Source organism: Oryctolagus cuniculus, chromosome 8 (assembly GCF_051225735.1).
Source record: "Oryctolagus cuniculus isolate XC-2025 breed Fujian yellow rabbit chromosome 8, ASM5122573v1, whole genome shotgun sequence".
Lineage (NCBI taxonomy): Eukaryota > Metazoa > Chordata > Mammalia > Lagomorpha > Leporidae > Oryctolagus > Oryctolagus cuniculus.
This window is the reverse complement of record NC_142874.1, coordinates 50,371,558-50,502,120: the sequence shown is the minus strand read 5'-3', so window position 1 is coordinate 50,502,120 and position 130,563 is coordinate 50,371,558. Positions and strand designations below refer to the sequence as shown.

Here is a 130,563-nt window from a genome sequence, read left to right as displayed (position 1 = left end):
AAACTTAGCATTATGATTTAGCCAATGCTAAATTGTGTTTGAGGCATTATAATTGCTTGTTTGTCTTGAAGTGTTCATGTTTCCTTTTAAAGGAAGAAGCAACAGTGAGCTCAAAATTACTTACCTGTTTTACAAGAGAAATTGATCGATAGACTCAAATTGAAAACTTAGGGAAGAGGAAGCCCTAAACTGGTAGGATGGTGCCTGAACCCAGCCTAGGAAAGGTTTGTGTCTATAGGGGTGGCCAAGGTCACAACAATTCATTAAGCAGAATATTTTATTTACTGGTTGAATAAGTCCTTATATGTGATGAGTCTTCAGAAAAGTTCGTGGGAATTAAAAGATACTATTCAATTTTCCTTTTATTCTATTTGAAAGCTGAAGAGACAAATCTCCAATTTGTTGGTTCACTCTATGGATGCCTACATTAGCTGGAGCTGGGCCAGGCTGAAGCCAGGTTCCAGGAACAATCTGTCTCCGAGGTGGGTATTAGGGACTCAACCAATTTTTTTTTTTTTTTTTTTTTTTTTGACAGGCAGAGTGGACAGTGAGAGAGAGAGACAGAGAGAAAGGTCTTCCTTTGCCGTTGGTTCACCCTCCAATGGCCACCGCGGCCGGCGCGCCGCGCTGATCAAAAGGCAGAAACCAGGTGCTTCTCCTGGTCTCCCATGGGGTGCAGGGCCCAAGCACTTGGGCCATCCTCCACTGCACTCCCTGGCCACAGCAGAGAGCTGGCCTGGAAGAGGGGCAACCGGGACAGAATCCAGCACCCCGACCGGACTAGAACCTGGTGTGCTGGCGCCGCTAGGCGGAGGATTAGCCTAGTGAGCCGCGGCGCCGGCCCTCCTTAACCAATTTTGTGCAACCTCTCAGAGTGTGCATCATCAGGGAGCTAGAATCCGGAGCAGAGCTGGCACTTGAACACAGGTGCTTTGCCGCATCCTAAGTGCTACACTACATGCCTACGTCTGATAATGTGAATTTTCTATTAACTTGAAGCTCCCTCATATCTTTTGGGATGGTTATATGATACTCTGGTAAATGAAATGCAATATTTACTATCACCTTCAGTAGTATTTTAAAAGTTACTGTTAAAACGTGGGATAAAAAAGATAGTTTTCTAAGCAAATTTCTTTTTTTGTTTTTTTAAAAGATTTATTTATTTGAAAGAGGTACAGAGAGAGGTAGAGACAAAGAGAGAAGTCTTCCATCCGCTGGTTCACCCCAAAGATGGTCACAACGGCCAGAGCTGTGCCGATCCAAAACCAGGAGCTAGAGCTCCTTCCAGGTCTCCTACGTGGGCGCAGGGGCCCAAGGACTTGAGCCATCTTCTACTGCTTTCCCAGGCCACAGCAGAGAGCTGGGTTGGAAGTAGAGCAGCTAGGTCGCAAACTGGTGCCTATGTGGAATGCAGGCTGAGGCTTTACCTGCTACACCACAGTGGCAGCCCCAAAAGGTGATTTCATATGCATAGTGAAGTTTGACAAGCAGTACCATGACCCGCACTGTGGCATGGTAGGTTAAGCATCTGCCTGCAGAGCTGGCATCCCGTATGGTTTGAGTCCTGCTGTTCCACTTCCCGATCCAGCTCCCTGCTGATGGCCTGGGAAAGCAGTAGAAAATGGCCCAAGAGCTTGGGCCCCTGTGCCTGCTTGTGGGACCTGGAAGAAGCTCCTGGCTTTGGATCGGCCCAGCTCCGGCTGTTGAGAGATGATTTAGGGAGTGAACCAGCAGAGGGGAAGACCTCTCTGTCTCTGCCTCTCTATCTGTAACTGTGCTTCTCAAGTAAATAAGTCTTAAAAAAAAAGAAAGCACTGTAGACTATTTTGTCAAAGTAAAATAAAGTGAAGCCTTAACAGCTTTTTGAATTTTTTGAAAAATTTTTATTTAAAAATCAGACAGGCATAGGGATGTTCCCTCTGATAGTTGATTCTCCAAATGCATGTAATAGCTGTGCTGGGCCAGGCCCAAGCCAGGAGTCTAGAACGTGTTCTGGTCTTGCACATGTCCTGTAGGAACCCAAATACTTGGGGCCATCGCTACTGCCTACCAGAATGTGTATTAGCAGGAACTAGAATTTGGGAACAGAGCTGGGACTCTAATAGACCTCTGTTATGGGATGGCGGTGTCCCAACAGGTGGCTCAACTGTTGTTACCAATGCCCCCTTAATAGCTGTTTAACAGATACTGTCAGGTAACATGACATCATTAAGGTAATATGGATTTTTTTCCCCCTTTTTTACTCTAAGCAAAGAAAACCATTGAATTGTATTTCAGAAGTTGAATTTTGATTTTGGATATGAACAGTTTTGTCAGGGATTTCTCAGTTGAGTTTTTATATACTAGCATTTAAGTCACATTATCCCAATTATGGGACTAGAGTTATGGTGCATTGGGTTAAGCATTTAACCACTTGCCACTGCTAATGTAGGCATCCCATATTGTAGTGCCAGTTGGAGTCCTGGCTGCTCCACTTTTAATCCAGGTCTCTGCTAATGTGCCTGCGAAGTAGTGGATAATGGCCCAAGTGCTTGGGCCCCTGCCACCCATGTGGGAGGAGACTTGGATGGAGTTTCAGGCTCCTGGTCATTTGGGGGGTTAACCAGTGGATGGAAGATCTTTTTTCTCTAGCTCTCCCATCTGTCATGCTGCTTTCACATAAATGAGTAAGTCTTAAAAATCCCAGTTAACTGGGGCCGGTGCCGTGGCTCACTTGGTTAATCCTCCGCCTGTGGCACCAGATCCCATATGGGTGCCGGGTTCTAGTCCTGGTTGCTCCTCTTCCAGTCCAGCTCTCTGCTGTGGCGCTGGAGGGCAGTGGAGGATGGCCCAAGTGTTTGGACCCCTGTACCCACTTGGGAGACCAGGAAGAAGCACCTGGCTCCTGGCTTCAGATCGGCACAGCGCTGGCCATAGCGGCTATTTGGGGAGTGAACCAACGTAAGGAAGACCTTTCTGTCTCTCTTTCTCACTGTCTGTAACTCTACCTGTCAAATAAATAAATAAAAATCTAAAAAAAAAAAAATCCCAGTTATTAGAGGGCTAATGTGTGTGATTCTAGAAGCAGTCATGGTGGCATTACTTGGGAGCCTGTTAAAAGTACGAATTCTCAGATCACATTCCAATTTACATTGGGGATCTTTGTGGGTGGAACCAATAATTCTTGTCCTAAGCTTTCCAAGCTGGCATATTGAAGTTTGTGATGCTCTGAATTAGAATATTTAAGTATACCTGTTACTGTTTTCCTTTCCTTTAAATGGAATGTTACAGAGCTCTTGAACATGAATTGTTTGTCGTGCTGAAATTTATAGAAGGAAGCATGCTAAGCTCATGGGCAATTAAATGAGTAATGACTACAACATTAGTCAGTAAGGCACTGATAGAGCTTAAGCCATTTTCTCCCCTTTATAAATGTTGCATGCAAATGGAAGTTAAGGAACTAGACTTGCTGACAATGATTTTGGATGATTATCTTGTGATTTTTTTTACAAAGCATTATTTACTTGAAAGGCAGAATGACAGAGGGAATGTCACAAAATCGTCCATCTGCTGGTTCACCCTGTAAATGGCCACAACAGCCGGGGCTGGGCCAGGAAGAAGCAAGGAGTCTGGAACTCCATCTGGGTCTCCCACCTGGTTGGCAGAGACCCAAGTACTTGAGCTATCATCTTCTTTCCAAAAGCGCATTAGCTGGGAACTGTATCCAAAGTGGAGCAGCCAGGACTTTTGAACTGGTGGTCTGTTGTGTGCTGGTGTTGTAGGCAGCAGCTTAGTCTGCTGTGCCACAGCATCCACTCCAACACCTGTATTTTGAGAGAAAACTTGGGATGGATTCTTCTGCTTTTTAAGATCTGTTCCCCAACAAAGAAATTGTGGACTGGACCAATGATATTCCAGATTCCTTTTCCCAAACCCTCTCTTTGCATTCTCTGTCTCTGTCGGTATAAATTGTGTGGGTATACTAGGCTCTTCCACTTGCCAACTCTGAAGGGGAAAAACATCTGCTTTGAGGAAGAGCACAAAATACAGTATGTGGTTTGTGATGGAAATGTTGGAGCTATTGTTAGAATGTGTTGCAGGACAGAGGGCAGCAGGGGACAGTCTGAAACTGTCCGATCCTGGGTATTAAGCTAGAGGAAGTCCTGCTTTTTGGTCTGTGGCTAACCAAGTATCAAAATCCACATGGTAAAAGTTTTTAATTTGAGTCTTAGCTTTGTACTAGAGATGACATGAAGTATTTGGTGTTAGCTTTAAACTGTAGTATGAAAAAGGGGAATGGTCCACCAGTTTCTTTCCTAATAAAGCATTCACTTTTGATTTCAAGAATTAGCACTCTGGGGCCGGCGCTGTGGCGCAGTGGGTTAATGCCCTGGCCTGAAGTGCTGGCATCTCATATGGGCGCCAGTTCTAGTCCCGGCTGCTCCTCTTCTGATCCATCTCTCTGCTATGGCCTGGGAAAACAGTAGAAGATGGCCCAAGTTCTTGGGCCCCTGCACCCGCGTGGGAGACCCGGAAGAAGCTCCTGGCTCTTGGCTTCAGATCGGCGCAGCTCCAGCCGTTGCAGCCAACTGGGGAGTGAACCATCTGATGGAAGACCTCTCTCTCTCCCTCTCTCTCCCTCTCTCTCTCTGCCTCTTTGTGTAACTCTGACTTTCAAGTAAATAAATAAATCTTAAAAAAAAAAAAAAATTAGCACTCTGGCCAGTTTCATGAAACTGGGCTCAACATATCATTGATTAGACTTGTCTTCTGGTTACAGTAACATTCCTTGGTTACCATTCTCCTTTTTCTAAGGCAGTATACTGTTGACCCTAGAATAGATAACACATGAACAAGAATTGCATTATAGGGACTGGTGCTGTGGCGTAGCAGGTAAAGCTGCCGCCTGCAGTGCCGGGATCCCATATGAGCACTGATTTGAGACCAGGCTGCACCACTTCTGATCCAGCTCTCTGCTAATGTGCCTGGGAAAGCAATAGAAGATGGCCCAAGTCCTTAGGCCCCTGCACCCTTGTGGGAGACCTGGAAGAAGCTCCTGGCTAAAGATCAGCCCAGCTCTGGCAGTTGTTGCCATTTGGGGAGTGAACCAGCTGATGGAAGACCTCTCTCTCTCTTTGCTTTTGCCTCTCTGTAATTCTTTCAAATAAAAATAAATTTTAAAAAATTACATTATAGGATTTGTACCTATATATTAGTAAGGGTAAATTGACCAAAAAGCCATATTCCTAATTTTGTGGACTGTATTTCCCATCTGTTCCTATATATAGGAATACCTTTTCAACATTGTAAATGAGGACTCTCGAGTTTTGAACTGGGTCTATTATGTGACCATAGATCATTGAAACTGATAAAATAATGTGTGTGTCATATTCATCCTAGGAGGTACACTGGATCAGATAATTCACTGTGGGGGCCTGTCCTGTGCACTGTTTGATGTTTAACAGTATTCTTGGCTTTTACTGTTCATGTCAGCAACATACTCTGCGTGTTGACAACCAAAGCTATTTCCAGACGTTACTAGGTATTCCCCGGAGGGAAAATCAGCCATAGTGAGAAACATTGACATACATAATTTCATGAAACAGTAATTGTAACGAAGAAAAATAAAGCAGGATTTAAAGGACTGCAGAATAATCAGGGATAGCAAGAACTATTTTTTAAAAAGATTTATTTGGCCGGCACCCCGGGTTCTAGTCCCAGTTGGGGCGCCGGTTCTGTCCCTGTTGCTCCTTTTCCAGTCTAGCTCTCTGCTGTGGCCCGGGAAGGCAGTGGAGGATGGCCCAAGTGCTTGGGCCCCTGCAAACACTCTCCACATGGGAGACTAGGAGGAAGCACCTGGCTCCTGGCTTCAGATTGGCGCAGCGCTGGCCGTTGTGGCCATTTGGGGGGTGAACCAACGGAAGGAAGACCTTTCTCTGTCTCGTTCTCATTAACTCTGCTTGTCGAAAAAAAATATTTATTTGAAGGGCAGTCATAGAAAGGGAGACAGAGATCTTTCTGTCTGCTAGTTCATTCCCCAGATGGCTGCAATGGACAGCATTGGACCAGGCTGAAGGTGGGAGCTCAGCTGGGTCTCCCACAGAGGTGGCAAGGGCCCAAACACTTGGGCCATCTTTTGCTTTTCCCAACCACCAGCAGGGAGCTGGATCAGAAGTGGAGCAGTTGGGACATGAACCAGTGCCCATGTAGGATGTCAGCATTGCAGGCAGTGGCCCCAAGAACTGTTTGGTTTTTTAAAAATATGTATTTAATTGTCTATTTGAAAGGCAGAGGCAGAGGGAAAGATCTTCCGTCTGCTGGTTCACTTCCCAAATGGCCATAACGACTGGAGCTGGCCTGATCAGGAGCCAGGAACTTCCTCCGGGTCTCCCATGTGGGTGCAGGCCCAAGCACTTGGGCCATCTTCCACTGCTTTCCCAAGCTATAGCAGAGAGCTGGATCAGAAGAAGTGGAGCAGCCAGGACTCAAACTGGTGCCCATATGGAATGCCAGCACTGCAGGCAGCAGCTTTACGCATTACGCCACAATACTGACCGTGCAAGAACTATTTTTGACAGTACATTCTCTTAGGAGATTGCATCCAGGCAGAGACCTGAATTGAAGTCAGGGAGTGAGCTTACATTAAATAATCAGGTAAAGGTTCCAGTCAACAAATGCAAAAACAGAGGCTGGAGTTAGAAACAGCAGGACAGACTTTTGTGCATGAAAAGGGATGGACTAAGGGACGAGTGCCTTGAGCCTGCAGAAGTGCAGGAGCCACATATTGTAGACTCTTGCATGCCATGATTTTATTCTGAGTGACACAAAAAAATTTTAATGTTTAGTTATTAATTTGTTTGAAAGAGCAACAGAGGGAGGAGTAGGGATCTTCTATCCACCAGTTCACTCAAATGCCAAAACTGCTATGGTTGGGCCAGGTTGAAGTTAGGAGCTGGGTACTCCATCCATATCCCATGTGGGTGGCAGGAACCTTGGTACTTGAGCTATCACCTGCTGTCTCCAATCCAGTGCAGGCAGCACTTAATCCTGAGGTCTCTGGTGCAGGATGTGGTAACTTAACCTGCTGTACCACTACACCTGCCCTAAAAACCCAAAGAATTTTGAGTAAAAGAGTAACACGAATTGTCTGTGATTGCTCAAATCAAATATTTTTATAAAGCTTCCAAATTATTCTGAAGTAGAAAAAACTAGCTATAAATTATTCCTATGATTCTCAAAAACAGAACTGATTTTTTTAAAGATTTATTTGAAAGTTAGAGTTGCAAAGATTGAGGGGGAGAGGGAGAGACAGAGATCTTCATCCTGCTGGTTCACTCCCCAGATAGCCACACAATGGCCAAGGCTGGGCCAGGCTAAAGCTAAGAGCTTCTTCCAGATCTCCCACATGGGTAGCAGGGGCCCAAGCACTTGAGTCATCTTTCGCTGCTTTTCGCAGGCCATCAACAGGGAGCTGGATCAGAAGTAGAGCAGCTGGAACTTGAACTCGTGCCCATCTGGAATACCATTGTTGCAGGCAGTGGCTTACCCACTGCACCACAATGCCAGCCCCTTACAACTATAATTTGTACTTGTTTTCTTTTTCTTTTTTAAAGATTTTATTTATTTATTTGAGAGGTAGAGTTACAGACAGAGAGAGGTCTTCCATCCACTGGTTCACTTCCCAAATGGCCACAATGGCTAGAGCTGGGTTGACCCAAAGCCAGGACCCAGGAGCTTCTTCCAAGTCTCCCAACTGCAGGGGCCCAAGCAGTTGGGCCATCTTCTAATGCTTTCCCAGGCCATAGCAGAGAGCTGGATCAGAAGAGGGGCAGCTGAGATACAAACTGGCGTCCCTATGGAATACTGGCACAGCAGGCGGAAAGTCAGTCTACTCGGCCACAGTGCTGGCCTCTGTACATGTTTTCAAATCACTAAGATTACTTCAAAGGCTGAAATATTAAAATGTTGATTAAGCATGCTTTTGTGTTGGTAATTGTATATCTGACAAAATGCTGGCAACTATTAAAAATATAAAACAGTTTGCAACCCATTTGGTATATTCAGACTGAATTTGTCCCTTTTTATATACTTTGAAAGTAAGCAGGGGCCAGTGCTGTGGCACAGTGAGTTAACTCCCTGGCCTGAAGCGCCGACATCCCATATGGGTGCCAGTTCGAGATCCGGCTGCTCCACCTCCTGTCCAGCTCTCTGCTATGGCCCTGGAAAGCAGTAGAATGGCCCAAGTCCTTGGGCCCCTGCACCCATGTGGGAGACCTGGAAGACGCTCCTGGCTTCGGATAGGCACGGCTCCAGCTGTTGCGGCCATCTAGGGAGTGAACCAGCAGAAGGAAGACCTCTCTCTCTCTCTCTCTCTCTCTCTCTCTCTGCCTCTCCTCTCTCTGTGTAACTCTGACTTTCAAATAAATAAATAAATCTTAAAAAAAAAAAAAAAAAGTAAACAAACCCTACAAGAAGCAACACTGTATTTAAAGTCTTTCATGAAGTTGATAGAAGCAACTGCTAGGCATAGAGTACTTTGAATATTAATATATACTGACATTTGAATTTATATTTCTTTTATGACTTTTTGACTTAGGTCTATTTCTTTTCTTTTTAAGGTTTATTTATGTGTGGCCGGCGCTGTGGCTCACTTGGTTAATCCTCCACCTGTGGCGCTGGCATCCCATATGGGCACCAGGTTCTAGTCCCGGTTGCTCCTCTTCCAGGCCAGCTCTCTGCTGTGGCCTGGGAGGGCAGTGGAGGATGGTCCAAGTGCTTGGGCCCCTGCACCCGCATGGGAGACCAGGAAGAAGCAGCTGGCTCCTGGCTTTGGATCGGTGCAGCGCTGGCCATAGCGGCCATTTAGGGGGTGAACCAATGGAAGGAAGACCTTTCTCTCTGTCTCTCTCACTGTCTGTTTCTATCTATTAAAAAAAAAAAAAAAAGAAAAAGATTTACTTATGTGTTTGAAAGGCAGGAAGAGAGGCAGAGATCTTCCATCTACTGGTTCACTCCCCAAATGGCTACAACAGTGGGGCTGAGCCAGGCTGAAGCCCGGAACCAGGAACTCCACCCAGGTTTCCCATGTGTGTGGCAGGAACCAACACCTGCTGCTTCCCAGGTACATTAGAAGGGGCTGGATTGGAAGCAGATGAGCTGGGATAGAACCAGCATTCTGATATGGGAGATGTGTGTCCCAAGTGGCTGCTGTGCTGCAATACCTGCTTCTGGCTTAGTAGGTACTTTTTTTTTTTTTTTTTTTTTGCAGGTAGACTGGACAGTAAGAGAGAGAGAGAGAGAGACAGAGAGAAAGGTCTTCCTTTTGCCGTTGGTCACCCTCCAATGGCCACCGTGGCTGGCGCACCGCGCTGATCTGAAGCCAGGAGCCAGGTGCTTCTCCTGGTCTCCCATTCGGGTGCAGGGCCCAAGTACTTGGGCCATCCCTCCACTGCACTCCCGGGCCACAGCAGAGAGCTGGCCTGGAAGAGGGGCAACCGGGACAGAATCCGGCGCCCCGACCGGGACTAGAACCCTGTGTGCCGGCGCCGCAGGCAGAGGATTAGTCTATTGAGCCATGGTGCCGGCCTTAGGTACGTTTCTAAGTCCCAACTTTAAAAAAGCAAAATATAACTGTGGTTTCCTAGAAAAAATTTTGAGTTAAAAAAGAAACATATCTTGTTCTACCCCTTTTTAGCCTAAATAACACTGAGGTACTAAATTCAAAACCAATTGTTTTTGGGTAGTACATGTGTGGGACTAAACAGTGCCAGAAAACACAGGAATTAAAGAGGATTATTTAAACAAGTAAAGTGATTGATGACTCAGTATATGAACTGATAAGTACAAACTAATGGAGTGTAGGAAGACATGAAGAGTAGAAATGAGATAAATAGCTGTTACCAGAATATGTTCATCTTTGTTGGAACCTAATGTTAAGGTCAAATGGGGGGCCCGTGCAATGGCATGGTGGGTAAAACCGCTGTTTGCAGCACCAGCATCCCATGTGAGCACTGGCAGCTTGTCTTTGCCTTATTGTTATTACTGGGGATCCTTTGAATCCTAAGGGGTTCCCCAGCCCTGATGACAGATTTTATTTTAGAGTAGTGAGGCTAGGAGAAATCTGAGGATGGAGGTGGTTGTCTAAAATTCGACAGCGTTCAAAGTGTGTGAGCATTATCTCTAGGATACATTTAATATCACAAATCCTGTATTTCTAGTATAATAAAGTCTATCAGAATTTAGAACAGACTAGGGGCTTTGTGGTTTAGGTAAGGTAAACAGTACAGTGACAAAAAGATGTTGCAAATCATGCATATATATATCTTATTACAGCATATTTGCTTTTCTGACGGTGAAGGTATTTGTATGGTCTGAATGTGGTCTCCCAAGGTTCACATGCTGGAAGCTTAGTCCCAGTGTGGCCGCGTGAGGTGGTGAAACATCTGAGATGCAGGCCCCGTGGGGAGTGATTAGGTCATGGGGGCACCGCCCTTGGAGGGGAGTCCTCTTCTGACTGGGTTGTTATAAAATGAGGCCACCCATGCACTTGGCCCCTTCCATGTGTGGCCATTTCTCTTCTCCACCTTGTTGTGATGGAACCTGGAAGGTGGGTGTACCTCAGGGTGCCAGCACCACACTCTTAGTTCTCCACTTTGGTCTCCACAATAAACCACTTTTATGATGTGCTCAGCCTCGGACAGTCTGTTAGTGCCACACAAAATGAACTAAGACTACAACCCGAGGGGAGTTTTTATATATATGAATAGGTTACAGGTGAGTTGGGAACAGAAATGTTGATTAAGTAGAAATTATTTCTTGTGTTCACCTTTAATTATTGTGAACTCCTAATGTGTCTAACCTCTGTGACTGTTCTGTAAACTTTTCTTTGCTAGTCTTCCTCATACACTGAAGAACTAGGATTTAAATATTATACTTGATAATGATAGAAATTTCTTTGTTATCCCAGACCAAATCGTGTCCTGTGTGCTGAACTTACTGCAGAACTTGGTTGAAACTCCAGAGCTGTGCTGACAGTTGGGAGCCTGGTTTGCTTCTCAGGAGGCTCAGGGTGAAGGGACATCAGCAGGATCTCCCACATATCTGTTTTCATATACTTGAAAGGCAAAGTGACAGAAAGAGAGATCCACTGGTGTAGTCCTCAGTTGTGTGCAACAGCCAGGCCAGGCCAATGCCAGGTCCTAGAACTCCATCTCAATCTCCTATGTGACACCAGCCTCTTTCTAAAAACACAAAAGAGGGCCAGCATTGTGGTGTGGTTGATTAAGCCACCACCTGCAATGCCAGCATTCCATATTAACAAAAGTTCAAGTCCTGATGGCTCCATTTCCAATCAAATTCCCTGCTGATGTGTCTGGTAAAGCAGTGGGAGAAGACCCAAGTTCTTGGGCTCCTGCACCCACATGGCAGACCCAGATGGAGTTTCAGTCTCCTGGCTTCAGTCTGGCGAAGCCCCAGCCATCACAGCCCTTTGGGAAGTAGACCAACAGATGGAAGATCTATCTCTCTCTCTCTCTCTCTCTCCCTCCCTCCCTCCCCCCCTCTCTCTCCCCCTCTGCCTCACCCTCTATCACTCTGCTTTTCAAATAAATAATTAACATACACACACACACACACACACACACACACATTACTCATTAGACATGTTAGAAGTTCTATCCCTTCCTTTGTGTAAAAAAAATCCCAGAGAGTTCTAGCAAAGAATACGCATTGCTTTTTAGATCCTTGACTTGAGTTCTTTTTTTTTTTTTTAATTTACTTGACAGATAGAGTTAGAAAGTGAGAGAGAGAGAGAGAGATAGAAATGTCTTCCTTCCGTTGGTTCACCCCCTAAATGGCCACTATGGCCGGAGCTACACCGATCCGAAGCCAGGAGCCAGGTGCTTCTTCCTGGTCTCCCCTGCGGGTGCAGGGGCCCAAGCACTTGGGCCATCCTCCACTGCCCTCCCAGGCCACAGCAGAGAGCTGGCCTGGAAGAGGAGCAACCGGGACTAGAACCTGGCACCCATATGGGATGCTGGCGCTGCAGGCGGAGGATTAACCAAGTGAGCCACGGCACCGGCCCCTTGACTTGAGTTCTTATGTGAGCTTCTGTGTCTCACGTAGGCTGGTGCTGTTGCTCAGCAGCAAGGCTTACCTGGATCAGACATTACTAACTGCCCTCAGAAGTGAATACTTTTCCTGAAGTTTGCTTTCATTTCTCATTGATATGTATGCTGGTGCTGTGGTTGGGTTATTTGAGAGTGCCCTCCAAAAGTTCACATACAAGAAGAGTGGTCCCCAAGGTAATAGCATGGAAAGTTAATAGTCCTTTGAGAAGCAGGGCCAATGGAAGGAGATTGGGTCCTGACAGCCCTCATGAAAGGATTCATGCTGTTCTCCAGGAGAGGATTAGTTTTCACATAGATGAATTAATTCTTGAGTATGAATTGTCGTAAAAAGTACGAGTCTGGCCCCTCTTGTCTCTTGCTTCCCCTCTCATCATGTGACCTCTTTCACATACAGTACTCACTACTTTTGCACCTGCTCCCACTATATGATGCCAGCGGCTACTTTGTGTTGCATCATGTAACCCACATAGGAATTGGTCACCCCGTCTCGTCTCCAGAACCGTGAGCTATTAACCTCTTTTCTTTATAAATTATTGAGCCTCTGATACATATTAAGGCAACAGAAAATGAACCAGCACAACAGATTTACTGGGAAAATGCAGAGTTCTTACTGTCTGTCCCTCATGGACAGTCTGGTAATTAGCTAACTTTTTGACTCCTATCTAGGAGGCAGGTAGGGGCCACCTGGTTGTCCCTGCTTTGCAAAATAACTTGTTACTTTTCATTTTGGATTCCCTTTAATCTTAGATGTGGATTGATATGTTTGTTTGTTTTTTTTGGTACATATGTTTTCTGGTTGTAAAAAGGCCTTTTTTCTGCATATGCCTACACCCTTATTTCTTTCCAGCTTTTTTCCCTGAGAAACAGTTTGTGGAAATTAATGGCATGTGTTCTGCCATTCTATGTGTTGCAGACATCACAGTGCTTTCTTCCTTCAAGAGTAGACTGGGCTTAGTTTCTTCACAGCAGGAATTCACCCTCACAAATTTAATGTGGGCATCCTTGTTGATTTGGACAGGTTTGGGACTCAGGGTTTGATCAGGTAATTGTTCAAGCAGTTACAGACAAATTACAGGCACGCATACAGGCCTCCTTAGGCTCACTTTGAAACTGTGACCCTGTCAGGCTATGAACTCCATCTCTCCACAGGATGGCGGTGTTGTACACAAAGGTGAGCGGCAACTGTCACTGCAGGTCGAAGTGACACCTGCCACCGACTGACTGGGGAGGGAAGTCCTTTGGCCTAAGGGATACTTTCTTCTGCATCCCACTAAACCCAGAACCTGGGAAAGTGAGGGTACAAAATTTCCCAAACAAAAGCTCAGGTTTCTAAGCAAGAGGTTAGATTACCTGGGATATGTTCTAACCTCAGGAAAGCATGCTTGTTCAGAAAAGAGAAAGGAAGCTATTCCATGTACAGGATCACCACAGACTAAAAAGCAGTTAGGGACATTTCTGGAAATGACAGGATTCTGTGGAATACGGATTCCAGGATTTGCATTCTAAGCTTTTGTGTGAAGCTTTAAAAACCACTGACACAGGCACATTGTGCTGCACAGGGGAGCTACAAAAGTTGTTCCAAAGAATAAGGAGCTTTTAACAGAAGCTCCAACATTGGGAATCCCTGATGGCAGGATTCTATGGAATATGGATTCCAGGATTTGGATTCCAAGTCTTTGTATAACTCTTTAAAAGGCTCTGACACAGATACACTGTGTTAGACATGGAAGCTACAAAATATGTTCCAAGGAATTAAGGAGCTTTTATCAAGCTGCAACATTGGGAATTCCTGAGCAAGCAATTCACAGAAAGATCCTCTTCAGATCAGTTACAGCTTAAATAGAAGGGACCTGACCAGGTGCTACTGAGCGTGACCACCTCAGTGAAATTAGGATTAAAACCTTTACCTCTTAAATCTTCACAGTGAACTCAAAAGCCATGCCTGATTATTCCTGTGATCCAATTGAGATCTTAAATACCTCTTCAAAAAAAGCGAAAAGATAACTAATGCTTTTGCTTTCATCACTTCAAGACTGCTGCACTTAAGACAGACCTACTGTACCTGCCTCTCCTTTGGTTCTTTCTGGGAGCTGTTAGTGACAATAGAACTACTTAATAGGTTTTTCTATTACAAATCTCTATGCTCAGGATAAATGGTTTTATAATCTACATACAGGTAGCTTATTGCCACCCACTATCTGGGAGTTGGTGAGATTTTTTTTTGAAACTTTTTATTTAATGTGTCCAAATTTCATAAGTACAACTTTAGGAATATAGTGGTTCTTCCCCCACCCCATACCCTCCCTCCCACCCCATCCTATCACACACCTTCCTCCCTCTCCCATTCCATTCTTCATTAAGATTCGTTTTTAATTAACTTTATATACAGAAGACAAACTCTATACAAAGTAAAGGTTTCAACAGTTTGCATCCACCCTCCCCCAACAAAATATAAAGAATTGTTTGAGAACTAGTTTTACAGTTAATTCTCATAGTACAACTCATTTAGGACAGAGGTCCTGCATGAGGAGTAAGGGCACAGTGAATCCTGTTGTTAATTTAACAATTAACACTAATGTCTGGCATCAGTGATCAGCCGTGGCTCTCAACATGAGCTGCCAAAGCTATGGAAGCTTTTTGAGTCCACAATCTCTGTCAGTATTTATACAGCAATAAGCAAAGTTGAAGTCCTCCCTGCTCTTCAGAGAAAAATACATCCTTCTGATGGTCCCTTTTTTTCCCCCCGGTGTCTTAATCACAGGGATTTATTTATTTATTTATTTATTTTGGCCACAGTGTCTTGGCTTTCCATGCCTGAAATGCTCTTATGGGCTTTTCAGACAGACCAGAATGCTTTAAGGGCTGATTCTGAGGTCAGAGTACAGTTTAGGGTGTTTGTCATTCTATGAGTCTGCTCTGTGAACTGCTTCCCGTGTTGGAACAGTCTCTCCTTTTTAATTCTATCTATTGTTATTACCAGACACTTGTTCTTAGTTTTGGATCCCTTTAACACTTAATCCTAAATATATGACCAGTTACACACTTAATATGGTCACTTTAACACATAAGATGGCATTAGTACCACCGAGCTTAACAGGATTTGGAATCCCATGGCAAGGTTTTAGCTTTACCCTTAGGGGTAAGTCCTTGGGAATGTGTCCTGAACTGCGAAGCTCCTCTCTCTCTTATTCCCACTCTTATTTTTTACTGGGATCTATTTTTAATTGCCTTTATACACATATGATTCTATGTAAAGAGTTCAACCAATGGTATTAAGGAAAAAATAAAAATTAAAAAAGTGTTCTGCAACAGTCAAGATAAGGGCTGTTCAAGTCATTGCTTCTCATAATGTCAATTTCACTTCTGCAGGTTTCCTTTTAGGTGCTTTGTTATCACAGATCAGGGAGAACATATGGTATTTGTCCCTTTGGGACTGGCTTATTTCACTAAGTATGATGTTTTCAAGATTCATCCATTTTGTTGCAAATGACTGGATTTCTTTTTTTTTACTGCTGTGAAGTATTCCATAGTGTACATATCTCGCAATTTCTTTATCCATGTCTTAGCTATTGTGAATTGAGCTGCTATAAACATGGAGGTGCAGATAACTCTTTTGCTTACTGATTTCCTTTACCTTGGGTAAATTCCCAGGAGTGAGATGACTAGGTAGTATGGTAGGTCTACATTCAGATTTTTGAGAAATCTCCATACTGTCTTCCATAGTGGCTTTACCACTTTACATTCCCACCAACAGTGGATTAGGGTACCTTTTTCTCCACATCCTCGCCAGCATCTGTTGTTTGTTGATTTCTGTATGAAAGCCAATTCTGACTAGGGTGAGGTGAAACCTCATTGTTGTTTTGATTTGCATTTCCTTGACAGCCAGTGATCCTGAGCATTTTTTCATGTGTCTGTTGGCCATTTGGATTTCATCTTTTGAAAAACATCTGTGTAAGTTCTTCGCCCATTTCTTCACTGGGTTGTTTGGTTGGTTGGTATGGAGTTTCTTGATCTCTTTATATAGTCTGGTGATTAAGCCTTTATCAGTTGCATGGATTGCAGATAATTTCTCCCAATCTGTTGGTTGCCTATTCACTTTCCTGACTGTTTCTTTTGCAGTACAGAAGTTTCTCAATTTGATTTAATTTCATTTGTGAATTTTGGCTTTGATTGCCTGTGCTTCTGAGTTCTTTTCCAGGAACTCTGCCTGTGCCAATGTCTTGCAGGGTTTCCTCAATGTTCTCTAATAATTTGAAGTTTATCAAGGAAGCAAAACCTGGGCTCGTGGTAGATAAGGATTTCTCAGCCAATATATATAGGATGTGTTACAGACAAAGCCTTCTCATCCCCTCCTCTACACTTGGGATGAATGCTTAAGAATAGGTTAGGCCGGCCGGCGCTGCAGCTCACTAGGCTAATCCTCCACCTTGCAGCACCGGCACACCAGGTTCTAGTCCTGGTCAGGGCGCCGGATTCTGTCCCGGTTGCCCCTTTTCCAGGCCAGCTCTCCTCTTCGCGGAGGAACGACACAGGACCCTGCCTAGGTTTCCTATCCGAGTTATGGCACCATTATGTCGCTCCCCCTCTTCGTGGAGGAACGACACAAGACCCTGCGCTGTTCTTTTGTCTGCTCGGCCCTCCCCGGGTTTGCTGCTGGTTCTTCCCGGGTTGGCTACCATCCCTCCACCTCCGTGGAGGGGCGGGCCCCCTGCCACTTTCCCCACTTCCGCAGGGGAGCGGCACACCGCCGGCCGGCTCTCTCGGGGGCTGCTCAGGTGTTCCTTCAGATAGATATTCCTGGTGCATGTTGTCTCTCTCCTCCTTTATAGTCCTCTTCCACCAATCCCAACTCTGCTACCCACATGCCGAGTACCCTGCTCTCCTCCAATCAGGAGCAGGTCCTACAGTTTATTGGTTGAACTGGAGGCAGCTGTGTAGAAGCTGTTTACTCCTCTCCCAGCGCCATATTGTGGGAGAGCAGATGCATAGAATAAGTCTTAATTCCAGTAACTTAGTCTAGTCCGAGTTGCTCCCCACAGCCAGGGAATGCAGTGGAGGATGGCCCAAGTGCTTGGGCCCTGCACCCCATGGGAGACTGCACCCCATGGGAGACCAGGATAAGCACCTGGCTCCTGCCATCGGATCAGCGTGGTGCGCCAGCCACAGCGCGCTGGCCGCGGCGGCCATTGGAGGGTGAACCAATGGCAAAAGGAAGACCTTTCTCTCTGTCTCTCTCTCTCACTGTCCACTCTGCCTGTCAAAAAAAAAAAAAAAAAAAAAAAGAATAGGTCAAATAATTTCCAAAACCAAATTTAAATAGTTTGCAACAGAAAGACCTAAAAGATAATGGTGGAGCACAAAGGTGTGATTTTCAAAATAATTTGGAAACACTGATTTATATGGTATCTATTGAGGCATACTAATGGCTATCTATATGTATATAAAAACAACTATATGTATATGCTATACTATATACTGTACATATGGTTAATTTAAGAACTAATTGGGTAGTTACAAAAGAGTACAATAGAAGGGAGAGTCAATAACAGGATTGCCCTATCTAAGTGACTTGGACTTGGGGAGGAAAATTGAACAATTGGCCAAAAGGAGCTTTAGGCTTATCTGTATATTTGAGTTAGGGCACTGTCTTCATATTCATCCAAAAGAGGGTGAATATATGTATATGTATATGTATATACATGCATATGTATATATGTAAATAGCTGAAAAGTGCTTCAAGTCTGTCATCAATGAGTAGAGATTATTGATTTAATCGGAGACAAGAAGTTCCATGAGTCTGAGAAACATAATAGAAAAAGGATAACAACAGCAGGGTCTCATTCTTTGTGGGCTCAATCCTCTATTTATTTATTTTCTATCTCCATGTGGTCACATAAACTATATTTGCACACATCAACAGAACATAACACCAGTGACAGGACAATATCATTGATATCCCAGAGTTGCCAAGATCTAAAAACAATGGAGTTTCATTCTGTTGTTAGGAGACATGTTCTGGCTGTTTTCTCCTCCTTAAAGTCTTTCAAAGGTGCAACCAGTACCCTGTTTTCAGTCAGTTGATGTCAGTAATGAAAACGGTGGTTTTGTTTGGTTCTCCAAGCACTGCACCCACAGGCATGTGAAGAAGGAGTTCAAACCTCTCTGGACCCTCCAAAATGGGCTGTGCCACGTCGTCAAGGATTGTCACTTGGAATGCCTGCATGCCCACTCCTGGGGCAAAGTCCAGATTTCTGTTGATGCCAATGTAATCTATTCCAGCTGGTGGGAAGGGAAAAGGCACTGGTGAGACTGAGATTCACAGTTATAACTCTCCCCTCAGAGAAAAATAAGAGGTCCCATCAAGTCTGCAGCAGTCTCCCTTGCACTCAGCACTTTAGAATCATGGACTGGATCCCACCGAAGGGCAACTTCCATATCTTACCAATGCCACATGCTCCCTCATCCCAAGCTCTTATGCCATCCTCCCCTGTGCCCTCCACGTCTGCCTCCGGCACATCTCCTTCCCAGCACTGCCACAGAGGCCCCTGATTTTATACTGAAGGCTCTCTGAAGGTGGCTTCAATTTGAAAGAAAAGGATTTGCCTTTTTAATTTTTAACCTTAACTATAATGGCCATGAGTTTTGTTTTGACTAGGTTTCACGTATCCACCTTTGCCAGATATCTGATTTAATCTGACAACTTACACCCAGCCTGTCGCTCCCCGTCTTCATGGGGGAACGACACAGGACCCTGCGCTGTTCTTTTGTCTGCTCGGCCCTCCCCGGGTTTGCTGCTGGTTCTTCCCGGGTTGGCTACTATCCCTTCCACCTCCGTGGAAGGGCGGTTCCCCCTGGCCGCATTCCCCACTTCCGCAGGGGAGCGGCACACCGCCGGCCGGCTCTCTGGGGGCTGCACGGGTTCCCTTAGATGTTCCCCATAGATGTTCCTGGTGCATGCCGTCTCTCTCCTCCTTTATAGTCCTCCTCCGCCAATCCCAACTCGGCTGAGTACGCTGCTCTCCAATCAGGAGCAAGTCCTACAGTTAATTGGTTGAACTGGAGGCAGCTGTGCGGAAGCTGTTTACTTCTCTCCCAGCGCCATATTGTGGGAGAGCAGATGCATAGAATAAGTCCTAATTCGAGTAACTTAGTCCAGTCCGGATTGCTCCCCACAGATCCCCCTTTCTTTTTATTTTTTAGCGTTGATACGCGCCTGTCTTCGGTGTCCCGCGGAACACACTCTGCTCTACTTGCTAGAGTTGCCACAGGCTCTTACAAGTCCTATCAATCAGGAAAACCGAATCCGGGTCCTCTCTTCGCCATTGTGAGGAGGTTTTTAGGCGCTGATGCATGCCTGTGTTCGGTGCCCTGCAGCGCATGCTCTGCTCTGCCCGCAGGGGCTTACAAAACCTATCAGGCAAACCGAATCCAAGCCTTCTCATTGCCTTATTGTGGGGGAGACTTATTAGTGTTGGTTCGTGCCTATCTTCGGTGACCTGCAGCTCATACTCTGGTCGAGCTTTGCTGGCGCTTACCGCCTTAAATCAGGCAGACCGAATCCAAGCCTTCTAATTGGCATGTTGAGGGGAGGCCTTATTTTTCTCTATTTCTCTATCTCCGGGCATTCCTACCTCTCCCATTTCACTTCTATCTTCCAGCATTCCCACTTCTCTTCTACTTCACTTCCAAACTTCTGTTTCTCTTATCCCTGCGGCTTTCCGGCACCTCGCCCCGCCGGCGGGTTCCCGGCTCTGCGCCGCTTCAGCCCGCGCGCCTCTCTGCGCGGCTTCCCGGCTTTGCACGGTCCGCGGTCTCCACGCTTAACCCTTTCGCGTCTGAACCACGGCCTACGCCAGCGTTCCCTATCCATTCACGCCCCGTGCTCTCTCCGCACGCGGCGGCCTCCGCGAGTAACACAGCGTAGCCTGCGTCTCCGCCACTAGGATTCAATCTAAGTTCCCCGGGCTAGCCTGGCGAATTCAACCCAGCGTACGTCTCCGCCCCACGATCTGGCTTCCCGTCCTTTGCTCCCCGGGCTAATCAGACGGATCCCAATCTGGCTTGCGTCTCAGCTTCTGGTTTCAACTTTTCGCCCCCTATTCCCGGGCTAACTTGAGAATCCCAAAGTGGCTTTCGTTTCCGCCTTGGCCTGCCCCCCGCGGCTTCAATTTCCCTAACATTTTTCTCTACCCGGTATGTTTCCCCAAGCTTTCCTCCAACGATATTCCTCCCTCATTTCTCCTGGCCTCTCCCCACAGTCCGCGTCCGAGTCTGTTTGTTCTAGCTTTCACTTTCGCTTTCGACCTTAGAGATTCCTCCCAGCTTCCCCCCGTAGTCCGTATCCGAGTCTATGCCTAGGCTTTCAATAGCTTCTTCCGGCACCTTTTTCGTCCGGCTTTTCCCTAGGCTGTTTGCTAGTCTCTCTCTCCGATATTTTCCCTAGTTCTTCCCGTTTCTTCCCTCCTAAGTTTGCTATCCGTCCTAGGTTTCCTATCCAAGCTAGGTTTCCTATCCGAGTCACGGCACCATTATGTCGCTCCCCGTCTTCATGGGGGAACGACACAGGACCCTGCGCTGTTCTTTTGTCTGCTCGGCCCTCCCCGGGTTTGCTGCTGGTTCTTCCCGGGTTGGCTACTATCCCTTCCACCTCCGTGGAAGGGCGGTTCCCCCTGGCCGCATTCCCCACTTCCGCAGGGGAGCGGCACACCGCCGGCCGGCTCTCTGGGGGCTGCACGGGTTCCCTTAGATGTTCCCCATAGATGTTCCTGGTGCATGCCGTCTCTCTCCTCCTTTATAGTCCTCCTCCGCCAATCCCAACTCGGCTGAGTACGCTGCTCTCCAATCAGGAGCAAGTCCTACAGTTAATTGGTTGAACTGGAGGCAGCTGTGCGGAAGCTGTTTACTTCTCTCCCAGCGCCATATTGTGGGAGAGCAGATGCATAGAATAAGTCCTAATTCGAGTAACTTAGTCCAGTCCGGATTGCTCCCCACACCAGCCAGAAAGTTTCTGCAGTTCTCTGCCTTGCTCTCAAGCATGTTTTGCAGGCTGACCATAAAGCTTCTTTGCTTCTTATTTGAAAAGTCATCAAATGTAATGATAGCAATAAATGATAACTGGTGGAATAAAATAGAAATCCTGGAGTGACATAAATAATATAAGATAACCCGAGGAACAGACTATTTGCATCATTTCTAGGTATTTCTTCATAAAATACTTATTAATTGTAAAGGAAAAGAAGTAACATCTTTATGGAGAAGCTTCATTGTAGGCAGATACTATCTTAACCAGTAATCAAAGTTAATAGTACCAGTAATGGGCTAAGTGGAGATTGTCTGCCTTTTGATAGAATACAAGAACACACTATTATCTATATGATATTCCTACAAATATCATAAATGACCCTCTCTGAAAATTAAAAAAAGAAAGGGAAGAAACTGAGAAAAGGAACTAGTAATGATTAGTTCTGGTTGCATATACAATGCACTGCGATACATTCACTGATAGCATATAATGTGCCCATTCTTCCAAGAGCAAGCTGTCTTTATTTTCTATAACTTTCTGGGTACAAGAGGAAGTGCGGTTCACATTTTCATAAATAAATGTGCATTTTTCTCTATCCCTCATCAGTTACTGAGGTTTTTGGGTGGTGGGGTAAAATTCACAGTCTTTGCTTTTACTTTGCTTGTAGGTTGAAAGAGTCTCATGGATTTTGAATGTATATGACACTAGACATGAATTATTCTTGAGTCCAAAAGATCCCAGGTGCAAACGAGAAAATGTAAGTATCAGTGTCAGGGGAGGTGTCCCTTTTTTAAACCAAGTGACGGAGTTAGGAGAGGAAGTGATGTCCAGGATCGTCTGGCCTGGCTGCCAGCAGGCCTCCATCGTCCATATCAGGAAACAGACACTAGTGGGATACGAGGATATACTGCTTGATGCCAAGGAAAATACTTGGGTCAAAATTAAAAAACTTCCTACCCTTTGAAGGCTGAATTCTTTTTGGACTTAGGACTTGCTCAGCCATCTTGGATTACTTTCATCTGAAACAGCATTTATGAGTAACTTAAGGTGTCTATAGATATTCTGAGCTTTGGAAAATTAATTTGAGTCCTTGACAAGCAAGTGGGTGATGAATGAATAGTAAAGGCTCCTGTCTGCCTATTCTATTTGTCTTGTAAACAGCAGAAGTCATCACATATACAAACTGTCTATGTGCTTAGGTAGAAGGAACTTTAAGCCAGATCCCATCAACAAAGACCAGGCATGCTTACAAGTTGACAGTCTAGACCCCACCACAACTATACATCATGACAATAATATCTTCTATAAATGATCTCTTCTCTCACCTTCTGCCGAATCCTTCCCTGTCTTCCTGGAGCGCACGGTAACAGATGAGGCTTGGGAAAGATCAGTGCCTTTTCTCCAGACACACACCTCCACATAGCCAGCACGTTCATCGACATGATACTCAGCATGACCAAAGTGCAGGACAGGTTCTAGGGAGACAAGGAATCACAAACAGAATGCTTCAGCCTCCCAGACATACTCTACAGTGGGATCCTGAGTGTTTTCACCATTGCTGGACTTGACAGACACCACACATTCTGTTCCATGTATAGCTCAGGTGAACAAACCCAAACCACACAAAAAGCCAAGACAAAGAATCACATGCCATGACTTTGACCCCAGGAAGTGCTATAAGATACCATCAGTTGGAATTGTCTCCATTTTCCTGTTGTAAGAACTGTCTGTGGTATAGAAGAAGCTGCCATTTGAGAAAAGAGGATGGGAAATGTAGGGATGTTTTTCTTCAGGAGAAAATGTCTCTTTCTGTTGAGTGACAGTCAAGCCAGGGTTCTGAATTCAAGGACCACTGTGGTGCCTTTTCTCAGGGCTTTTGCTGATCACAGGGAGACAGGAATCCCAGTGGGGAGGTGGGATCCTGTGAGCTGAGATGCCAGAAATGGTCCCTTGAGGGTCAGGGAAGTGGCTCCCTGGATGGCAGTGCTGAAGGGATCAGGATGTACGCCAGGCTTCAGGGAGAATGGGAGGGAAATGTGCATCTTCTACAAGGAGTAACATGTTGACAATGAGAACATGAAGATTTGGCCAAGCAATAAAGCTATCTATACCTGGTTCACTTTGCTCTGAAAAGTAGCCTGTGGTCTTAGCTGACTATTTAAAACACAAGGTGTTGCTATTACCCTAGACATACTCTGCCACAAAAGGGGTTTTGAGATGGATGCGTTTCATTTGAACTGAGACATCTGGAGACAAAAAACAGTAAACATCAGGAAGCAGTTTCACCACAGAGAAAAGATCCCCTGATACCATCAAATGGAACATTAGTGATAGAGGTGACGACTTTGTAGACATAATGCAATGCAAAAGCATATCTGGATTAAAATAAAAAATTTAGAGGATAGAAGTCAGATTTAGTAAGTATTATTTTCTCAGAATATATTAGTAGGTATTTTACTGAGGAAAGTTTTTCTAAAAGTTTTACTATGCACATAATCATAATCCGACCTGAGTTCATTATTTCCTGGAATCATCTGGTACCATCATCCACTCTGTGCTCTGTGTCCCAGTTGCACCAAAGAGCTCACGAGGCACCCAACATAGCATGCTTGAGCTTCTATCTTTGCTCACAACGGTCTCTGAGCTGGAACTCTACGCTTTTACTCCATCTATCTTTCACAGCACTTTATGATATTGATGTGACAATTTATACCTACTTTTGTGTATACATTAACATATTTTTAGTTAACACTATTTTTAATACTTTTGCTTTTTCATGTTAATACTAGACTTAAAATATTTACTCACCAGTAGAATAATACCCTGTTTTGTATTTGTCTATATATTTACCTTTAGCAATGGGTTTTATACTTTTTTTTATGCTGTTTACTCTCTTTTCATTTCAAGCTGAAGAACTCTCCTTATCATTCTTGTAAAGCAGATCTAGTGGTGAACTCCCTTAGTTTTGTTTGATGGGAGAGTCTTTCTTTTCTTGAAGGATAGTTTTGCTGGGTATAGTATTCTTAGTTTGTGGATTCTTTTAGCACTTTAAATATATGATCTCATTCTCTCTGGTCTTTATGATTTTTGCTAAAAGAAACCCTACTGGCCATGTTATAGGGAATAGTATTTTTCAAATTATTTATTTATTTATTTGAAAGGGAGAGTTAAAGAGAGAGAGAGAGAAGGAGTAGGTATAGATTTATTTCTGGAGTTTTCTTTCTGTTCCAATGGTCGATATGTCTGTTTTTATGCCAGTATTATGCTGTCTTGATTATTATATGCTTGTAATATGTAGGTCACCTCCCAAAGGCCCATCTACTAATAGTGTTACTTCAGGGATTAGGCTTTCAGAAGAAAAATTTTGGAGGACACAGAAATTCAGTTCATTGAAGGTGGACTCTTGCATCTAGAGTATGCTGGGTCACATCAGCACTTAGAGGCAGTTAGATGGAAGCTAAGGTCTTGGACAGGCACCAGCAAAAAACCAGAACTTGATACATGGCCAAATCTTTTCCTTCCTTACCAAAGTAGAAGGTGAAAGCAGGTTTTTCCTGCCCACTCCTGTTGTACTGGGCTATGTCATGTGCTAGTTTGCTATTCAGACCCCAGACATCTGTAGTGTATCAGGTAGTCAGTGCTCAGAGAGAGGCTAGACAGAAGCCAGAGCACTGGGCAGGCTACAGGAAAAACAGAGCATGGATATGAGGTCCTATTCTTCCTGTTCATCCACAGAGATGCCAAGGGATTTTGGTGAAAGAATATTTTGAACTCCCTTACCTATTTTGGTGTAGCTGGTTTCGTACTTGCCCTGGGTACAGATACCTCTCAGCTAGTTGCTGGATTTTCTGTAAAGGGAATTGGTTGGTATTTTGCTGTTGAATTAGTGTGTCTGTTGAGGAAGGAGTGTTTATAGCTTCCTATTCTGACATCTTGCTCAGAAAGTAGCTTTTTAAATACAATTTTGGCATTCTGTTAATTAAATATATTTAATGATGGATTGGCTTTCTTCTGAGTAGTACATTCTAGTCTAACAGGAGTTTTCAGGAGGAAGGTAAATAACTGGCTATCAGAGAGGCTAGGGGACATGGAGCAAGAGAAACAGATTTGAACTAGGAACTATAGATGATGGGCTTTTCAGCTTGTCCTTGTCTTGACTTAGAGTGGACATGTGCACACATCTCTTTAATTCTCATGCCTTGCTTTCCTAATTTGTAAAATAAAGGCATTGGGATAGATGAACTTTGAGGTCCCTCCTGGCTTTAATGATTCCCTAGTGCAGAGAACATTCCTGTATCAGGATGTCATCTCCATAATTTGTTAAGGTGGGTATTGGAGGATTGTGGTTATGGGAGGAGATGTGGAGATAGATCTTAGTTTAATCTATCCATGGAGAATCAGCCAGTTGGGCAAGGCCTGGTGTCCAAGGAATATATCAATCTAAAGTGGTTTCCTCTGGCAAAGGAAAATCATAAAAATTGGAGGGTCCAGAGCAGATGAAACAGAGGAAGAGGAAGAGGGTGATCTAACAGGGCTGGAATTCTCTTGCTTCCTCAGAAAGTCTTGAGTCCAAAAGCAGAGACCAGGGTCTGGGGGATAGCAGAGCAGGCATTTTGAGGAAGAATTCTAGACACAAGACTAGCTATCTACACATGGCATGTGGGGTGGAAGATTTTGACTCCGGAAGATGTGCTTTTTCTGCAAAGAGGGGTATCATTTGGGAAGCTAGTCAAAAATCCAGTGGTTGACCTTCATGTTTTCTGAGTTATAATAGTATCCAGATGAGTTGGGAGTACAGACGGCAGCAGCAGGAGCAACTTCACAGAAAATGCCCTTAAATCATTCCAAGTGGTTTCACCAAGTCTAATAATGCAGACAATTTCCTTTAAGACTCTGCATAAAACCTAAAATAAATTTAATGTAACAATGTGAAAGTAACCATGTTTGCTAAATGTTAACAAACTGACCACAGAAATCATTGTTAGTGTCTGTGGTTAAATGTCTTTGTTCGCTAATGCATTGGAGCTTAAGATACCATGGAGGCTGCAAAGACCACACACAGCCCACCCCTGTGTCTGGGAAACCCCTCTTGGCTGCGCAGTCATCACTGCTGTAAGCAGTGGTGGCCACTGGTCACTTCATTCTGGGAACGCTCTCTTCTCCTTCTTGTTCCTAAGATCCTTGTTCTTGAGATATTGGGTAATGACTTAGAAAAATATTTTCTTTCTTCAACTTCAAATTTGAACATAAGAAATTAAATTAAGATTTTTGCTACTTTAAAAGCCTGTAGCAATTGCATTATAATATTAGCCCTATAAAGCATAGTGATATGGTATCTTTGGAGTGGTTGCCTCAGTTTTTACAGCACAGTGATTTGTCTTTCAAGGTTTTAAAATATTTATGAGTTGATGTTTACTGTGTTCCACAGCAACAGTGTTTACAACATTTTGAAAAAGTGAAGGGATGGGCTTTTGGTGCAGTGGGCTTCTGTTTGGGATGGCCACATCCACTGTCAGAGCGCCTGGGTTGAAGTCCTAGTTCTGCTCCTGATTCCAGTTTCCTGCTCATACGTGCCCTAGGAGACTGCAGGGGATGGCTCAAGTTGGCGGGGTCCCTGCTACCCACATGGGAAACTTGGACTGAGTTCCTGAATCCTGGACATTTGTGGAGTGAACCAGTGGATGGGATCTCCCACCTCCTCCTTTTCTGTATGCTTCTTGAATAAAATAAATTAAAAAAAAATTAAAAATTCAGTGTGCTGATTTCACCAAGTGGCACGTTATTTATATACAGTTTTTCCTTGCAATGTTTCTTAAATCTTAATCTTGAATGTTTTCCCATTTAACAGCAAGGATACTAAACTGGCCAGCTATCTTTATAGGCAAATTTTATGCACCTTTTTGCAAGTCCTGTTGCTTCAGGATAGAACTTGCAGCCTTCTGCAAGGCTGGACATCCATCCTCTTGTGTGACAGGTTACTAGAGTTTTCAAATAACATACTAGAATTAGAAAGAAAGTCTTCAGTAGATAAGCGGGGACATATTACAAGATGTTTATGTAGAGAACAGGCACATTTTTCTGATTTTGTGTCCCCATTTTCGTCTTGCTTCTAACACAGGACAAGTAGACGTCACCATCTGAAACCAGGTGAACAAATATCGATGCGCCATGCATTCATTCGGCAAACATGCATTGGGCACCCACTGTGGCCTCAGCCCTCAGGGAGCTGCTGCTCCATGGCAGGGTAAGGCCGAGGCCTGGGTACCATTATTCCTCTGCACTCCCTCTTTTCTCAGCATCACTCCAGGGCAGTTGTATTTACAAAGGTAATTTTTTCAGGTGAATCGTTTGTTGAAGGAAGCAAACATTTCCCAGTGTCTAGCTGAAGAGAATAACATGCTTTATCCCACTTCTAAATGGAAAAATTAAAATTTACCCCTGAACACCTTTCATACATCTTTAGATTGTTGGCCATATGGCCTTGGTGAAAATATGCTTTGTATAAGATGATAATTGCATAGTCCAAAATAAAGGGAACATTTTTGGTATTTAACAAGTGTCCAGGCTGTGGCAAATTACACACAAAAAATCCTAAGTCTGGAAAATGAGCATATACTTTTCCCAATGTTTTTAAGAATAGCCAATTTTGTAAGGCATATGTTTTATTATTAACTAAATGACAGCTGAACTCTGGCCTCAGAATCAGCCCTTAAGGCATTCGGATCTGGTTGAGGAGCCCATGAGAGTATTTTAGGCATGGAAAGCCAAGACACTCTGGCAAAACAAACAAACAAACAAAAAACAAAACAAAAAAACCTAAATGGAAGATCTCTGCGAGTGAGATCCCAGTGGAAACAATGGGCCATCAAAGGAGATACCTTTCTCTGAAGGGAGGAGAGAACTTCCACTTTGACTATGGCCTTGTCTAAATAAGTTTGGAGTCGGCAAACTCAAAATGCTTCCATAGCCTTGGCAACTCATGACAAGAGCTTAGGGTGATTACTGACACCATAAACAAGAGTGTCAATTGTTAAATCAACAACAGGAGTCACTGTGCACTTACTCCCCATGTAGGATCTCTGTCCTTAATGTGTTGTCCAATGTGAATTAATGCTATAACTAGTACTCAAACAGTACTTTACACTTTGTGTTTCTGTGTGGGTGCAAACTGTTGAAAGCTTTACTTAATATATACTAAATTAATCTTCTGTATATAAAGATAATTGAACATGAATCTTGATGTGACCATGGGGGTTGAGATGTTTTGGGACACTTGCTTGATCGAGTCAGACTTTAATGGAATGTGACCAAGTTTAGCTTCAGCAGAGGGGGCTAGGTAAGCCTGGTTACGTCTGTAGCACAGTCAGCTGCTTTGTATGATGTAAAAAAAAAATAGTTTCAGGGGCCGGCACTGCGGCATAGCAGGTAAAGCTGCTGCCCACAGTGCTGGCATCCCATATGGGTGCTGGTTCAAGTCCCAGCTGCTCCACTTCCAATCCAGGTCCCTGCTGAAAAATCAGCAGAAGATGGTTCAAGTTCTTGGGCCCCAGCACCTCTGTGGGAGATCGGAAAGAAGCTCCTGACTCCTGGTTTCAGACTGACCTAGCTCTAGCTGTTGCAGCCATTTGGGGAGTGAATCAATGGATGAAAGACCTCTCTCTCTCTCTCTCTCTCTCTACCTCTGCCTTCCAAAGAAATAAATAAATCTTTAAAAAAGATCCCATGTTCATCAAACAATTTTCTGCTTAGGAAGTAGCTTCCTGGAATCTCAGATGTCTGGTGTGAGAATTGACTGCAATCAGCTGCTGTTTGGCTCATCATTGCTCTCAATTGTCTCTAATAATGATGCTCTTACATGAGAAATTGCAAATAAAGAGTCTGCACTCTAGAAATACTTGGTGAATTTAGCATATGTCAGTAGGATGACATATTTCTGAGCTAAGTTCCGGAAAAGGAACTACTTAATGTAAACATGTTGATTTTGAAATAACTCTTGTATTATTTATGATGCTAATAGAATGCCTTGAAGACATTTTTATTATTAACATTGTAAGTGATGAAAATAAGAAACATCTCGGATCTCACGGGTGCTAAGAATTGAACAACACAAGCAAAATCATTTAGGAAGCTATGGGAAGGATGACTAGAAGCCAACACTGTGTTTCCTGCCTATTTTTTTTCATTAAATTACGATGTTTCAGTGTGACTTCATGAAAAAAATTACACATAAATGCCCATGCATAATCACACATGTACATTCTAGGCTATAGTTTAAGCTTAGCAAAGTGTTTGCTCCTCCAGGAATGTTATAGAATCTGAATGCAAGTTACCTGGCTCCAGTAACTAGGAGTAGTGACTGACTCACAAAATTTTGCAGCAATTCCAGCTGTTTACACTGAGCTAATCTTCTATCTTCTGTACTTTTTTTTTTTATTCAAAAGGCAGAGTTTCAGAGGGGCAAAGGCAGAGAGAGAGAGAGAGAGAGAGAGAGAGGTCTTCCATCTGCTGGTTCACTCCCCAAATGGCTGTAATGGCTGGAGCTGAGCTGACTAAAAGCCAGGAGCCAGGAGCTTCTTCCACGTCTCACACATGGGTACAAGGGCCCAAGGACTTCGGCCATCTTCTACAGCTTTCCCAGGCCATAGCAGAGAGTTGGATTAGAAGTAGAGCAGCCGGGTCTCGAACTGGTGTCCATAAGGGATGCTGGCACTGCAGGTAGTGGCTTTACCCGCTACACCATAGCAGAGGCACCCTGTGCATGATACTTTTTTTTTCTCACCAAAAAAAGCCATCATGGGTTTAAGGATATCTAGTCTAACAAAAGATGGAGTGGTAGAAGTTTTCCTTGTTGTCCTATACTAAGCTCAGGGCTGACCACTGTGAATGTTTCTTTAATGAAGAAACTACTGTGAAGAGTCTACTGAAATAATTTCAAACATTATTGGAAACTAGCATTGGATCATGGACTGGACTTTGCATTAATTTTCTTCCTTTTTATTTGGCATTGGAAACTTTCTCCATTTCCCTTCTCTGAACATGGGAAAATTTAACACCACATGGTTTTAAGGGAAAGATTAAGTAAAAATAGGATACAGTTCAAAGATAAAATATTTCTTCAAGAAGTAGGTATTAAGACTTTGATTTAGTTACCTTCCTGTATATAGGTACTACTATTCAGTCCACCAGAGCTCATTTTACTAATTTGTTGTTAAACACAGTGGCTTTGTTGGTCATTTAATGCTGCAGCATCAATAGAATTCAATGCAGGTGTTTTGCTTTTCACTCTTGGGATTTTATTAGTGTCTTTCTGTTGACTCAATGGCCACCATGATTTACAGATATAATTTTATTATTTGAAATATAAATAATGAGTTCAAAGAGAGAGATAAAGGTAACCAAAGTGGTTTACTAGGATGTATACGGGTTAGTGAGGAAACAGTGGTCACAAAGGAATTGCTTGCATTTTTTACTCTTTTACTTTATCTGTCTTTCTTGTGTGGCCAATAAAGGCACCATCGCATCAATTTCCTAGCATTTGATTCCAAAAACTCGGAGGAAAATAATTCACTGCTTCATAAGTGAGCAAAAAAGCTTCATTCTTTGTCCTATAATATTTTTATGTACCTACTTCTTCATAAAGAAACTGGTAATTTAATGCCATTTCTTTTTTCTGAAAAAAATCAAGCAAATGTAGAGTGTTTTCTTGGGTATTGGCCATAGTTAATTTTCACTGTGGACATTTTTCATTCCTATGTAAAAGTTTGTTCAGCCTCTGAGAGGACTGGCAAAATGCATCAGCCCCTTTTACTTCAGATTTTGTTCGCTTGTTAAATAGCATGTTGTTTGCATCGCTCCAAAGTTTATGGGTGAGCAATATGATCCTGGGCTTATTAATATGCACTCAGACTGCAGGTGTCTAAATAAAATGAAACCATGACCTAAATCTGTGTATATGAAACACATTTGAGTTTTGAGTCCATTCTAAAACAGTATTGGGTAAAGAGGTTGTAGGAAATAAACTTCTCATTGAGAAAAAAAGAATAATTGAAGGTGATATAACCTTATTCTTTACTTTTCTCCTGTATTTTTCAAGACAATTTTCAGTTAAATTTCCTTTTAATTGTGTAAAATTATAATGCAGTTACTTATCAAAAAGGTATCTCAATGTATGCTTGGATAATATTAAAGTATGAAAGACTATACAGGTATAGACATATTACTTTAGTTATATCTTCTAGCATCTTTGTAGGAAAGGCTAGTGTGTGTCAATCAATAGTAAATCAATTATTAGGGCAAGCTTTGGGGAAATAGAAGACAAAAACTGATATCCTAACATGCATGACTACTAGCCTAACATGCATGACTACTCAAGTTCATGTTTAAGTGATTGACTCTCTACATACTTGTCCAGAGTAAAACTTTTTAACAAATGATTTTTAAGTTCGTAAGAACATTTTAATGGAAAACTTCGCCTATAAGATGTGTCATTTTATAGATATGAGTGATGTTATTAACAAGCAGCCTCTTATTAAAATGACTTCATGAACCATAGAATTCTGGAGTTGAAAGCTTTCCTACAGTTGATCCATGTAACCCACTTATTTCACGGACTGGATAACAGCCCAAGATGACACGCCCAAGCTTACCCAGAGAGTCACACACCTTGCTTAGAATCCAAGGCTCCAGGCTCTAATGCAAGCTTTCTCATTCTGTTTCCATTTTTGATTTTCACGATTTCCTCTCCCAATTCCTTCACTTGTCTACCTTAACCAACAACCAGATCCATTATAAAAAGTAACCCAGACTGTATTCTGGCTTTCAGAACAGATGTGGTAAAGGGAAAAGGAATTTGAAGCCATATGTTTATGGATTTCAACTTTTCACATTAATTCCTCATCACTTTGACTCTTAGTCCTTTCATTATGATCAATTGTGAACTGAAATTGATCACTTGGGAGCACATAAACAAGTCTAGTATCTGCTAACACCAACCGATAGAATAAATAAAGGGGAGAGTGATCCAACATGGGAAGTGAGATACTCAGCAGACTCATAGAATGGCGGATGTCCTAAATAGCACTCTGGCCTCAGAATCAGCCCTAAAGGCACTCGGATCTGGCTGAAAAGCCCATGAGAGTATTTCAGGCATGGAAAGCCAAGACACTCTGGCAAAAAGATCTCTGTGAGTGAGATCTCAGTGGAAAGAACAGGTCTTCAAAGAGGGAGGTGCCTTTCTCTGAAGGGAGGAGAGAACCTCCACTTTGACTATGACCGTGTCTAAACAAGATAAGAGTCGGAGAACTCAAGGGGCTTCCATAGCCTTGGAAACTCATAACTGGTGCATAGGGAGATTACTGATGCCATAAACAGGAGTGTCAATTTGTAAAGTCAACAACAGGAGTCACTGTGCACTTACTCCTCATGTAGGATCTCTGTCCTTAACGTGCTGTACACTGAGGCTTAATGCTATAACGAGTACTCAAACAGTATATTTCACTTTGTGTTTCTATGGGGGTGCAAACGATTGAAATCTTTACTTAATGTACACTAAACTGATCTTCTGTAAAAAAAAAAAAAATTATCAACTCCCAACTTGACTCTCACTGGGATTAAACATGACAATAGGTCTGATCTGATTTCATCATCATTTAAAAAAAATCATCTATTATTTTTCACTTTATGTTTCTGTGTGGGAGCAAACTGTTGAAATACTTACTTAAGGTATACTAAGCTGATCTTCTGTATATTAAGATAATCGAAAATGAATCTTGATGTGAATGGAAGGGGAGAGGGAGTGGGAAAGGGGAGGGTTGTGGGTGGGAGGGACGGTATGGGGGGGGAAGCCATTGTAACACATGAGTTGTACTTTGGAAATTTATATTCATTAAATAAAAGATAAAAAAAAAATTCCTCATCACCACAGAAAAACAAGGATTGATTATAAATGGAAAGAGTTCTGTGAGGTTGTGTATGTAGAATAACACATGTAGAATGATGTAAAATAACTTCCTTCCCACTTTGCCTGGTAATACCTTCTCTGTCTGTAGCACTTGGTCCATGTGACTGTTTAATGACCTCTCAGTAAGAGACAAGGATTCCAGCCATCATCCTATCATAACCTGAAACTAGAAAAGAAGCCGAATCTGTCATGCAAATGTCAAACACCACATAATGCCCTGTGGTCATTTTTCGCTTTCAGTTTTCTTATTCCTCCACTTGCCAAATTTATCAGTTTCATGTGACCATGCAGACATCTCAACTAGACTTAAATTGATTCAGATTCTTTTTCTCCTCTGTTGGGAATACAGTAGAATGTTTATATATAAGACAGAATGAGTGGTATTTCTCTTTCCAAAACAATTTCTTTCTAGTAAAGCTAGATAATCAATATTCATATTCCTAGTAGGCACTCCATGATCTCTCTCTGTTTTGGAAGAAAATATAATAAGATTATACATTTTCATAAAGGAGTATACTGAATATTCACATACATTATTTTAAGAAAAACAATCACTATCTTAATTCTAATTCAAGAAATTTTTGAAAATAAAAATAGACAATGAAGCAAGTCTTGACTTCAGAGTCCAGTTTTATTCTTAGCTTCTGATACATGTGAAAATATGTTTTGGAGCTGAACTTAGTCCTTGAAATCTTGTTTTCTTTTTAATGGAGCAAAGCGTTTCTATTATATACTTCTGGGATTTTGTCCAGAGGGTGGAATATCTACAAGCAGAGCTATTTGGTGGGACTGGCATTTGGTGCAGTGGTTATGCTGCTGCTTGGGATGCCATTTCCCTTATCAGAATGCCTGGTTCAAGTCCCAGCTCCTCTGCTGCCAATCTAGCTTCCTGTTACTACATGCCCTGGGAAGCAGCAGGTTATGGTTCAAGTGCTAGGGTCCCTAAAACCCACATAGGAGACTCAGATTGTGTTCCTTGCTCCTGGCTTCAGCTTGATCCATCCTGGGTATTGTGGGCATCTGGGAGAGTGAAATAATAGATGAAAGATCTCTGTGTATCTATCTCTCTGCCTTTCAAATAAAATAATGATTAAAAAGCTGAAAAGTTATTTAAGAAGACCAAACAACAAGCAACTCCCTTTACTCTCACTCATTTCCTTTGTTCCATAGTTGTTTTAAAGACATAATTTCAAACAGAACAATATAATAGATGATAAATTTGCCATGGACACCTGCAGAGAATATACATTGTTCAAGCTCTACTCAATCTACCTTTATCTCTTGGCACAGCTTTCAGTTCAAAGGAAGCTCTGTACTGTGCCCACAAAGCAGTCACATTGATTTAGTATCTGTAGTGCCAGCCCAGTCCAATTCCACCTAGATCTGAGCGCTTCAACTTCCAGCAACTCAGACCCCAACACAGGCATGGTTGAGAGTTGAAGCAACTAATCTAGCTCAAGACTAGCAATAAAATAACCTGACCTTGTGTGTGTGTGTGTGTGTATTTTTTTAAAATTTTTTAAAATTTTTGACAGGCAGAATTAGACAGTGAGAGAGAGAGAGAGAGAGAGACAGAGAGAAAGATGTTCCTTTTTCCGTTGGTTCACCCGACAAGTGGCTGCTATGGCCGCGCGCTGTGGCCAATGCGCTTCGCCGATCCGAAGCCAGGAGCCAGGCACCTCCTCCTGGTCTCCCATGCAGGTGCAGGGCCCAAGCACTTAGGCCATCCTTCACTGCCTTCCTGGGCCACAGCAGAGAGCTGGACTGGAAGAGGAGCAACCAGGACAGAATCCAGCGCCCTGACCAGGACTAGAACCCGGGGTGCCGGCGCCACAGGAGGAGGATTAGCCTAGAGAGCCGCGGCGCCGGCCAATGTGTGTATGTTTTAAAATTCTTTTGGAAAGGGCCATTGAAACATAGGAACTTAATTCTGGGCTTCATAATTCTTATTGTGCATGGGAGGAGAGGGCGGGTTTTGAAGAACAAGATGCCAGTCTCTTCTCTGGCTGAATTTTTCGGCCAGGCTCCTCAGGGATTGGACCAAAACTCTCTGCCAGGTAGCCTGGAAGAGGGGCCCACATGCCTACACATGGAGTGCCAGGGCACCCTAGTGCCGCTGAAGACTTGTGTGTTTCCTGTTGTGAGGAAGGATCCTCAGGTGGCTAAGCCCAGGGTTCCTGGGGACGGTTCTGGTTGGGAATCAGATGCTTGACTTAAATCTTCTTGGCTTTCTCTTGTAAGTCGTAGTTCATTTCCTTGGGCGGTGTTTTTTCTTTTTAGAAGCAAAGTTATATACAAATATTTAACCTCCCTGCATTGCTATTTTGTCTCTGGTGTTGGCGATATCTGTATTTGAAAAGGTACTTAAAGTTTTGGAAAATACCTTTTTCAGCCGTTGCCAAGAGTTGGGAAGAAGGAAATGAACTCACCATCCTGGTGATCAGCCAGGATAGTCACCTTGGTGGTAGGGAATTTCGCTCCCAGTTGCCCTCCCAATGGTAGGCTCAGTGAAACGCTGAAGGATTCCTCTGCTTCATAGAGGGAGTCATCAGTGATGAGGACCCGGCAAGTTTTCTCAGTCTCATCTCTGTCAAAGTGGAGCATGCTGGTGTGGTCTTCTGCACGTGAGATATAGTCAGACAATGAGAACATCGTGGAAGGAGTTGTGCCCGTGGCAGAACCTGCAGGAATAAAAGAAGGAACAGGAAAGATGAGAAGAACTGGAATTCCAAATAGAAAGTCTGTTCCCTACTGGCTCATTGAACTATCTTTAGATAACAAATATCTGAATTATAAGGTATGCATCTCCTGGGCCAGTGATATGGCATAGTAGGCTAAGCCTCAACCTGCGACGCCGGCATCCCAAAAGGCACTGGTTCACGTCCTGGCTGCTCCTCTTCTGATCCAGCTCTCTTCTTATGACCTGGCAAAGAAGCAGAAGATGGTCCAAGTGCTTGGGCTCCTGTACCCATGTAGGAGACCCAGAGGAAGCTCCTGGCTCCTAGCTTCAGATCAGCTCAGCTCTGGCCATTGCAACCATTTGGGGAGTGAACCAGCAGATGGAAGACCTCTCTTTCTGTCTCTCCCTCCCTCTGTCTATAACTCTACCTCTCAAATACGTGAGTAAAATCTTAAAAAAGAAAAGAAAAGGTATGCATCTCTTACAGTCACAAATATTAATAGACTGGTTTTTTTATATTAGTGGTCTTTAAACAGGGTACATTAAGTGTCTTGAAAATGTTAATGGAAAATGTGCACTCTTATGTATCTTATGCATGGCTTTCAAGCTTTTTTTGCACTGAAATAAATTTACCTTTTAATTATATTTTCCATAAACTTTTGGAAAGATCTTCATATTGAATGAGGCTTGTTTACACTAGGGGCTCAATAAATTTAAGGATCATGGGATGCTGGGTCTGGCTTAACCCGATGCTTTCATGCTGTAAGTGGGAAAATCTAGGGGCACAGAATCAGACTAGAGAATCCACAGAGGTGTAGACTGTCCTGGCCTTGCCCTGTGATGGCATAACTGTGACCCTCACACCCTGACCAGAGTTCCTTGTCCAGCATTACAATAAAGCCACAAAACTATTTGTTATTTTGCAGGGAGCTCAGGATTGATTGGAGAATTTCAGTTTATATTTGGTCCATTTTAAATTTTATCAGAGTAATCTATTTATAAATGCACAATTTTAGGAGTTTTGAAAAATACATGTAGCCACCACCAATCATAGCAGAAAACATTTTTATCCCTCCTCAAAAGTTCATCTGCGCCCTGTTCAATCAACCTCCTTGCCTGTTGCATGGCCCCTGGAAACCACAGATCTGCTTCCTCTCACTTTAGATTTATTTGCTTTTAGGAGAATTTTGTCCAAGATGAACCACACAGTACTTTGTCTTTTGTGCCTGGATTCTTTCACATAGCACAGTGCTTTTGAAAATTATCTGTGTATCCTGATTTTGTTCCCTGTTGTTGCTGACCACTCCTCTTTGTTACATATGAAGACACCAAAACTGTTAGGTTATGACTTATCACCTGATGACTGGAGTTGTTTCCAGTTCTTACCTGTTCTGTGTAATGCCACCATGCATATTCTAGGGCCTGTCATGAGTGAGCACAGGCTTGTATTTCTTTGGAGTAGATACTTAGGCAGAGTGAGTGAGCAGGATGGAAAGAGAGAATAAAAGAGGAAGATAAAAGAGAGAGAGAGAGAGAGAGAGAGAGAGAGAATTGACCTCATCTATTGGTTCACTCTTCAACTGGCTGTAATAACCAGGGCTGGGCCAGGCTGAAGCCAGAATCCAGGAACTCCATCAGGGTCTCCCCTGTGCATGGCAGGGACCCCAGTACTTGGGCCATCACCTACTGATTTTCCAGGTTCATTGGCAGGAAGCTGGATCAGGAGCAGAGCAGCTGGGACTCGAACTGGCACTCTGACATGAAATGCTGGCATTGCAAGTAGCAATTTAAACTGCTGTGCCACAATGCTGGTCCTGAAAACATTTTTTTTTTGACAGGCAGAGTTAGACAGTGAGAGATAGAGACAGAGAGAAAGGTCTTCCTTCTGGTGGTTCACCCCCCAAAATGGCCGCTACAGCTGGCACTGTGCTGATCTGAAGCCAGGAGCCAGGTGCTTCTTCCTGGTCTACCATGCAAGTGCAGGGCCCAAGCACTTGGGCCATCCTCCATTGCACTCCTGGGCCACAGCAGAGAACTGGAAGAGGAGCAACCGGGACAGAACCGGCACCCCAACCGAGGCTAGAACCCGGGGTGCCGGCGCTGCAGGCGGATGATTAGCCTAGTGAGCCGCGGCGCTGGTCCCTCAAAACATCTTTAAGTTCCAGTTTTCTATGAACTTTTTTAAAGATTTATTTATTTATTTGAAAGAGTTACACCAAAACAGAAGAGAGGCAGAGAGAGAGAGAGAGAGAGAGAGAGAGAGAGAGAGAGAGGTCTTCCTCTCTGGTTCACTCCCCAACTGGCTGCAATGGCCGGAGCTGCGCCAATCTGTAGCCAGGAGCCAGGAGCTTCCTCCAGGTCTCCCACGCAGGTGCAGGGGCCCAAGGACTTGGGCCATCTTCCACTGCTTTCCCAGGCCATAACAGAGAGCTGGATCAGAAGTGGAAAAGCCAGGACTCAAACTGACACCCATGGATGCTGGCACTGCAGGCAGCACTCCCACCTGGCACACCACATGCCGGCCCCTTCCATGAACTTTTTTAAGTACCCTGGAATAAGTCGATGTCTCTATGCAGAGTTTTTCCTTGCTGCAGAATCAAAGTGGTCTATGAATTGCCATCACAGGTTTTACTCAGAAGGTCAATGACTCACAAAATGTTTCAAAATGGTTTTTTGAAGGGATGAATTTTAGGACCATTAGGAAGTAACAGATTGGCTGTTCTGTCATTCTGGGGATACAAAAAAAAGTTTGAACAGGAGAGTTGATGAGAAAAAAATGTGTGTACTAGGGTAGAGGTCAGAAGAGACTGCTCAAAATGGACGAGGAGAAGGCGGGCTGTCACTTGGTGGGAAACCAGCCAAGTTCCACTGTGAGTCCACGCTTTGAGACCTTATTCCTTCTCCAGGACAACCTGTGCAGGACAGAGTTCTTTGAATTCAAGCCAAACCAGGAGAGGCTGGGGCTTAGACACAAACACTCTCACCGATTGCCAGAGACAGGTGTTGCCCAGCTAAAGGCAGAGGAAGACCAGTGGATGGTAGAACAGGAAGGCTTACAGGAACTTGTCAGGGGGGAAACTTTTGTGTGTGTGTGCGTGTGTGTACACACACACACACACACACACAAAGGGGAAAAAGGTCTTAAGCTTTTACAACAACCTGATTCAATGACAACCAGTGTTTGGAATGCCTTTTTAAAGAGCTGGATGTTCTTGGAGAGATCACTTTATTTTTCCTTGTCATCAAGGGTACAGAATGTTGGTACAGCAGGTGGTAGGAAAGAAAAGAAACTGCACATTTAGCTTTTTAGGATAAAGCTAAAAAGACACACTAGATGTGCACACCATCTAGCACACACTTTATTAAGTATAACTGTCTGTATTAAATCTCTCAGGGACTGGCACTGTGGCATAGAAAGTTAAGCCTCTGTCTGCAGTGCCAGCATCCCACATGGACACTGGTTCAAGTCCTGGCTGCTCCACTTCCAATCCAGCTCTCTGCTAATGTGCCTGGGAAGGCAGCAGAAAATGACCCAAGTACTTGGGCCCCTGCACCCATCTGGGAGACCTAGAAGAAGCTCCTGGCTCCTGGCCCCTGGCTTTGGATCTGCCCAGCTCCTGTCACTGCCACCAGCATTTGGGGAGTGAAGCAGCAGATGGAAGATCTCTCTCTCTCTCTCCTCTGAAAAAATAAAAATGGATCTCAATATATTTCATCTTATGAATAGTCAAATAATAATTTATTCTAATTCCCAGTTGCATATGACAGGATTTCATTTATTTTTATTTTTATTTTTTGACAGGCAGAGTGGACAGTGAGAGAGAGAGAGAGACAGAGAGAAAGGTCTTCCTTTGCCGTTGGTTCACCCTCCAATGGTCGCCGTGGCCAGCGCGCTGCGGCCGGCGCACCGCGCTGATCCGATGGCAGGAGCCAGGTACTTATCCTGGTCTCCCATGGGGTGCAGGGCCCAAGCACTTGGGCCATCCTCCACTGCACTCCGGGGCCACAGCAGAGAGCTGGCCTGGAAGAGGGGCAACCGGGACAGAATCCGGCGCCCCGACCGGGACTAGAACCCGGTGTGCCGGCGCCTCAAGGTGGAGGATTAGCCTAGTGAGCCTCGGCACCGGCCCAGGATTTCATTTTTAACAGCTGAGTGTACTTCATAGTGTAAATATCCCATAATTTCTTTATCCAGGCAACAGTTGATGGACAGCTAGGTTGATTCCATATCTTAGCTATTGTGAATTGTGCAGCAATGAACATGGAGTACAGATAACTCTTTCATATACTGATCTCATTTCCCTTGGGTAAATTTCCAGGAGTGGAATGGCTGGGTCATATGGTAGGTCTAAATTCAGATTTCTGAGGTATCTCCATGCTGTCTTCCACAGTGGCTGTACCAGTTTACATTCCCACCAACAGTCGATTAGGGTACCTTTTCCTTCACATCCTCACCAGCATTTGTTTGTGCTGATTTCTGTATGAGGGCCATTCTAACTGGGGTAAAGTGAATCCTCATTGTGGTTTTGATTTGCATTTCTCTGATGGCTAGTGATCCTGAGCATTTTTTCCTGTCTGTTGGCCATTTGAATTTCCTCTCTTGAAAAGTGCCTGTTTAAGACCTTTGCTCATTTCTTAACTGGATTATTTGTTGTTACTGAATTTCTTGAGCTGGATTCTAGAAAATTTACTTTGGGAAACAATTTTATCACTTATAGGCAATAGTCACAGAATACTGGTATTTATGTAAGTTTTTTTTTTTTTTTAAATCTCTATCTTACTGGTAGCAAGTTAAGAATCGTCAGCAGGGGCTGGCATTGTGGTGTAGTGTCTAAAGCTGCTGCCTTTAGTGCCAGCATCCCATGTGGGCACTGGCTCAAGTCCTGGTTGCTCCACTTCCAATCCAGCTCCCTGCTAATGTGCCTGGGAAAGCAGTGGAAGATGGTACAAGCATGCTTGGGCCCCTGCACCCACATGGGAGACCTGGATGAAGCTCCTGGCTTTGGCCTGGCCCAGCCCTGGCCGTTGTGGTTATTTGGAGAGTGAACAAGCAGATGAAAATCTCTCTCTCTTTCTCTCTCTCTGTAACTTTGACTTTCAAATAAATACAATAAATCTTAAGAAAAAAGAATCCTCAGGAGTTAGAGGGAAAACTCCTCGGGAGGGCCCACAATCAAAGGTGGTGGGGAATGGAGTGGAGGAAGGGGCAGGGAGGCTGGGCTGCAGCCAACAGGAGTTTCTATCCAGAAGGGGCTTTGTGACTTCTGTTTTTAGCATTTTGGCCAACTAGGTTCTCTGGGATGCTCTCACACCAGAAAACAACCAGAAATAATTTTTCTGGCTTTTCTGTGCTCATAGGAAGTAAACAAAATCATCAAGGGCCATAAAAGCCCAAAGCAAAACGAAACAAAAATTCTCAAACTCCTCCCTGCAAAGTCCAAAACCACAAACCCCATAGCCTAAAGAAGGGACTCGCCCTAGGAAAGCAGACATAACACCACCCCTGGGGGAGGGGAAGACTGGCATTTGGGCCTTGGGCACCTCTGGGCAGCTGACACTCTGATTATGCCTGGGGACATAGGGCAGCAGGACTCTTTCTGGATCAGTCTTACCATTTGGATCCTGGTAGAAGCAAAAGAAATCCTCCTTGGAGAAAAACATTGTCAAGTGAAGCCTCTAGATCTTTCACAGAGTCATATCAAATATCAGGGGGCTTCAAAAAGTGTATGCAAATGCATGTAATGAGAACACCATGCATGGTTGTCAAAAAAGTTTTTGAACCAAAATAAACTTATCTTTTAAAAAATAATTAAACTATTAATTTGAAAGGCATTGGAAAGATAGAGATCTCCTATCTATTAGTTTATTCCCTAATGCCTGCAACAGCCAGGGCTGGGCCAGGCTGAGGCTGGGAGTCAGGAACTCAGTCTCTATCTCCCATGGGGTAGCAGGGACTCAAGTACTTCACCCATCATCTGCTGCCTTGCAGGGCACACATTAGCACGAAGCTAAAGCAGGGAGTAGCCAGGAGTTGATTCCAGGCACTCTGATAAACAGTGTCTTACTCATTCTACAAAATGTCTGCCCATAAACTCATCTCTTAATTCTGTTTTTCCACAAACATTTTTGAAATAACTTGGTAAATGTGAGATCTTAAACACATAGAAAAGATATCACTACAAAGATAACTTTTAGACAACGAATTTTTTTTTTTTAATTTTCTTTTGAGAGAGAGAGAGAACGAACTCCATTTTCTGGTTCACTCCCCAAATGCCTGCAATGGCAAGGGCTGGGTTTGGACTGGAGCCAGGAATGCAATCCAGTTGTCCCATGTAGGTGGCAACAATCCAGTTACTTGAGCCATCCTCACTGCCTTCCAGGGTCTGCACTGGCGAGAGGTTGGAATCAGGAGCCAGAGTCAGGAATCAAACCCAGGCACTCTGATGTAGGACAGGAGTGTCTTACCCACCAGACCAGATGCCTGCTCAAGACCCACTTGTTAACAATAATGGCAGCCAGAGGACAGTGAATAATAACTTTAAAATGATGGGAGAAATAACTGCCAACCTAGAATTTCAAGATTGGAGTTTGAAACAGAGGCAAGCTGTCATCAACAAAAGCCTGAGTTTACCCCCAGCAGGCCGACAGAAAAGGAAATTCTAGGGGCCAGTGCTGTGGCTTAGCAGGTAAAGATACACCCTGCATATGGGCCCTGGTTCAAGTCCAGGCTGCTCCACTTCTAATCCAGCTCTCTGCTATGGCCTGGGAAAGCAGCAGAAGATGGCCCAGGTCCTTGGGCCCCTGCACCCACGTGGGAGACCCAGAAGAAGCTCCTGGCTCCTGGCTTTGGATAGGCCCAGCTCCAGCAGTTGTGGCCATTTGGGGAGTGAACCAGCAGATGGAAGACCTTTCTCTCTGTCTCTTTGACTCTGTCTCTCTGTAACTCTGGCTTTCAAATAAATAAATAAATCTAAATTCTAAGTGATTTCTTTAGTACTTCAGGAAGAAGAAAAATGACGCTCCAAGCCATTTTGGGATGCAAGGTCTAACTTCCACAACCCCAAACGTGCCTATGACAAAAGCAGAGGATTTTTTATTAAAAAAAAGAAAGGGGAAATCCATTTGCTTAATGTGCCCTGCCCTGGGGAGAGAGCATTTGGCAATGGCAGATCATTTATCTTGATATATTCAAAACCAAGTACAAGACAAGCCCTTGTAACAGATCTTCAAGGTGTGTTAATGTGTTAATGGGTGTTGGGTTTGGCTAGACTATGGCTTGTTCTTTTTTTTTTTTTTTTTTTTTTTTTTGACAGGCAGAGTTATATATAGAGAGAAACAGAGAAAAAGGTCTTCCTTTTCCGTTGGTTCATCCCAAAAATGGCCTCCATAGCTGGTGCTCTGCACCAATCCGAAGCCAGGAGCCAGGTGCTTCCTCCTGGTCTCCCATGCAGGTGCAGGGCCCAAGCACTTGGGCCATCCTCCACTGCCTTTCTGGGCCACAGCAGAGAGCTGGCCTGGAAGAGGAGCAACCAGGACAGAATCCAGCGCCCCAACTGGGACTAGAACCCAGTGTGCTGGTGCCGCAGGCAGAGGATTAGCCAAGTGAGCCACGGCGTCAGCCTGGCTTGTTCTTTAAGATCAATCTTGAAAGCATACTAGATACTACTAGCCTTGTGCAATTTTAGAAACTCATATTTAAGCTTGTTTCACTCCACTGCAAAGTGAAGAAGAAGAAAAAGCAAGGTGAGGTGGGACCGCGCTTCTTCATCAGCTGAGCCACGGGAGAATGAGCCTAGTTCCTTCTTCCCTGTGGGCCCTGGGGCTCTACCTTGAGTCCTACAGGGAGTAAGTGCCTGAAAGGAAGGGCTGTGGCTGAGACTGGACAGATCAGCTCCTGTAGAAAGTGCGTTTATTTTTTGCTCTGGGCTTCAAGCTGGGCGTCTGATACCAGAGGCATATTCTCGGTCCACATGCAGACTGTGGAGGACAATGGGCTAAGGTTATCCAGATGTGATTGGGAGAAACAAGGTGGCAAGCAGCCCACTTGAGTAGCTCATAGGAAATGGCTAAGCTTAAAGGGGACACTAAAGGTTGCCTTTTGCCTGTGAAAAGAGCTTCCCTCTTGAAGGGCAAGCAACATGTACTAGAAGCTCAGAGTGTCTGGCTGTGAGTCAGCTAGAATGGGGGTAAGGTGGAGGGTCCCTCCCTCCTAAACAGAAGGGCCGTGCCCTGTGGGATCCAGTTCCCAGAAGCTCTCCAGGTGTGAAAGCTGGCATTCCCAGAATAGCTGGCAAACAACTCAGCTGTTTGGCACCTGACCTTTGACCCTGAATTCCTCACATAAAAGGCTGTTTTCATGTTTCTCCTTGAAAAAGAAAATAAAAACAGAAGAAGAAAACAAAGGTTATGACAGGGTCAGATTCCTTCCCTGGAGAACTAAGTCACTGTATGTATGGTAGCGCCTTGACTCTTGCATACCTCTTTCTGGAATTACGAGACAGTGAAAACTTTACTCACATCATGCATCATTGGGATACTTGTTCTGATCTACTTCTTTTTTTTTTTTTTTTTTTTTTTTACAGGCAGAGTGGATAGTGAGAGAGAGAGACAGAGAGAAAGGTCTTCTTTTGCCATTGGTTCACCCTCCAATGGCCGGTGCACTGCGCTGATCTGATGGCAGGAGCCAGGTGCTTCTCCTGGTCTCCCATGGGGTGCAGGGCCCAAGCACTTGGGCCATCCTCCACTGCACTCCCTGGCCACAGCAGAAAGCTGGCCTGGAAGAGGGGCAACCGGGACAGAATCTGGTGCCCCGACCAGGACTAGAACCGGGTGTGCCGGTGCCGCTAGGTGGAGGATTATCCTAGTGAGCCTCGGCGCCGGCCCTGATCTACTCCTTACATCTATGTAAATGACCCAGAGGACGACAGTTCATTTGGTTATTTAAACCTCTCTGGGAGTGGGTGTTTGGCCTAGTAGCTAAGCCATGGGTTAAGGTGCTCGTGTCCCACTTTGCAGTACCTGGATTTGGTCCTTGGCTCCAGCTCCTGACTCCTGCTTCCTAGCAATGCAGGCCCTGGGAGGCAGTGGTGACAGCTCAAGCAGCTGGGCTCCTGCCGCCCATCTGGATTGAGTTCTTGGCTACTGGCTGCAGCCCTGTGGCAGTCCTGGACATTTCAGGCATTTTTTTGTACTGAACAATAGTTGTTGGCTCTGCCTCTCAAATAAATGAATAAATAATATAAATTTTAAAGTCTCTCTGGAAGGCTCATTAGAATAAATGCTTAACATTTATTTTCATGAATAAAATGAAAATGAGCCATATGAACAGTAGAATGGTTTATATGTTATTAATAGTTAATAATTCAGAAATACAAACTGTGGTTATAGGTGAGTGAAGGAGGCAACTTGTTTTATGCTGTACTTTGATGAGGATCTAAAGGCTGCACCAGTAGAGGGTCTGTTTACCAAGTTACTGCCTGTTCTTGCTACCTGCTTAAAGTGTCCATTATCGGTATTCTCAGGCAATGATGAAGGTATCATATGAAAAACTATTTTTGGGGCCAGCATTGTGGCATATCAGGTTAAGCCTTTTCCCAATATGCCGGCATCTCATATGGGCGTCAGTTCAAAACCCGCTGCTCCACTTTTGATCCAGCTCCCTGCTAGTGTGCCTGGGAAAGCAGCAGAGGATGGCCTAGGTCTTTGGGCCATTGCATCCATGTAGGAGACTTGGAAGAACCTCCAGACTCCTGGCTTTCGCCTGGCCCAGTTCCAGCTGTTGCAGCCATTTGGGATGTGAACCAGAGAATGGACGATTTCTCTCTCTGTCTCTCTCTGTCTCTCTCTGTCTCTCTCTGTCTCTTCTCTTTCTGCGACTCTGCCTTTCAGATGAATAAAAAATACAAACAAAACCATTGTTTAGAAGAGGATGTGGAGTTGGAGGAATTCTCCCCAATGGCTAGCAGGTGTGTAGATTGCAAGAGTGAATACATGAATGGACAATGGATATACCAGGTATAAAAGTAAAACTCTGACCTACAGTGTGCTGGGATTAGTCTAGGAATGCAAGCTACACCTCTGCAGCAATCAGCTACTGATGCTCAGACTCCTAATCAATAACCACCACTTTCTCTAGCTTTTGCCCCCACTTCTGGACCAACCAGGGAAAGCCAAATGTGCTTTCCTGATGAGCCACCCTGCTTCCAGCGCTCCCAAGGGCCTCCGATCAGGGTGCACCTGATATCATCCCTTTTTTTTCCACCGTGACGCTTTCTCACTCTTCTGCCTGCCTTTGAGTCTCTGCCAAGTACAGGTGATGATGGCTGACCCCTCGCCCTTGCTATAGCAAGCTCTGAATAGGTAGCCTTTTCTCGTTCTCATGTGGGTGGTCTTAACTTATTCACACAATATTTGACGATTACATAGTTACTAACAAGTTGGAGAATATGGCCTTGAGGGGGTGGGGCACAGGACACCTGAAGTTCAACTGCATGGAAGTGAGGGGGCACTCATAAAGAGTGGAGTTTGTTTGGGGCATGAGGACACCTGGACCCCAGGTTGGGGAACCTTTGTAGTTGTGAGATGTGCCAGAGGAGGAAGAGACACTGAGAAGCAGATAAAACTATGTTGCAGTGTTACCCATAGGCAATGCTGACTGCTAAAAATAAGGACCCCTTGTTTATATTTTCCACTAGTGTACATGATCTCTTTTCTCTTTTTTTTTATTTAATGAGCATAAATTTCCAAAGTACAGCTTATGGATTACAATAGCTTCCTCCCCCCCGTAACTTCCCTCCCACCCACAACGCTCTCCTCTCCCACTCCCTCTCCCCTTCCCCTTATCACGATTAATTTTCCGTTATCTTTATATACAGAAGATGATCTATTTTCTCTTATAATGCCTCATTTGACCCTCATGAAATATTGTAAGGTAGTGTGAACAGATGTCTTGCACAAGTTTTGATTAAAATATCCCTGGCTGAGGACATCCACTTAGAGGAGTGAGGGCACCTGCACAGGGTCAGCAAGGAAGTGAGCAGCAGGACACAGGCACCTTGCTCTCCACTGTGCTCGCCACGCAGCCTGCTCCAGCATTGACCCAGCCCTGTTCTAACCATCGTTTCCTGTCTCCAAGCACCCCCCAGAACCTCCTACCTTGATGTGTAGAGCAAATGACCGTTAGCTTCTGGCTGGCATCTCCAGACCTCCTTACAGGAATCAGAAGTTCCCCAATGTCCTCCTTTATTTTGTATTCCGCCTCTGGAATATAAACTGTCGATTCTGGAAAAGACAGGAGGAGGTTTCAGCGAGATTTGCATTGGATTGGTGACATTTTAGTGCACCTGACCAGAAATGTGCAGTCTTTGACCCCTCCACTTTCCAATATGATTTCCTGTATGAAATATAGTGAGAATAGGAAGTATTACTTATTGTTAAATGAGACTGGAATTGAGTTTAGGAGACCCCTTTGAAAGGCTAAGAGGAATAGCCAGCATTAAAATGCAAAGGAAAATCTTACAGCAACTTCATCTCTCTTTCTCTTTTTAAATTGAGGTCAAACTGTAGGTCTTCCAAGTAGAGATTAAATATTTTTCTCCAGATTTACATTTGCTCTCCATTTTAAAAAACACTTTAAATAAGCATAAATTTAATTCATTAATAAAGAATAATATTTTCCTGTTTTGTTAAATGAATAATTTATTTACCATTAAATTGAGTAGACACTTTGTAAGGCATTGTGCTGCCCATTTACATCAAGAAAAATAAGCCACAGTCCTTGCCCTCAATTTTTAAAATAATACTACCACTGAAATCTCCTGAGTTACATGTGTGTACACACCTGTACATGTATGGGTGTGTACAAACATACATCTACACATCAACATATTCACTGAAATATGAATATCACTCATTTCTTAATTTTACTGAAATTTTTAATATTTTATGAGGCTTTTCACCAAGTATGTATTGTGTGATTCAAATATGTGTGTGTTTGCCACCATCAAACATTCTTCACAAGAGTCCAGAGACTCCCCCTCATTTCCTCTCCTCTATGAAATCCCTCATTACCTGGTTAATGCCACTCTGAGGACCATTGGTTGCTATTCTCACTCTGTCTTTTATACTACTGTGTCTATATAAGTGTTTACAGGAGGTGATAACGGAACAAACCAAGGCCCTCAGCAACCAGGTGGTCAACCAAATGCTGCTACAGGGATATACTCGGCTCCCCACCCAGGAGACAGCGGCTTGAGACATCGCCCCATGCCAGCGAAGAGTGCCTCGTCGCCCCATGCCAGCAGGAAGTAGCTCTAAAGACAGATCATCGTCCCTCTACCCCTCCTGGACTTTTGAGACTAATGTAATCCCATACCACTCCTGCTTTATAAAAAAACAAAAGGGGGGAGTGTTAGTAAAATGGTACAATTTTACCTATGGCACGATCTACACCCTGACACCATCCTAGGCTCCAGCCCCTGGCCGCCATTGCTGGAAGCCAGGTGGCCACATGGCCCAACCGCCAGTGTCAGCCCCACACCCATCCTAATGGGATTCGCTGCTCCTACTTCCCTGCTCACCCTGGCAAAGTTTTAAAAGGACCTGTTCCTGAACACATGGTTTGCTCTCTCTTCCTCTCCGTCTCCTGATCTCTCTCTGTCTCTGTCTCTCTCTTACACTCTCCTTCTCCTTTTCCTTCTTTGCCCCTTCCCTCCAGTCTGTCGGATTTCCCCCAATAAACTCTTTCTCTAAAAAACAAACAAACAAAACAAACAAAAAAACCACAAATATTTCTGTTTGGGCGGGGGCTGTGGTGTAGTGGGCTGAATCTCCTTCTGTGACACCAGCATCCTTATGGACACCAGTTCGGGTCCCGGAGGCTTCTCTTCCCATCCAGCTCTCTGCTGTGGCCTGGGGAAGCAGTAGAAGATGGCCTGATGCTTGGGTCCCTGCACCCACGTGGGAGACTTGGAAGAGGCTCCTGGCTCCTGACTTCGCATCAGCCCAGTTCTGACCACTGCAGCCATTTGGGGAGTGAACCATTGGATGGAGGACCTTTCTCTCTGTCTCTTCCTCTCTCTATATCTCTGCCTCTCAAATAAATAAAATTAAAAAAAAACTTAAAAACAATTTGTGTTTGCTAAAAACATAACATTTTAAAGTCCCTGATGTTCCACTTCTGATGTAGCTCTCTGCTGTGGCCTGAGAAAGCAATGGAAGATGGCCTAAGTCTTTGGGCCCATGCACTCACATGGGAGTCTTGGAAGACGCTCCTGGCTCCTGGCTTCAGCCTGGCCCAGGTTGGGCTGTTGCAGCCATTTGGGGAGTGAATTAGTGGATGGAAGATTTCTCTCTCTCTCTCTCTTAAAATTTATTTATTTATTTGAAAGTCGAAGTTACACAAAAAGGGGAGAGGCAGAGAGAGAGAGAGAGAGAGAGGTCTTCCATCCGCTGGTTCACTCCCTAATTGGCCGCAACGGCTGGAGCTGTGCTGATCCGAAGCCAGGAGTCAGGAGCTTCTTCGGGGTCTCCCACACAGGTGCAGGAGCCCAAGGACTTGGGCCATCTTCTACTGCTTTTCCAGGCCATAACAGAGAGCGGGATTGGAAGTGGAGCAGCCAGGACTTAAACTGTTGCCCATATGGGATGCCAGCACTGCAAGCAACAGCTTTACACACTATGCCACAGCGCTATTTCCTCTCCCTCTTTTGAATAAATAAATAAATCTTTTATTTATTTATTTATTTTTTTTGATAGGCAGAGTGGACAGTGAGAGAGAGAGACAGAGAGAAAGGTCTTCCTTTGCCGTTGGTTCACCCTCCAATGGCCGCCGCGGCCAGCGCGCTGCAGCCGGCGCACCGCGCTGATCCGATGGCAGGAGCCAGGAGCCAGGTGCTTTTCCTGGTCTCCCATGGGGTGCAGGGCCCAAGCACCTGGGCCATCCTCCACTGCACTCCCTGGCCACAGCAGAAAGCTGGCCTGGAAGAGGGGCAACCGGGACAGAATCCGGCGCCCCGACCGGGACTAGAACCCGGTGTGCCGGCGCTGCTAGGCGGAGGATTAGCCTATTGAGCCGCGGCGCCGGCGAATAAATTTTTTTTAAAAAGGGCCACTCTGGTTGCAAGTTACGCACTTTCAGGTACTATATGAATTTTGTTCAACTACTGTGATAATCAATGTGTATTAGGTAAAATCCAACGATGAGTACAAAATTTCTCTTCAGGGAATAATCTCCTATTTCAACAAAGAGAGGTAGCAAACAACTGGTTGGAGTTTTGTTTTGTTTTTCTTAATTTCTCTGAATATTTGCTGAATGAATGACTACATAGAAAGAACTGATAAATTCAAGAATATGATACACTGTGGTAACAAAGCTTCGTGTAACACATGTTAAAACTAATTGAGTTGGCTGCCACCCAGTAGTCACATGCAGGACAATGGATCCCTAAGTCCCCACCTAATCTGGTGAGTTAGGCTGCAGGGACTCCCAGAGGCCATGAAAAGAAGGTAGGTGTGGAATGAGCTCTGAGGATTGGCCATCTGGGGGCAGAGCTGCTCCACAGCTATGGCTGCACGAAGTGTACAGTACTGACTCCTCTGCATGGTAAAGGAATCCCATAAAGAGTCTTTCTGTTTTCACCCCCCTATATACTTTTACAAAGATTCCCAAGTGTAAATGAAAAATAACTCTTTCATTTCATTTTAAATCCTAAATGGGTATGAACACATCTAGAGGCTTATAGAGCCTGAGGGAGGTATGAAAGCCTGAAACAGACCAATAGACCTGCACTGGCTAAAAAAAGCACAACATTGGGATCACATACCATCGCCAGGGTCTACGATTTCCACTGTTGCCGTTTCCGGAAACTCCAGGGCAGCCATGACAGGTCCGGACAGGATGATCTGGAACATCTCGGAAGCTTCGTATTCTCTGTCAGGTATAATTCTCACCCTCCATGCAGCTGCAGTCTGTCCAGGATGGAACTGGATCTGGTTATGGGTCTTTCCTTTAAAATCGTTATCTTTTTTTGCAGTGCCATCTCTAGTTCCAATGCCTGGGTAAAAATCAGGAAGTTACAAATAAAAAGCCAAGGGACTGAAATAATATTCTCCTTTCAAGGTGGTGTCTATCATTGATAACATAGAAATTGCTTCTTTTAATGCTCGGAAAATAATCCTTCTTGCCTAAACGAGGGGAAGTAAGCAGAAGTGAACAGAATTGAGAGACAAGCCTGGAAGGAGGAGTGACAGAAAAGAGAGCCATCATACATTTATTTATATTAGCAGATGTTTATCAAGAGCCCCAGATGTGCCAGTGAAGGGCTAATAATATCCACACCTCAACACTTTAAATCTCATTAAGAGGCTTAGATTCTGCAGGTTTTACTTTTGTGTGAAATAAAATATTATAAGCTGATACCCGCTATGGTGAAAGATTTTATATAAATGATATTAATATAATTACTTTAGCTCATTTTCAAATAATCTGAATCCTTGCAAAAGATAACCAATGTAAAGCCTGAAAATAATCTCTAAAGGAGAGCTAGTGTTGCCTTTGCAAAACTGCTAAAGCAAGCTGCATTCATGGTGGTCTGGTCACTGAGAGTGAAGGTGCAGTATCTCCGAAGCACCGTCTTTTGACCACATGATGAACGTGGAGAATAAAAGGAAGAGTGAGTGATGCCCTTCGCCAAGGCATAGGCAGTGCTGTGTTGCACTGCTATAGGAATGAAGCAGGCAGGTGGCTCCCTCCTTATTTGCTGAACATCAGCTCTGTGCAAGAGGCTGAGGATGTCACATGGAGTTAGGTACAGCTCCCCACTCCTTCAAGAGGTTTTTCTTTTTTCTTTTTAAAGATTTATTTATTTATTTGAAAGTCAGAGTTACACAGAGAAAGAAAGAGAGAGAGAGAGAGGTCTTCCATCTGATGGTTCACTCCCCAGCTGGCTGCAAAGGCAGGAACTGTGCCGATCTGAAGCCAAGAGCCAGGAGCTTCTTCCAGGTCTCCCACGCAGGTGCAGGGGCCCAAAGACCCGGGCCATCTTCCACTGCTTTCCCAGGCCACAGCAGAGAGCTGGATCAGAAGTGGAGCAGCCGGGACTAGAACCGGTGCCCATATGGGATGCTAGCGCTTCAGGCCAGGGTGTTAACCTACTGTGCCACAGTGCCGGCCCCTCAAGAGATTTTTCAATTGTGGGGAGACCAGCAGCTAAACAAATTGTTTCAATTCTGTTTGGTGATGTCATGGAACAATAATGGTGGTTACCACTTACTGAGTATCTACTATGTGCCAGAATCCATTCTAGATTAATTTAAAGCTATTATCACACAAAAAAACTGTAGCTCTTTTAAACTAAATAAAAAGTGGCACAAGGTATACATATATTGAAATATCACACTGTACTCCATAAATATATAAATTATTATGTGTAAATTAAAAAATCTGTATGAAATAAGTGGCAGGGAAGGAAGTCAAACTCCACAGTTGGTTTTTGTTTCTTTTTCCTTCTAGATCCTGTGCTTTCCTGGGGTGGGATGGGAGCATTAGGGGGACTTCCTGGAACATCCAAGCAAGCTGTTTCAGAGGTTCACTTCCATGGTGTTGATGTGGGTTTAGGTAGCCTGTTTTGGAACAGAAGGGCTGACTGTAATTCATTTAATCAGCGTTGAGTGTCTGCTCTACACTTCACTCTGTTCTTGAGATTTGTCGTAATGGAAGATGCATTTCCCGGCCTTTATGGAGCTGGAAATCTGGGCAAACAGACAGAAGACACACACAGATGCATGCCAGGGAGGGTGTGTGCTGCGAGGAACCAAAAGGCAGGGTGCTGGTTTAGATAGGGAGGCTGCAGGGTGTATCTGAGGGGTTGGTTAATCTGCAATCATTCCTATGGTTCTGGGCAGATAGATTCCACACTCCTCCCTCCCCCCTTCCAATCCAGGAAATGAAAATACTCCTTGAAATGTTAACCGAAACTCACAAGAAGACTTCAAGATAAGAAGCTGTGGAGGCGGGGCCCTAAGAGAAAGGAGACCTAGTGCAGCTGCAGTTCCCACCAGCAAATTCCCCCATGGTGATGATGTGACCAGGGGTGTACACTGGGGCTGAGGGCACCCAGAAATCAGGGTGCTCTTTAGATGGACTAAGACAACTTCTATTGCAGAGGCCTCAGACTGGGAGAGGAGACTTGGGAACATTTACCTTTTCCTCATTGCCTGCTTTCTCCTCAGCCCATTCCCTTTCTGGATTCTCTCCAGGAGTTCTGATCAGCTGGCTGCATTCTGTGTGAGTTTCGCATATCTGAGAAACCCAGAATGCTCATTTGTAAAATGAAGATAATATAATCCTAACTGTCTTTTCAATAGCTTATGAAAATAAAGGCATAGTGTTCTCAAAAGTGCTGGCAGCTAAAGATGCTATGAAAGCTTAGTGCATTATTAGATCAATAATAATTATTAATATTAATAATGAGATGTATGGTGTGTGCACTACATATGTGTTTAACCCAAGGAGAAATCATCTGTACTAGGTCCTTGTAGAACTCAGAATAATTAGACATGGCACATCCTCAAGGAAATTATAACCTCACATCAGGTAAAAACAATTATATATAATCAAAAGAAATAGTTATAACTAAAAACAATGCATCATATAATCATAAATAGTTCTTCAATGGGAATAACTAGAACAAATCAAAACAATCTATCAAATGCTCAAAAACAATTTTAAAGAACATTGAGTGACTTGGGATTGTGTCTTAATTTTCCTGAAGTTCTTTGTGTTGGAAAGGTGAAAAAAGAAGATAACCTTGCCAAAAAAAGAGGAAAACCGGAGAAGAAGCATTAAAAGTTGATAGGGACAGGCATTGTGATGCAGCGGGTAAAGCTGCTGCCTGGGACACCAGCATCCTATAATGGAGTGCTGCTTTGAGTCCTGGAAACTGTGCTTGGCTTCAGATCCAGCTTCTTGCTAACGCACCTGGCAGGCAGCAAAAAATGCTTTTGGGTTCCTGCCACTCTTGGGGGAGACCCAAATGGAATTCCTGGCACCTGGCTTTGGCTTGGCCAAGTCCTGGATGTTGTAGGCATTTGGGGGATTCCTTTCTATCTCTCTCTCTCTGCCTTCCAAATAAATAAATCTTTAAAAAGTTGATAAATACCTAGACCTGTAACTTACATAGAGCAAAAATCACAGTGCAACTTCAGTCATGGATTTTTAGAGTTGGTCCCCAACCAGTAATTGCTTCTCTTTCAATCGATTTTAAGCCTCCAGTTTTGTGATTCTTTGGCAGTCTTATTACTTACTGATGAAAGATGTTTCTCCAAGATATCCTCTCCGTATGAGCGTCACCTCTATGAATTCAGAGTCTTCATCCACAATGTAGTATTCTTTCTCCAAAGAAATCCAAGCCCAGTTCAGATGAAAACGCTGATTTGTTAGTCTATTTCCTCCTGTAATTGGCAGCAGTAAATTGGAAGTCAGCCAAAGTATTTGATGGAAAATTAACGCTCAATGTGTGCATTATGTTTCTGGAGCCTTTGCTTTTCTAGATAATGTCAAGAGCACCACCTTAGGTCCTATTCTCCTTATTTAATGTGGAGTCACACAGGTGCCTCCCATTCATAAAGGACCATATGCACCAGGGTTCCAAAGAGCTGGAGCTGGGTAGTTTGGGGTTCAGCTCATACGGACACCTGCATCCTTTCCCGTCTGCCTCCCTGCTCACATCCTCTGTCCCTGTCTTTCTTCCATTTCTTCCTCTGATCTGTGATCTACTCCTGTCACATTATTTGTCTATCAGTTTGCTCTCACATTAGTCTAAAAGTTCCTTTAAAGTAATGCCCACATTGTAGTCACTTATTTTATCAATATCAGTACCTCCTACGGTGCATGTTTAAAATTAGCCCAGTAGAGGGCAGCAGATAAGGCTATAAGGACCCTGATGTCTCCTCTGTCTACATCAAGTCACAGAGCTCTATGTGAATGGTCATCTTGGCTCCTTACTGGGGCTGTGTAAAACGTGTGTATTGGGAGAAAGAGCAGGACCCCGTCAGCTGTGGCATGATGGCTGCAAATAAAAGGATGCTGATCTAGGACTCTTTGGGCTGGTGTTGTGGCACGGCAGGTTAAGTGGCTGTGTGCGATGCTGGCATTCCACATTGGAGTACTAGTTAGAGTTCCAGCTGCTCTGTTTCCAATCCAGATTCCTACTAATGCACCTGGAAAGGCAGCAGAAGGTGGCCTAGGTACCCGGGCTCCTGCCACCCATGTCGGAGACCAGGATGGAGTCCCTGGCTCCTGGCAGGATGGAAGACTTCTCTCTCTCTCTTTGTCTCTGTCACTCTGATTCTCAAATAAATGAACCTTTTAAAAAAAAGAAGTGGGGGGGCTGGCACCGTGGCTCACTTGGTTAATCCTCCGCCTGCGGCGCCAGCATCCCATATGGGCGCCAGTTCTAGTCCCGGCTACTCCTCTTCCAGTCCAGCTCTCTGCTGTGGTCCGGGGAAGGCAGTGGAGGATGGCCCAAGTACTTGGGCCCCTGCACTCGCATGGGAGACCTGGAGGAAGCACATGGCTCCTGGATTCGGATCGGCACAGTTCCGGCCATAGTGGCCATTTTGGGGGTGAACCAACAGAAGGAAGACCTTTATCTCTGTCTTTCTCTCTCACTGTCTAACTCTGCCTGTCGAACAAAAAATGAAAGAAAGAAGTGGGAGTCTATGACTGTCTCAGCTGAATATAGATATCAGATATCAAAGTAAGCATGAGACAGACAACCATACACAAAGTTTACTATAAAGGCTCTACTTTATCAGTTCCATAGCTAATGGACCCCTTAATCAGATCAAATATATCAAAAGGGAGATACTTTGCAGACAAGAAAGGAGAATGTCTGAAACAAGTATATTAGGAAAATCTAGTGCCATGGTGGGAATCCCATCATCACTGAAGAAGGGCATAGGTTACAGTCTCTACCTCCAGTCTACAGAGCATGGGTTCCAATAAATCTCTTGGAGAGCTTGATATGTTCTTCTGTAGTTGGAGATCCATGTGACTTGATTCATTGTCAAAAAGAGTGTAGCCTTGGCAAGGTAGATGAGGGAGTGAAGATGGTTGCGTTGGGAAGTCATTGAGCAACCATAAAGAGTGGGAAAAAGAAAGCACACATGTGAACTGGGGTGGGTCCCAGCCCACCAGGGTCAGTTAAGGAGATAATGGGGCCTCAGCAGGAAGGAAGCTGGGAACTGACTACCAGATTCCCATGGGATACAGAGGCAGTACAAACAGGAGCTGCAGCCTGCATGGTAGTGCAGCAGATTAAGTTGCTGCCTGTGATACCAGCCTCCCATTTGAACACTAATTTGAGTCGCAGCTGCTCCACTTCTGATCCAGTTCCCTGACAATGTGCCTGGGAAGGCAGAGGGAGATGGCCCAAGTGCTTGGGCCGCTGCCACCCATGTGGGAGACCCAGATGGAGTTCTGGGTTCCTGGCTTTGGCCAGGAACAAACCTGGCCATTGGGACCATTTGCGGAGTGAACCAATGGGTGGAAAATTCTCTCTCTCTCTCTCTCTCTAACTCTTTCAAAACAAATAAATAAAGTAAAATTCCAAAATAAATGCATATGTTGATTTTCACGTGTTTACTTCACTATTTGTTTCCTCTCTTAACAGAGCATTGTTGATATTATTGTGGACATTCTAATAAATACAGAAAACTATAAAACAAATAAAAATACCAGAAATGTCATTAAAAATAACATTAATCTTGTTTCCAGTTTGAAACCACTTTAATCCTTCATGTAGGTAGTCTGTGGATTTTGAAATCACAAATCAAAATCATAGTTCATGTTTGCTTATTCTTTTGTGTTTTTTCAAAGTTCTTTCACAAGTCATTGTTTTTACAATCACATTAAAGAGTAGGTCAATCGTGAGTATCAATTTATAGCTAGACAGATTCAGGATGACAAAGTGACTTGACCAGGTCCACATAGGTATGTGATAGGGTCAGACAAGGCCCCAGTTCTGTGGACTCCTAGTTCCATGATCTGCTTTTGGCTACCATCTTCCACTCTGAGAAGTTGTGTATCAAATGCAACCCAAATACTGCAAAAAGAAACTGGGCCAAATGAATTGCAGATCAGGCCCTCTGAATCAAAACAAGCTTGGTAAAGAAGGCTCAACAGTTCAAGGCAGGAACATTTCACACTTCATGAGCATAGCTATTTGTAATCTGATGGTTGAATGGACTCAGGTTCAAATTCTAGCTTTGCCCCATACGAGCTATGTGATTGTGAACGAATCAAGGAGCATCAGCGTCCCCAACTATCAGTGTGCTGGGCTCCGTGGCAATATTGTGAGGATCAATGAAGACACTACTCCAAAAATACCCAGCACAAATTAGATGCTCATCATGGTTTTAAAAGCACAGGCTAGGGGCTGGTGCTGTGGCATAGTATGTTAAGCATCTGCTTGCAGTGCTGGCATCTCATATGGGCACTAGTTTGAGTCCCAGCTGCTCCACTTCCAATCCAGCTCCCTGTTTATGGCCTGAGAAAGCAGTGGAAGATGGTCCAAGTGTTTGGGCCCCTGAACATACCTGGGGCCCCTGCACTCACCTGGCTGTTGCAGCCATTTGAGGAGTGAACCAGTGGATGGAAGACCTCTCTCTCTGTGTCTCTCCCTCTGTCTGTAACTCTGCCTCTCAAGTAAATAAATAAATCTTTTTTTAAAAAGCATTAGGCTATATTGTTTCTTGTGACTTCATTTTCACTACTGGCTGGTTAGTATGTACCTTTTAAAATCATGCATCTAGTGGGTAAAGCTGCTGTCTGCAATTCCCGTATCCCATATGGGTGCTGGTTTGCGTCCTGGTTGTTCCACTTCTGATCCAGCTCCGTGCTAATGGCCTGGGAAAACAGTGGAAGATGGCCTAAGTACTTGGACCTCTGCTACCCATGTGGGAAACCTGGAAAAAGCTTCTGGCTCTTGGCTTTATTGTGGCCATCTGGGGAGTAAATCAGCAGATAGAAGATTCTCTCTCTCTCTCTCTCTCTCTCTCTTTCTCTCTTTCTCTCTTTCTCTCTTTCTCCCTTTCTCTCTCTGTAACTCTGACATTCAAACAACTAAATAAATCTAATGTGTGTGTATATTTATAATATACACACTTCTGTGACTAACATCATCCTTTTTGGGCTATTCTCCACTTGTAGGCTGAACTCCACTTTTATTATAACATTTTGATTTTCAGAGAAGTTTGTTGTCACATTTAATGCTCATTTGCAATCTTCCTACTTTTTGTCCCCATACTTGAAAATAATTTTATTATTTATTTTACCATCATTTTAGTATGCTTGACCCTTGAGCAAGCTCAGAAATGTGAAAGTGTCACCCCCTTCAAACATGGACCCATCAGGCACTGTACCCTGCTATGCAAGGCAGTTTAATTCTTCCTGCAACCACATGCTGGTTATTAGGCACCGTATGAGTTCACTGCTAGAGAAATGAGAAAACTGAACATGGTCTGGAGTAAATGGGAAATAGTCTGTGTATCAAAACATTTAAAGGAAGGGTACAATAAACCAACCATAGCAGGAGGAAGAGGCTGGGAAGAATTTGCTTCCAGTTCTAGATAAATCCAAGAAGGTGAAGTTCATCTACATATATTTTAAAGCTGTGTTAATAAATATTGCTAAATAAAATTAAGCCCAGAATTAGAGAAATAAGAAACAAACTGATGAGGCTTTGGACTAGAGATACCAACGTGAGCTAAGTACTTATATCGGCAGAGTACTCACAAACACCCAAAACTGAGTATGGAAAGTCCAAATAACTAAGTAGTGATAGAGTAGTTCTCTCTCTCTCTCTCTCTCTTTTTTTTTTTTTTTGACAGGCAGAGTGGACAGTGAGAGAGAGAGACAGAGAGAAAGGTCTTCCTTTTGCTGTTGGTTCACCCTCCAGTGGTCGCCACGGCTGGTGCGCTGCGGCCGGCGCACCGCGCTGATCCGAAGCCAGGAGCCAGGTGCTTCTCCTGGTCTCCCATAGGGTGCAGGGCCCAAGCACTTGGGCCATCCTCCACTGTACTCCCTGGCCACAGCAGAGAGCTGGCCTGGAAGAGGGGCAACCGGGACAGAATCCGGCGCCCCGACAGGGATTAGAACCCGGTGTGCTGGTGCCACTAGGTGGAGGATTAGCCTATTGAGCTGTGGCGCCGGCCAGAGTAGTTCTCTTTAAGGAACTTTCTCTTTCCCTCTATATAGCAACCATTCAGAGATTAATGGCTCCCTGGTGAATTTTTTTAAAATATTTTTTTAAACTTTTATTTAGTAGATATAAATTTCCAAAGTACAGTTTATGGATTGCAATGGCTTTTCCCCCCCAATAACTTCCCAGCCACCCGCAACCCTCCCATCTCCCACTCCCTCTCCCATTCCATTCACATCAAGATACATGTTCAATTATCTTTATATACAAAAGATCAATTTAGTATATATTAAGTAAAGATTTCATCAGTTTGCCCCCACACTGAACACAAATTGCCAACTACTGCTTGAGCACTAGTCATATCATTAATTCACATTGAACTACACATTAAGGACAGAGATCCTACATGGGGAGTAGTAAGTACACAGTGACTCCTGTTGTTGACTTAACAAATTGACACTCTTGTTTAACGCGTCAGCAATCTCCCCAGGCTCTAGTCATGAGTTGCCAAGGCCATGAAAGCCCTCAGAGCTTGCCGACTTTCATCTTATTTCGACAAGGCCATAGTCAAAGTGGAAGTTCTCTCCTCCCTTCAGAGAAAGGTACCTCCTTCTTTGATGGCCGTTCTTTCCACTGGGATCTCTCTCGCAGAGATCTTTCATTTAGTTGTTTTTTTTTTTTTTTTTTTTTTTTTTTGCCAGAGTGTCTTGGCTTTCCATGCCTAAACTACTCTTATGGGCTCTTCAGCCAGATCCGAATGCCTCAAGGGCCGATTCTGAGGCCAGAGTGCTGTTTAGGACATCTGCCATTCTATGAGTCTGCTGTGTATCCTGCTTCCCATGTTGGATCGTTCTCTCCCTTTTTAATTCTATCAGTTAGTATTAGCAGACACTAGTCTTGTTTATGTGATTCCTTTGACTCTTAGACCTATCATTATGGTCTATTGTGACCTGAAATTGATCACTTGGACTAGTGAGGTGGCATTGGTATGTGCAACCTTGATGGGATTGTATTGGAATCCCCTGGCACATTTCTAACTCTACCACTTGGGGCAAGTCAGCTTAAGCATGACCCAAATTGTACATCCCCTCCCTCTCTTATTCCCACTCTTATATTTAACAGGGATCACTTTTCAGTTAACTTTAAACACCTAAGAGTAATTGTGTGTTAATTACATAGCTTGACCAATGGTATTAAGTAGAACAAACAAAAATACTAAAAGGGATATAGTATTAAATTGTACATCAACAGTGATGATAAGGGCTGATCAAGTGATTGTTTCTCCTAGTTGTCCATTTCACTTCATCAGGTTTCCTTTTTGATGCTCAGTTAGTTATCACCAATCAGGGCGAACATATGATATTTGTCCCTCTGGGACTGGCTTATTTAACTCAGCATGATGTTTTCCAGGTTCCTCCATTTTTGTTGCAAATGACCGGATTTCATTGTGTTTTACTGCTGTATAGTATTCTGTAGAGTACATATCACATAATTTCTTTATCCAGTCTACTGTTGATGGGCATTTAGGTTGGTTCCAGGTCTTAGCTATTGTGAATTGAGCTGTAATAAACATTAATGTGCAGACTGTTTTTGTGTTTGCCAATTTAACTTCCTTTGGGTAAATTCCAAGGAGTGGGATGGCTGGGTTGAATGGTAGTGTTATATTCAGGTTTCTGAGGAATCTGCAGACTGACTTCCATAGTGGCTTCACCAGTTTGCATTCCCACCAACAGTGGGTTAGTGTCCCTTTTTCCCCACATCCTCGCCAGCATCTGTTGTTGGTAGATTTCTGAATGTGAGCCATTCTCACCGGGGTGAGGTGAAACCTCATTGTGGGTTTGATTTGCATTTCCCTGATTGCTAGTGGTCTTGAACATTTTTTCATGTGTCTGTTGGCCATTTGGATTTCCTCTTTTGAAAAATATCTATTGAGGTCCTTGGCCCATCTCTTAAGTGGGTTGTTTGTTTTGATGTTGTGGAGTTTCTTGATTTCTTTGTAGATTCTGGTTATTAACCCTTTATATGTTGCATAGTTTGCAAATATTTTTTCTCCCTGGTGAATTTAAAAAAAGTTTATTAATAAATATTTATTTGAAAGGCAGAATGTGAGGGAGGGAGGAAGGGAGGGAGAGACAGAGAGAGAGAGAGAGAGAGAGAGAGAGAATATGAATCAACCATCTGTTGGTTCATTTCTAAAAGACAGCCACAGCCAGGTCTGAGCCAGGCCAAAGTTAAGTGCCAGGAACTCCATCCTGGTGTCCCACATGGGTGGCAAGGACCCTAACACTTAGGCCATCTTCCTGGGCTCATTAGCGGGAATACTAGATTAGAAGTGGACCAGCACTCCAATATAGGATGACAGAATTGCAGGTGGCAACTTAACCCACTGCATCACAACACCAGCCCCATCCTGGTGTTGTGGTCATGCCCTAGAGGCTGACCCCCCAAATATGCCTACTCCTTGTTCTATGTTAAAGATGTTAATATATTCCAAATAAATGTGAACTTGTGTCAAAGACAACATTGTTAGAGCCTCAGTCTGGCTTAGCACATAATGCTAAAATCCTGAAGGAATTACCATTGCAAATGCCAGTTTACCACGAAGTAAGTAAACATCAAAAGAAGGTGCAGCAATGCTGTCTTTATGTAATGGTCATTCTAACTAGTAGCATTAATAAGTATACATTTTTATTTCCCTAATGTGGACAGGGCTCACTAAGAGGGTCCAGTCAACAAGAAGATAAGACCTACACACATGAAGCCTAAATTATAACACCAGAGAAGTATGATTGTGGGTAGAAATAAATGGAGCAAGATGGACACAAGGGAGGAATTCCTGGGGGGATAGAGACTGGATTTGGAGGGACAGGGAGAATTTTATCTGTGGAGAAGAGGGCGAGGCCGTCTTCAGGTGGAGGAGAGAGAAGGCAGACATGGGGCCAGCAGAGTCAGGGACTCACAGTACAGGGTGTTCTTTAGTAAGACTTGCTGTTTCTAAGGATTCACAACCATTCCTTGTGTTCTCCTTTTCTTGCTTTCTGACATAAGCTGCTTCCTTTCCAAACATGGGCCTCATTTTACACACTATCAGATCAGTTACTAAAAAGCTGCATATGGGGCTGGTGCTGTGGCACAGCGGGTTAAAGCCCTGGCCTGAAGCACTGGCATTCCATATGGGTGCTGGTTCTAGTCCCGGCTGCTCCACTTCCAATCCAGCTCTCTGCTATGGCCTGGGATAGCAGTAGAGGATGGCTCAAGTCCTTGGGCCCCTGAACCCATGTGGGAGACCCAGAAGAAGCTCCTGGTTCCTGGCTTCGGATCAGCACAGCTCTGGCGTTGTGGCTATCTGGGGAGTGAACCATCAGATGGAAGACCTCTCTCTCTGTTTCTACCTCTCTCTGTAACTCTGTCTTTCAAATAAATAAAATAAATCTTTTAAAAAAATAAATAAAAGTTGCATATTACTTATTTTTCTGTAACACCTCCAAGTATGGCATGTTACAGGAGGAAAAATAAAGTTTTTAGGATATTATCTAGTTGCAGAGTCACATGCAGGAATTGTAATTTGTGATTTAGCCCTAGTATGAGTAAAATCATGAGTCTTAGAGTAATAATCTGTGAACGATAACTCGACAGTAATTTTTTATTGTTTTACTGCTTTAGAAAGTTACTTTAAGTCCATGATCCAAGTTTTAGATATTTTTCTAGCTCCATCTACTAAAAAGATGAAGTAATTCTGTATTCAAAGCCCAAAATAGTTAAATTACATTTCTTCTTCCAAGATCCCTTGTGAATGACATTTCATACCTATGATTCCCGTTGAATACTCTTGTTTTCTGCTATGAAATGATTCTACCAACTTTCTACACTATACAAAGGCCCTTGAGACTTTAAGAGCAATCAGAAGCAGATATTATGGAACTTTCTTATTGGCACTCTGCTTTAAACATTTTACCTTCTGCTCAGTTGCATGTGACCATCTATACATTTGGATAGTTTAAAACTTCTTGGAATTACAGATTTCTTTGGGCATAAGGTAGGAAACACACCCACCCAAACACACACACTTATCAGCTTTTCCATACAACTCTGGGTGATTCATGTTAAACTTCAGCCAATCCACGGATTCCTTAAACTCTATACTAAGCAAAGAAAACAGATTATAAACATAAATTGGCTGGGGCCAGCACTATAGCATAGTAGGTTAAGCCTCTGCCTGAAGCACCAGAATCCCATATGGGTGCCTGTTCATGTCCCAGCTGCCCCTCTTCTGATCCAGCTCTCTGCTAATGGCCTGAGAAAGCAGTAGAGCATGGCTCAAGTGCTTGGGTCCCTGAACCCACGTGTGAGATCCAGAAGAAGCTCCTGGCTCCTGGTTTTGAATCCACCCAGCTCCGGCCATTGCAGCCATTTGGGAGTGAACCAGTGGATGGAAGACCTCTCTCTCTCTCTCTCTCTCTCTCTCTCTCTGCCTCTCTGTGACTCTCAAGCAGAACTCTCAAATAAATAAACTCAACCCTCTCAAATAAATAAATATTTAAAGAAAATATAAATTGGCTACAGAATTTTTTTTTTTTTTTAACAGGCAGAGTGGACAGTGAGAGAGAGAGACAGAGAGAAAGGTCTTCCTTTGCCGTTGGTTCACCCTCCAATGGCCGCCGCGGCCGGCACGCTGCGGCCGGCGCACCGCGCTGATCCGATGGCAGGAGCCAGGAGCCAGGTGCTTTTCCTGGTCTCCCATGGGGTGCAGGGCCCAAGCACCTGGGCCATCCTCCACTGTACTCCCTGGCCACAGCAGAGAGCTGGCCTGGAAGAGGGGCAGCCGGGACAGAATCCGGCGCCCCAACCGGGACTAGAACCCGGTGTGCCGGCGCCGCTAGGCGGAGGATTAGCCTAGTGAGCCGCGGCGCCGGCCCTGACTACAGACTTTTTACAGCAATTAATAAGTTTAATATTTCTCTAGTGGCATCAAAAATGACTTTGCTAATATAACCATCATGTACTTGAGAGGAAAGAAAATTCCTAACATCAATCTATGCTCCTCGAAGTGTAGGGACTCAAAGAGACACTTACTGATTATATTTCATGCATCCAAATGTCTTCATACATAGGAAACATAGTAATCTAAAAGTGGAAAAATTTTTGATTGTCAAAATACCTAAGTGAAATTACACAAAATGAGTAATTCTGAAAATCTAAAAATATTCCAGATGTCCTTTTAGTGTCTTCAGATTGATAATTAAACCATAAGAAAATATGCTAATGTCCTCTGGAATTCTCCTGTAGGTCTAAGTTATATTCTAGGTTTCTGAAGAATGATTGATGATAGATTATAATTAATTAATCCATGGTTCCATTTGATTAGTCCATAAATGTTTAGTGAGCAACAAACATGCTGTTCACTTTTCTCCGTGTGAGAGCAGTGACATCACAAAGATCCCTGTTCTCATGGTGCTTGCTTCCCAGCTGGGGCAATGCCAATAATATGCAACATGATAAGTGATGGGAAGAAAATTAACCCAGATAGGTGTGTAATGAACAATGGGGGAATCGGAAGGGACTATCTTATATGGGACAGTTAAGAAAGGCTTTTCTGAGTAGAGACTAGAGAGAAGAATATTCCCGGAAGAGAGAAGAGCAAGAACAAAATAAATATAAACATGTTCACATTTTAAAAGTAACCAGTGTTCATCATGACCAACTGCCTACATGGGTTCTTGTTCCTTGTGGTGCCATTTTTGCTCCTTGATCATCTGCCAGTGTTATAAGAAGGTGCACCGACTTTCATAGGCTGGCAATATTGACTGTGGTCATTTAGTTAGCATGGCTTTGTTTTCTGATGACACAGCAGCTTGTAAACTCCCTTCTATGTTTGCAGAATTTGATATGTGATGAGTTCTGCCTCCTTTAGGAAGAAGCCAGGAAACAGCATTGGAAGTCTCTCTCAGAGCTAGGGCACAAACATGTCTCCTAGGCTCTGCCAGCACCTACAGACTTTGAATCAGATCCAATGAGAGAATGCAAATACTGCAAGGCCCCAGATTTGGGTGAGCACTGCAATGGAGCCATCTGGCTTTCATGGGTGCTGGTGGCAGAGGTCTTGTATCCAGGGACACATGTGCAGTGTGTGGTATTTGTATCTACTTGCAATGGCAGTCCATGGAGTGCTGTTGACATCACTTCTTTAAAAAATTTTAAAATGAATTTAAAGAGAATAAATTTCATGTACTCCATAAGTACAGTTCCAAGAAGACAACCCCACTTTTCTCATTTCCCTGTTCCCCCAACCCTCATCCTCCTTCCCTCCCCTTGCTTCACCAATTTTTGCAAAGACATAATTTTAATCCACTCTATATTTACAGTATTAATGCACAACTAATCATAATATTCAACAAGTAAAAAGTAGGAAGATCACAGTTCCACAGGGTTATAAATGAGCAACCACATTCCAAAGTAATCATTTAATTTCTGTATTTTTTATTCTATATTAACAGCCACATATCAGAGAAAACGTGGTATTTGGCAAATGAAGTACCTGGGGTTCAATAACTGCATCCTTTTATGTCATCAGAGTTAGAAAATAAATATTAAAGTGTGTAAAGCCTAGTGCAAGTGCTTGGTGTACCAGGGAAGATGCTGGGATACCTGCAGAGCTTATCTGAGCACCTTGCTCCAATCTCAACTCCTCTGCTTATGATCCGGCTTTTGGTTAATGAGCATCCGAGGAGGCAGCAGATGGTAGCTCAAGTGCCCAAATCCATCTCAACCATAGAAGACCTAGATGGAGTTCTGTCCTCCTGACTTTGGCCTGGTTTAGTCCTGGTCATTGCAGGCATCTGGGGAGGGAACCAGTGGATGGAAAATTTCTCTCTGTCTGTCTCTTTGTCTGTCTGCCTTTGAAATACAATGGAAATAAATACATGAAAAAATATGAAAAGTCCTCCATGATCTGAATCCTGAATCCACCTGTTGTTAGAGCCTATAGCACCACAACACCAGCCCCTGTGAACCCATCTTTAAAGTTTTGTTATAAAACCATCTCTTTTTTTTTGACAGGCAGAGTCAGACAGTGAGAGAGAGGGAGACAGAGAGAAAGGTCTTCCTTCTGTTGGTTCACCTCCCAAATGGCCGCCATGGCAGGCGCCCTGCACCATTCTGAAGCTAGGAGCCAGGTGCTTCTCCTGGTCTCCCATGGGGTGCAGGGCCCAAGCACTTGGGCCATCCTCCACTGCCCTCCCAGGCCACAGCATAGAACTGGACTGGAAGAGGAGCAACCAGGACAGAATCCGGTGCCCCAACCAGGACTAGAATCCAGAGTGCTGGCACCGCAGGTGGAGGTTTAGCCTGGTGAGCCGTGGTGCCGGTCAAAAGCCATCTTTTTTACAAGACATAAAAAAGCTTGACATTTTTTCACAGTCCAGCATATTATTATTATATTATTATATATTATACATTTATATAATATATAATATATTATATACATTATATTATATAATATATTATAATATATTATATTATAATATAATAATATAATATATAATATAATATAATAATGATAATAATATATTATATAATATAATATATTATATTATTATATTATAATATAATATATTATAATATATTATATATAATATATTATTATCATTATTATATTATACTATATTATTATCATGTTCTATATAAATCAATCATGTCACATTTGTCATTTATGTTTGTACTTAATTGGCATTAGAAATGAGATAATATGATATATGAAAAGGAATATTTTCTGAAAGCCATACACACTGTACACCTTAGGAAGGCCTGCCTGGTCCTTTAATCCACCAAGCCCCTATTCTTCCTGATAAGTATCCTGCACCAGATATGGCCCAGTGTACTTATTGACAGCTCTGAATTGGTGGGTGTAAAGCCAGAATCATTATTCTCCTAGGAATAAAGAGATATTGGTCACATCTCCATCCCAGCTGATGTACACAGTGTGCTCAAAGAAGATATAAGGTGATTCCAAACATTTACAAATGTTGGGAAAGGGGAGCCACACGGCAGAAAAGTCAATCTCTTATCACAAGTCAGACTTTAGAACTAAGTGTGCTCAATGACGATCGTGAGATTGGCTAAACACTGCAATCAACCAAGAAACTATTAAATGAGTAGGGGACGACTTCTGCTTGAAAGTCCCCTCATAAACAAGAACCCTACCTTACACCTTATACAAAAATCAACTCAAAATAGAGCAAGGATCTAAATCTATGGCCAGATACCATCAAATTACTAGAGAAGAACATCGGAGAAACTCTGTAAGACATTAGCTTAGGCAAAGGTTTCTTGGAAAAGACCCCAGAAGCACAGGCAATAAAGCAAAATTTGACAAATGGGATTACATCAAGCTGAGAAGTTGTGAATGGCAAAGGAAACACTTAACAAAGTGAAAAGGCAGCCAACAGAATGGGACAAAGAATTTGAAAGCTATGCAAACTGAAAAAGGATTAGTTTCTAGCATCTATAAAGAACTCAAGAAATTCAACAAGATAAATAATCCAGTTAAGAAATGGGCAAAGGACTTGAATAGACATTTTTCTTTTCTTTTTTTTTTTTTTTTTTTTGACAGGCAGAGTGGACAGTGAGAGAGAGAGAGAGACAGAGAGAAAGGTCTTCCTTTTGCCATTGGTTCACCCTCCAATGGCCGCCGTGGCCGGCGCGCTGCGGCTGGCGCACCGCGCTGATCCAAAGCCAGGAGCCAGGTGCTTCTCCTGGTCTCCCATGGGGTGCAGGGCCCAAGTACTTGGGCCATCCTCCACTGCACTCCTGGGCCACAGCAGAGAGCTGGCCTGGAAGAGGGGCAACTGGGACAGAATCCGGCACCCCGACCAGGACTAGAACCTGGTGTGCCGGTGCTGCAAGGCAGAGGATTAGCCTAGTAATCCGCGGCGCCGGCCGTGAATAGACATTTTTCAAAAAGATAAAATTCACATGGCCAACAGACACTTGAAAAAATTCTCAGGATCACTAGCTGTCAGGGAAATGCAAATCAAAACCACACTGAGGTTTCACCTCACTCCAGTTAGAATGGCTTTCATACAGAAATTAAAAAAACAATAAACGCTGGCAAGGATGTAAGGAAAAAGCTTCCCTAATCCACTGTTGGTAGGAATGTAAACTGGTGTGGCAATTGTGGAAGACAGCATAGAGATTCCTCAGAAATCTGAAAATAGATCTACCATTTGACTCAGCCATCCCATTTCTGGGAATTTACCAAAACAAAATGAAATTAGCATACAAAAGAGTTTTCTGTATTCCACGTTTATTGCAGCTCAATTCACAATAGCTAAGATATGGAATCAAACAGATGTCCATCAACTGATGACTGGATAAAGAAATAAACTATGGAGTACTACTCAGCCATGAAAAAGAATGACATCCTATCTTTTGCAACAAAATGGATGCAACTTGAAATCATTATACTTAAGTGAAACAAGCCAATCCCCAAAAGACAGAAACCATGTGTTTTCCCTGATCTCTGATAACTAATAGAGTACCTGAAATGTAATGTATTAGAGGAAATAGACATTCAGAGATTTGATTACTGTTTGCAACCCTTGTCTCTACTGTTGAGGAACAATTTTTTTATGCATGCTATTTGTTGAACTCTTTACTTAGTTAATCTTAGTTAGTTAGGGTTAATCTGATGAGTATAATGTAAGCTGAAAATAGATCTTTGTAAAAACTAAGAGTGGAAATAGGAGAGGGAGGAGGAAGAAGCATGGGACGTATCATTATGTTCCTAAATTTGCATATAAGAAATACATAAAATTTGTATACCTTAAATAAGATTTTTAAAAAAGAAAACTGAAAATAGATCTACCATATGACCCAGCCATACCACTCCGGAGAATTTACCCATATGGAATGAAATTAGCATATGAAAGAGTTATCTGTACCCCCATGGCTATTGCAGCTCAATTCACAATAGTTAAGACATAGAATCAACCCAGATGTCCAACAACTGATGACTGGATAAAGCACAATGGAATATTATTCAGCCATAAAAGTGAATGAAGTCCTGTCTTTGGCAACAAAATGACGCAACTGGAAAACATTATACTTAGTGAAATAAGCCAGTATCCAAAAGACAAATACCATCTGTTTTCTCTGATCTGTGGTAAGTAATAAATTTTAAAAAAGTAGTGTATAATTATTTGCATTGCTATTTGCATAAATTATTTCTGTGCGTAAACTGTTGAGAGGAAATAGCTCAAATTCTAAATGAACTTAATTATTATCTTGTAACCACAAAGGAAATATTTAAATGTTGCATTGTCATTGGTTCTATTTCATTGAAAGAAAGTATGAATGAATAACTGACAAAAAACTGTATATGAATGAAATGATCATTTTTCCATTCAATTATAGTTTGCAACCATTGTTTCATTATTCCCACTAAACTGAGGTCTTTTTGCTTTTTACTCATTAAGCTTCTTACTCAGTGAAGTACTAAGCCTTTTTATTGTAATATAAATTTAAAACATTATCTCAAAAACTAAAAAATAAAAGAAAGGTAGAAGGAAGAAGGGTGGGGGGAAGGAGGTAGAGAAGAAGGGAATATCATTATGTTCTTAGACCTGTAAATACAAATCATGTTAACCTGTTAAAAATTAATTAAAATTAATATAAAAATGAAAAAAGGGAAAAAACTAGTTTTTACTTATTTATTTGAAAAGATGGGAGGCCGGCGCTGCGGATCACTTAGCTAATCCTCCACCTGCAGCGCTGGCACCCCGGGTTCTAGTCCTGGTCGGGGCGCCGGATTCTGTCCCGGTTGCCCCTCTTCCAGGCCAGCGCTCTGCTGTGGCCCGGGAGGGCAGTGGAGGATGGCCCAAGTGATTGGGCCCTGCACCCCATGGGAGACCAGGAGAAGCACCTGGCTCCTGGCTTTGGATCGGCACAGTGCACCAGCCATAGCAGCCATTTAGGGGGTGAACCAATGGAAGGAAGACCTTTCTCTCTGTCTGTCTCTCTCACTGTCCAACTCTGCCTTTCAAAAAAAAAAAAAGAAAAGATGGGAAAGAGAGATTGAGATTTCTCATCTGGTGGTCCACCCTCCAAATTCCTGCAACTGTAACCAGGCCAAAGCCAGGATCTGGGAAACCAATTGAAGTCTCCCAGGTGGGTGGCATAGTCCAAGCACTGGAGCCATCAGCTCCTGCCTCCCAGGGTGTGCATTAGCAGGAAGCTGTAATCTAGAATGGAGTTGAGACTTGAACTCACGTACTTCAATATGGGATGTGGGTGTCCCAAGTGAACCCTTAACCACTTTGCCAAAGGCCCACCCTGAGAGTTCTTTTTGAACTTTGATAAAACAGTAATTATGGAGGGAAGGTTGGAAGCTAAACCACAGAGCAGCTCTGTAGTAGCAATCGACATTGTTAGTCCACTCTTTTCAAAAATATTCAAACTAGACAGAGACTCAACAGATGTCATTAGCTTAGTTCTTGGCAAGCGCTTATCAGGCTAAGAACATAAACTGGGCTCTGCTTTCCAGGGGAAGCATTCCTCTGGCCAGCAGTTCCCTCCTGCCAGACCACAAATCAACAATTGCTAGATAAATGAAAAGCTTCCACCCAACTTAAAAACATTTGGGTAAAATATTCATTTCTCTAGAAATAAAAATGCCTTTTTTATAGCCCAAGCTGTAAATGGCCCCAGTGGGATCCACTAAAGTAATCTACTGTCAGATTCATAAATCCTTAGACCCTTGAAGAGGATGGAAGTGGGTCTGTTAGGCTTCATTTTGAATGATGCTATAGAGTGGAGAAAATAAAGCAAATGAAAGAATAATTGGGAGCTGAATTCTGTTCAGTGGCAGAACACTGGGATACTGCCTGCAGTAATGATTAATAGAAATGAGAATTAAAATAATTTAAAATACACTTTATTAAGATGAAAGGAGTTTTGAAAAATTTTTATGTGCTACCTTATGAATTATGCTGCTGAATAATTTGAGTTGGATACCATGATCTGACAATTGGTAGCATTAAAACATGGGAAGAAATGTGATGAGGGAAATCACACAGCACAGTGACTCCAGTTTTTGCCTGTGTCTTTCCTTCACACTCACTCTTCTGTGGTAAAAGGAGGCATGATTACATTTGGAGTACAGGAGGCTACTGTATTGTGGGCCAGGACCTCCCTCCACCTCTTCCCCTATTTTTGTCATCTTGTCCCTTGTGTGTGTGTGTATTTTTACTATTTTTTAGGATTTATTTATTTATTTATTTGAGAGGTAGAGTTACAGATAGAGAGAGAGGTCTTCCATCTTCTGGTTCAGTCCCCAGATGGCCACAATAACCAGGGCTGGGCCCATCTGAAAGCAGGAGCTTCTTCCAGGTCTCCCACACAAGTGCAGGGGCCCAAGGACTTGAGCCATCTTCTACTGCTTTCCCAGGCCATAGCAGAGAGCTGGACTGGAAGTGGAGCAGTCAGGACTCGAACCAGCGTCCATATGGGATGCTGGCACTGCAGGTGGTGGTTTACATGCTACACCACAGCACTAGCCCCAATATACCTGTGTTCTTTATACATCATTCTTTGTATTTCTAGACACATGAGGGCTTTCAAGCTTCTAGAAGACTGGTTAGAATTTGTTTTATTTTGTTTTAAAAATATTATTTCAAAGGCAAAGAGATGGGGAGAGAAACAGACAGGGACAGAGAGATCAAGATCTGCCATCTACCTATTCACTCTCTAAATGCCTACAACAGCCAAGACTGAGCCAGTCTGAAGCCAGGAGCCCAGATCTCAATCTGGATCTCCCACGTGGGTGGCAGGGACCCAACTACCTCAGCCATCACCTGCTGCCTCCCAGGGTGCAGATTAGCAGGAAGCTGGAGTCTGACTGGGACTTGAACACAGGTGCTCTGATATAGGATATGGTCATCCCAAGCAGTGGCTTAACCATTGCACCAAATGCTTGTCCCTAGTACTTAGTATTTTCAAAATAAAAAGGAATATTATTTCATAAGTAGCATCCACAGAGAGGTTTCTGGATGCATACTTTGCCTTTACCATTTCTCAGTACTCAATCCCAGAGGACCCTCTGAAGGTTGTGATAAAATCTTAAAGCAGTGCTTCATTTCCACATGTCTCATTGAACAAAGGCTTGGGAATGGCATGATCTCTGAGAGGTAAGTATTGTTAGAGAAGGGGAGAAATATTTCTTAAGTCAGGGGTGGGGGACCTTTTTCCTGCCATGTTTCATCTGGATGTTTATAGCATCATTCGCAGATCATACAAAATTATCAATTTAAAAATGAACCTGCTATAGATTAATTGAATTTCAAGTTCTGCCTGTAGTTTCCTCAGCAGGGCTAGACCAAATGATTTTATGGGCCTTATATGGCCTGCAGTTCCCCCACCACCATAGCAAATTTATGGGCATTGAACTTACAGATGTTAAACAAGAAATTCACTTAAGAATTATGTGGAGACATGAAGCTCCTTGTATGCATGAAGCTGCAGCGGGGACAATGATGGGTCTGCAGCCTCTCTCAGGAGCTGAGGCTCAGTGCTCTGGGAGGTTGGTGAGGGGATCAGTGAGAGAGGAGAGCTACGCTAGGGTGGAGGAGAGACATTAGGGGTCTACAGAACAGCCTCTTGACTCTTCCAAGTTTCCCCTACTACTTAAGCCTTAAAAAAGAGACTTTGATTTACCATGGTTGTATTTTCATTCAGGTTACCTCTGTTTTCCTCTAGAATGAGTTTTTTTTTTTTTAATTCATTTGAAAAGTAGAAAGAGAGCGAATCTGTCATCTGTTGGTTCACACCTTCAAATGCCTGCAACAGTTGATACCCAGGCCAGGGTCAGGCTGAAGCTTGGAACTGGGAACTCAATCTGGGTCTCTCATGTGGGTGACAGGGATCCAATTACTTGAGCCATCACCACTGCTGCCCAGTGTCTGCACTGGCAGGAAGCTCAATTAGGAGCTGGAGTTGGGAATCTTATTCAGCTATTCGCATGTGGTTTGTGGGCATCTTTACTGGTGTCTTAATGGTGAGGCCAAAACCCTGCACCAAGAATGGGGACATTTTTTTGACAAGAGCAGTCCCTGGGATGGCTAATTTGATGTGTCAATAGGGCTGGGTGATGGTGCTCAGTTGCTTGGTCAAATACTAGTCTAGATGTTGCTGGGAAGATATTGGTGGATATGACAGACATTTTAAATCAGCTGACTCAGTAGAGCAGATTAGCTTCAATGATATGGGTCTGATCTGTTGAAGATCTTAATGTTTCCTCAATGGAAGCAATTCTGCTGTACAAGATGGCCATGTAGAAAACTTGCCAGAGTTTCCTAACTGCTGGCCCGCTCTGCAGATGCCAGACTCAAGACTGCAACATCAGCTCCTGACTGACTCTCCATAATTTCTACAGATTTGGGTTTTATTGATCCCTACAATTGTATGAGCCAATATCTATCTATCTATCTATCTATCTATCTATCTATCTATCTATCTATCCATCCATCCATCTATCCTATTTCTGTTTCACTGGAGAACCCTAATAGCTACTGTAATATCTCCCCTACCCCCGCTTTTTCTTTTTTTTTTTTTTTCTTTTTTGACAGGCAGAGTGGACAGTGAGAGAGAGAGAGACAGAGAGAAAGGTCTTCCTTTTGCTGTTGGTTCACCCTCCAATGGCCGCCGCGCCTGATCCGGTGGCAGGAGCCAGGAGCCAGGTGCTTCTCCTGGTCTCCCATGGGGTGCAGGGCCCAAGCACCTGGGCCATCCTCCACTGCACTCCCTGGCCACAGCAGAGAGTTGGCCTGGAAGAGGGGCAACCGGGACAGAATCCGGCACCCCAACCGGGACTAGAACCCGGTGTGCCGGCGCCGCAAGGTGGAGGATTAGTCTAGTGAGCCACGGCGCCGGCCTACCCCCGCTTTTTCTTAGGCACATTAATCTCTTCTAGATACAAGCCTCTCACAAGATCTCATGTCTTAGTTAATTAAAATCATTATTTATGTATTTGGACTTTATGCTTTGCTTGCTTGTTTTTATCTAGTAATAAACATTTTCATGTAAGCTTTTTAATAGGAACCCTTTGTAGAGGGAGATTTTCTTCTTCCCTAGAGAGATGTGCTGTTTCAATACTTTTAAGTTGGCATAGTTTTCTTAAAGATTTAAATTCAGATTCTTCATGGGAGAAAATGTAATGGAAATATATAAAAAAATCTTATGTTTATAAAACTGACCCAACATCTAGAATTGCTGTAAATATTAGGAATATTACACAAAATCTTAAGTGTGTTTATATATAAATAAAATATTACATGTAGCATATTTATTATATATATCATATAATGAATAATCAAAGATCCTCCCAAGGAAAATTTGAGTTGTCAAAAATGATCCATAGGCAAACATTGCTTAAAATGTTAGGATATGTATTTATGTATTTTCTGGAGCTAAGGATTAGGTTTTTTTACTTAAATCCTGGGGGTTACTAGTTTTCATTTTACAAAATACACTTAATTTTATATTTTAATATAGATAATAAAGCAAAGAGAATGTCACTAGCCAAAAAATGTATAAGAATGTGATTCATATTTGTTGAATTTTGCTGTAAAGTTTGAAGTGGATTCTACCACAAACATGGATTCTGTATCACCAGTATGGGAAGAGGGAGATAAAGATGGCATAGGTCATTTTCTTTTTTTTCCTTTTTAAATTTTTACTTAATGAATGCATTTTTACATAGATAAAACTTTAGGAATATAGTGGTTCTTTCCCCTATACTCCTCCCCCTGGCTCCCATCCCACCTCCCATCCCCTCTCCCATCTCCTTCTTCATTGTGGATCATTTTTAGTATGACTTTATATGCAAAGGACCAATTCTATCCTAATCATAGACTTCAACAATTTGCCCCCACACCTACACATAACAGTACAGTTTGGGGAGAGAATTTGCAGTCCATTCTCATATTGCAATTCAATAGGGACAGAGGTCCTAGCTGGGGAGCACAGTGACTACTGTTGTTCCTTTAACAATTAACACTCCTTTTTTATGACGTCAGTGATCACCCGAGGCTCTTGCCATGGGATGCCAAGGCTATGGAAGCCTTTTGTGACCATAGAGTCCGTCGGTATTTGGACACAACGATAAGCAAAATGGATGTTCTCTTCTCTCTTCAGAGAAGAGTATCTCCTTCTTTGATGACCCTTTATTTCCTCTGAGGTCCCACAGAGATCCTCTGTGTAGGATATTTTTTGTCACAGAGTCTCGTCTTTCCATGCCTGAGATGCTCTCGCAGGCCTTTCAACCCAACCAGGAAGACTTATGGGTTGATTCTGAGGACAGAGCGTTATTTACTGTGAATAACAGTTATTTACTGCTGTGTGGACTGCTTCCCATGTTGGTCCTTCCTTCCTTTTTAATTCTATTATTTTTACCAGGTACTTGATGTTATTTATATCATCCCTTTTAAACTTAGACCAGTCTATCTGTTGCTTTTAACATTTAATATGATCATTTGAACAATGAAGATGGCATTCATACCACCGATTCTCATGGGTTTGGAGCCCCATGATTAGTTCTTAGGCTGTGGCATAGATCATTTTCTTTTTTAAAAAATTTTTTTTAACTTTTTATTTATTTGACAGATAGAGTTAGATAGTGAGAGAGAGAGAGGGAGAAAGCTCTTCCTTCCATTAGTTCACCCCCTACATGGCCGCTACGGCCAGAGCTACGCCGATCCGAAGCCAGGAGCCAGGTGCTTCTTCCTGGTCTCCCACGCGGGTGCAGGCGCCCAAGCACTTGGGCCATGCTCCACTGCCTTCCCAGGCCACAGCAGAGAGCTAGACTGGAAGAGGAGAGACGAGGGCTAGAACCCTGTGCCCATATGCCGCAGGTGGAAAATTAACCAAGTGAGCCACGGCGCCGGCCCGGCATAGGTCAATTTCAAATGAATCGGTTATGTGCTGAATGAAATTATGTACTGCAATTCAACATTATCATTTTTATTTCAATGAACCTGCTCTTGTGAAGCATCACCTTGACAGTAGGGACTCCATTTTAGAGCACCGGAGACTCCATTTTGAGAAAGCACCCCCCACCAAGAGACTATCGTCTTAGACTAACTATGGTCTAAAACTAAGGCAATAGCAGCACACGACATCCCGCTTGGCAAAACATAGAAATCCCCTAGCATGCTCAAGCTTAAAACAGTCTGCACATGGATTAATGTTAAGATTGTAATTTGTCTATGTCCCACTTATGATTTAGGTCAGTACCTGGACTAATGTTAAGATTGTAATTGGTATTGTCAAGGTTGTAATTGATAGTAGTTTCACATATGCTGTAGGTCAGCTTGACACTAGCAACCATGTATTCCCTATTCCCCTGATTGTGATTTTTGCTTTTATGAACCCTGTTGCTTTGAGCTTTGGAGTTAAGAGTTTAGGGCGTGAGCCTGCTCTCTGCCACGGGCAATAAAGGATCATCAAATTTTATCAATGTGTGGTGCTCCTCTGTTTGCACTAGCTCAGGCACAACATTTAGAGTGACATTTTTGTAATCTCTGAAGAACATACAGCTCAGAAGATTTCTGTTTTGTGTTTCTGCACAAGTCCCCAGTTGTGTATGGCATCTCACCACTTTGTGCTTAATATTAAAGGCTTCCAATTTTTTCCCTGTTCATTTGATTTTCCTGATGTACCCTAAAGGCATAATCTTAAAAATAACTACTTTAAAAATGAACTACTCATTCAAAAGGGTTTTTTTTCCTGCCTTTAAAGAAAAAGTGTAACACATAAGGAGCTTTAAAAGCCATAATGAACAATAGTGGGTGAATTTTGAAAATAAAACGGAATAGAAGAATAAATCAAATTAAGTTCCTTTGGGTAGATTGGGATGAAAACTATGTATACTGCCTAACTGATTTTAATGGTGACTTGAATTTGGAGAAAAAATCTGAACAACTGATTCTAGAGTCCAGCCAATAGTAGAGCTTAACTTGATTATGATATGAGTGGAAGGGAGCAAAACTGAAACACAGATAGCCTGATAAATTACTACAGAGTGATTCTGTACCAGTTTTCTATTGCTGTGTAAAATTATCACAACCTCAGTAGCTTAATCTCACAGTTTCAGGTTAGCTGGTAAAAAAAAAAAACACCCGCACATTTATAAGGGGACTTCAAAGTTTCACGAGAAGTGGAATTAAAAGTTAACTTCATTTTGGGGCCATTATTGTGGTGTGGTGGACTAAGCTGCTGCTTACAATGGCAGCATTCCTTACTGGCATAACCATTCGAGTCCCAGCTGCGCTGCTGGATAGTTCCCTGCTAACATGTCTCATAAGGCAATGGAAGATGGTCCAAATACTTGGTCTCCTGACACCCATGTGGGAGACTGGATGGAGTTGCTGGCCCCTGGTTTTGGCCTGTCCCAGCCCTGATCGTTGTGGCCATTTGGAGTGTGAACGAATGGATGGACGATCTCTCTCTCTCTGTAACTCTGCTTTTCAAATATAAAATAAATAATTAAAAAAGGTAAGTTCATTTTGGTGCAATTTAAAAAAAAATCTATGCATATCCAAGCATGGTTTTTTCATAATACACATTTTCTATGAATAACTTGTGTTATCTCACAGCTGTATTGGGTCAGGCATAGAAACAATTTGGCTTGGTTAGACCTCCAGCTCAGGGTCCTGAAAGGCTGAGCTGAGGGTTACCTTCTTTTGTGGCGGTTTGATTAAGGAAGCATTTGCTCCTGAGCTCATTCAGATTGCCGGCAGAGTTGACTTTCTCGTGGCTGTATAGTTGGGGATCCAACAGCTTCTTAATGACTATTGACAGAAGGTTGCCCTTAGCTTCTGTCAGATTCCTGCATTTCCCTACTATGTGACTCTTTCCATATGGACCCTGTTCAGTGTGTGATAGCAAGGTGAGTACACATAGACATACGCACTCACATAAAACTAATCACAGTTGTGTTGTCCCACCACCTTGACACAGCCTATTCATTGGAAGCAAGTCACAAGTCCCACCTACACTAAGGGAACAAACCTTATAAGGAAGCTGATATAGGAATTAGCTTTGAGAATGTTTCTCATCAGTTCCCAACCAATCTACAAATTGGAATGACCTGGAGAGTAAGTTAAAATACAAATGCCAAGGGCTTACCCTCCACAAATGCAATCAGAGCAACAGGAGGATTAGACTCAAACTTGGGTGCATATAAAATTTCCCAGGTAATTGAATTACACAACAAAGACTGTCACAGGGATCACACGTGCCTAATAGGTAATTCTGGAAGTACAGGACATTTCTTTTGTTTACCAGAATGACTCAAGCATCAAAAAATTGAAAAAAAAAAAACCCTCTTTTCAGTAGGGAGTGTATATAGTAAGAATTCTTGAATAAGAAAACTAGTATTGAACTAACATCATTAGGATTACTGTTGATTTAAATCCAGATTTACCACAACAACCTAAGGAATCTTTCTGGGTACAAATTAACATTAATAACTTGGAGTGTAATGAAAAGAGTTATTTAAAGTGATTGAAATGTACCTACTAATAAAATATTTTCAAGTAAAGTACACTTAGAATAGAGCAATCCTAAAAAGAAAAACAGATAAAAAAGATTCACTAAACGCTCATGGGAACATGATCATTAGTAACAATAAAAGGAAGAGATAAAATGGGACAAACCCAATCCCTTCTAATCTGGCTGTACCTGCTTTGTAGTAAGTGTGGTTTATACATCTTGCTATATAATGTACAAGGATTCTTTGAAAAAGTTGATGGAAAAATGGAATTAAAGATGCTTATTTTAGTGTAAAAATTTCTGAAATGAATGCGTAGTTTTTCCATAATATGCATTTTTATGAAATTTTGAAAGCCTCATATATTTTTTTAAAGATTTATTTATTTGAAAGACAGAGTAACAGAAAGAGGTAGAAACAGAGGGAGGTCTTCCATCTGCCAGTTCACTCCCCAGATGGCTACAATGGCCAGAGCTGAGCCTATCCAAAGCTAGGAGCCAGAAGCTTCTTCTGGATCTCTCACATGGATGCAGGGGCCCAAGGACTTGGACCATCCTCTGCTGCTTTCCCAGGCATCTTAGCAGGGAGCTGGATAAGAAGTGAAGCAGCCAGACTCAAATCTGTGCCCGTATGGGATGCCAGCACTGCAGGCCAGAGCTAACCCACTGAGCCATAGCACTGGCCTCTGAAGACCTCAAATTTATTGGGTTCTTCCTAAACAAGAATGAATAAAGCAATGGCATCCACTAATCTGGAGGTTCCATTTTCTTTGGCATTTAAAATTCCTGCCAAAGGAGAGGGAAGACTCATCTCTTATGTACTTACTGTGCAATGATTCTTAAATTGTGCTTCCAAACCTGTGTTCTTCCTAAGAACGGCTATTTTGTGGAGAACTGTAATGCGAGTGCATGTTGGAGCTACTCAGGAGTTAAGTGAAGGAATCTGAGTAGCACAGAGGAGCAAATGGCTGATGGGAACAGTCACAGCAGAGCCCTTCCTCCCCTGTCCACATGTCCACATCAAGTGGTCCAAGCAAGTAGGTGAGTTGGGAGGGGGCTAGGGGAAGGGGAGCAGAGGCATGGAAAGGATCTGCAGTCTGCGTAGCAATCTGACTGTCAGAGGTCCCTTCCAAATGTCTCTGATATACCATACACCGATGTTCTACTTAGGATTCCTTTTCTTCCTGACAAATGATTTCATGGAAGAAAAAAATTGTGGCTGCAAAGAAGGATACATTTGAAGCATAAAAGGTGAAATTATGTAGACAAATATTACCCTTTCATGCCTAGTTAATCACAGAAAATGTATCTGCTAGCAGAAAGCCTTTTTATTAGAAAATAACCCAGGTCAATGGGCTGAGTCCAACTCAGCTCTGCATGGGAAAATAAGAGAAGAAAACACCACAGCTGAACAGAACTGTATTCGGTGGTTGATAAAATTAGTGTGTGATAAACCAGAGTACCCTTCCGGAATCTCTTCTCGATGCTCTAAAATTAACACTGGGGGTGATTTCTAGGTCAATTAACAATGTAACTTTTGAAATAAAAGGGCAAGGATGTAATTTAGCTAAAATACTCCTCAGGATTTAAGGCCAACAAGGGAGGGCACAATTTGATGATTATGGTGAGTTAGCTCTAGATCTTTCATTTTCAGCAAGGGATGAGAAACTCACTGGCATCAGCAAAGTTTAAAATTAAAGAGTAAAAATGTATCAGGCCTTTTTCACCTCAAAGTTATTTAAACACAAGTTTTTTTTTTCTTTAAATGCAACACCTTTTAACAGCTAGCTCCATAGGACATCATTCAGGAAATGCCACTTAAGTTATTTTAAATTCAGATTAAAACCATATTTTAAAAATTCATGACGTCAGCACCTCTCAATTATTACATCAAAATATCCTTTAGGGCAGGGAAAGGACCAGGGACCTGGGACATAGCCGGATTAGGCTCTGAGCTTTGACATCTCAGAGATATTTTAAAAATTTCCTGTGAATTTTGTATTCTGTTTTATGGGATAAGCACATGTATTAATACAAAACTAAAACTGCTCAGGGAATATGTGCAGGATTTACTAAGACTTGCTATACTCCTTAGCTCATGGACACAACACCTGCATAAATAACCAATATTACTTAGAATAAATGTTATGGGGGGCTGAGGTTGTGGTGTAGTGGGTAAAGCCACCACCTGCAATGCTGGCATCTGAAATGGGCTTCAGTTCATTTCCTGGCTGTGCCACTTCTGATCCAGCACCCTGCTAATGGCTTGGGAAAAGCAGAGGAAGATGACCCAATAACTTGGGCCATTGCTACCCTAGTAGGAGATTTGGAAGAAGCTTCTGGCTCCTGGCTTCAACCTGGCCAGCACTGGCCTTTGTGGCCATCTGGGGAGTGAATCGGTGGATAGACGCTCTCTCTGTCTCTCCCTTTCTTGGTGAAACTCTGACTTTCAAATGAATAAATAAATCTTAAAAAAAAAAAACAAATAATGAAGTCTCTTAGGGAAGGTTATTGAACTTCCTTAATGCATTGCACTGAAAATCTCTCATCCCATAATAATTATACACTTGAAAACAAGTGATTTATGGATATTTAGAAAACATCCAGGTCTAAAAGTGTTTTTAAAAGAAATTCAATGGCTTTTCTATGAATGTCACTTATCATTACTCTTCCTACTGAAACAAAGGGTTACCCAAGGCTGAGATGAGGGCAGATATTAAGTGTTTAGCTCTTGGAACTGAGGGAATGTTTCCATTCCTAAGTGTGTATCCATGAGAAATATAGCTACACAAAATTTCCACACAAAAATGCAAAAAATACTCACCAAAAGCTATTTATAAATGTCTACAACAGCATTATTCATAATAGTCAATATGTGTAAAGAATTCAAATGACCATTAACTGATGAATCAATATAAAAACTGGTATCTCAATACAATGGAATATTATTTGGCCATTAAGAGGAATGAAGTAGTGAAACATGCTATACCATGGATAATAGTTGAAACTACTATGTCAAATGACAGAATCCAGAAACAAAAGATCACATACATATTGCAAGATTACATTGATAAGAAAGATCCAGAACATACAAATACAAAAAGACAGAAATTAAATTAATGATTGACAAGACCTACAGTGGGGAGTGAAGTAGGATAATGGGAGTGATTGCTAATGAGTGTGGGGTTTCTCTTTTGGGGAGATAAAATGTTTTAAAACTAGATTTTGGTGATGGTTGCATAATCCTGTGACTATAATAAAAATCACTGAATTGTATTAAATGGATTAATTGAATAGTGAGTTATATTTTAATAAAGCCAATAAAATATGTAATTTTGTTGTTAGTGTGATGTATCATTTGTGTGTCCTATGTTAAAGATTGGAGGAATTGTCACTGTTAAAATGTTCATACTACCCAAAGTAATCTGTCAATTCAATATGATGTTTATCAAAATTTTATTGTCATTCTTCCCAGAAACAGAAAAATATCCTAAGTTTTGAATGGAACCACTAATACCCTAAATAGCCAAAGCAATATTGACCAAAAAAACCCACAGCTGAAGGCATCACACTGCCTGACTTCAAAATATAATATAAAGCTATAGTAACCAAAATAGCACATATGGCATACAAACAGATTCAAAGACCAATGGAACAGAATAGAGAGCCCAGAAATCCATATGTTTAGAGTCAATTGATTTGCAACAAAGCTGTCAAGAACACACAACGAGGAAAAGACAGTCTATTTAATAAACAGTGCTGATCCAGTTCCTTGTTAATGCATCCTGGAAGGTAGCGGATGATGGCTTCAGTGCTTGGATGCCTGCTACCCATGTGGGAGACATGAATGGAGCTCTGGACTCTTGGCTTTGGCCTGGCTCAGTCCTGGCCATTGTGGACATTGGGGAAGTTAACTAGCGGATAGAAGATCTCTCGTTTTCTTTCTCTGTCACTCTGCCTTTCAAGTAAATAAAAACAAAATAATCATTTAAAGAGATAATTCAAATTTCCCATGAATGTTTAGACGCCTTCTTGTTTGCATTGGGATACTAATCAGTTATAAAAAGGATAAATCCTATCATTGGAAATAACATAGGTGAGCCTATAGGACATTATGTTAAGTGAAACAAGCCAGACACAGAAGGACCCTACCATATGATCTTACATATGGGTAGAATCCAAAAAATGGATTTAATAGAAGTAGAGAAAAGAATAGTGGTTGTCAGGCCTGAGAATAGGGGGAATAGGGAGATGGGGAGGGGTAGATCAATGGGTCCAATGTGATAGTTACGAGGAATAAGCTCTGATGCTCTATTGCACAGAGGGGTGACTTCCCCTAACAAGACTGCATTGTATATTTCAAATATCTAGAAGGCAGGATTTGAAATGTTATCACTATAAAGAAATGATAAATATTTACAGAGATATGCATGCTCATTACTTTGATTTGATCATTGCATTGTACCCCATAAATATGTACAATTATTATATACAATAATTTCTTAAAAACAAAAATCTTTATTTTTTTAACCATAAAATATTATATAATGCACATGTCATGCAAATAAGTGAATTTTTAAAAAAACAGACCAAAATAAAAACTAAGGGAAAAATGAAGTCCTAGGAGTGGCAGATTATTTATATTCATTAATATGAACATAAAATAATCTGGAAGGGAATTGTTCAGGGATTTACAAACTTTCTATTCTTTGTATTCAAGGCATAAGGAAAAATAAGGCTTTCTTTATAAATTCACATTCACAAAGTGAGTCCAATAAGAAATGCTTCAACCAATTCATATCTTTCTTGACTGTTCATCGAAGCAAATGAGTCACATTTTACTATTCCTTAGTCATACCCAATTACACTGTTTCTGCAATACATTCACATTAATCAAGCGACATATTAATTGCATATGTACTTGTTTGTGTAATAATGGTTCCTCCAAAATCCCAAGCCTCTTTTTCTCCATAGAGTAGATTAATGGTGACAGAAAATTTTTCTTGAAATGCTTTCCATATGAATAATCCATTTGGGCCTATGGGGATCACACTGAATATTCCACAGGGTGGTCAGTAGCACTCTCAGAATTTTAGGGCTGGAAAAGCCCTCAGAGATGAGCTGGCAAACCTCTTCATTTTGCAGATGAGGTCCAGTCCAAGTTCACCGGGACTAGATCACTTGGTTAATCCTCCGCCTGCGGCCGGGGATCCCATGTGAGCGCTGGATTCTGTCCCGGTTGCTCCTTTTCCAGTCCAGCTCTCTGCTGCGGCCCGGGAGGGCAGTGGAGGATGGCCCAAGTGCTTGGGCCCTGCACCCCATGGGAGACCAGGAGAAGCACCTGGCTCCTGGCTTCGGATCAGCGCGGCTCCGTCAGTTGCGGCCATTTGGGGAGTGAATCAACAGAAGGAAGACCTTTCTCTCTCTCTCTCTCTCTCTCTCTCTCTCTCTCTCACTGTTTGTACCTCTACCTCTCAAATAAATAAAGACTTAAGGAGAGAGAGAGAGAGAGAGAGCGCGCGCGACAGCATTCGCTCCCTTTCAGAATGTGAGGATACAGTGAGAAGTCATCGCCTATGAACGGGAAAAAGGCCTCTTCACCAGACACTGAATCTGCTGGTGCATGATCTGCTGCTTCCTGTGAGCTGTGACCTAGTTGGTGGCATTTGCTCCAGCAGCCTGAATGGGCTGAGACAGAGAACATGTCACCGCTCTGTCTAAACCTCCCTCCCACTGTTTCTTCACTGTCCTCAGGATGAAGTCCACCGATATCCTTCCGAACACTCTTGATGATCTGGGACCTGCTCACGACTTCAGCTCCTGCCAAACCCTCTGCACTCTGGTCTTGGCTGTCTCAGTGAAGGCGAGCACATCTCCAAATTTACTCTGCCTTTAAGGCTTTGCCCTGTTCTTTCCACTGCTCTACCACCTGGCCTATTCCTATTCATTCACATCTAAGCTTCAGGTAACTTACTTGGGCCATCTTCTACTGCTTTCCCAGGCACATTAGCAGGCAGCTGGATTGGAATTGGAGCAGCCGGGACTTGAACTGGCACTCATATGGGATGCTGGCACTGCAGGCAGGGGCTTAATCTTTTTGTGCCACAGCACAGGCCCTGACATATCTACAATTCTTGAAACTTTATATTTTTATTGGTTGCCAAGTCACAGGTACAGCAAGAAATATTATTTGTTATAAACACTTATACATAGTTGAAGGAATTCTTATATTTCAGATGGACGTTAGTAAAAATAAAGATTTTGTTTTGTTCAAGTTTACCTACTCCCTGAATTGTATCTATAGATATGTTGGACACCTATAGATTTATTCCACTGAATAGAAATTGCTTAGGAGAAAAATTGATTGGCTTTCGCTGTCCTTAATTCATTACACAAATAGTTCTAGCAACTGAGAATCTAATACTTGGCAGTATTTATTATTTTAACATTGCATATTAAATCAAACTACATTTAAAAAAGAGAATAGAAATCTATTAAAAGTCTCCCCTCAAATAGTCATTTAGCTCCAGCAGTTTTATCTAGAATTCCAATTCCTTGCCAGCTGGCACTTATTCCCCTTTCTATCATCAGAGGAAGAAGAAACCACAGGCCATTTTCAATCTGTCATGGCTTTTTCATTTGAGTAAGAGTTGGCTCTCCTGAGCAGGACTGCCTCCAGCTGTAACACTGCCAGCATTACAAAGTGCCTGTCCTGAGTATGAGCAGGGTTTAGTGCCTTCCCTGATAATTAAAGAGACAGTGTCTGGCTTCTGGAAACTCATTGTGAGAATAGAGCATTTTTTAAAGCCTGTCTCAGAGATAATTTAATTTCCCTCCTTTTAGTAGCAGTTATTTTCTAAGCAGAGCTTTCTAAAGTTGTTAGCTTTTTAAAAAGAAAATATAACACATGGTTCTGTCTCTAAAAATAGCACATTGCACACCTGCTATTGCGTGGACACGGTTTGTCCCCCAAACGTGCATGTCCTGGGAGCTGATCCTCAGGATGCACATGTGGAAATAGTGGAACCTCTGAAAGCCGAGGCCTTGCTGAGAGTGATTAGGCTAAGGGAACTCCAGATCGTGAATGGATTAATGCTGTCTGGTGGGAATGAGGCGGGTATGCTGGGACTGGATTAGGTCCTGAGAGGGTTGCGTATAAACAAGTGAGCTGGCCCCTCCCACTCTCTTGCCTCCCCTCTCCCTCTCTCATGCACAACCACCATCAGGTGTCAGCCACCATGCTGTGATGCGGCAGAGGCTTTCAGCAGAGGTGGTCGCTAATCTGCCTCTCAAACAGTGAAGCCAAACAAAGCTCTTTTTTTTTTTTTTTTGAAAGGTAGAATTATATAGTGAGAGAGAGAGAGAGAGAGAGTCAGAGAGAAAGGTCTTCCTTCCACTGGTTCACCCCCCCCCCCAAAATGGCCGCTATGGCCAGAGCTATGCCAGAATCCAAAGCCAGGAGCCAGGTGCCTCCTCCTGGTCTCCCATGTGGGTGCAGGGCCCAAGCACTTGGGCCATCATCCACTGCCCTCCCGGGCCACAGCAGAGAGCTGGACTGGAAGAGGAGCAACCGGGACTAGAACCGGCGCCCATATAGGATGCCAGGGCCGCAGGCGGAGGATTAACCAAGTGAGCCATGGCACCAGCCCCGAAGCTCTTTTCTTTATAAAGCAACACAGCCTGGAATGAGTTAACACATTCCTCAAAACATTTGTCAGATAGGACTTGTTCATCTTCAGAGGTGATGAAAACGGCTTATTATACAAGGTACAGAGGATTTTAATCATAGAATTTTTACCTCAATGCAAGCCCTTTTTAATAAGTACATTAAAGGGTTTTATATTTTCTAGAAATTGTTTCTCAGAATGGAAAATAAGTGATAAATAGGATTAAGTAATGCAAATCAAGTCACAGGTGGAGGATATGGCAGGGCTGGGCAGAGCACCGAAATTGGAAGCAGATGAGTGTAATGAGCACCCAAAGCTAATTCTGCAGGCCGGGCCAAAGAAAGGAAAGGCCAATGAGGAAGTCAGTGAGCACAGAAGGTGGAGAAGCAAAGGCAGAAAGAGAACTGGATGCAAACAGCATCACTGACAAGGACCTGGAGGTTAGAGGCTTCCTCCTGCTTCTGCCACACCCTGTGACTTAACAGTCTCACATTTACTTTCTCAGGCGATTGTCAAAAACAAAACAGAAGCAGAAAATTCTACTTGCATCCTATGTTTCTAATAAGGACCCCGATCAACACAGCACTGTCTTCTCAATCATGTGACTGGTCCATACCTTACCCTCATTATTGGCTTGAGAGTTCATCAAGAAGCTGAAATCACACTGCTTCTTCTTTTTTTTTTTTTTTTCTCTTTTTAAGATTTATTTTATTTATTTGAAAGACAGAGTTACAGAGAGAGGTAGAGTTACAGAGAGAGAGGTCTTCCATCTGCTGGTTCACTCCCCAGATGACTACAATGGCCGAATCTGAGCTGATCCAAAGCCAGGAGCTTCTGCTGGGTCTCCCACGCGGGTGCAGGGGCCCAAGGACTTGGGCCATCTTCTACTGCTTTCCCAGGCCACAGCAGAGAGCTGGATCAGAAGGGGAGCAGCCAGGACTAGAACTGGTGCCCATATGGGATGCTGGCACTGCAGGCCAGGGCTTTAACCCGCTGTGCCACAGCTCCGGCCCCCATGCTGCTTCTGACTTGCTAGTTTTCCACTTCTGCTGGGACATGGGCTTCTGGAAATCCAGCCAGGCGAAGCACCAGGTGTCTGGGCATATTTCATTACATGGTCAACTGTTAATGTTGGTAGGATTTGATATTCACTCTGTGTTTCCTGCAAGTATTTAGTTTCTCCCCAGTTTCTCATAAATACAGGCTGAGGCATAGTGTGCAAATGGATATATGCACATTCATTCCTAATTTCTGTAATTTACTTTGAAAAAGCCTGAATTATTTTCTTCAACTAATGATGCTGGCAAAACTGGATGTATATATGTAGAAGAATGAAATTAGATCCATATATCTTACCATATACAAAATCAACTCAAGATGGATCAAAGACCTAAATTTAAGACCTGAGATTATGAAGTTGCTGGGAGAAAACATAGGGGAAATACTTCAAGACATTGGTGTAGGGGATAACTTCTTGGACAAGACCCCCAAAACACAGGCAACAAAAGCAAAACTAAACAAATGAGATTTTTATCAAACTCAGAAGCTTTTGCACAGCAAAAGAAAAGTTTAATAGAGTGAAGAGACACTCAACAGAATGGGAAAAACATTTGCAAATCACTTGTCTGACAAAGGATTAATATCTTGAATGTATCAGCAACTTAAAAAATCAACAACTGAAAAAAAAAAAAAGAAACAACCAATGGACAAAGGACTTCAATGTTTCTCAAGAGAAGAAATACAAATGGCTAACAAATATGTGAAAAATGCTCCTCATTACTAGCCATCGGGGAAGTGCAAGTCAAAGCCACACTGAGGTATCATGTCACCTCTGTCAGAGTGGCTAAAATCCAAAATGCAGAGTAACAAATGCTGGCAAGGATGTGGACAGAGGGGACACTTAGACACTGTTGGTGGGAATGTGAGTTAGTGCAGCCACTGTGGCAAACAGCACTGAGATTTCTTAAAAAACTACAAATAGGGCCGGCGCCGCGGCTCACTAGGCTAATCCTCTGCCTATGGCGCTGGCACACGGGGTTCTAGCCCCGGTCGGGGCGCCGGATTCTGACCCGGTTGCTCCTCTTCCAGTCCAGCTCTCTGCTGTGGCCCGGGAGTGCAGTGGAGGATGGCACTTGGGCCCTGCACCCACATGGGAGACCAGGAGGAAGCACCTGGCTCCTGGCTTCAGATTGGCACAGCGCACTGGCCGCAACGTGCCAGCCATAGCGGCCACTTGCGGGGTGAACCAATGGAAAAAGGAAGACCTTTCTCTCTGTCTCTCTCTCTCTAACTCTGCCTGTCAAAAAAAAAACAAAAAAACAAAAAAAAACAAAACTACAAATAGACTTGCCATATGATCCAGCAATCCCACTACCTGTATGTACCCAAAAGACTTGAACTCAGTGTATCAAAGAGATACCTGCACCAGTATGTTTACAGCAGCCCTGTTCACAATAGCCAAATTTTGGAATCAACCAAGTTGTCCATCATCAGATCAATGAATAAAGGAAATGTGGTGAATATACACAATGGAATAGTATTAAGCTCTAAAAAATAATGAAATTCTACCATTTTCAACGAAATGGATGCAACTGGAGAACATCATGTTGAGTGAAATAAGCTGAACTCAGAAAGACAAATATCACATATTCTCCCTCATATGTAGTAGCTAAAATTTAATAAACAAACAAAAATAAAGAAAAATAAATATCTGTGTGTATCACTATTGCTGCAAATATACTTCTATCAAATGTTGTTTTATGTCTTTGTCAAGCCAAAGGTTAAGAGTGTTATACTACTATAATTGGAGTGATTTGTGATTACATTAAAACGTACTGTATATGTGTGCAATGGTCATTTTTTTCATTCAATTATTGTTTATAGTCATTGTCTATATTCCCACTAACCTAGGGTCTTTTTGCTTTTTACTTATTAAACTTCTTATTTGGTGAAGTATTAACCCTTTCTACTGTAATTTAATTTTAAATATGTTATCACAAAAACTAAGAAAAAAGACATAAAGAAAGGAGGGAGGAAAGAGAGTGGGAGTGAGAGAGAAGGAGGGAGGGAGAGAGGGAGGGAGGGAGGGGATTTCATTATGTTTCTAGAAATGTATCTACAAATCACATTGAATCTGTTAAAACCTAATTAAAAATAAAAATAAAAATGTCACTTACTTCATTATGGAGAAGATAAATACCTATTAACTCACCACTGCAAAAGAATCAAAATGTTTTGCTCTTTTTAGATAGCTATATGTTAATACATGCTTCTTATATTAAAAATATATACCTATGCTCATATACACATATGTATTTATTTATAAATAATCTGTTTACTAGGACATGCATGTGTAGATTTAGTACTTAATCTTGAAGATAAGGTAGGTCTGTTTGGGCTAGTATCTCCACACACACATTTTAAGTTAGGGCAAGCAAAGTTCAGAGTCAAGCACAAAAATATCTGTTTTGTGTAAGTAAAATGATATATTTATAAATCCTTTTGTGTGAATAATTTCTTTCTCGTAAAAAACTCAAAAAAATAATTCCACTTTTGGAAAAGGGATTAAATGTCAATGCACAGCTTAATTATTGTTATTTAAAAACCATATGCATGTATTTACTTTATTTTTAAAAATAAATATTTAAAAATAAATATTTTAAAAATAGTAGTTATCTGGTGATAGAATTATAGATCATTTAAGCTTTTTGAGATTTTTAAAAAATATCTCTAGTTCAGGGATTTGGATGCACAATTTTAGAATTAAAACTCTCAGTTGGAAATGTAATTAATAAAGCTAAAAGCAAAACTTTGCTTTTAATTGTATGTCCATTAATATGGTTTCCAGTATTGTTTCTAATCATTCTCCCATGAATTGAATCCTCTTGTAAAACAGTATCGGATAGCATTAAAAAGTTGTCTTTCATAAAAAATTAATTTCTAGTAAAAAATTACAGGCAACAATTGAGCTCAAGCCTGGTCTCTGTAAGAAAAATATAGCTGTGGTGACTCTGGATGATTTGTAATGTGATCAAAAAGTAAACAGGGGTGGGCTAACACTGTGACATAGCGGGTAAAGCTACCACCTGTTGCGCTGGCATCCCATATGGATACTGGTTCACAGTCCCGGCTGCTCCACTTACAGGAAAGCAGCAGCAGATGGCTGAAGTCCTTGGGCCACTGCACACGTGTAGGAGACCTGGTTGAAGCTCCTGGCTCCTGGCTTTGACCTGGCCCAGCCCTGGCTATTGTAGCCAATGGGGGAGTGTAGGAGAAGGTGGAAGATTTCTCTCTCTCTCACTGTCTTGCTGCCTGTGCCTCTCCATCTCTGTAACTCTGCCTTTCAAACAAATAAGTAACTCTTAAAAAATGTAAACAGAAAATACCTTTCCCATTTTTTTCTATAAGGAATCCATGATGTCATCACTAATGACACTCAGTGAAGATTAACATATCTCATAAGGGAGAACAGAGGATGTAATATTTTGCTTAGCACATAATCAACAAATACTACTCCCTGAAGCTATAAGCATACTTTACAAAAGGTTGTGGAAAACTGAATTAAGAGATAAGCTTATTCTGGTACAAAAGATGTTTAAAATCCATGCATATAAGGGGCCTTTAAAAAGTTTATGGAAAATCCATATCACAAAAAACACTGTGTGGATTTTTAAAAAATTGCATCAAAATAAATTTAAATTTGAGTTTTACTTTAAAAAAAGAGTTACTTATTTATTTTGAAAGAGTTACAAAGAGAGGGGGAGAGAGACAGAGAGAGAGAGAGGGAGGGAGAGAGCAAATCTTCCACCCACTGGTTCACACAGCCAGTGCTAGGCCGGGCTGAAGATAGGAGCCAGGAGCTTCCTCCAGGTCTCCCATGTGGATAGCAGTGATCCAAACACTTGAGCTTTCTTCTGCTGCTTTCTCCAGGCCATTAGCAGGGAGATGGATTGGAAGTGGAGCAGCTGGGACTTGAACCGGCGCCCATATGGATGCCAGCACTACAGGCAGCAATTTTACCCACTATGCCACAATACTGGGCCCTAATTTCATTTTCCATGAACTTTTTGAATTATCTATCTCCTATATCTCACAGATTTGAATTACTTCTTCCACAGGTTAGTTCTGCTGAAGCTGGAACACTGTGAGCAGCCTCAGTGCTCCTGTCTGCTGTGTTGTCCTTGGATCTGTCTGGTTTGTCGGATGTCCAAGGGCCACCACGTATAAAGGTTTGAAGGGTCCAAGCAGAAAGAACTCACAAAGGAAAGAGCCAACAATGAGTTGAAGTGCTGAATCTTTCTTCCCTGAGAAGAATTCACCCTTGGCTTGTTCCTTTGTTTAACCCATTGCATTATGAAGGGGGACATTTTTGTAGTATGTACAAGCCAGAATAATGTGGTCAGATTAATCAATCGAACCAAGTTGGTTGTGATGTATTCAAGCATGCTTTTTTCTTAAATGGAAATTGCTTTTTTTTCCTAGTGGTTATTGGGTGGTTATTGTAAAACATTTATACCAGAAAATGTGAAAGTAAATGTCATCCATCATTGCCATTTTAAACCAATGTTATTGTCTTGCTATATACCCTTAAGCCATTTTCATGTATGTATATCCATATATATATATAATCTGTATTTGAGGATACCTCAAAATAGTCTGGGAAAATGAAATGAAAAGGTAAATTTTAATTAAAAAATTGAAAGTCATGCATCACTTTTTCCTAATAGGAGATTTCCATGAACTTTTGGAAGACCCTTCATGTATGCATTTTCCTATCATCTCCTTGATGTGTTTATATAGTTTTCTAACTGGTTTTCTTCCTTTAACGACATTATGAACTCCCTTCCATATTAACAAATACAGACTTTTTATAGTGTCATCTTCAAAGGCCTGTAAGATGTCCTGTGGTTTAGAACGGTTATGCCTTCTCCTATATCACACGGGGTACACTGAGCATCTGTTGCAGCACCACGTCGCCCCTGGATTTCTTTTCTTTCTTTTTTTTTTTTTCTTTTTTGACAGGCAGAGTGGACAGTGAGAGAGAGAGACAGACAGAAAGGTCTTCCTTTGCCGTTGGTTCACCCTCCAATGGCCGCCGCGGCCGGCGCACTGCGCCTATCTGAAGCCAGGAGCCAGGTGCTTCTCCTGGTCTCCCATGGGGTGCAGGGCCCAAGCACTTGGGCCATCCTCCACTGCACTCCCGGGCCACAGCAGAGAGCTGGCCTGGAAGAGGGGCAACCGGGACAGAATCCAGCGCCCCAACCGGGACTAGAACCCGGTGTGCCGGCGCCACAAGGCGGAGGATTAGCCTAGTGAGCCGCGGCGCCGGCGCCCCTGGATTTCATGAACTGGAATTCTTTATTAGCTCCTTTCTATCTATTTCTTCGGCATTTTATCCCTCTCTTTGCTTTCAACTTAGATGATTTTTCCTACAACTATGTAAGGTACTTTGAAGAGTGCTTGGCACCTAGCACTGAATAAATATTATATGAAGAATTATTTGACAGAAAATTAGAACTGTTTAGGAAATAAGAGTAAAGAAACTCCAAGTAAGATCTTTGAGTTAAGTGTGAAAATGTTGCACCATGGATCTGATAATTTGACTACTCAGAGACATTTCTGCCTTGCTTTTGAATTCTTAGATGCATTGTGAAGAATGCAGTTCTAAATAAGTGTGACATTGCTTTAACTGCATTGGTGAGCTCACTGGACTTATGATTAGTCTGTCTTTGTTCTCAAACACCATTATCTTTTTATTTTTTTTAGAGGGAAGGTTTATTGTTGGGTGGGGGAAGTCCAAAGGGCAGGGGGAGGGTGGAGGGTGAAGGGTAAGAGAGAGGAGGAGAGCCCAAGAGAGAGCAATCAGCAGGTAAATCCACCTGCAGTGCCGGCATCCCATATGGGCGCTGGTTCAAGTCCTCATTGCTCCCCTTCCAATACAACTCTCTGCTATGGCCTGGGAAAGCACAGAAGATGGCCCTTGAGCCCCTGCACCCACGTGGGAGACCTGGAAGAAGATCCTTGTGCCTGGCTTTGGATGGGTGTAACTCCAGCCTTTGTGGCTCGTTGGGGAGTCAACCAGAGGGTAGACCTCTCTCTCTCTTTGCCTCTCCTCTCTCTGTGTAACTCTGACTTTCAAATAAATAAATAAAAACCTAGAAAAAAGAAGACTGCTCACCTAAGCAGAACACTGGTTTTGTTATGGACCATAAGACAAATATCATGTGATATTCAAATCTTATCAGTATAAAGTGAACTGAAAATAGATCTTTGTAAAAATTAAAAGTAGAAATAGGAGAGACACGAGGAAGAAGGGTGGGAGTGTGGGTGAGAGGGAGGATAGGGTGGGAAGAATCACTATGTTCCTAAATCTGTATATATGAAATGCATGAAATTTGTATACTTTAAATAAAATTTAAAAAAATAAAGGAAGAGCAAATGGGAGCATTGGAACTATTAAAAAAAGACACATAGCTTTGATCAGCCTGACTTTAAGCACTAAATAATTAAAGAGAAAATTAAATAATCTATTTCTAATCTTAAGACAAAAGTTGCATATCCATAGTACATTGCAAAATTAAAATCATTTCACATATATATAGGTATTTAATATGGCCTATTAGAAAGAATTGCCTTGGTTCCTCTTGGGTCATCTTAATTTCTTAAACTAATTTCCTTATCTTAAAATTTGAGATAATTTCTATTTCACAGGTTGTGGTAAGGATCAAATGAAATAATTCATGTAAAAATGTTAAAAAATATTAAGTGCTAAATGAGTTTAAATTAGTATTATTTTATAAGTAGAGAAGTTTCATTGAATGTGATATATGGTAGAGATATGCAAAATTTCAATACAAATCTGGGAATCTATGAGTCTGATGACCTCGAGAGAAAACAATTAATGAACCTGACAATTTGCTTAACTTTATTGTGCAGCTTGGAGCTTAGAAATCTAAAATGTATTCCCTATTCTACCAGTTAGCTTTCATGATAACCTTGAACATAATAAAATTTACCTTCAATGTAAAAAAGAAGACTGAGAACTTACATTGAAATAGCCTTAGTATGGATTATTCAAAACTTTATAAACTGATGAAATATATAAATTATTTACATTGTCAAATTTTCCCTTTTAATTGCCAGTTAAATTCTGCACACAAGTATAGTCAAGGTCATAACTGTGACAGGAAAAAGAAGAGAGAAATCACATTTGGGGAGTCAATGCATGGTCGACATTCCATTATATTTTTGGTATATGTTACTTCTTTTAACTATAGCAAAGCAAAAGTAAAAAATACAATTGATACAAAAACTATGAAGTAGATAGAAAGATATTCACTGTGCATTAGCTCAGTAGGTTGTGCCAAAGACTAGAATAGTGGATGGGGCTGTTTCCTCTTCTTTCTTTGCCTACTTGGTGAACTTCTAATAAATATGAAATCAGTTTGTAAATAGATAAGGAAAAAGAGGTGTGAAACCATGGGTTCCAGAGAGTGTCCAAACAATTCATCCTAATAGTTTTAAAGGTCACCTTATACAATCAAGTAATCTAATGATAGATTTGAAGAAGGAGCTATAAAGTCTCCTTCTATCTAGAAGAAGAAAAATGCACAATTTGGTATCCCAACAGACAATTTCAAAGATAATATTTATTAAGTGTTTGCTACATACCCAGCACTCTTCTAAATGCTTTATGTATGTTGATTACTTTGATACATCTACTAGGCAGGAAAATGGGCACCTAAAGGTGTCTACATCTTGACTGCTGGAATCTGTGAATTAGTTTATTACATGGTAAAAGGGCATTTCAGATGGGATTAAATTAAGGATCTTAAGCTGGGTGATTATCCTGATTACTGAAGTGGGCCCAATGTAATCATAAGATTTTGTGTCAGTGAAAGAGGGTGAAAGAGGGGTGCAGGAAAGTGAATGTGAGAGTGGATTAGCAGGAGAAAGTATTGCCTGCTTCTACTTTAAAGATAGAAGCGTTGGGCAGCCTCTGGAAGCTGGAGAGCGTAAGAAATGGATTCTCCCCTTCAAGTCTCTGCAGACAAATGCAATCTTGCCCAAACCTCGATTTTATTCCAGTGAGAACCATTTTGAACTTCTGAATTCCAGAACTGTAAAGTGACAGATCAGTGTTGTTTTAAGTGTTAACTTGTGTCTATTCATTACAGCAGCGATGGAAAACCACTGAGGGCCCCATAATGACCTTATGGGGGTGCATGCTGCTATTCACAGATGACCAATCATCTAGAGCACAGACAGTTCCCAGAGATACACAACTACTAAGGGGCGGATCTGGGGTTTGAATGCAGGAAGTCTGATTTTTAGAGGCTATAAAGGGAAACTTTTATGGTTTCACCCTTGGGAATTTCAGCAAAATTTTAGCTCTGGGGTCACCTTGCTAGTACTTCTACCCTTAAGACAACTGAGCTCACTTGTGCCATATGCCTAATGCACACTTCTGGTGGTAGGGCTTGATCTTGTCTTTAATGGTTTGAAAATAGTACTACAAACAACAACAAGAACACCAAAAAATTCTATTTCATCCCAATAGTGCAAAAATGTATTCCTAGAAGTGTGTCCATTCAAAATAGCTCAAATGACTGTAGTATCTTCTGTTAGGGCTATGTGATGTTAAGAAAGGAAATCATTAATTGATTAAATTATGATTTCTGATAAATACCCCATTTGGGAAACCTTTTAAAAATGGCTATATTTCAAATGAAGAAAGATTAAATTGTTTACTGTAAAGATACAAATAATCATATTTTCATAAAATTTAAAAATGCCAAATACACAAATATTTGAAGTGATTCCTTCATCAGCTGTCCCAGAGAACAGTCAAGCCAGAATTCATGGATCTCAGCTCTTTACATGCTCTCCAATGGAAATTAAAAAATCCACTGAATGAATGCATAAGTATTTGATTAGCTTATGGATGTGAATATGTGCTTTAATATCCAACACTGAACGAACTTGTCCTCAAATTCTCTGGAGTCTGTGCTTGATCATTCTCATCTCTTTAATTTACAAGTTGCTGTTTTGTTGGGTTATGAAGTTGAGTCTTTTGCATGGTTCATCTTCCCAAAGCAGAGGTAGAGGAGCATATTGTGTAGAGTGATTGCCAACACCTGAATTGTATTCCATGTTACTTGTTCATTACCCCTACACATTATTCAACCTCAGTATCTTCATTTTTTTCCTTTTATTCATTTGACAGGTAGACAGTGAGAGAGAGAGATAGAGAGAAAGGTCTTCCTTCCGTTGGTTCACCCCCAAAATGGCTGCTATGGACAGAATTGCGCCGATCTGACGCCAGGAGCCAGGTGTTTCTTCCTGGTCTCCCAAGCGGATACAGGGGCCCAAGCACTTGGGCCATCCTCCACTGCCCTCCCGGGCCACAGCAGAGAGCTGGACTGGAAGAGGAGCAGCCGGGACCAGAACCGGCACCCATATGGGATGCTGGCACCGCAGGCGGAGGATTAGCCAAGTGAGCCATGGCTCCGGCCCCAGTATCTTCATTTTAAAATGGGCATCTTAACATTTGCCTTTTGCTTTGTAGTGAGGATCAAAAGTAGTAAGGAACATAAGCAATGCCTAGCTCATAGAATTCACTAGAAATGGTAGCTATGTAAAATCCACATCACGGTAACTTGTTTTAATGTTGCTCACAAAACCTAGTGTTGGAGTCGGAGGTACATTGTTTTATGAGTATTATTAGTCTTCCCTGAACAGAAAGAGAAATACTCACTATAAACTATTTGTCTGACATTTTTACATTAATCAGCTTCAAATGCATAAGCTCATAATTCTGAGATAATTTTGTTACTAATAACTTGAGAAGGGAGGAAATATTTGGTTTTAAATTTTGAAAAAACTGGGAGGAGAGATCAGTGGTTTTCATGTACAGTGGTCAGTCTTATCAGAAAGAGAGAGAGTAACTCAATGAGCACCTACGTAGTGCCAAGTGCTTTATATATATTATCTTACTTAGTCTTCTTAGCATAGATATGAAGGTTATTTTATAGATGGAGGAATGAATGGGAGGACAAAGCAACTTGTGCAAGGTCACATGGGGAAAGTTGGGATTCAAACCCAGTATACGAATGGCCTCTCAGATGGGACTGCTTTCCAATAAATATGGTCCTTGACTGATGACACATGATTCAGAGAGCAAACGCTTGTTACTTACTGGAAATGAGTAATGATTTATACTGAGAGGTTATTGAGTGGCAAGCAGCACACGGACATAATTTCTGCTATTATCCTGTCATACTGAAAAATGATTTTTTGACCACATAATTATATTCTCAGTTGTGTAAAGCAAATGCCCTCCGTTAACCACTTACTGCCCATTCTGTTTTCTTGAAAATACAGCAGACAGACACAGGGGCAGCTTAAACAGGCAGCTTTTAGAAAGTCTTCTGTGCTAGTAAATATATTTTCCACCTCATGCAAGAAGATTACAGTTCTAAGGTCACAAAGCCCTAAGATTCAGTTCTGCAGCTCAAAATTCTGACAAAATCTAAAGGCAGATTTTCTAATTTGTTGCAGGATTTTTTTTTTTTTTTTTTTTTTGACAGGCAGAGTGGACAGTGAGAGAGAGAGACAGAGAGAAAGGTCTTCTTTTTCCGCTGGTTCACCCCGCAGTGGCTGCTGCGGCTGGCACACCGCACTGATCCGAAGCCAGGAGCCAGGTACTTCTCCTGGTCTCCCATGGGGTGCAGGGCCCAAGGACTTGGGCCATCCTCCACTGCACTCCCGGGCCACAGCAGAGAGCTGGCCTGGAAGAGGAGCAACCGGGACAGAATCTGGCGCCGAGTGGGACTAGAACCCGGTGTGCCAGTGCCACAGGCGGAGGATTAGCCTAGTGAGCTGTGGCGCCAGCTGCTACAGGATTTTAGAAACCACTAGGTTGATTCTTGGAATCTGAAGATTAAGCTTGAAGGAGGCCCACACAATTCAGGTTAGATAAAACACTTTCAGAGTCATGTATCAAATTTCTCATCTCTTTGTTTTCCTAAAAATTGATTTGTCGAGAATCATTTGGGAAAGGATCTAGTAAAACAAAAGTAATTCATTTGTTTGTATCATAGACGACAATACAGATTCTGATTACTATATAAGTTTAATTTATAAATAATTTAATTTTATATAAATTTAGTTTTCTTTCAGTTTCACATAGACTTTAATTAAACAAGAATCCTTTTTAACATTTTACTATTGACTTACCATTGTCTTCAACAGAGAAGTAGAAGATGTCTTTTGTTGCCTTACTGCCCTTGTTTAAGATGTAGTAGATCCGCCTCTCATCAATGTCAGCTTAGAAAAAAAGCAAGCATCATACTAAGTCACATTGATCAATAAAAATGATGAAGTTAATGACTATGTTTTAATAGGGCAGGGAAACCACAATAACTAAAATTTAAAATAGTGATGGAGTGAACATGATCCACCTGTTTCTTAAAGTTACAGCGGCAAAATAAGACTTTAGAATTAAAGTTGTTACAGTACTAGAATGTGTACATGTTCTCTGGAATGATGCCCAACCAAATAACACCCTAGCTATAGATGCCTTATAATATCCTGTTACTCTACAGAGAGCCAGGGCTACTTGGTTTTAAGTCTTCTGCATCAGTGTAGGGCTTGACAAAATGGTGGATACTCGCTAACTATTTGCCAGAATGAACTTAGGCAAGAGTAACTGCCTCATCCTAAGAGAAAAGAAAATGAGAATAAAATGTGATATTTACCTATTGTCTATTCCTCTGTAGCTTTAAGAATTTGGTCCTCAGATTTATAATTATGTTTTTCTTTCTTTTTTTTTTTAGATTTTTTTTTTATTTATTTGAAAGACAGTGTTACAGAGAGAGGTAGAGACAAAGAGAGAGGTCTTCCATCCGATGGTTCACTGCCCAGATGGCTGCAACGACCGGAGCTGTGCGGATCCAAAGTCAGGAGCCAGGAGCTTCTTCCAGGTCTCCCAAGTGGATCCAGGGGTCTAAGCACTTGGGCCATCTTCTACTGCTTTCCCAGGCCATAGCAGAGAGCTGGATCAGAAGAGGAGCAGCCGGGACTAGAACTGGTGCCCATATGGGATGCCAGAGCTTCAGGCCAAGGCTTTAACTCACTGCGCCACAGTGCCAGCCCCTATAATTATGTTTTCTATTGGCAATTGTTAATATTTCAAAGGCAATTTACTTTTTGAGAGTATTTGTTTGTAAGAACAATTCTATAAATTTTTTTTAAAAATTTATTTTAGAGGTATAGAGACAAATAGACAGACAAAGGGAGTGCTCCCACATGCTGGTTAATTCCCCAAATACCTACAATGGTTGCAGCTGGGCTGGACCAGGCTATAATCAGGACCCAGGCTTCCTAACCACTAGACTAAGTGCCTGTTCCCTATGATAACAATTCTTACAGAAACACATGATTTCATTTGCTTTAAGAAGCAACCCTGAAAATGCAACCAAACTTTTAAACACCCTCTAATGGTCTACTCAGAGACCGTATCTCAGTTTACATGTATTGTGTGTGGGACACTTTGTGCATCTCTTCACATATAAGGCACAGAGCTACCTAAAGAAAGTGTAAGACAATGTAAAGAGAAGCTCTCAAACCACCAGAAATCACATTACCTGGGAAAGCAGAGGGACTCACCTTTAGTTCACCACTAGATATAAGAGAAAAATGATCTCACGCTTAGGCAAACTTAATTTTATGTTTTTGTGAGATGTAGAAATTACCTTTGAATAGCACAATAAAAAGGTGCAATGTTGGGCAGGCATTTAGCCTAGTGTCTATGACACGGGTTAAGATCCTTGTGTCCCACATCAGAGTACCTGGGTTTGGTACTCAGATCTGGCTCCCAACTCCAGCTTCCTGTGAATGTAGACACTGGGAGGCAGAGATGGTAGCTCAGGTAATTAGGTTTCTGTCACCCGTGTGGGAGACCTGAGCAGTGTTTCCAGATCCCAGCTTTGGTCAAACCTATTTTCCTGGCCATTGTGGATCATTTGGGAAGTGACCTAGCAGATAGGATCTCTCTCTCTCTCTCTCTCTTCCTCTCTCTCTCTCTCTCATAGCTGAAAATGGACTTTGTGGGTTTTTTTTGTTTGTTTTCAGAATAATTTTGCATTCCACTGTGTTTTATTAGAAGCAGAATATTATTCAAATATTCAAATGATCTGAGGTCAGGACAATTTTACAAGAGCTGATTGATGTGACCCACTTAAGGGGAGAGACAATGGCATCAGGAAAGATGTGCACTGACCTTGTGTAAACACTTGAGTGCTTGCATTTCCAAGGCCAATGTTGGTAATGAAGCCATGCTGTGGTCCTCTCGTCACCCTATACTTCAGGAGCCTGTGTGGACTGTCCTGATCTTCTGCTTTCAGAGACTTGCTGGTAACCAGGAAGCCCATGTGTCCAGTGTGAAGGCACTGCAAGGCAGAGGCACCCCTGTTAATGGCCATCTGGGGAAGCCTATTGTCAAGGAAGCTTTTCTGGATTCTCATAACCTGAGGTTTATGTGTTTCCACGGCAGTGTCCGGGAAGACGTAGAAATCAGTGTGAGTGCCATCTGTTACAGTCAAGGAGACACTGTCATTGGTAGTCTCACTGCCATTGTGCCAGTAGCTAATCAGATGCTTATTCAGGTCCTTCTGGGTGAACATGGTCACAGGAATGCTTCCCTTATACAAAATCCTGCCATGGATGGGGGCCTGGATGATGGTGAAGAGAATAAGATCATCTGGGGTATCCTGGTCTTCTGCCATCAACTCAAAGGGAGTGATCAGTTTGCTGTCCCCTTCCTGCAGAGTTAGTTCATGAATAGTCAAGACAGGTCTCTTATTATCCACATCTGTGATGAAGATCCTGAAGGTTCTTAACACAGGGTTGTGTCCATCAGTCATTTGAAACTCAAAGCTGTCCATCTTTGTCTCATCATTTGAAGTGCGGACATAGGATATTTTGTTGTCGGACAATTGAGGTTGAGTGAAAGAGGCAATGGGCTCCCCAGGGTAGTCAGAGCTTTCCAAGTGGCCCAAGCTAGGAGCCTGTGTGATGCTAAAGTGAAGTTTTTCATCAGGGCTGTTGATGTCACTGGTGTTGAGCAGATCAGTGGTGAGGGTCACTCTGCTGTCTTCTGTTAAGGTGATCCTTCTCCTGACTATCTCAGGGAAGACCCAGTCTAAGTTACCAGTGGTGACATAGAAATAGCAGTCTGTCAAAGGGTTCACCCCATCAGTCACATCAAACTTGATGAGGTCAACAACTCCTTTTTGGCCTGTGTGGGTGTAACAGATGAGGCCTTTGTCAATCTCATCCTGGGTAAAGTTCATTCCCAGAGTGAGGTTATCCCTCAGTTCTCCTCCAGGTTTTCTGAGTCGTTGTAGAATTCCTTCCTTGGGCGTAGAATGGAGGACAAAACTGAGATTTTTATCATTGGAATCAAGGTCTGTAGCCTTTAGGATCTTATTTGTGATGCTCTCAGAGTGTCCAATCTCCACTTGCAGCCCATAATTGATGGTCAGCTGAGGGGCTTCATCATCCACCAATATCACCACAATAGGTACCTTCCTGTGGGTGGTATGTTTGCCATCACTCAGCCAGACCTCAAAACTGTCCTCTGAGGTCTCTGAGTCATCATGTTCATACACAATGGTGGAGGCCTCTTGGATCTCCTCTAAGGTGAAGCTGCGGATGGGCTGGTTGCCTGTGGCCAGCTGCTGTATGATCCGTCCATGTTGAGGAAGGGCTGTGAGTTGAAAGTGGAGCTTATTTGGTGGCAGGTCAGCATCTGATCCATTGAGCAGTAGGATGTCAATGACCAAGCTCATCCCCTCTAACACCACAAACTCATGGACAAAAAGTTTAGGGTGCTCATCATTGGTGGGCAAGATGATGATAGGGAAGAAGATATTTGGAGAAAAGTTGATGCCGTCAGAGCAATAAAAGGTGAAATTATCTGCTTGTGGTTCTACCCCTCTGTGGACACTCTGTACATAATTAATATGTCCCTTTCGGACATCTTTGATGGAGAACGCACTGATGGGGTTACCAGCATGTGACACTTCTGAACCAGGGGCTGGTGCAATGCTTTCCAGGTAGCCAGAGGCTGGCTGAACAGCCACCGTGCATAAGATTTCATCTTGAGGAGTGTCCACATCTTCAATGTTAAGGTGTTGTAAGGTTAAGGGGCTCTTTCCACCTTCATAGACAATGAAGGACTCTCCTACCAAGACTTTGGGGGCCATGTTGTTCACAGGCAGCACAGTTACTTGCACTTGAACCTTCTCCACTATGCTATCCCCTATTATCCATTGATAAGAATCCTTTGAGAGGACTAGACTGAAAGCATCATGCTGTTTTTGGAAACCAACTTCACCTCCAGTGTGAACATAGGCAACTGCCCCACTGAGGAGGTCCTCTTGGGTGAAGCATTCTGTGAGTAAACCATTCACCAGGATAGTGCCCAATTTGGGGCTGTCCTCAACAATGAAAGACAACATCAAGTCACTTGTGTTCTTTTTGTCATGAATAACACCCATGGTAATCTCAGAAGTGCTATTTTCTAGTACATCTATGGAAATATCCAAAAGTGGAATATCTGTGATAGATATCTGAGGACTTTTGTTAGCTGGAGTTGGAGGTATAGAAATTTGGACAGCGATGGGTATTTGATGTACCCCATCGCTTACCTCCAGATAGAAGGTGTCACTAATAGTGTCGTCTCTGCCATGCTGGTAAGACACACTCCCATTAATAATATCAGCTTGCCTGAAAGACTCCCCTGGGATCATACACTTCTTAAAGTACTGCAAGTGTCCATGTTGAGGACCCCAGACTAATGTGAAGACAATTTGATCAATGTCTGTGTCAGGATCTGTAACATTCAACTCATCACTGCTGAGGATAAAGCTGCCTCCCTCCAGGACAGTAAAGCCCCTGTTGGTGACTTTGGGAGGCTGGCTGACCTCTGGCTGCAGGAATAACGTGAATGTGTCTGAAACACTATTGCCTGTAGCATCCTCCACCTGGTAGGTGAACTGCACAACCTGTGGAATAATACTCATCTTCTTCACTGGAGGCTGGTAGGCAACCTTGTGTTGATTTACCTGGGCCTGAGTGAAATGCACGATGGGTGTGTCTGGAGAATCAGTGAGCACAATTTCTCCAGTCCAGACTTGGTGGTTGCCATCTGTGTCAGTAGGGGGTGTCAACAGAGTGTACCACAAGTTCTGGGCATCTGAGTCCTGGTCAGTGTATTGGAGGACTTTCTCATGGAAGAAAGTGAGTTCACAGTTTTTCACAGTCATTTCTAGGGTAGTTCCTGGATATAGTTCTGGACCCTGCATATCCATTGGTTGGACTTTGATGATGAAGGAGTACTGGCTAGATAGATTGGGCGGGTCTTGGTCATCCTGTACGTGGAAAGCCAGCTGGGCTGTTACAGATTGAGGGCTGTGTGGACCAAGATGGCGGTAGAAGAGTCTCCCTTCTATTATATCTCTCTGTAGCCACTCAGTTACCACTTTCTCATAAAGCTTTTCCTTTGCCACATAGTGCCAGTCCTTATCTAGGGGGGACAGAGGTGGCTCAGGCTGCCTCAGCAGCATTTCCCCCATGTGTTGGCTTGAGTAGGAGGAACCAGCAGCCACACCCTGTTCTCTCTCCCCTTCTTTCCCTTCCAGAGGCTGGTCGTCCAGTACAAAGTGGATGGCTGAGTCCTCAGAATTGGTATCTGTGGCACTCAGGACAAAGGAGGAGACCTGAACCACCTCCCCTGGGGTCACTGAGAGTCCTGTGTTGGCACTGACCTCTGGTGGTTCATCATCCACAGGTATAATTGTGATAGGGAAAAGGAATTCCACCTGGTGGTGCCCATCCTGTATCTGGAAGATGATGTTGTCACTGTAAGTGTTGCTGCCATCATGCTGGTACACTACTCACCCAGCTGCCAGGTCCACTGGTGTGAAATACTTGTATTCTGGAGGTGCCCCAAGCACCACCAACTGCCCATAACTCAAGCCCCTCACTGCAGCCATTTTCACCTCTTCTAGGTTATCTTTATCACTGATCTGAAGGTTTTGGGTGCTGGACAGAGGCCTTGAATGACCTTCAAAAAGCAGTAGCCCCTGGGAATAGCTAGCCACTGGGGCCAGGGTGTTCATTGGCTTTACCACCACCAAGAAGGCAAAGGGGTCTGAGGTAGCACCATCTCCATCCATCACCTCCAGTTCCAGCTGGAAGAGACGCTCCCCAAGGGAATTCTCTTTAGGGGGCTGATAGGCAATTTTCAGCTCCCGCAGCTCCCTCTGGGTGAAGAAGGAGACTGGAAGGCCCAGAGGGTCGTCAGTGCTGACCACATAGCCCTGCTGGCCAGAGTACCCTTTTGGGGCGGGGGTAGAATTGAGAATGTTGAAGACCAGGTGGTCAGGGTCTGACTCCATGTCCTCCGCAGCCAGCACATCGGAAGTCAGGGCTGTTAACATGCACTGGTCAACCTCCATCATCATCAGGGCCTCGAGGCTGGGCCGGGGCGCCGTATTGTTTGCTCCCCTTCGGATCTCCACCAGCATCTGGAAGTACTCTCGGGCCAGCACCTCCCCTGACCCAGGGCCTCTGTCCTCTGCCCCCAGCAGCTCCACCATCATGGGCACGTAGTCCCGGTTGGGCGAGGTGATGGCGGCAGTGTGCTGGTAGCGCACCCCAGCCCGGAGAAAAGCTTCGCAGTCTACACCCTTGCCTCTGGGGAGAGGGGCCCCCATGGCGTTCACCAAGCGCCCGTACCTGGGCAGTGGTTCGCCTTCGCGAGGAAGAGGGGTGAGACGGCATCTGGGGGCGGCTGCGGCTCGGGACTCCGGGCAGGAGAAGCCCAGCACTCTCTGGTCTATCGTGTGGCTCCAGCCCCGCAGCTGGCTCACCGCTACAGGCTTGTTGCGCGTCACCAGCTCCAGTTGGGAGAAAACCACGTCCACAGCCAGCGTGAAGGGCACCACCAGCGTGTAAGTCGGGGCGTCGTAGCGCAGCTGCAGCTGCACCCTGGCGCGGCCGGGGCTGTGCGAGCCGAAGTGAGTGTATTGGACCCTGCGAGGACCAAAGGCGCAGGGGAAGTGGCGCGGGGAGAGCGTACCCTGGAGCGGGGGCCAGGCGTCCAGCACCGCCACCTCGCATCGGTCCCCCGGTTGCACTTGAATCACCAGGTCCCGGAGCGGGTCGAGCCAAAGCGAGCGGCCCAGGGGCACCTGCAGCCCAGGGTTGGCAATCAGGACGCCGGGGCCATCGGAGCTGCTATCATTGAGCGCTCCCTTAGCGGGCAGGTAGAGCGCCAGGTGGGGCTCAGTCTCAGGCGAGGGTACCTGTTTCTGCAGCGCGGGGCAACTCACGAGCAGGCAGAGGAGCACCGCAGCGAGCGTCCAGGCGGAGTTCCGAGAAGACCCAGCCATCGCCACGGGCGGGACTCTGGCATTGGGATGTCCGCAGGGTGCCCTAATCAAAGAGGGGCTCGCCTTAGCTCCCGGGGAAGGTGGTGGTTGCTGTCCATTCGCGAGCCGACGCGCGGATCCAGCGGGAGCTCGTGGCCGCACTTCAGCCTCTGCAGGTAACAGCAGTGGGGGAAGCGGCTCTGCCCACCTCCTGCTCCATCCCGTCCCAACTCTCCGTTGCTGGCACCAGGGGCACCCAGAACCGCCCCACGCAGGCGCCGCCCCCTCTGCTCCTGGGGGCTTTCACTACGGCTACCTAATAGTCCTGGGCGCCCACAGGGGCGGTGAGTCTAGGCACCGCCCCGGGCTGCCTGCCTCCAATCAGCAGGTGTGGATACTCTCCTCCTTGGGCGCCACAAACCGGCGGTTCCTCAGGCTGGGAGAGGGTGATGTACCAGGGCTGGCTGTGCGCGGCTGTCGTCCATTCATCTAGGAGTTCGTCTTTCTGATAGAGACAGAGAGATACCAATCCTTTTCCTTACCGCTGGCAGGAGTGCATTTTCTTGCCAAAATTGAGTCTCACTTCAGACATACAGGAAGCTAGTGGGAGCTATTTTGCAAATAGGATTTTCTAGCGGTCTGTCGGATGAAGCGGCTTATTCTGAATCTTGTAATTTGGTGCTTCCAAAAGGACTTTAGCATTTTTTTTTTCTGTTCTGTTTCCAGTCCGCGGGTCTCATTTAGCACAATCGGGTGCACAGATTGACTTCATTCATTTTCTTACAATGTGGTTCTGGTATCTGATCAGCAGTGACCCCTCTGTGAGTTTATTAGACTTGCTGTTCCCGAATCACTTTCCTTTTAGGAAAACACAGAGTAGCCATAGGGAAGCAAGTTAAGAGAAACAGCAGCAGGGACAATACTTTGCACGAACTGATAGTTGAATCAAATTCTACGAATCAATTTGTTTCATACTTAGACTTAGGCTCTTCGTGGCTTTCGGATGAGGATGACTCCCCTTGTTGGTGTAGGGTTAGCTTCATTATATATACACACACACACACACACACACACACATACGTATATGTATATATATATTGTTGAGACATTAGAGGAGTCATTTGGTCACAGTGCAGAGTCATCTTTTCCTATAAATAAAATAGTTCATGTGTTTCCCTGTGCAATCAGTGTGAACAGGAAAGAGTTGATGACTGTGAAAATGGATGCAGACAAAACCGTGTTGATAAAAATGGCTTCAAGGGGAATGTAAACCTGTATAATGTCATCCCCAAATTATTCTTTTGAATTTCTACAGTGTTGCAGGTGGCTGTTTTATTCACTTAGGGACTGTTCCCAGAATAAGAAAAATCTGCAAGTGCTTGCAAGAGTTAACCTTCTCTTTTAATATTAAATTTAATTAGCCAGTGAGACACAGTGGGTCTGTATCATCCACTGTAGTAGAAAGCTCATATAGTAGTACCCCCATTTGCACACTTGTTCATATAATGGAATTTGAAGAGATAATAAATATAAAACAATATATGGTCAGATTAATTATGCAATGCTACTCCAGTGTGTTTGGAAAATATTATTGTAAAAGTATATTGAGAATTGAAACATGTAAAATTTCACTGTAAATGAGAGTGGCATTTTATTTCATAAAGCCACTACCTTGTCCAAAGGATAGTTATTAGCAATAGAACTTTAATTAGTCTGCATATATTAAATGAGAATATTCCTGTATGAGTATTCCATGAGAATATTCCTATATGAGTACAGTTTTGATTCTTGTCCAAGTACCATTCACCTTGTTCTTGGGTTCTTTCTTATCTAGACAGAGATGGGGGTGTCACAGCTGAGATAAGAGACAGTGACAGTATTGTGTTTATAGTTTTGTTTTCTGATACTCTCCATTCAGCATATATTTCTGCTCCTCTTCTTCCTCATCAAGTATCTAGGAAGAGATTTTCCCCCACTATTTATCTCCATTATTTTCATCTCCCACTCACTGTCTCCTTAGGATACTGCAGTCTGGTTGCCACCTTAGACACACCCACACAACTCTTGCTAAGGTCTTCAGTAACCTCTACATGGTGAAATCCCATAATGAGCTATCATGTTTGCCCTTGTTGTCACACCCTGCTGGTTTCCCTCCTACCCCCATTTAAACCCCATTTCTTCAGGAAGCCTTTTTCAAATGATCCACAAATCATATTACTGAATCTCTGTAACTACATATTCATTCATAAGCAAGTGGAGCAAAGTCTATTTTCTTACTAGACCTGAAGCTGTAAAGCAGACTGTGCAATACTCATTGTTGATACCTACTTCTTACACCAGAGACTAGCACTTGGCAGAAATATAATAAATGCTTGTTGACTGGATGAGTGAACAGAAGAATAACAGAGACTGCCAGAAACAGCAATATCAATAATTGACATATTGTAAACTTCTTGTGCTAGGCAGAAGAAACCAGTGGAAGTGTAGGATAACTTCTTTCTTCCTTCCTCAGGATATGCAATTCATTAGAGTCTGGCAAAAGCTTTGTTTAGAGAATACAAACCTGATTTCTATCCAAATATTTATATTATCAAAATGTTCTTTCTATAGAGCAATTTAACTTATCCATATGTCAGTCTTTTATCATTTTAAATTTATTCTTCAAACCTGAGCTTTATTTCAAGCCTATCATTAAGTACCACTCACTAAATATAAGGCATTATACATATAGATGGAAATTGAGATTTACAGGAGTTAAATGGAAACATTTTACCTTGTGAATTTATAGCACTCTCTGTAAATTTGAGTCCTGGGATGGACTCTTCTCATGCCCTTGTCACTCCAAGGAGACTTTCCATCATGTCCCACTCTCTAAATAATTGGCTGTGCCCTGAATTATGTAAAATAGATGGCACTAATAGGACATAGAAAGGAGAATTCAGTAACCACATAGAGATTACTGAAGACCTTAGCAAGAGCTGTATGGGTGTGTCTAAGGTGGCAACCAGACTAGAGTGTACTAAAGAGAGTGAGTGGGAGGTGAAAATAATGGAGACAGTGGGGAGAAAGCTTCTCCTAGATATTTGATGGGGAAGAAGAGGAGCAGAAATATATGCTGAGGGGAGAGGATCAGAAAACAAAACTATAAACACAATACTGTAACTGTCTCTTCTCTCAGCTGTGACACCCCCATCTCTGTCTAGATGAGAAAGAACCCAAGAACAAAGATTCTGCACGTGCTTTGGCAGAGGAACAGTTCATTTTTAGAAAAGCAATACCCAGCTTTCAGAAGTGACCAAGAACACACCATGGAGGTTCCTGTCAAATGAACGTAATGCTCTACCCAGCAGTCCCCACTCCTCTGAGGCTAACAGCCAAGACTAGTGATTTACTCTCATCTTTTCTGAATGTATTTTTTTTTCTATCAGTTGAAGACACTGAAGGTCTTAAACCCTAAATATTGGAAGACAAGTACCTTGTCAGGTTTCATGCAAATCTTGGTTAACATCAATATGCAAAGGCTTTACTCTATTGGCCTTGAGCCACCCATGGAGTCTCAGCTATCAAAGAACATGCTCCAAAAGGTTGCATGTTCAAACAAAAACAAATATTAAAATGGTATCCATTGTCAGTCATTTGTCACTTGTCAGGAATGCAAGGTCATGTCTTCCTTTGTGAAAATCTGGACTGGGTTCTCTATGCCCTTTGGGATGGGCACCACTGTTCTCTGTGCCTCTACATATGACAGGATGTTAAGAGTAGGCTTATCCAGGGGAGCAAGGACAAGATTCCTCATGGGAATTACTACACAGCCTATATGTAAAATCTTCCCAATGAGCCACGTCTAGTCATTCTATTTACTCTCCTTCACAGAGATAGTTTCATTTCAAGATACCTTGATGCCACCCGAGCATCTGGGAACTGGGTGGTGTGGGGAAGGAGAGGGAGGAGGGAAGTCGCTATTTCTTCTGCTGTTCTGGCATGTCAGTTGGCATCAGGAAGACAGCAGGTGCCCAAGCTCTCTCAGGCCACCGTTAGGCAGATGGGTGCCTGGGCTGTGACTCCCAGAGCTCCTGCTGACACTGTTGCTGCTCATGGAAGGTAACGGGCTGCAAGGCTTCCCTAGGGAAACCTGTAGAAAGCAGGTGAAGAGTTTCTATCTGCTCTGCACCAGCACAAAGAGCTGATTCAATTTCTCTCATTCCTGGTAGAAAAAAATACCTTGGGAGTTCTTCAGTACTATTTTGTTATTACAGCATACTTTATAATCTTAGTTCAAATCATAAAACATATAAAAAAGGTTTTTTTTTTTTTTCAAAGAAAAGCACTGGGAACAAATGTAAAACAGTATTCAAAGCTAAAAGCTGGAAAGTTTCTCTAATCTACTTTGTGGTCTGTGTATGCATTGTTTAGCTAGCTACAATGCCTATTTAAGCAGAGATCGCCTGTAGAGTGGGTTTACATTTTAGCTACGAAAGCTCTCGTGGTGAAATGTGATGCTGTTTAATTGGCATTGTTTTTTGGAGAACTTAGTTGAATCTAACCTCAGAATGAATGAAAGATGACACTGTTGTGCTCTTTATCTGAGTTTTCATTAATCTAACTTGAGTGAGCTAATAGGAAGTCTGGTTTTGGTACAGTCCTATCTATTTGTCCTCAAGTTTTATTTAATGTGGAATTGTGCATTTTAAATAAGTCAGTTTTTGTTTTTATTAAGATTTGATGTGTTACATATTACAGTCATGAGTTTAGCTCCAAAATTCAGAGCTCTCTTAAATTCTTAAAATTACTTTTTAGTAGCTCTGTCAATTAGATAAAATTACAATCAATTTTTGGTTATCTTTTTCTTTGTAAATGCTCTCAAAGCATTCTTTTTTTAAAAATGAAAACAGCTCAGTTTTAATTCTAGAACCTGGAGCTATACAAAGGTATGCTCTATAAACTTCATGGGAACATTGTATACATGCAATAAATTGACAAACGTGCAATACTGCTTAGTATCTCTAAGTCAAGAACATACTTTTGAATTGTTTGTTTAAACATACTTTACAAAAGCAGAATCAAAATCAGAAGCCATCCACAGTTAGACTAATTGTCAAAAGTTTTACATTTCATACTTGAGATAGGCCAGCGCCGCGGCTCACTAGGCTAATCCTCCGCCTTGCGGCGCCGGCACACCGGGTTTTAGTCCCGGTCAGGGCGCCAGATTCTGTCCCGGTTGCCCCTTTTCCAGGCCAGCTCTCTGCTGTGGCCTGGGAGTGCAGTGGAGGATGGCCCAAGTGCTTGGGCCCTGCACCCCATGGGAGACCAGGAGAAGCACCTGGCTCCTGCCATTGGATCAGTGCGATGCCGGCTGCAGCATGCCGGCCGCGGTGGCCATTGGAGGGTGAACCAACGGCAAAGGAAGACCTTTCTCTCTGTCTCTCTCTCTCACTGTCCACTCTGCCTGTCAAAAAAAAAAAAAATACTTGAGATCACAGTCAATATCTAGGGGCTGGTGCTGTGGTGTAGTGGGCAAAGCTGCTGGCTGTGATCCCAGCGAGTCCTGGCTGTGCCACTTCTGATCCAGCTCCCTGCTAATGGCCTGGGAAAGGCAGAGGAAACCCGCCCACGTACTTGGGCCCCAGCCACTCATGTGAGAGACCCAGATGAAGCGCCTGGCTCCTGTTATGGCTATCTGAGGAGTGAACCAGCAGATAGAAGATCTCTCTGTCTCTGTGTCTCTCTCCACCTTGCTCATTCTCTCTCTGTAGGTTTGACTTTCAAATAAATCTTTTAAAAGCATATCTAGCAGGGGATATTAAAAATGAGTTGCTACACTGAGAGCACCAGCTCTAGAGGGAACGGTCTGATAAGTAGCATTCCGGGATGAAAGGACAAACCAGTGTTTCACCTCTGGTCTAGAAAAAAGGCCTGCCCTGGATTTTTTTTTTTTTTTTTTTTTTTGACAGGCAGAGTTAGACAGTGAGAAAGAGAAAGACAGAGAGAAAGGTCTTCCTTTGCTGTTGGTTCATCCCACAAGTGGCCACTGCGGCTGGCGCATTGCGCTGATCGGAAGACAGGAGCCAGGTGCTTCTTCTGGTCTCCCATGCGGGTGCAGGGCCCAAGGACCTGGACCATCCTCCACTGCACTCCCGGGCCACAGCAGAGAGCTGGGCTGGAAGAGGAGCAACTGGGACAGAATCTGGCGCCCTGACCGGGACTAGAACCCGGTGTGCTGGCACCGCAGGTGGAGGATTAGCCTATTGAGCCGCGGCGCCATCCTCCCCTGGATTTTACACTTTGGCTGCAGGACATCTGCTTTCTTAATTCCCAATACTTGACTATTTCAACAGGACCTTGTTTTTCTTTTTTGTTCAATAAATAATCATGTTTCAAAAAATGCACAGAAACAAAGACAAAATTATTTTTGAGATTTATTTATTTATTTGAAAGTCAGAGTTACACCAAAAGAGACGGAGAGGCAGAGAAAGAAAGAGGTTTTCCATCTGCTGGTTCACTCCCCAGTTGGCTGCAATGGTCAGAGCTGTGTCTATCCGAAGCCAGGAGCCAGGAGCTGCCTCCAGGTTTTCCCATGTGGGTTCAGGGGCCCAAGGACTTGGGCCATCTTCCACTGCTTTCTGAGGCCATAGCAGAGAGCTGGTTTGGAAGAGGAGCAGCAGGACTTGAACCAGCACCCATATGGGATGCTGGTGCTGCAGGCGGAGGCTTTACCTACTATGCCACAGCACTGGCCCCTCCAACAAAGGGAAGATTTAATCACTAAACAGAAGTAAGCACTGTTGAGATCTTGGTATATGACCTTCCAGTTTTATGTGTGTGTTCATGGTTTTTAAATTTTTTTGTCAAAAGTGGAGTCATTTTCTTCCTATTGTGATTATCTTGTTTCAAAGCACATTATTTTCCTATGTCGTTAAATAATCCTGTCAGTCTTGTAACAAATAACAAAAAATAAAAAAATACAGATCCTGCTGTGCTGGATCAGGAAGGGTTTTTGAGTAGGTATGTGACTGGCCAAGTGTGGGTTACAAGCAGCACCAGATCAGCAAATTTCTACCACAGTTTCTGTAGCTCCGTCTTTTTTTGCTTTGTAAGTTAAAATGAACAGTGAGAATGACATACTTACATATACCCAAGGTGTGCTGTGAAAGCATATTTGGTTACAAACATAGAAATACTTGTTAATCAGTTTGATAAGAAAATAAAAAATCATTTTTTTTCCTTTATGATCAAGAAAAGAAGTACAGAATCTGGGAAGGAAGTACGTGATTATTAAGATATTCTACTCTTATTAAATTTATTTTCTATTATATATCTTAGAGAAAAATATGATCAATGACTATTGAATGGATGTTTAAATACCATATAAATGTTTTGCTGTAAACATTAACACGCTTTTGGAAGACGATGGTAGAAGGGCACAAATGCATTGGTTGTGTGGGATGAACAAGTTCTGGAGAACTAATGTATAATATGGTGAATTGAGCTAATAATCATTTATTGTACACTAGAAATTTCCTAAACATATACCTGTAGATCTTAAATGTTCTCACTACCTACACCCACACACATGCACACACACACAGGGTTATGTGATGGATATGCTAATTCATTTGATTTTGGTAATCATTTCCCAATGTCCATATATATCAAAATACCAGTATACCTTAAATATATATATAATTTTTGTTTGTTAATTTAATTTTATAAAAGATGGAAAATATTAATGTATTTTTATATTAAATTGTTAACATTAAAAAGTGTTATGTTAATTTTCTAGGGATGCTCTGTTCAGGTACCACAGACTAGGTAGATTAAACAACAGATATACATGTCTCACAGTTTCAGAGGCTGGAAGTCCAAAATCAAGGTATCATAGCATCCTACTGAGGGCTGTGAAGGAATGGTCTGTTCTAGGCCTCTTTCCTCACATTTTCGATGGGGGCTCCTCCCGTGTGTCTTCACATTGTCCTCCCTCTGTGTGTATCTCTGGACAGGTTTCTTCCTTTTCTCAGGACACTACTCATATGGGTTAGGAGTCACTTTACTGACCTCATTTTTACTTGCCTATCTCTACACAGACTATATTCTAAATAATATCACACCCTGAAGCACTCCGGGTTAACTTTAGCACATGGATTTCAGGGTAATCCAGTTTAATGTATAGCCTGGCCCCCAAAACTCGTGCAAAACGTATTCACTCTATTCTAGCATCTCTCAAGATCTAAATCCATTCCAAGATCAACTCAAAATCCAAAATATCATCTAAGGATATATGGAAGGAGCTGGGAATGTGATCCTTCCCAGGGCAAAATTCCTACTCAGCTATGAACATGTGAAATCAGATAAGTCACCTGCTTCCAGAGGACAACAGTGGGGCAGGTGTGGGGTAGATATTTTCATTCCAAAAAGGAGAACCGGGAAGAAGAAAGGGGTCACAGGTTCCAAATAAGTCACAAGCCTTGTTGAATAAATTCCATTAGATTTTTAAAATTATTTATTTATTTATTTGAGAGGCAGAGCTACAGATAGAGAGAGGGGGAAATAGAGAGGTCTCCCATCTGCTGGTTCACTCACCAAATGTCGCAACAGCTGGAGCTGAGCTGATCCGAAGCCAGGAGCCAGGAGCCAGGAGCTTCTTCTGAGTCTTCCATGTGGGTACAGGGACCCAATCACTTGGGCCATCTTCTGCTGCCTTCTCAGGCCATTAGCAGAGAGCTGGATTGTAAGTGGGGCAGTTGGGACTTGACCGGGTGCCCATGTGGGATGCTGTCACTACAGGTGGAGGAGCAAAATACCATGCCACAGTGCCAGCTTCAAATTCCGTTAGATTTTAAGGCTTCCAAATCATCTTGGGCTGGATGCTCTGTCTGTTCTGTCCTCAAGCCCATCTGAGTGGCAGCTTTGCCCTCAGCCCTAGGTGGTTACATGACAATATTCTGAACAAATTGTATGCTATTAAGAATGCTAACTTGATAGGAAAAGTCAGGCAAGTTGAAAGAGGGGAAGTATCTAATTTGATTTCTAGCCTGATTAATAATGGGCTAATTTGTTCATCTTTTGAGTCAAGGCAATGTTCAATGTAAATTTGTATTGCATAGCCTGGTAAGGAAGTCAAAATTACAAGTTTTAAAATATAGAGTAAATTACTATTTCATTGTTACTTTCTTTCAAAAAAATAAGATAATAAAAATGATCAACAATTTAGAATATAAACATACTTATCCTTACCATGATTTCATTCTACAGAGCCACACTACCAAACCAGGCCAAGCCGACATATTGAAGATGCTCAGCTTACAGCTACAGGTATTTTCCTTGGAGATGACTTAAAATGACTGTAATTTTCTTATTTAAATTGCTGCAAGGATGGTGGAAGGAAGGGTAACATACAAATGTTGCTTCAGTAATTTTCTTTGGTTTAGAAATAGCACTTACTTAGAGTAAGTAGAGGAAGTTTTAACTATGATGTTTAGAATATTTTAAAAACAGCGTGATGGTTAATATTTTCTGTTTTTTTTTTTAACTTTTATTTAATGAATATAAATTTCCAAAGTACGGCTTATGGATTACAATGGCTTCCCCCCCCCCGATATTGTCTCTCCCACCCGCATCCCTCCCCTTTCCCACTCCCTCTCCCCTTCCATTCACATGAGGATTCATTTTCGATTATCTTTATATACAGAAGATCAGTTTAGCATATATTAAGTAAAGATTTCAACAGTTTGCTCCCACACAAACATAAAGTGAAAAATAATAGATGATTTTTTAAATGATGATGAAATCAGATCAGACCTATTGTCATGTTTAATCCCAGTGAGAGTCAAGTTGGGAATTGATAATTTCTTCTTTTTTTTTTTTTTACAGAAGATCAGTTTAGTATACATTAAGTAAAAATTTCAACAGTTTGCACCCCCATAGAAACACAAAGCGAAATATACTGTTTGAGTACTCATTATAGCATTAAGTCTCAATGTACAGCACATTAAGGACAGAGATCCTACATGAGGAGCAAGTGCACAGTGACTCCTGTTGTTGACTTTACAAATTGACACTCCTGTTTATGGCATCAGTAATCTCCCTATGCACCAGTCATGAGTTTCCAAGGCTATGGAAGCCTTTTGAGTTCACCGACTCTTATCTTGTTTAGACAAGGTCATATTCAAAGTGGAGGTTCTCTCCTCCCTTCAGAGAAAGGTACCTCCTTCTTTGAAGACCTGTTCTTTCCACTGGGATCTCACTCACAGAGATCTTTCATTTAGGGTTTTTTTTTTTTTTTTTTTTTTTTTTTTTGCCAGAGTGTCTTGGCTTTCCATGCCTGAAATACTCTCATGGGCTTTTCAGCCAGATCCGAATGCCTTTAGGGCTGATTCTGAGGCCAGAGTGCTGTTTAGGACATCCGCCATTCTATGAGTCTGCTGAGTATCTCGCTTCCCATGTTGGATCACTCTCCCCTTTATTTATTCTATCAGTTAGTATTAGCAGGTACTAGACTTGTTTATGTGCTTCCTTTGACTCTTAGTCCTTTCATTATGATCAACAGTGAACTGAAATTGATCACTTGGACTGGTGAGATGGCATTGGTACATACCACCTTGATGGGATTAAATTGGAGTCCCCTGGTATGTTTCTAACTCTACCATTTGGGGCAAGTCAGCATGAGCATGTCCCAAATTGTACATCTCTTCCCTCTCTTATTCCTACTCTTATGTTTAACAGGGATCACATTTCAGTTAAATTTCAACACTTAAGAATAACTGTGTATTAATTACAGAATAAACCAGTCATATTAAGTAGAACAGACAAAAAAACTACTAAGAGGGATAATGTATTAAGTTGTTCATTAACAGTCAGGGCTATGCTGATCAAGTCACCATTTCTCATAGTGTCCATTTCACTTCAACAGGTTTCCTTTTTGGTGTTCAGTCAGTTGTCACCGATCAGGGAGAACATATGGTATTTGTCCCTTTGGGACTGGCTTATTTCACTCAGCATGATGTGTTCCAGATTCCTCCATTTTGTTGCAAATGACTGGATTTCGTTGTTTCTTACTGCGGTATAGTATTCTAAAGAGTACATATCCCATAATTTCTTTATCCAGTCTACCGTTGATGGGCATTTGGGTTGGTTCCAGGTCTTGGCTATTGTGAATTGTGCTGCAATAAACATTAGGCTGCAGACCGCTTTTTTATTTGCCAATTTAAATTCCTGTGGGTAAATTCCAAGGAGTGGGATGGCTGGGTCGAACGGTAGGGTTATCTTCAGGTTTCTGAGGAATCTCCAGACTGACTTCCATAGTGGCTTGACCAGTTTGCATTCCCACCAACAGTGGGTTAGTGTCCCTTTTTCCCCACATCCTCGCCAGCATCTGTTGTTGGTAGATTTCTGCATGTGAGCCATTCTAACCGGGGTGAGGTGAAACCTCATTGTGGTTTTTATTTGCATTTCCCTGATTGCTAATGACCTTGAATATTTTTTCATGTGCCTGTTGGCCATTTGGATTTCCTCTTTTGAAAAATGTCTATTGAGGTCCTTGGCCCATCTCTTAAGTGGGTTGTTTGTTTTGTTGTTGTGGAGTTTCTTGATCTCTTTGTAGATTCTGGTTATCAACCCTTTATCTGTTGCATAGGTTGCAAATATTTTTTCCCATTCTGTCAGTTGTCTCTTCACTCTCCTGACTGTTTCTTTTGCAGTACAGAAACTTCTCAATTTGATGCAATCCCAGTAGTTGATTTTGGCTTTGACTGCCTGTGCTTCCCAGGTCTTTTCCAGAAATTCTTTGCCTGTGCCAATATCTTGAAGGGTTTCTCCAATGTTCTCTAGTAACTTGATGGTGTCAGGTCGTAGATTTAGGTCTTTAATCCATGTTGAGTGGATTTTTGTGTAAGGCGTAAGGTAGGGGTCTTGCTTCATGATTCTGCACGTGGAAATCCAATTTTCCCAGCACCATTTATTGAATAGACTGTCCTTGCTCCAGGAATTAGTTTTAGATCCTTGATCAAATATAAGTTGGCTGTAGATGTTTGGGTTGATTTCTGGTGTTTCAATTCTGTTCCATTGGTCTATCCATCTGTTTCTGTACCAGTACCATGCTGTTTTGATTACAACTGCCCTGTAGTATGTCCTGAAATCTGTTATTGTGATGCCTCCGGCTTTGTTTTTGTTGTACAAGATTGCTTTAGCTATTCGAGGTCTCTTGTGTCTCCATATAAATTTCAGCACCAATTTTTCCAGATCTGAGAAGAAGGTCTTTGGTATCTTGATTGGTATTGCATTGAATTTATAAATTGCTTTTGGGAGAATGGACATTTTGATGATATTGATTCCTCCAACCCATGAGCATGGAAGATTTTTCCATTTCTTGGTATCCTCTGCTATTTCTTTCTTTAAGGTTTTGTAATTTTCATAGTAGAGATCTTTAACGTCCTTGGTTAAGTTTATTCCAAGGTATTTGATTGTTTTTGTAGCTATTGTGAATGGGATTGATCTTAGAAGTTCTTCCTCAGCCATGGCATTGTCTGTGTATACAAAGGCTGTTGATTTTTGTGCATTGATTTTATACCCTGCTACTTTGCCAAAATCTTCTATGAGTTCCAATAGTCTCTTAGTAGAGTTCTTTGGGTCCCCTAAATAAAGAATCATGTCATCTGCAAAGAGGGATAGTTTGAGTTCTTCCTTCCCAATTTGTATCCCTTTAATTTCTTTTTCTTGCCTAATAGCTCTGGCTAGAACCTCCAGAACTATATTGAATAGCAGTGGTGAGAGTGGGCATCCCTGTCTGGTGCCAGATCTCAGTGGAAATGCTTCCAACTTTTCCCCATTCAATAGGATGTTGGCTGTGGGTTTTTCATAGATTGCTTTGATTGTATTGAGGAATGTTCCTTCCAAACCCAGTTTGCTTAGAGTTTTCATCATGAACAGGTGTTGTATTTTATCAAATGCTTTCTCGGCATCTATTGAGATAATCATATGGTTTTTCTTCTGCAGTCTGTTAATGTGGTGTATCACATTGATTGTCTTGCGCACATTAAACCATCCCTGCATACCAGGGATAAATCCCATTTGGTCTGGGTGGATGATCTTTCTGATGTGTTGTTACATTCTATTGGCGAGAATTTTATTGAGAATTTTTGCATCTATGTTCATCAGGGATATTGGTCTGTAATTCTCTTTCAGTGCTGCATCTTTTTCCGGCTTAGGAATTAAGGTGATGCTGGCTTCATAGAAAGAATTTGGGAGGATTCCCTCTTCTTCGATTGTTCTGAATAGTTTGAGAAGAATTGGAGTTAGTTCTTCTTTAGCTGTCTGGTAGAATTCAGCAGTGAATCCATCTGGTTCTGGGCTTTTCTTTGTTGGGAGGGCCTTTATTACTGTTTCAATTTCTGTCTCAGTTATGGGTCTGTTTATGTTTTCGATGTCTTCCTGGTTCAATTTAGGTAGGTTGCATGTGTCCAGGAATCTATCCATTTCTGATAGATTTCCCTGTTTGCTGGCATACAAGTCCTTGTAGTAATTTCTGATGATTCTTTTTATTTCTGTGGTGTCTGTTGTTACGTTTCCTTTTTCATCTCTGATTTTATTGATTTGGGTCTTTTCTCTTCTTTTTTTAGTTAGTTGGGCCAATGGGGTGTCAATTTTGTTTATTTTTTCAAAAAACCAGCTCCTCGTTTGGCTGATTTTTTGTAATGTTTTTCTTGATTCAATCCTGTTGATTTCTTCTCTGATTTTCATTATTTCTCTTCTCCTACTAGATTTGGGTCTGGTTTGCTGTAGGTTTTCTAGATCCTTGAGGTGAATTGAAAGCTCATCTATTTGGTGCCTTTCCAATTTCTTGATGTAGGCACCTATTGATATAAACTTTCCTCTTAACACTGCTTTTGCTGTGTCCCATAAGTTTTGGTATGTTGTGCTGTTATCCTCATTTACTTCCAGAAAATTTTTGATTTCTCTTTTGATTTCTTCTATGACCCATTGTTCATTCAGGAGCATGTTGTTCAATCTCCATGTGTTTGCGTATGCTCTAGGGATTCCTGAGTTGCTAATTTCCAACTTCATTCCTTTATGGTCTGAGAAGCTGTATGGTATGATTCTAATTCTTTTGAATTTGCTGAGACTTGCTTTATGGCCTAGTATGTGGTCAATCCTAGAGAAGGTTCCATGTACTGCTGAGAAGAATGTAAAATCTTTAGCTGTAGGATTGAAAGTTCTGTATATATCTGTTAGATCCATTTGGGCTATAGTGTCGTTTAAATCTACTGTCTCCTTGTTGATCTTCTGTCCTATTGATCTGTCTATTTCTGAGAGTGGAGTATTGAAGTCCCCCAGTACTATTGTATTGGGGTCGAAGTCTCCCTTTAAGTCCGTTAACAAATCTTTTAGATAAACTGGTGCCCTGTAGTTAGGTGCATATACATTGATAATTGTTATATCTTCTTGTTGTATTGATCCCTTAATCATTATATAGTGTCCCTCTTTGTCTCTCTTAACAGTTTTTGTGGTAAAGTTTATGGTGTCCGATATTAAGATGGCTACGCCCGCTCTTTTTTCATTTCTGTTGGCATGGTATATCTTTTTCCAGCCTTTCACTTTCAGTCTGTATGGATCTTTGTTGGAAAGATGTGTTTCTTGTAAGCAGCAAATAGATTGGTTTTGTTCCTTAACCCAATCAGCTAATCGGTGTCTTTTAACTGGACAGTTCAGGCCATTCACGTTCAATGTGACTAATGAAAAGTGGTAACTTTGCCCTGCCATTTGCCAAAGATAAGTTCTAATATATGCTTTGAATTCCCTGTGATCTTTTGCTGTGAGGTTTCCTTCCTTTACCTTCTTTCATATTGATGACCGTGTTTCTGTGTTTCTGTGTGTAACACATCTTTAAGCATCTGTTGCAGGGCTGGATGAGTGGCGACAAATTCTTTCAATTTCTGTTTGCTATGAAAAGTCTTTATTTCACCTTCATTCACAAATGATAGCTTTGCAGGATATAATATTCTGGGCTGGCAGTTTTTCTCTCTTAGTACCTGGGCTATATCTCGCCATTCCCTCCTAGCTTGTAGAGTTTCTGATGAGAAGTCAGCTGTGAGTCTGATTGGAGATCCTCTGAGAGTAATCTGACATTTCTCTCTTGCACATTTTAGGATCTTTTCTTTATGTTTCACCGTGGAGAATTTAATTACAACGTGTCGTGGTGAGGATCTCTTTTGGTCATGTTTATTAGGGGTTCTGTGAGCTTCCTGTACTAGGATTTCTCTGTCCTTCTCCAAACCTGGGAAATTTTCTGCTAATATCTCACTAAAAAGGCCTTCTAATCCTTTCTCCCTCTCCATGCCTTCAGTAACTCTTAGAACCCGAATGTTGGGTTTTTTAATAGTATCCTGAAGATTCCTGACAGTATGTTTTAGATTTCTAATTTCCTCTTCTTTTCTTTGGTCTGACTATATCCTTTCCTGTTCTCTGTCTTCTAAGTCCAATATTCTCTCTTCTGCTTCACCCATTCTGTTTGTAAGGCTCTCTATTGTGTTTTTCATTTGATCTATTGAATTCTTTACTTTAGTCCCTATCACAGTTTCCTGTTATACTAGTTGTTTCGTTTCATTTTGATTCCTCCTTAATATTTCATTTTCACGAGAGAGATTTTCTATCTTGTCCATTAAGGATTTCTGTAGTTCAAGAATTTGTTTTTGAGAACTTCTTAATGTTCTTATCAATTTTTTGAGATCTGCTTCTTGCATTTCTTCTAACTCATCATCCTCATAATCTTGAATTGGGGTGTCTTTTTCATTTGAGGGCATCATGGTGACTTCCTTGTTTTTATTACCTCGGTTTTTGTGTTTGTTATTTGGCATATTGGAGATATTTGGTTTCTTCACTGTGGTGCTTTTTCTTGTTATACTATGACTCTAGATTAAGTGGACTATCTGTTTTTGATGGAGCCTTAGGGCTTGAGATGGGTGTGGCCTGAGAGCTCTGTTTGGTGTGCCAAAGGTGACACTCCCAGGTTAGGCGTGGTAAATCTCTCTCTCTCTCTTTCTTTTTTTGATTCAAAAGGGAAGTAATTCTGCACAGCTGAACAAAGTTGGAGGTAGTTAGCAGGCAAATGATATACCCACAGGAGCCAGAGATCGGAAGCTCTTCCCAAGGACCACACAGGGAATCTGTTCGGCCCTCAGAGTGGGCTCAAAGTCTCCTTCAGTCTCCCACTGGGTTGCCAAAGTTACAGAATTGTAGCGTCTCTGGAGAGTGCTCACGTGAATTCCGTGAGCTCTCTCCCCCACCGTCTCTTTTTTCACAGTCTCAGTTCAGTAGCACCACAAATTTACTAGGTCCTAATCTCCTGTTAATTCGCCCCGCCCAGAGTCAGGTTTTTCTGCTAGGCTCAGGGCTGGTGCAGACCTGAGGTCGCTCTGCTTATGACGTATGTCCAAGATGGCGCCTGCTCTTTGTCTTGCTCGCCCTTGAGAGGTGAGTGGAGAGAGCGAAACCCGTGTCCGTACCAGTCACCTTTTTTTTTTCTCTCTCTCTCTCTTCCAGTTAGCCTGGTGAACTTTCCCCCCCGGGGGTCGTTCCTTCTAGTCTCCTCTCTCTCCGCTTGCCTGCAGGTGTCTCGGGCTAATGAGGTTCGGCTCACCTCGCGTTCCAGCGCTGGTGTGTTGAGTCTGCCGCTGGTGTACCGAACTGTGGGCTCCCACGCTCTCCACGCAGGTCCGCTGTGAATCACGCGTTCTGGAAGAGTTTCTTCTGCTGTTTCCTCCCCTACTCTTCCTTGAACCTGCAGTATCTCCACTTTTATTAAGCTATCTCTCCCCGGACTATCAGTGTGTTCCCTTCCTATTCCGCCATCTTGCCTCCTCCCCGATGGTTAATATTTTCATGCATCAAGTCGAGGGCACCATAGGATGCCCAGATTAAATATTTTCTCACTATGTCCATGAGAGTGTTTCCAGGTGGGATGCGATTTGCATTTGAATCCATAGGCTCATTGAACTACATTGCCCTCTGCAGTGCTGCAGATTTCATCCAATCCATTGACAGTTTGAATAAAATAGGTGGAGGAAGGAAAAAATTCTACCCTTCTCCCTTCCTGCCTGGTTGCTTCAACTATGACATCCATGGCCTGCCCTGGGTGATTCTGGTCCTCAGACTTGAGACTGCCAGCGGCAATGCAAACGGCAGACTCTGGAGTTCTCAGCCTCAGTAACTGCCTGAGTCAATTCCTTATAGTAATTCTCCTCTGTAGATACTATTGGTTCTGTTTCTCTTGAGAGCTCTAATACAGCTGGTGAATTTTTGAATTCAGTTTTTGTTTCAAGGGCATTCCAAATACATTCAGTAAACTCCAACAAGTTTTCTCGAACATTTTCAATTTCAATTTCAATTAAGGGTTCTGAAGGAAACCAATTCAATCATTTGCGAAGACTAATTTATGATTGGGCATATTGGAAGTGTTGTTAAATGAAGATTCTCAGGGACAGGATGAACAAATGAGATTAAATTTCCCTGTGGCTCTGTGTGTGCACTTCTGTCTCTGCAGCAAGAAAGAAGCACACTGGACATGTGAAAACAGCCTCCCAGGGGCCATTCTGCAATGCTTCTTGGAACTGTAGCAGGCAGCACAACCTCTCATTCTCCCTACTTTTCTACAGTGTTGGAGTGGGCACTTGGCTATAACTTCCTAAATCTGACTTAGGAAAGAAGCTCAATTTTGAGTCATTAAAGCCTATTTGGTGTTAGGAATTTGGAGGGTTAGCAAGAGTTGGTGTGATTAGGCCATGCTTGGAGAATTTGAAGGGACTCTGAATTCAACTGCTTATTACAAGGTGGGACTGGGAGCATGCTTTAATTAAGCTATAGAGTTATAAGGAAATAAAGGACAGAAATCACGACACTCAAGCAACATTTTTATACTTGAGGACACAATATAGTTTCTAGAAGAATTTTTTGTCTGATAAGATATGATTTTTTAGAAGAGGTCTTTCTTTTAAGGCAATGGGGGAGCATTTAACAAACCAAACATAGCAGTGTGTATAGTATGGCATGGATCTAAGCGAGAACATTTGTACAAGTACAGTTTCTTTTAAATTGGATTCTTTTTTTTTAAGATTTATTTATTTATTTGAGAGGCAGAGTAACAGAGAGGGAGACAGAGAGAGGGAGAGAGGTCTTCCATCTACTGCTTCATACCCCAAATGGCTGCAATGCCTGCAGCTGGGCTGATCTGAAGCCAGGAGCCAGGAGCTTTTTCCAGGTCTCCCACTCAGGTGTAGGGACCCAAGTACTTCAGCTATCTTATATCACTTTCCCAGGCCATAGCAGAGAGCTGGATCAGAAGTGGAGCAGCTGGGACTCAAACCAGTGCCCATATGGGATGCTGGTGATGAAGGCAGATGCTTAACCCATTATGTCACAGTGCTGCCACCTTAAATGGGATTCTTTTTTTATTTTTTTTTAATTTTTTTTAATTGAATGAACATAAATTTCCAAAGTACAGCTTATGGATTACATTAGCTCCCCCCTCCATAACTTCCCTCCCACCCACAACACTCCCCTCTCCCACTCCCTCTCCCCTTCCCTTTGCATCAAGATTAATTTTCAATTATCTTTATATACAGAAGATCAATTTAGCATATATTAAGTAAAGATTTCCACATTTTGCACCCACACAGAAACACGAAGTGTAAAATACTATTTGAGTACTAGTTATAGCATTAATTAAACACCTAAGAGTAATTGTGTATTGATTACAGAGTTCAATCATAGTTTTAAGTAGAACATAAAATGCAACTTGTGTATTGTTGTGGCTCCCCCCCCAACCTCCCTCCCTCCCATGGCCCTCCCATCTCCCACTCCCTCTCCCATCCTGCCCTTCAGCGAGTTTCATTTTCAATTACCTTCATATACTGAAGATCAACTTAGTATATACTAAGCAAGGATTTCAACAAGTTGCACTCACACAACCGAATCAGGTATAGGGTATTGTTCGACTAGTAGTGTTGTTTTTAAGTTTCATAGTAAAACACATTAAGGGCAGAGATCCTACGTGGGGAGCATGTACCCAGTGACTCCCGTTGTTGATTTAACAATTGGCACTCTTATTTATGATGTCAGCAATCACCTGAGACTCTTGCTATGAGCTGTCTAGGCTATGGAAGCCCCTTGAGTTCACCAACTCTGAACTTGTTTAGTCAAGGCCATATCACAGTGGAGGTTCCTTCCTCCCTTCAGAGAAAGGTGCCTCTTTCCTTGATGGCCTGTTCCTTCTGCTGGGGTCTTGTTCACCAGGATCCTGCATTTAGATTGTTTTTTTGCCACCATGTCATGGCTTTCCATGCCTGTGAGGCTCTCATGGATCTTTTAGTCAGATCCGAACGTCCCAAGGGTTGATTCTGAGGCAGGAGTGCTGTTTTGGGCATTTGCCATTCTATGAGTCTGCTGTGTGTCCTGCTTCCCCCGCAGGATCATTCTCTCCCTTTTAATTCTATCCTTCATTGTTTGCTTACACTGGTCTTATTTGTGAAATCTCTTCGACACCCTATCTTTTTGATCGGTTGTGTATTTATACTTATCACTTTACCAAGTGTGCTGGCATTGGTACCTGCCTCCTTGGTAAGATTGCGTTGAAATCCCCTGGCACATTTTTAGTTGCACCATTGGAGGTAAGTCTGAGTGAGCATGTGCCGTCCTATATATCTCCTCCCTCTCTTATTCCCACTCCTATGTTTAACAGAGATCAATTTTCTGTTAATTTTTAAATGCTTAAGAATGATTGTGCATTGATTGATTGCAGAGATCAACCAGTGGTCTTGTGTAGAACAAACAGAGCAACAACAACAACAAAAATACTAAAGGAGTAAAATAGTAAGTTGTTCCTCAACAGTCTAGACAAGGGCTGATCATGTCATTGTCTCTCATAGTGTCCTAAATGGGATTCTTAAAAAGTGACTGTTGCCATAGAGCTGTATGTATTGCCTGTAACAGGGATGGTATTGAAGACACTCACACACCCAGTTATTGCCACGGATGTATTGTGACACAGCAGGGATGTTGCAGTGGGTCTTGTGGCAATGGGAGGCTGTAGATGCATCTTAAGTTTTCTATGCAGACCATTTGTTTTGCCCAATACCCACTCGATGCCTTATCATTCTATTTTGGTGAATGTGTGGGGAAACATAGGGGAAGGAAAAGAGAGGGGAAAGGCATGCAGAGATGGATAATTGAAGAGAAAGATGCAGCAAAAGGGAAGAGCAGGCTCATAAGGAGAGAAAGGATGGGGCCATAGGGGACAAAGCCCCAGAGCGAGAATGAAGTGGGACAACATGCTGGAAGGTCCTGACATCTGGCCATTCAGGCCATTCAGGTCTGTCACTGCTTGCTCATTCCTTACATCTGGGACAAGAGTAAACTTTTCATTTCTGGCTACATTCCCTAAGGACCAACACACATGAATCGTGGGTGTCCAATAAGATTTTCTTAAAGTGAGTTATTCTGCAGTTTATGGTTAGCTTTCACCTTTCACATATTTCATATTTTGTGTACAGATACTTCCAAGTGTGGCTTTAGTTTCTATCTAATACACAGAGGAATAGCATTTGTTTTGGAAGATTGTTTTTCATTTCAGGGCTTCTTGAAACAAAAGTCTTGTAAACATATGCAAATATGCAGTATATGAGGTTTATTAAGTTTTGGCTCCATCTATTTCATATATTCAAACCTGTATACCCATCACAAGATGGAGATTAAAATTCATGGTTTTAAGTTTTAAAAGCTATATTTTCGAGTTATGAGAGAAAATTTTAAAGTAGCCCAAATCAATATAGCATTCTAAGAAGTGTAGAAGTGTCATGGAAAGCCATGACACGGTGGCAAAAAACAATCTAAATGAAAGATCCTGCTTTTGTGTCAGTTGCGAAATGTGGAATTTTAATAATACAAAACAGCTGCAGTGGGAGTGGAGCACATTCCCCCAGCTGCTTTATTTTTTTTTGTTACTGTCATTGAGTGAGTTTATTTTTAGTAATTTAACCTGTTTATTATTCACTTGAAATGTTTTTAAATTTATGCTTTCAGATATGTACAAATTCTCTGAGTTTTTTTATTGCACACATTATGTTGAGTAATATTTTTATTGGTTTATTTGTTATCAAGACATTCATGGTGTTCAACATCATTGCTTTTCTGTGCGTGTCTTAAGACATCAGATGATCTAAATTAAGATAAGGTTGGTAATTCCATAGTTATTTGAATTTGTGAGCTAAGCTTGGAAGCTGTGGTCTTTATGAAAAATAATTGGATAATATTTTCAGACTCAGCAAAACTAGAGAATATCCTATAGAAGAGAAAGACCCACCGGAGCATTAATCAAAATGATGAACTATTGAGGGAATGACCTGTTTTGGAATAAAAAATAGGTTTTCTGGTTTAAAAATAGGTAAATGGGTGAATAGGACAAAGCAGTAGCTGGTTAGCCTCCACTTCTCTGTTCCTGTGATGCATCCAGTTTAAGCCATGCCAGACATATTTCATGCTTGGCAGGACTGCAGGTCCTTGAACTCTGAGCTCTGCAGCACACTGCCATGGTTATCTTTTATACCCTGATATTTATCATGGCCAAGTGGGACGTTTTGGTGTTGCAGCTTCAGGCAAAGCATAACTAGTACTTTCTTTTCTTTGTCAGTTTGATTACTTCACAGAGTCATGGAAGTTTTGAATGAGTGCTACAAACACACACACACACACACACACACACACTTAAATTGTATTATAAAAACTCTAGGCACATAGAATTGATGTCTACACCTTAAAACATTCAAGACTGTCAGCACTATAACTTGTGCTGCAGGCTTACCTCATTTTTGTATGGTTATTGTGAAAATGCTTTTCCTGATATCTTGAATTAGTTTTCCTGAAATTGCAAGGGATGCTATTAGAAACACAATGATCATTTACAATTGTGTATCTGTTTTTTTTTTTTAAGATTCATGTATTTATTTGAAAGGCAAAGTTATAGAGAGGCAGAGGCAGAGAGAAAGAGAGGGAGGGATGAGTGGAGGGAGGGAGAGAGAGAGAGAGAGAATTTTCCATCTGCTGGTTCACTCCCCAAATGGCCACAACTGCCAAAGCTGGGCTGATCCAAAGCCTGGAGCCAGGAGCCAGGAGCTTCTTTTGGGTCTCTCACGTAGGTGCAGGGGCCCAAGAACTTGAGCCATCTTCTACTGCTTTCCCAGGCCATAGCAGAGAGCTGGATCAGAAGAGGAGCAGCTGGGACTCAAACTGGCACCCATATGGGATGTCTGCACTGCAGGCGGCGAATTTACCTGCTATGCCACAGTGCCGGCCCATGTGTATCTGTTTGAGTCAGATTTACTACACACTGTGTAATCAAAGCAAAGTAAAAGAATACACTGTATCCTAGGCTGATGAAGCTTGCTAAAATGTATATGCTAACTAGGTGAAATTGTTGTCAATGCCAATGGTAAAGATATCTACAGACTTGGTGCCTCTGTTTCTGATGGTGGAGCTCAACTGTGAACTACTGGGGAGAGCACTGGCCGTGTGATGGGAAGACCTGGATGCTCCTCATTATCTGCATTCCCTCTGTTCTGTCTGCAATGTGTGGTTAATAATACCTGCCTCCCCATCTTGAGGTCACGGATGTGAAAAGTCTGCATTATACAAGATCCTCTATAATGTAAGTGATAATTCCAAACACAAGAGGTTCTTGAAGGGATGCTTTCTGTATCCCTTCCCAGGAGGGTGACCGACATCCTTCCATATTCCTTATCGCAAACTGACCTGTGTCCTCTGGGGCTGCCCTCTGTCCCTCTGCCTTAGCCAGGCTGTTAGGACTTTCTCTATTGGGCTCTCAACTTCCATCAACACACACTTTTCCATGCAGCCTTCTCCTACCCTTTCCCCTTCATTCTACAGATAACATCCATTGGGCTAAGAATTTTTGCAAGAGATGTGTTCTTTCATATTCTTGAAATGAGAGGTTTGGGAAAAGGTCATGCAATTCTATACTGCCCTCGCTACATCCTTGCTTACCTAGCATAGAAAGCAAAGGGTCCAGTGTATGCATTAGAGCTTGAACATGGAATAGAAGGCAAATCTACACGTCTCTGCATCACCAATACCCAGGACTGAAATTTTACCCAGCTCCGGTTGGCAATGGTTTTTCCCTTAAATGATGTTTAAATTTCCCAGGCCACACAGAGAGCTGGATCGGAAGAGGAGTAGCTGGAACTTGAACTGGTGCCCATATGGGAGGCCAGCACTGGAGGTGAAGGCTTAGCCTACTACGCCACAGCACTGGCCTCTGTGGTGTTTGCTTATTTGTTTTACATTTGTGAGTTATGGATTTCCAATGGATTTGTGAAGCATTATTTTGCATAATGTAGGTTTATTGTAAGAAGGAATAGTTTTTTTTTTTATCTTTTATTTAATGAATATAAAATTTCCAAAGTACGACTCATGGGTTACAATGGCTTTCCCCCCCATACCGTCCCTCCCACCCACAACCCTCCCCTTTCCCACTCCCTCTCCCAGAAGGAATAGTTTTACTAGGATTACAACAGCTGACATCATAAGCCAAGTGTCATGGAGACAAAATCCGCCTTTAAATATTTTATGCACTTTTGTTTGCATATTAAATTTCTATTTACCTACTTACACAAAGGGGGCTTTAACAGTCTTTTAAAGCATTTATTTTTCTCCTCTAATACTCTACATTTTGTCAATAATTCACAATTAATTAATTTTTCATGGTGGGCTTCCCTATTCACTTTGAAAATGCCACAAAGTTATCATTTGTGTATTTTACAATTCAAGGAGGTCTCCTATTTTTGTTCTTTTCTTTTAGAGCACTTTGTAATACTGCTAATGATTTATTTGTTGCTCCCCGTCTTTGTGGAGGAACGAAACAGGACCCTGCGCTGTTCTTTTGTCTGCTCGGCCCTCCCCGGGTTTGCTGCTGGTTCTTCCCGGGTTGGCTACCGTCCCTTCCACCTCCGTGGAAGGGCGGTTCCCCCTGCCACTTTCCCCACTTCCGCGGGGGAGCGGCACACCACCGGCTGGCTCTCTCGGGGGTTGCTCAGGTGTTCCCCTTAGATGTTCCTGGTGCATGTTGTCTCTCTCCTCCTTTATAGTCCTCTTCCACCAATCCCAACTCTGCTACCCACACGCCGAGTACGCTGCTCTCCTGCAATCAGGAGCAGGTCCTGCTGTTTATTGGTTGAACTGGAGGCAGCTGAGTAGAAGCTGTTTCTTCCTCTCCCAGCGCCATATTGTGGGAGAGCAGATGCATAGAATAAGTCTTAATTCCAGTAACAGTCTAATCTGAGTTGCTCCCCACATTTATTATTTTGAGGTTTTGTTTAATCTTTTCCCTGTCTGCTAACTGTACATTTTATGAGGGCGGGGACCTGGTGTGTCATGAGTACATGAGACTTCTGATACCTAGTGCAGTGTTGGGCACCTGGGGAGGGAGCACCAGAATTTTATTCACACTGAAATGGTGGATAAAACTCTGGCTCTAATGCTTCACTAATGAATGAATCTCACTTTCTTTTTTTTTTTTTTAAAGAATTATTTTATTTATTTGAAAGAGTGACAGAGAGAAGTAGAGCCAGAGAGAGAGGGAGGTCTTCCATCTGCTGGTTCACTCCCCAAATGACCTCAATGGCCAGAGGTGAGCTGATCCGAAGCCAGGAGCCAGGGTGCAGGGGCCCAAGGAGTTGGGCCATCTTCAACTGCTTTCTCAGGCCAGAGGAGAGAGCTGGATCAGAAGAGGAGCAGCTGGGACTCCAACCAGTGCCCACATGGGGTGCCAGCACTCCAGGCTGGGGCTTTAACTGGTTGTGCTGCAGCGCCGGCCCCAGAATCTCAGTCTCTAAAGAGCTGAAAAGGATGCTTAACCCAGTTTATTCGCCATGAGATGAAACATGATTGATGTTAT

The 130,563-nt window shown here is 42.6% G+C and overlaps 1 protein-coding gene across 1 annotated transcript; it reads right to left on the bottom strand.

Annotated features, from left to right (window-relative positions):
• Positions 1-17,893: 17,893 nt before the first annotated feature.
• FREM3 (FRAS1 related extracellular matrix 3) lies at positions 17,894-105,644 on the bottom strand. Its single transcript, XM_002716929.6, is given in 8 exon segments — positions 17,894-18,386; positions 22,455-22,604; positions 35,518-35,769; positions 46,923-47,048; positions 50,591-50,821; positions 54,072-54,218; positions 98,413-98,502; positions 100,457-105,644. Coding segments are annotated over 8 exon segments (6,381 nt in total). The 5' UTR covers positions 105,636-105,644; the 3' UTR covers positions 17,894-18,180.
• Positions 105,645-130,563: the final 24,919 nt, after the last annotated feature.